Source organism: Rhinoderma darwinii, chromosome 7 (genome assembly GCF_050947455.1).
Source record: "Rhinoderma darwinii isolate aRhiDar2 chromosome 7, aRhiDar2.hap1, whole genome shotgun sequence".
Lineage (NCBI taxonomy): Eukaryota > Metazoa > Chordata > Amphibia > Anura > Rhinodermatidae > Rhinoderma > Rhinoderma darwinii.
The window spans coordinates 26108655-26252833 of record NC_134693.1 but is presented as its reverse complement, the minus strand read 5'-3'; the positions used below and the strand labels follow the sequence as shown (position 1 = coordinate 26252833).

General features: G+C 42.2%; 1 protein-coding gene and 3 long non-coding RNA genes across 5 annotated transcripts in view; 2 read left to right on the top strand and 2 right to left on the bottom strand.

Moving 5' to 3' along the window:
- Positions 1-248, bottom strand: part of LOC142657090 (uncharacterized) — a 16728-nt gene extending 16480 nt beyond the window's left edge. The window contains exon 1 of the long non-coding RNA XR_012849807.1: positions 209-248. This is a non-coding gene — a long non-coding RNA (uncharacterized LOC142657090). The remainder of the gene's footprint in view (positions 1-208) is intronic.
- A 50181-nt stretch (positions 249-50429) lies between these two features.
- On the top strand, positions 50430-64370 carry LOC142657089 (uncharacterized). 2 transcript variants are annotated; one of them, XR_012849806.1, is made up of 4 exons: positions 50430-50554; positions 52160-52287; positions 63109-63223; positions 63921-64370. It is a non-coding gene; the product is annotated as an uncharacterized LOC142657089 (long non-coding RNA). The 2 variants fall into 2 exon arrangements; XR_012849805.1 differs by lacking the exons at positions 50430-50554; positions 52160-52287 and adding an exon at positions 59538-59726.
- Positions 64371-79598: 15228 nt separating this feature from the next.
- Positions 79599-136499, bottom strand: SHISAL2A (shisa like 2A). The gene is made up of 4 exons (XM_075832136.1): positions 136111-136499; positions 119876-120015; positions 83160-83365; positions 79599-79717 (listed from the first exon to the last, which is right to left on the bottom strand). The coding sequence occupies exons 1-3, from the start codon at positions 136290-136292 to the stop codon at positions 83181-83183; spliced, it is 507 nt and encodes a 168-aa protein (XP_075688251.1). The 5' UTR covers positions 136293-136499; the 3' UTR covers positions 79599-79717; positions 83160-83180.
- LOC142657088 (uncharacterized) lies at positions 129420-136780 on the top strand. The gene is made up of 3 exons (XR_012849804.1): positions 129420-129503; positions 132766-132885; positions 136090-136780. It is a non-coding gene; the product is annotated as an uncharacterized LOC142657088 (long non-coding RNA).
- Positions 136781-144179: the final 7399 nt, after the last annotated feature.

Here is a 144179-nt window from a genome sequence, read left to right as displayed (position 1 = left end):
GATTCTTTGCAAATCCACAATATTTTAAAGAAAATAATATTTCCATTTAATGGAATACTACCGTATATTTCCAGCTATTTGTTCAAAATGTAAAGTTACAAATTCCATGGTTTTTTTTTATTTAAAGGAGCAGTCCCGCAAAATTCTTTATTCTCTGGCCCATTAGAGATGCACATTATGTAAATTGTGGGGAAGGTAATTTTCTTACTGGTGGCTGTATCTGAGGGTTATCCTCTCCCTTCTGGTCCTCAGCTGTGTCATGTGACCAGCAATAGGACTCTCCAACTGCCACAGCGTCTCGGGTGTGGACAGGAAGTCCGTTTCTCTATTGCCTCATGTGTGGACAGGAAGTCCGTATCCCTATTCATTACTATCACAGCCTCCATGTGAGTCTTATATTAATGAACGGAGAAACTGACTTCCTGTCCACACACGAGACGCTGTGTCAGTTGGAGAGTCCTATTGCTGGTCACATGACACAGCTGAGGACAAGAAGGGAAGGGATAACTCACAGATACAGCCACCAGTAAGAAGATCCACCTTCTGACCAACATCCCTAACAAATTGGTTGATGGTACACCACCTACCATTGTAACAAACAAACCCTGCTCTCAACGACTTACAATTCACCAAGTACCTATCAACGCTTTTAAATCCTCAGATCTGGAACTTCACCTCTCTAGATTACCCTCTATAACTGAACAAATGGAAATACCCCTCATTAACAACTCCCTTACTTTTTCCTTTAATGACTCCATAGAGGATGATATCTCGTCCCTACTACAACTATCAATCCACAACCCTCCTCAGTCACCCAATCCAACTTCACCAGACACTCTATTTCACGAACCGCTAGAGGCCTCTAATTTACCCCAGGAGTGTACTACCATCAACCCCGATACGAACCTAGCCCTTTCTACCCTAGATTTCACTTTTGCAGCAACATCTTTTTTAGGGCTCCCCTCACAACTAGTCAGGCCACCTCTAACCCCCACGATCATGAGTCAAGACATATTGATCCCTTTCATTATGAGCCCCAAAGCTCAATCGATCACAAACTTTTTTCCAAAACTACAAAAAATCTCTACAAAAAGGAAGCTGGCTACAGACCTAGAGGACAGAGAGGGGGAAAGAACCGAAACAAATCAACACCTATCTCTCAGCAAAAAGAGGAACCTTGTCCCACAATAAAATTATTTAACCTATCATCCTATACACTAAACACTCATGAATGTAGCCTACTAAATAGAGGACTTTCCTTCTGTCCAACAGCACCAGTCGACACCTTTGAGTTATTTATGGACCTGAATAGGTTTATACGAAAACTGACTTTGACGAGACATTTTGCTATCGCTAAACACACCACCTCTTCAACTGACAATACCGAAGAACCCCCAAACAGGGCCTCCCCAAGCGCTGTTCCAGTAGAAGTCCACCCCAAATCAACATTCTACCCAACCTATCACCAAGGACCTATGCTAGAAACCTTTTCTACCTTGGTGAGCAACGAATTTAGGTCATTTGAAACACCATCACATCACCCAGACAACCTGACCTCCTACGAAAGAAGGGCATTAAAAACCCTCCAGAATAATACTAATATAGTTATCCGCCCGGCAGATAAGGGAGGGGGCATAGTTATCCAGGATAGAACCGATTACTTGGGCGAAACTATGAGGATTTTGAGTGATACCTCATTTTACAATAAATTAACCACCAACCCATTGTCCTCTTATATATCAGAATATCAAAATCTTATTGAATCTGCTGTCATTGAAGGGTTAATTACCAAAAAAGAAAAACAGTTCCTATCTGTCCCATTCCCAAATATGCCTTTCATATACCACCTACCTAAAATACACAAGTCACTCACTGACCCCCCAGGACACCCTATTATTTCGGGGATAGGTTCACTTACCAGTAACCTTTCCCATTTTATTGACCTCCATCTCCAACCCATTGTATTGACCCTACCATCATACTTAAAAGACTCTACACAATTAATTAGAGATCTGAATAATTTGAATTTTGACCCCTCTCTACCCCAAATTGGTTTCCTTACAGCAGATGTTACCGCTTTGTACAGTAATATCCCCCATAGCAAGGGCATAGAAACTGTCCATTCCTATCTTTCATCCAATCCCCTAATTCCTGATTCACAAGTCCTTTTTCTAATCAATTGCATTAAATTCATCCTCTACCACAATACTTTCAGTTTCAACAATAATTTTTACAACCAGGTTAAAGGATGCGCCATGGGCACCAGATTTGCACCAGCATACGCAAACCTCTACATGGGTTCATTTGAAAAAACACACATTCATGGCTCACACCAATTTAAAGACAATATAATATTATACAGACGCTTTATCGACGACCTATTTATTGTTTGGAGAGGAAGTGTCGATGAAGCCTCCCTTTTCATCAAAACTTTGAATAATAATGAGTATGGATTAACATTTACGCATACCTTCTCTTCGATTTCCATTGATTTTTTAGACCTCACAATTAGTTACGATAGCATTTACAATAAATTCATTACCCAAACACATTTCAAACTGGTAGATATAAACAGTTACATTGATTTTAAAAGCGCCCATTACCGCCCTTGGTTGAAAAACATACCATTCGGACAATTTAGAAGAATCAGAAAAAATTGCAGTACAGACACTCACTACCACAAGGAGTGCAATGTCCTTGAGCAACGATTTAAGGACAAACACTTCCCTCTGAAATTAATAAAAGGTGCTAGACAGAAGGCCACCGAACTAACACAAGATTCCTGCCTAAACCCGCCCCCTAGAAATCCTGGACCTAGTAAGAATTTCAATACCAATTTTATTACCACCTATAATAAAGGTAATAAGTCAATCAGAGTTATCTTAGTTAAGCATTGGCACATTATCAAAAATGACCCTTACTTGAAAGACCTGGTCCCCATAAAACCGAATATTACCTTCAGGCGGTCTTCCACCCTTAAAAATATCCTGGCTCCTAGTAGAATCAAAAAACATCTAATACCCAACACTAACTTCCTCTCGGATCTCAAAGGTTCATACAAATGCGGTCGGCCACGCTGTTTATGCTGTAACATTATTAATCATAACAAACATACATACACATCCTCAGTTACGATGAAAATTTTCCAATCAGAACGTTTCTCAACTGCGGCAGCTCGTATGTCGTTTACCTTATAGAATGCCCCTGTCAACTACAGTATATAGGCAGGACTACGCAATGCCTACGGACCCGGGTTAATAACCACCGTTTCAATATTAAAACTGGTTTTCTAAAACACAGTGTTTCTCGCCACTTTGCTCAAATACACAAATGCCAATTTAATGAAATCCGCATTACTCCCATTGAACATATTCACCCCGATGTCCCAAACAGGTTCAATAAGTTGAAACAAAGAGAGAATTTTTGGATATTTAAAATGGATACATTACACCCCAGAGGCCTGAACGACATCTCAGAGTCGTCCTTGGATTAGTCCTACCAATAGTTACTAATTCTCCTAATTATGATATGCCTTGACCCATCTAGTAAACACACCAAGATGCACATACATATACCTTCATGATTTCCTTATCATAACCTAGCGATCACATACACAATCAAATACCGTCTTCTTCCGATCTTCTAATTAACCTCTATATGTGAACAAACCATTCAAATTGCCTCAACTAAAAACTTCTGACTCACAGTATTACTTATCGTCAGTCGCCGACAAAACCCCCCCTTTTTACCTATATTGTGAATTAAAATTCTTTCATACAAATCTCTACTTACCTTTTCAGCAATAGTTCTGTCCATCTCTCTACTTAATGACATCCCACACGATTCCCCAGACTTTGCGTGCCATTTTGCGTTCCACCATGCGCTCCACCGTATGCGGTCCACCACCTAGTTTTGGCCCGCCTCGGCCTCCGTAGTTTAAATAATCTCCATGACTACGGCCCGCATTTGACCTAAACAAATCCCCATTTACTATATCAATAAAAACACCGAATAAAAGTAACACATTTATGCTACAGTATCACTAATGGAAAATAAACCTTTGCCGACCATATTATGAAAAACCTCTTTACTTAAAATATTTACGTTCTCGGTGCCGTTACAACATTTGACTTATATAAAAATCACGCAAAACATCTTTTATTCTGTATTTTAATATCCCGAGTTTTTATTCATTTAACTATATGTTCCCATTCTAATCGATATTCAATTTGACTATTCCTGTTATTTTGCCTGATATTTGTTTGAACTTTGACCCGCCATGTTTTGGCGGTTTTTTTGCCAATTCTGTTCCATCTGAACTGGGCCAATCAGTATCCAGTGTTGTATATATATAGCAGCATGTTTTAAACTAAATTTTATGCCTGATGAAGATGCCAGTTCGGCGTCGAAACGCGTTGCAATAAAGCACTTATTTAAACTAAGGAAGAGACTACTCGTTTCTCCATTGTACTTGGTCCACTCAGCAGCGCCAATACAGATCCCCTCTTTTTCTACATTTATCCACTAGTGATGTCACAGGACAGGGATAATAAACAGTGATACTGTACAGGGATAATAAACAGTGATGTCACAGTACAGAAATAAACACTGCTATACCCTTATGTGGCAGAGTGGCCTATAGGCGCCACCAAGCCATAGGGACTAGATGTCACCTCAATCTCTGCCGCTCCCCCTGTAGTTGCAACAATGAAAAGCAATCACTGCTGATTTCTAGAATGAAAACACTTAATTGGAAACATAAACCTCTATCGTTCTGCTCAGATATTTCTGTTAATGGAAATCTGACATAACAAACAACAATTAATGGCTTACAATGTTTAGAAAGTTGTGTCAGACTTCCTATAACAGAGATCTAAGTCATACTTGCCAACATTTGAGAAGGGACATCAGTGAGATTTTACAAGGGGACTGACAAAGCACCATGAGTAGAATTTTTGCCCTCTTGCCACGCCCATTTATATAGGACATGCCCCAGACCTATGGCATTTGAATCACAAATAGTGCATATAACCCCCTTTATCACACCCCAAAATAAATACAAACCCTCTAAACTATTGCACACACCAGATCAGACCCCTGAACAAATACAGATTCCAGACCCCCTACATTAAATATAAACACTAGACCAGATACCCTAAATAAAAATACCCCAGAACAGAACCCCTAAATAAGTAGAGACCTTGCAGAGTCCTGAACTAATACAGATCACAGACCATACTCCCCCTAAATAAAGACCCCAAACCAGACTCCCCTTAATACAGACCCCAGATCAAACTTCCCCTTAATACAGACCCCAGACCTGACTATCCCCTTAATACAGACCTCAGACAAGACTATCCCCATAATACAAACCTCAGACAAGACTACCTCTAAATACAGACCCCATATGAGACTATTCCCCTAATACAGACTCCAGACCGGACTAATTCTTAATATTGACCCCAGAACAGAAAATCCCCTTATACAGACCCCAGACCAGACATACAGATACTTACCTTTCAACCATGCCTCCACTCGTCTTTACTCCCGGACATCGCCACAGACAACGTCCCGACACTTGGGCCAGTGTCAGGACTTTTATGCAGCGGTGCCCAGGAGTGAAGAGGAGTGCAGGAACTGGAAAAGGTGAGAATATTTGGCGTCCGAGAAATTTGACTTCGCTTCTGGGCGTCTGGAAGATCTCCAATTCTTCCGGGTGTCTCCTGGATGTTTCGCAAAAATCAGCAATTGATCTACTTAGATTTTAGCAGTAGGGTTAGATGAGGTATCAGAGGCACCCAAGAGCTGCTGTTAGCTGAGACGTCAGACCAGCTCACTGACGGATACAGCTGACAATGTCATTCTGCAGCTTCTATGTATAGTGGATACAAAGAGGCTGCAGAACAGAAACAAAGGAACATTTTTAATAAAAAATACATAGCAAAAGTGCTTAGTATCCCAAAATACATACATTACCTTCAAAAAGAATGATACAAACGGTTTCCATAGTCCTTAAGTGCTCTGCAGAGTCCTTTAATTTTGGAAATCGGTGCTGGTCCAATAACAGATCATCTTTGGCTGGATTTATTCTTCAAACTTATTTTATAGTATTGTGTTGTTACTGTCCATTCAATGAACACACAGAAATTAAAATTCAGTCCTGTCTTGCATTTTGTTTTCAGTAATTGTTATGGAGAGGATAAATTCATGTTACAATAGTGTGCTAAAGGGGCTATAATCTCCCTGTCTGAAGTTTATTCATGACATTCTGCATTTTATAGTCATAGTAATAAAATGGAGAACTGAAGAATTTGCCATCTTATTGTACATCAATATCCTACAGCTTTAAAATGAATGCCAGAATTTTTCATTTCATCAGCTGCAGCTGGTACTGAGATGAGAAGGCTGCCAGGGGGCATTCTGTAGCCTATAGCCCCTGGCATACTAGACAGTCAACATGATAAAACAAAATTGTGGAATGTTTTCCTATACATTGAGCAGCAGCACTTTCTTCTAAGGTGACATCACACCTAGCACTGAATCACCATCTGCACAATAACATTAATGCAGTCATGAAAATTGGTATGAGATTTAGGGGACCACCAGAGCGGCTGCGCTAAAGTGGTGGGGGATTAAACAGGTGAGTATTGCTTTTTTTTTCCACTTTCCTGTTCTGAGCACATTTTCTTAAGAACCGGACAACCCCTTTAGGCCGGGTTCCCACAGGTCGGATACGCTGCGTAAAAAGTGTGTAGCGTATCCAACCTGAAACTCGCAGCACCTTCGAAAAATTGCACCACATTGTGGTGTGGTTTTTCGGATGGAATTTTCGCTGCGTAAAAAAGCACTCATACTTACCCCCTCCCTCCTTTGACGTCTGCTCCAGCCTCCTACGATGACTTTGCAGGACATGTGACGCTGCAGCCTGTGATTGGCTGCAATGGTCAAATGGGATGAAACGTTATCCCAGGAGGCTGGACTGCAAGAGGAAGGAGGGCATTTTCGGAGTTGTGATTTTTGTGGCATAAGTCGCAACATTTGGCTATTTGTTGTGGGTTTTGCATCCCCATTGATTTCAATGGGGTAAACCCGCAACAGAAAATCACAGGCAGCATACAGACGACATCCATGTACTGTCTGGTTTTCACTAATCAATTGCTCAGAAATTCTGGAGAGAAAAAAAAGTTAAACCAGAAAGTGATTGTAGAGTAAAAAAACTGACTAGAAAAACGAATGACACGGGAACGCAACACGGACATTCACATGTATGAAAAAAGGTCAGTTTTTTTGCGGACGCAGATCGGACACGCGAGTATGAATAAGGACGGAAGCTAGTTGAAATTAGTACTCTATCCACTCATAGTTTGTAATATATCTCATGTGATCTGTAGTTATCTTGAGTCCTTTTTTTTTTTTTTACCATTGTGCCTTAGATAATAAAAGTTGCACTATGATTGGTAACAACAACACATTTTACACAAAATTTCCACCTGTGGTGATGCTGCAGGGACACTTGGTGTCATTTTCCGCCATAACAGTCCAGGTATTTGCGGGACTGTCATGCAAACTAGACCACGAGAGGTGGAGGTTATGCAAATGTTGCATTAAAAGGAGCTTTCTGAAAGTTTTCGGAAGCTTAAAATAACCCGTCATATGGGATTCAAATGTACGTCACAGTTTACAGCTGTTTGCTCAGGGCCCACATCTGGCCCTATGTAAAAATAGTGTAAACATATAGCGCTGTCCTAGCTGACATCCCTGCGATCTGGTCTCCCAGACACATTCTGGATTCTACATATTTTTTTTATTTCATTTTGAATTCTTTTTGTGAAATTTTCCTGCTATCTTGAGAACAAATCTGACAGAAAAAAAGATGAAACATGGCAGCAGTCATGGGAAGAATGATGAGCAAGAGCGTTGCTTGACTTTTGAGTCAGAAAGAGTTTCATTGAGACATGTAACGGGAATGTCACATCCCGTCACACCACTGAGGCGGCGCAGGAAGATTATTAATGTACAGACAAGGTACTTTTGTCTCTAATTTCATTTCAAAACACATAAATGTAAAATAGCAGAAAAGAGGAGGAAAAAATAATTAATTTGAGTTTTTGGATTAAAGATACCTACATCTATTCTCTACCCAAATACCTCCAAAGTACAGTAGAATTCCGATAATCTGGCATACTCAAAGGGCACTCTTTTGGCATACGCCTGGCTAATAGTAGTTTGTGTGCACATACACATAGGGAAATTTTACTGGCTTATACTTCAAAATTAGACCCCCAAAATTATTGGTTAATTTGGTTTTGTAAGTTCCCCTAAAGTGACTGTTCACTTTTAGTAAACCTTCGCTTATATACCAGGAAATTGCATTCACAGCTATTTCCTTCTATATACCTATTATGTGAGTCACTCCCTTTACAAGCGGCAACAATTTGACTAAAGGTACGAACAGACACTGTAAACACTACAGATTTTCTGCAACTTATTCATTGCGGAAAATCGGCCGCGTTTTACAGTAGCAGCAGTGTGCGTGAATTTCATCAAATCTCGTCCCCACACTGCGGAAAAATGCCGCCAAAAAAACGCACATAAATTGACCGGCGGTGCAGTTTCTTCAAGCGTAGCATCTCAATTAATGCTACATAACCGCAGCTCTTCTGTTGTGGGTTTTCCCATTTAATTCAATAAGGTGCTTAAAACCGCAACAAAGTGGTGTGTGTTGCGATATGTGCGGCAGAATCACAGCGATTCCACCGCAAAAATCGCAACTAAGAAAAATAAAAATAAAGTTATACTTACCCAGAGTTCCCTGTTTCTTCTCCAGTCCGGCCTCCCTGGATGGCATTGCAGGCCATGTGACCGCTGCAGCCAATCACAGGCTGCAGCGGTCACATGGCCTGCAACGTCATCCAGGGAGGCCGGAGCGGACGTCAGAGGAGGGAGGGGGTAAGTATGTGCGATAATTTAAGTAGTGGAATTTACGCCCGAAAAAAAGGCACCACAGTGTGGTTCGGGATTTCGGACGGCATTCCCTGCAGTGTTCAGGGCAGATACGCTGCGCAGCTTGACAGTGTATCCGCCCTGCATACGCTGTGTGTGTTTCTACCCTAAGGGTATGTTCACACGGCAGCGTCCGTTACGGCTGAAATTATGGTGCTGTTTTCAGGAGAAAACAGCACCGTAAATTCAGCTGTAATGGCATGTGCAGGCGTCTTTCGCTGCGTCCATTACGAAATCCATGCGAAACGGCTCCATTTACGTCTGAAGAAGTGACAGGCACTTCTTTGACGCGGGCGTCTTTTTTACGCCCCGCCTTTTGACACCGGCGCGTAAAAAAAATGACTGTCGGCACAGAACATCGTAAGACCCATTCAAATGAATGGGCAGATGTTTGCCGACGCTTTTGAGCCGCATTTTCGGACGTAATTCGGGGCTAAAACTCCCGAATTACGTCCGTAAATAGTGTGTGTGAACCCAGCATAATAGTGAAGAGCAGATACCAAAAATTTGCAGGACTGGATCTAAGAGGAAACGTATAAAGGAAAGACTTCTACTTCTAATCTCTTCTGTATCCACCGCTGACTTTGCCTGAAAAAAACTTGGATTTCAGTTTATTAGTTTTTTTTCTCTTTGTACATCTGATCCAAATTGATGCACAAATTGATATAATTTTACAGCAGTATTTTAATACATTTTACAGTATCCAATTTTTTTTAAATCATATTCAATCATTGTGATACTATAGTTGCAACAATTATTGGTACAGGGACTCATTATATGTATCGTACTGACAATTGTTATTTTTATATCCATCTTAAGACTCTTCCCCCCATAAAATAAGAAAAAAAAACACCATTAAAGTTCTTGAGTCACCTTGTACTTTGCATCCCTCATTCCTATTGCACGATCATTATGCAGATTTTAATTTCAGGACTATAGGAATGTTGTGTCATAATCCTTGTGGAAAGTGTGAAGGCAGACATGTTGCTTGTCACCCAGCTACAGAGAACCATGTCTACAGGTTGCATTAAGAGAACTTCTAGATCAAGAGTGGGCAAACTTTTTTTCAGTATGGGATCTACTATTTCTGGATCCAATAAATCACAATTGCAAGTGGCTCTTTTTCTTTTTTTGTATTAAGTAGTTTTCTTCATTAAGTTATATATACATTTATAACGTTTTGAAAGTCAGCGTTTTTGGTTGTTTGTTAAACCACACTGAGGCTGTAAAGGATCTGCCAGGCACAGCTTCGGGGTTAACTCCCAGAACTAATCAGTCAGCACCTGAGAATACATCCCTGAGACTGACTCCTGCTTCCACCATTCAGGCTGGCAGGCTTAGGAGTGGGAGAGCCTATCGTAACCTGGCCAGACTCAGCTAGCTCCCGCCCTCGGTCTATTTAAGCCTGCCCTTCCTGTCCCTCGGTGCTTGTGATTCTTTCCTTGTGGTTTCCTGGCCCAGCTACAGCTCCTGCTATTTTTGATCCTGCTCCATACAGACCCTGGCTTACCGACTACTCTTCTGCTTTTCGTTTTGTACCTCGCACACTCCTGGCTTGACTCGGCTCGTTCACCACTCTGGTTGCTCACGGTGTTGCCGTGTGCAACTGCCCCTTTTCCTTGCTTGTGTTCCTCTGTATGTTTGTCGTGCACTTACTGAGCGCAGGGACCGCCGCCCAGTTGTACCCCGTCGCCTAGGGCGGGTCGTTGCAAGTAGGCAGGGACAGAGTGGCGGGTAGATTAGGGCTCACTTGTCCATCTCCCTACCCCCTGCCATTACAGAGGCAATCAGTGTTCTCCTACGCCCTCAGACATGGGCATGCCTCAACGTTTTTGGCGTTCTCCCCATTCCTCTACTTTTTGTGGAGCTTTTTAGGCCATCTACCATATGAGTAGGGAAAGAAACAGGTGGCGTGCAGAAGAAGGCCATCAGCCAAGTAGCCTAACATCAAGGTCCACTGGTTCCTGTTATGAAGCATACCAGAAGACCACGGTCTACTTTGTGCCCGCCTCCATCCTAGATGTTCTCAAAGGCAGTAACAGTAAAAATGGATGGTTAGTTGGGTGGGCAGAGAGATGGTTCTAGGGATGGATAGGTGGATGGATGATAAATGAATAGATCAATGTTTGGATGGCCAGGCGTTAAATCCACAGGTGAAAACCCACCTAGAGATTTTCCCAGTATACTTAATTTTTCAGATGGCGACTAGGCTCAAAATAAATCATTGAACAATCTGTAGATGAATATATTATCATTGAATATATTGAATTATTCATTACCTGTAACTATCAGCCCAACTACCGGATTCCACTATTTTTTTCTGCTAATCCCAGCCTCTCTTCTGAGAATGTAATATAATTCCTAAATCTCCAGGACGAAGGCAAGCATCCAGCATATGAATAAATGGATGAAATGATAGACGCGCATAAGAATAGGGAAAAGTATAGCAATCATTTTTTTTTCTACTTTACCTTTCTTACTTTATAGCGGACTATACAAAGAAAAAAAAAAAGATTATTAATAGACCTAATGACCAGACTTACAGTTGTGATAGAGCTAAATTTGCTTCTTACTTTTCTTCTCTGAAATAGCTTTCTGTTAAAATAACTGGGTTTATCTCCAGTACCATAGAAAACCACAGGGAAACTTTAGGGGAAAACCTGCTGCAGTCTGCAAGAGAACTGGGAATTTTTTTTTCCCAGCAAGACAATGATGCCCTGGAGAATCCAGGTCAGAGTGCAGACCTCAATCCATTTGAGAAATTGAGACTGATCTTGAAAAGAACTTCTCTCTGACACTGCAAGTTGACAGACCTTAAACAATAAAAATTGGAGTATCCACTATAAGCTATAACAAAACAGTGTCTTACGTAGGGCAGTTTCTCCTTTCTTAGGGTACAGATCGAGCTACAGGAGGTACAGATGGGTCTGGGCAGTAGACTTCCAAGCACACAACCCCGGGAGAGATAGTTTTCTTTCTGCTCACAGGCAAAGCAGGAGACACAGCTCCCTTGTCGGGGACAGGGCAAGAAGAGCAGCTAGAGGCAGTGACAGCCTCCTCCCTGGTAGCACAGAGGGACTGAGGTGGGTGGGGGCATGGATGTGCCTCAACAAGCGCCGTGGAGTAGGCATACCAGAATTATCCAACCATGCTAGGAAACTTCAGTCCCCTCTGCTCCAAGAAATAATCCTAAACCGCCATCATGTAAGACTTGTTCAGATGCACACCAGTGGACTGCAGTTGCTAAAATGAAAGAGACAGTTCACTGGATGTGCTTTTAAAATCAGTCCCCATTCCCAATCGGCTACTAGTCTGGAAATAGAGAGGGTCCTTGCATCTAAAAAAAAAACGGCATGTCCTTTCTTACCGCGGTTTCCACCTCTGACCTCCCATTGAAATTATTCGGAGATAGAAAAAAACAGCAGTGATTGTTTCCAGGCGTTTTTCGCAGCGTTTTTTGCCCGCGGTCCTCAATGGCTGTGGGCGAAAAATGCAGTGAAAAACGCTGCAAAAAAAACGCAGCAAAAAAGCACAGGCAGGTCAAAACCTGCCTCAGAATTCCTGAAGGAATTTTGAGGCAGATTTTTTCTGCCTGTAAAAAACTGTGTGAACTAGGCCTAAAGTGCCTACAGCTTACATATTTTCTGTGTTGTCACACACTTTTCCTTCAGGGATCTCTTAGCTTTTTTCTTTTATTATCAATGTGACGATCGCCGATCTCAGGTCACGTCACAGGGGTGAACTACACTACTGAGTTTATTAATTTACCTCGTAAATCCACGCCCACCTACTCTAGATGACAGGATTATGCTAAATTACTCCCGTAATTTCCAACACCCCAATAATTTATACCACAGTATGCTACCACCACCTATACTTATCTAGGCAATAGGGGCCTAAGTCTCTATGTTCCCTTAACACCAGTTCCTATAACACAGGTTATCTAAATTGAACATAAAATACAGGTAACGTTCCTCACCTTCGGAAGATTAAGTTCTGTAAGACTACAAGGAAGAGACTTATAAATATTTCAGGTTTAATACACAATAGTGCAGTGCAATACATAAAATAGTTGTCAGAATAAAAGATAAAAAATATACATACAGTTACAATGCAATCAAACAGTTTATGAAAATAAAAGGGATAAAAGAAACAGAACAAAACCTTACTGATGTACAGCGGCGATATCCTGGCTGTGGGGACAGCTGAAAATATGGGCAGTCACTCCAACCGAGATATGGATCCCCAACGACTGACACTGACCCTCACTTCTCATGGCATTTTAAACCCAGTTTTTTCCCTCCAGTTCACTGGCTGGTGATGTCACTGAGAGGAGGCTGTTCATATGATAATGAAGCGTACTCCTCCCATTACACAGTTGTATTTCTATAGAGAAACATAAAAGTGGTCATGTGTCCTTGCAGGAATCCCCTAGAAATATAATATTACCTGCATTCACCTGTGCAGACATTTACCAACCAGGGCATATCAAACACCACTATAATAGGCCCATGTTTTTAGCCAATAGCCAATCCCAGGTAGTTCCTCTGAGGGTAGGGATCTGAATTTGACATATATATGAGGGCTATTTTCCCTGATCATAACTAGCTATGTGGGTCATTACAAATATAAATTATGACGGGGTTTGCCTTGATGTATCATACTTTCTTTGAACACCATGCCATTCTCCCATGTTTCTCCTGGTCCACAGACAGACACACCACAGGCATCCATTTGCATAGCTTTAGATGTTTGGTCAGGATGTTTGGTCAGCCCTAGTGACAAATCCTTAATCAGCACATCTCGCACCTTGGTGAGGAAAGAGCCAATTAAACATTTGTCAGACAGTGGACATCCTTTGATGGCCAAAGATCTGCATTTCCTATGCAAATCAGATGTATCTTCTGTGTCAGAGGGAGTTATGAAATTACCTCCTAGTAACCTACTTTTGATTCTCTTACCTATAACACCACAATCAATGAGTCACAACAGGCTAGAGTCTAGAAATGTAATGGGATCACTGCAATGTACAGTATGTTCTGCAGATGCCACATAACCTAAAAAGATAATTATTAATATTTACAGCTTAACCTACAGGCCTGTGGAGGGAACATGAAATATCTATTGTCCAATATTAATTCATTAAACACTAAATGTTAAAGAAAAAGACTCATGTATTTAATTTTAGATTAATTAAAGAGAACCTTTCACCTCCCCATGCATGTGCAGCTGAGTGCAGCATGTAATGGGGAGGGCTGCACAAACCCTGGGGCACTTAAAAAAAAATTCTACCTCCCACCGTTATTTAGATATCAGTGCCGTTATATTTGGCGCCCGATATTTAAATAACCCCCTGAACAGTCAACAGGGCGTGTACTGGCAAGGGGGCGTGTTACTATGGCTGTGACACTGTCCAGTATGAAAGAAAGTGTCCGGCACACCAATTTAAAAAAAAGTAAATTTTTGTAATTTTTTAATTTTAATTTTTTAATGCCAGTGGCAGAGTGCAATGTTTCGGTCAATACGACCTCCTTCAGGCACTGAGCCGTGCTGGGAATACTGCATAGACGAGCGCTTGTTGTGGTAATAGCGGCTTACCGCTTTGTCATGGCGCTATTACCACAACAAGTACTCGTCTATGCAGTATTCCCAGCACGGCTCAATGCCTGAAGAAGGTCTTATTGACCGAAACGTTGCACTCTGCCACTGGCATTAAAAACAAAAACAAAGAAAAATATTTTTTTACTTTTTTTTAAATTGGTGTGCCGGATACTTTCTTTTATACTCATCATTTGGGTTGGGCCCCTATCCGTGCAAAACCACTTCCACCCAGTATCTGGTGCTATCTGAACCTATACACTATGTGACACTGTCCAATCAGCTATGGACAGTGCCTCAGCATGAGAGAGTGTGCGATTGCAGTCTTTTCATCCAAACAGGCAAGGGGGCGTGTCACTGCTACGGACAGAGCTGTGGAGAGGAGAGCGCGCATGCACGCTCTCATCTCTTCAGCTCTTGTGAGAGATCAGTCTTGTACTTAGTCTGACGAATGGGTAAGGGGGCGTGTCACCGCTACGGACAGTGTAAGAGCTAGGGAGCGCTTACACTGTCCGTAGCACTGACACGCCCCGTTGCCTGTTCGGATGAAGAGACTGCAATCGCACACTCTCTCATGCTTTGGCACTGTCCATATCTGATTGGACAGTGTCACAGCCATAGTAACACGCCCCCTTGCCAGTACACGCCCCGTTGACTGTTCAGAGGGTTATTTAAATATCGGGCGCAACATATAACGGCACCGATATCTAAATAACGGGGGGAGGTAGAAAAAAAATGTAAAGTGCCCCAGGGATTGTGCAGCCCTCCCCATGGCATGCTGCACTCAGCTGCACATGCATGGGGAGGTGAAAGGTTTTCTTTAAGAGGATATATGTCTAGCAAAGAGAAATAATCCTTCCTGTATTGGCTTTATAGGCAGTTTAGCAGGGTATGCGGGCTTTGTAGCAGCTGCAATGAATGGGAGTCAATTGTCAGAGAAATGTCAATAAACTATAAGTCCCCAGGAAATGATGGAGTACAGCCCCCTCCCCCAGAGAGTGACAAGGAAGATGCATACAGAGCCTTATCAGTGTATGTAGTATATGGTGTTACTATCTCCCTTATCTAGACTTCCAGTAGTACAATAGAGCGGTCATCTAACCCATACCCTCTGCTGAGGCTGTCACAGTCTACCCAGCAAAGCTAAGTAAGCTGCAGAAAAGAGGAAACAACAGATTATTTTGAGTGTGTATATACACAATATCAAAAGTATTGGGACACCTACACATTACACCTTCAAGAACTTTTATGACATCCCATTCCTAATTCATAGACATTAATAAGGTCAGGGCTCCGTGCGGGCAGTCAAGTTCTTCAACACCAAACACACCCAACCATGCCTTTATGGAGCTTGCTTTGTGCATTGGGGCACAGTCATGCTGGAACAGAAAAAGGCCGAACCCGAAACTGTTCCCACAAAGTTGGAAGCATACAAATGTCCAAAATGTTTTGTATTCCGAAGAATTACGATTTCTCTTCACTAGAACTAAAAACTAGAACTGCCAGAAAGAGAAGCATTGTTTGTCACTCCACATGTTTCCACTGCTCCAGAGTCCAGTGGCGGCGGCTTTACACCACTCCATCCGACGCTTGGCATTGTGCTTGGTGATGTGAGGCTGGCATGCAGCTGCTAGGCCATGGAAATACATGCCATGTAGCTCCCGGGGGGCACAGTTTTTGTGCGGATGTTAATACCAGAGGAGGTTTGGATTTCTGCAGTCATTGAGTCAGCAGAGAGTTGGCAACTTTTATATACTATGCGCCTCAGCACTCGGCGACCACGCTCTGTAACTTTACGTGGTCTGACACCTGTGGCTGACTTGCTGTGGTTCCTGAACGCTTCCACTTTGCAGTAATACCAGTCACATTTGATCGTGGAATATCTAGCAGGTAAGAAATTTCACGAACTGAGTTGTGCAGCGGTGGCGTTCTTTTACAGGACCACGTTGGAATTCCGTGATCTCTATAGAACAACCCATTCTAACACGAAAGTTTGTCAAGGCGACTGCATGGCGAGGTGCTGGATATTATACACCAGTGGCAATGGGACTAAATGAAACACCTGAATTTAATGATACAGATGTGTGTCCCAATACTTTGTCCATATAGTATATATAATATATATAGCCTGATTTAAATAATATGTCATTTTCTGATGAAAAAAATGCATTTTGCTGGGTTTAATACACATGTATTGGTCTCTACAGACATGCAACATACAAGCAATGTACATAGAAATGAAGATTGCAAAAGGCAAAATGACTCCGTAATCAGTTGTTATTCCCAGCGGAAGTTTCCAGCGATGCCGCAGAAGAAATAACGCATTACGTGCTGCCCATTATCATTCCTCTTTGCTGTGGCTTTCCACTCCAGCTAATGTGGTGAGTGCCTGAGTAGTGGTCCCCCCACTGTTTCTTCCATATGCCCTAACAATGCAGAAGCCCTATCACAATTTGTTACAGAACCTCTGCAAGCATTTATTTCAAAGGGTGCAGGAATATTAACCAATTTTAATAATAACTTAATTATTTATTATGCAATTGCTCATGATAAAATAATGTAATCAATTATTTAAAGTGAGTTCAACCTGGACCTGCACTTTGACAGAGGTTAGGATTTGACATCAGTAGGGCAGGGATAAAGGAGCATATGTAGTTCTAATATTTACTATGTTAATATTTGGACACTGAGAGCTGATCTTGGGGACCAAGGCTGCTGGAACTTCTTTATTTATAAGCTGTACATCCAAGACCTATGAGATCCATTCATTAGAGATATATGGAAAGCAATATATGTAACATCTCTTTTTGTATATTATAATTGACCTTCATGTATCGTTCTTTGCCGGATCATTCCTATAAAACACAACAAATGTCTGAAGTTTTCTTGTTTCATAGTATCATAGTTTGTATGGCTGAGAAAAGACATGTATCCAGTTCAGCTTATTATTCTGCAATATTGAACCAGAGGAAGGCAAAACCCCCATGAGATAAAAGCCAATTTTCCCCCATTTTAGGGAAAATTTCCATCCCGACTCCAATATGACAATCAGAATAAAAATCCCTGGATTATTACACTCAAGAAAGACATCCAGGCCACTTATGAACACTTTCAGTGAAATCACCATGACAGCTTCCTCTGGCAGAGCGTTCCATAGTCTTACTGCTCTTACAGTAAAGAATCCCCATTGTATGTTTGTGTAGAAACCTTCTTTCCTCTAGACGTAGAGGGTGCCCCCATGTTATAGGTAAAGTCCTGGGTAGAAATAGATTATGAGAGAGATCTTTGTATTGATATATTTATACATAGTTATTAGGTCATTCCTTAGCTGTCTTTTTCTAAACGAAATAACCCTAATTTAATCTTTCTAGGTACTGTAGTCCACCCATTCCATTACTACTTTAGTTACCTGTCTTTGAACCAGCTCAAGCTCTACTATGGCTTTCTTGTGCATTGGTGCCCAAAACTGTACACAATAATCCATGTGCGGTCTGCCAGTAATTTATAAAGTGTTTGCATCTATGCCCCTTTTGATGCACCCCATGATCTAATTTTCCTTGTCAGCAGCTGCCTGACACTGGTTGCTACAGTGAAGTTTACTGTCAAATAAAATTCCTAAGTCATTTTCCATGTTTGTTTTACCCAGTGTCTTACCACTAAGTATGTAATGGTGACATGTATTTTCCCCTCCCAAGTTCATTGTCTGAAGAGCACTGACACAATAAATGCAAGTAAAAATATGTTCCATGTAAATGACAATTGTGTACTTACTGTGTACTTAAAGAGATCTACCAGAAGAAATATAAATGTGGAAATTGCATTCTAATATCTTCCTTTTATGCTAAGATATGATTTCTTAATATACAGGCCCAAAGCCTGAGGCTGCACTACTGAGAGATTCTGATAACATGTCCAGTTTTGATTTCTTAATTTTGTGTATTCAAATCACCATCTACATCCCGACTGTCTAGAATAGTGGCATAGCTCATATGTGTTGAGACAAGCTCTGCATAAATTGTATTATTCCCCAGTAATTTCTTTGACACTTTTATTGTCTAGTTACATGTAAATTTTATTATATGCTCCTATGCTATGTTGCTGTTTATAAACTGCAACTAAAAGAACCCCCAGGGGACAATCAACATGATATAATGTATGCAAATACTGTGAGCCCAGGATATAAAAGGTGTTTATTAGCATGCAGTTTTGTATAACACCAATGGGAATTTTACTATTTGCTTTACATGATTATATTTCAGATTTCTTTATAGTTTGATCGCTCGCACCTTTGAGGTATATACTAGCACAGTGATTAAGATTGCTGCCTTGGGTCATGGTTCAAATCCTTCCAGGCTGGTTTATTTGGTCTCTTAAAATTTTACATGTGTATAATAGGAAAATGAAGGATTGTGAAGGTGACCATACCTGTAATGATTGTCACTACATGTATGATCTGCTCCATTGATTGGAACATTTATAGTACATTTACATTTATGCTTTGTCTGTATCGGTAAGAATTATGATTGTAGCATTTACATCACTATTGCCAGTGGCGTACCGCAGTAGCAGCCGTAGCGGCTGGCACGGGGCCTGCAGCATGAGGGGGCCCGCTTCGCCCGCCGGCACGGGCCCCCCTCCCATGGCCGGAGGCTCCGCTAGCAGCCGCTATGGCTGCTACAGAGCGACGCAACTGAAGGGGTTGTTTCTACAAAAGACATGCATCCCCTATCCACAGGATAGGGGATACATGTGTGATCGCTGGCAGCGATAAGGAGAACGGGGGACTGAAAGTGCCCCGAAGTTCTCCATGACAAACCTCGGACTTCCGGGGTCTGTCTGCTGCTCCATAGAAATGACTTGCGCACCGGTCGCGCTTGTGCGCATGCGTGACCAGCGCGCCTTTCATTTTAATTGAACTGCGCAGACGCCGGAAGTCCAAGGTTTGTCATGGAGAACTTCGGGGGACTTCCAGTCCCCCGTTCTCCTTATCGCTGCCAGCGATCAAACATGTATCCCCTATCCTGTGAATAGGGGATGCATGTCTTTTGTAGGAAAAACTATAGGCCGTTTTTTGTTGGGGGCTGCATGGCGTTACCTACAGGAGGGGTTTAGGGCTGTATCGCGTTATCTACAGGGGGGGGGGTTTTGGTGTTATCTACAGGAGGGGCTATCTGGAGTTATCTACAGGGGGGGCTGTCTGGCGTTATCTACAGGGGGGCTGTCTGGCGTTATCTACAGGGGGAGGGCTGTATGGCGTTATCTACAGGGGGGCTGTATGACGTTATCTACAGGGGGGCTGTCTGGCGTTATCTACAGGAGGGTGTATGGCGTTATTATCAGGGGGGTGTATGGCGTTATCTACAGGGAGGCTGTATGGCGATAACTACAGGGGGCTGTATGGCGTTATCTACAGGGGGTTGTATGGCGTTATCTACAGGGGGTTGTATGGCGTTATCTACAGGGCGGGCTGTCTGGCGTTATCTACAGGGGGACTGTATGGCGTAATCTACAGGGTGAGAGCTGTATGGCGTTATCTACAGGGGGAGGGCTGTATAGCATTATCTACAGGGGGAGGGCTGTAAAGCGTTATCTACAGGGGTAGGGCTGTATAGCATTATCTACAGGGGGAGGGCTGTATGACGTTATCTACAGGGGGAGGGCTGTATGGCGTTATCTACAGGGGGAGGGCTGTATGATATCTACAGGGGGTTGTATGGTGCTATCTATAGGGGGCGCTGTGTGGCAGAATCTATAGGGAGGCACTATCTACAACGGGGGTTGAGTGATACCCAGGTTAGGTGGTACCCCAGTCAAAAGTTTGCTATGGGGCCCAGTGTTTCCTAGTTACGCCCCTGACTATTGCCCCAGGAAACCACATGTGGTCCAATACAACAATATCATATTTCCCAAAAAAGGCAAAAATTGTCCATGTAGAAAATCTTTTACATCATGTGAAATATATTTTTTATATGCTCTTCCCAGCAAATTTGTTAGATCAGTGCCAAATTATCATGTGTATGACCAGGTTAAGATTTATTGGAAGAGTTACATTGCAGATGAATAGTTATAGTGAAGTGGGGGAGATGTCTGACCTAGGGTGGAACAAGTAACCATGGGGCCTCATTTTCCTTATTCCTTAGTTTTCCAGTGATGTGCATTTATTTCCCCTCTACCAACATCCACAGTTATCACTAAGGACACCTCATCTCTGGAAAAAAAATGGACCCCTTAGTTACTTGGTCCTAAATCAGCTGCTATGATTTCTCCCCTGGTAATTATGCCCATGTATCTGCCCATCTAGGACCAAACTTAGGGCTCATCCACACAACTGTATTGTGACTTTGTGTAAGCTCTGTAATATGGCACCCGTAGAACTGTATGTGGCCATACTCTATCACTTTGTTTTAATCACACAGAAAAAAATCATGCATCCGTCAGATACCATATTACGGATGTACGTTATAGCCGAATCTACAAAGATAACTCAGATTACGCTAGTTTAACCCTATAGATGCCTTGGTCAATAGCGTCCACAGCATCCAAGCCGATAGAAGGAGGGGGCGGCCCCCTCCAATAGCCTATCGCCCTCACTACGCGGCAATCGCAGATTGACGATTGTTGCCATGGCAGCCTGGGGGCCCAAAGAAGGCTCCCAAGTCAGCCATCTTTCTGCTCCTAGTAAGCCCTGTCTCCAGCAGGGCTTAATAGAAGTTGGTAAAAACACAATATAATGCCATGAGTATTGCAGTATATTCTGGAAGCGATCCAATGATTGCTAGTTCAAGTCCACTAGGGGGACGAATGAAAAAAAGTAAAAAACAATAAATAAAGTTTTTATATATATATATATATATATATATATATATATATATATATATATATATATATATACACATATATATACAGTATATATATAAGTCCACAGTCCAGCAGCACCAGCCTGAAAATATGGATGGATGCACGCCCTGAGAACCCGATCACGGTTCCAAATCCTCCAATATGTGTCCAAAGATAGGCAGCACTCCAAATCAAGATGAAAAAAAGTAGCTTTTAATAGCCCTCGTGTATATATATATATACATAAAATCCTTTTCCCATTTTCCTCCAAAAGCAATATACAAAAAAATAAACATAATTCATATTGCGCATCCACAAGTGTCCAAACTAATACAATATATAATTATTTAACCCGCACGGAGAGCGTGTAATAAAATATATAAATGGCAGAATTGTTGTTTTTTGGTCACCTCATCTCCCACAAAAAAAATGGAATAAAAGTTTTAAAAGTCTTATGGTACCAATAAAGACTACAGCTTGCCCCGCAAAAAAACAAGCTCAATTGATGAAAAAATAAAAAGTTATGGGTCTCAGAATATGGCGACACAAAAATATATTTTTTTTTTAACAATTTGTTGTTTTTTTTAAAAGTGGTAATACATAAAAAACTAAATTTGGTATTTCCATAATCATATTGACCCACAGAATGAAGTTAACATGTCGTTTTTACCACACAGTGAACCCTATAAAAACGGAACACAAAAAACAATGGCGGAAAAACCATTCCATCCAACAAAGATTTTTTTTCCAGTTTTCCAGTACATAATATATTATAATAAATAGTGCCGTAAAAAACTCCAACTCGTCCCGGAAAAAACAGGCCACCATATGACTATATCAACAGAAAAATAAAAAAGGGAGCAAAAAACAAAAATGAAATACCTAGAAATGACTGCAACAGGATGAGGTTAAATATCTGTAACTTGGCTGGTGGATTTCTTTCTTTTACCAACTTATAAATAATACAGAATTTGTATTGTGTCCACACAAAGCAAATTAACCCCTGCAATGAACAAGCATGATACCTGCTAAGTCGCTGCATTAGCTATAGGCATTTGGCAACCATCACCTCATAATCAGAGACAGCAAGATGACCCAGGAGAACTAGACAATCAGCAGAACTGATAGGAATAATGTGAACATGTGTATCCATAAATCATGATTACGGAAGCTTTCTACCCTTTAAGGGAGGTGTATTATTTTGCAATAGATCTGAGAGAAGTAGACATATTTCGGACCTGTTTATAGAGGCATAAATATTGACCAAAACTCCCTGGGTGTTATCTAACAGCATGAAGCACAATAGGGGGTCTCTAGGCACTGTCGACTAATGTTCACAGCATTAAACAGTTGGGTTGAGGTTCTTGCTTCCACAGCAACAGGGAACGCAAGAAGGCATCCGGTAAGAAGAAAGTGATTTCAACATTCCAAAAGTGATTTCACAACACAGTTGATGACAAATCTTTCCACTCTGGTGAAACACTCTTTACTAGACTATAAGGCCAAGAGCCCAAGAGCGCACCTGATGGCCGGTGCACGGGTAGCGTAGTTGGAACTTGCGTGATGGCTCAGGAGCAGTGATCAGACTAGCAGGAATAGACTTGAGCGACACTAGGGAACTTGTCAGAAATGGAGCTGCACTCCAGCACAGGGGAAGTTTGACAGCAGGCAAGGAAGACAAGTATAGGGTCTGGAATTGAGTTGGCACTGGCTCACCCGGGGTCTGGAGTCCAAGGAATCGCCCATTGTTCAACCTTAAAGGGAAGGTTAAACTGTTAGTATATAAATGATTAAATATTGTTCTAATTTTTTTAATTTTTTCACAAGTCAGGAAATATTATAAATTAGATTCTAATTTATAACTTTTCCATGTGCTGGTCACTAGAGGGAGCAATTCCCAAAATTGAAGCATTGGCATGTGGTAAAGCAACCTCATTGCTTTATGCTGCAAAATTGGAGAACACACACTCGCTCTAGCATCCTCAAACAATCCCCCTCCTTTATCCTGGCTAGTGCCAGGAGAAAGGAGGGGGTTGAATGTTCAAACCTCCTACACTGTGTGTCGCCATTTTTTGAGCGAATGCACAGTGTAGGAGGATTAGATACAGTGGTAAATACACAGTATAACACGAACATACACAAACATAACTTACCTGCTCCTGCCGCCGCCGCTGCCTCCGCTCCGTCCGCTCCTAGTCCTTGCTTCTGAACATATGGACGGAAGCCGCGACCGGAAGTAGTTATCTTACTGTCCGGCCGCAACTTCCGGTCCACATGAAAATGGCGCCGGATGTCGCTCGGTCGAAGACCTTCCTTTTGGACTGTGTGGGAGCGGCGCATGCGCCGTTCCCACACAGACGGCGTACGCTATAGTGAATGGAACGGCTCCTGTTCGCATTCACTATGGGGATTATGTGCCGTATTCCATCTCTGTATGTGTCGTTAATCGACACATAGAGAGAGCCCCCATAGAGAAGTAAAAGAAATAAAAAATAAAGTAAAACACAAAAACACAAATAAATAAAATGTATTTTAATAACATATTAAAAGCAAAAACATATAAAAAAAAAATTTTTCGTGACACCTTCCCTTTAACCCCTGCAAGGAGGTATGGACTTTCCCAGGTTGCAGTCCCCAGGATAGTTCCCAATAGACAATCGGGTTGCAGATGGCGGCTATAATCAATGTCATGGTCAAATAGATCCAGGTTTTATTAACATGCAGGCAAAGTCAGGTCCGGAAATGAGTATAAGGAGGTAAGGTCAGGGTCCGGCCAGAGATCAGTACTCGAGTTATTAAATCAAGCGGTGTCAAGTCAAACACAGGGAATCACAGGAAAACAACAGGAAAATGCCAGGAAACTCACTATCCATAATACAGGTGCAATACTGATGACATATGATCCATATATACGGCCGTATTGCAGATCCCTATTGTAAAATGTGCTATAGGTGGATCTAGATTATTTGGTGCAAATCAGATTATTGGCAAAATAAACTCAAGGCAGGAGTAGATGAACCTAGTATGTTTTTTTTTGTGCAGTCACAAAAAAAAAATTCAAACGTGGTTATTTGCAGTGTTTTGTGAAAAATATCTGGTGTATGAATCCATAGGGGCCATAGAAAAGAGCTAATAAAAAGGGAATTCCCCTGGTACCCTCCAGCTGGAGTCTACAAGATCAGTACTCGGTGACTGAATTGTAACAGAAACATATTATAACATTAAAGTATGTCCAGTGTTCAGTTATTTCCATTTAATTTATTATCCCCTGGAAAGTCCCTTTAACTCGTGAATCTAAACACAGTAACACATTTTCTCATTTCTTGCGAAGAAACCTTAATTGCTTCCCTTCCTTTCAACGAAGATTAGCTTCCCAGTTTATGTACTGCACTACTGTAGACTCAGCAAGAATCTAGCATGCAGGGCAAGGGTTAACTATGTACTGAAGAGGGATCTTTGCAATGACTGTATCACAATATACACATTTTCTGCTATCAGGGACATTAGGAACGCTAGGTAAAGTGCACTCTATATAAAAAGCCGATTGTTAAATGCGAGCAGTGATACATTTCTCAACTGCTAAGAATAGATCTCTACATATAGCAATCACTCTGCTCTGGAATAACAGGACTAATTAATAAAAAAGATTGCTAATGTCATTAAAAAAAATGCTGTCAATTGACCGCTTTTTGACCACGGAGGAAGCCTCCATGACCAAATCTCATATTACATATGGCACATTGGTCAAATGGCTTCTCAGCGTATCGTTTCACAAGCTGTTATTCCTATGTGTTCTCCCTTCATCGTTGGCTTGCTATCGAGTGCTTGGCTACTTTCCTGCTCTCTCTAAAAGCCAGTCCCCCGATCTCTTTGGAGACCAGCATCATTCTTGGCGCGATTATGGGCACGGCCGTGTGCAGGGGGCCTAATATAATGCATTTGGAAAGTCTTTAGACCCGTTTTTCACATTTTGCTTTATTGAATATTGCATTGACATAAGTATTCAGACCCTTTACTCAGGACTTAGTTGAAGTACCTTTGGCAGTGATAACAGCCTCCAGTCTTCTTGGATATGATGCCACAAGTTTTGCACACCTGGATTTGGGGATTTTCTGCCATTCTACTCTGCAGATCCTCTCAAGACCTGTCAGGTTAGGTGGGGATCATCGGTGGACAGCCATTTTTAGGTCTCTCCAAAGATGTTCGATTATGTTCAAGTCAGGGCTCTGGCTGGGCCACTCAAGGACATTCACAGAGTTGTCCCTAAACCACTCCTGTGTTGTCTTGGCTGTGTGCACAGGGTCTTTGTCTTGAAAGGTATAGCTTCGGCCCAGTCTAAGGTCCAGAACACTCTGGATCAGGTTATTATTAAGAATATCTCTGTACTTTGCTCCATTCATTTTTCCTTAACCCTGATTAGACTCCCCCCCCCCCCCCCCACAGCATAATGCTGCCACCCCCATGTTTCACTGTAAGGATGGTATTGGACAGGTGATGAGCAGTGCCTGGTTTCCTGCAGACATGACGGTTAGAATTGAGGCAAAAAGTTCAATCTTGGTTTCAGCAGAATTTTTTTGTACCCTTCTCCAGATCTGTGCCTCCACACAATCCTGTCTCTGAGTTCTACATGCAGTGCTTCCCTCCTTATGGCTTGGTTTTTGCTCTGATATGCATTGTCAGCTGTAAGACCTTATATAGACAGGGGTGTGTCTTTCCAAATCCTGTCCAATCAAATGAATTTACCACAGGTGGGCTCCAATTAAGGTGTAGGAACATTTCAAAGATAATCTATTGTGTCCACGCAAAAGTTTTCATTTTTAATAAATTTGCAAACATTTCTAAAATTCTGTTTTCACTTTGTCATTATGGGGTATTGTGCAATAAGATGGGGAAAAACTTGAATGCTATTTTTTTTTGCACAAGTCCTCAGCACAACAAAATGTGAAAAAAAAGTGAAAGGGTCTGAAGAGTTTCCGAATGCACTGTATATGAAACCAGGGGTAAGTGAAGGAAAGCAGGGAATAAGCGCTTCGGGGGACCAATGAACTCGCAATTGTCAGGATGAATACAGTTTCCTGATATAGGGGGTCATTGCTTTCCTAAAAGAGTTTTAGAAACTGAATTCATCTCACTTGGTCCACTCTGTTGGAGCGAGTAATATCACGGAACAACCACCATCATTAATCATTGGTTTTCCCTTCCCCTATTGTATTCAGTGTTCCCATATGACGTCAGGGTTGAATAACTATATTGAGCCCTGACAGCCTTTCCTCAATAGGATCCAGATCCCATCTATAATAATGATAAACGATGTCAGCATGACTTCACACTACCGCAGTGGCAATATGGAGGAAGCAGTAGACAGGTGCTCCTGACACTGTGCGGATGTCTATAATTAGATGTCAACACAGTGTAATTGAATGGAGTAGATTGGAGCAGTTGATGATGTCACTTACTATCGTCCATTCTGAATCTGGAAGAGGAGTGGAAGGGGAGGGGAACGGAGGAGAGGTGATTCCCCCCCTAATGTCTGAAAGATTTTCCAGTTCATGCACTGGACAGTCGCTTTAAATTGTAGTCTTAGGTCTCTCTGCTCATGTCTTGTGTATGTACTTACACCTCTCTGTACAATATTGCATGATATGTTGGTACTTTATACATAAAGGTGAATAATAATTTAAATGGAGTTCCCCTTTAAGATCTTTTAGGCTATGGTCAGATATAGCTACTGGTTATATCTATCATGTGGAAACGAACTCGCTGATTATCTCGGATTGCAAATAATCCAGCAACAAGAGGAACTGAGGATCTTGTGCACAATTCTACTTCTGGATGACTTTCAGAGACGTGGGGAAAGTGTCAATTTATATCCCTGACCAGAACTTCATTACAGTTGTTATTATTAGGACATCTCTGCATTAGTGTACATGAAAATTATTTGTAAAGTACACTTATGCCAATCTGTGAGTGCCCCCTTAACTCCTCTCAATAAGAAGCACTCTACATTTGTTATTAACCGTACCTATCTATCTATCTATCTATCTATCTATCTATCTATCTATCTATCTATCTATCTATCTATCTATCTATCTATCTATCTATCTATCTATCTATCTATCCACATACATACTGGTATATGAACTTTAATAAAGAGCCCTTTAGGTGTTTTTTCTGTACATTAACCATCACCACTCAGGATTATAGATGCCGGCAAAGGCTTTAGGTCAATACAGCTAATTGGCAGATTGCTATTTATACAGTAGATCCATAGGAAGATGGGGCTCTGAGACAATCCTTCAACAGTTTTCATTAATTTTCCTTCCGACAAAGATCAGAATGTGTAGAAAGAATTGAGAGGGAGGATTCTCTGCTATATCACTGCCGATGAAAAGCGCTACTGACTTTTATATCAATATTGGCATTGAGCCATGTGCTGAGACCCCCACCATTTGCTAGGCACTTCACTGAACAATGTGCCGATTTCTGTATTACTTGGTTAGGCCGATAGTACACCGATTACAAGAGTTATGTGTACAGTTTCATCATTGAATAGATAAAAACTAGCATAATATTCTATAGGTACAGCAACATTTTCATGATACAGTAAGTGCAGAGGCAAGAAAAAAAATTGTTGTTTTTTTTCCAGAAACAGCGCCTTTCTTATCTATGGGCCATATTTGGTATTGCAGGTGGAGCTGAACTGCTGCAAAAGCCAGAAAGTCATCTTTTTGGTAATTGTTCTAGCCATGTATTTTTTGATGATTGCAATTACTTATTAGTATTTATGTAAATTTAGCAATTTTGTCTGCTCTGTGTGTAACCAGCTGATACTTTATCAGTAAGGCTCTATTAACACTTGCGTCGAAAGCTCTGTCGCAAATTTTGTCAGATTTGACCGGGAGTGTGATAAACCAGTCCTTGGGGGATGTAATATTCCTTATTTTCAGGTTGTGAATAAATCTCCCATGCCATCTATAAAAGGGAGAGGTGTCATGAGTTATGTTTTAAAACCCATGCATCAGGTAAATGTCCCTGACGGTGGGGGGGATAATCAGGATGTCCTTTTCCAGAGACATAATCAAATTAGTTTGCATGACAACACAAGGACCAACTTTGTCTCTGTGGGGCTCCCATCACACCATGGGTGCTAATCTAATCAATACTTTGGAAGCCAGACAGAGAGACTCCAGTACCCACATGTCTACAGAAATGGCTGTATGGGACAAAAGAAATATAATCCTTCAAAGCCCCCCCTGTCATAATTCATATTGTATATAACCCAGCTAGGTGTATATGATCCAGGACCTCAGACGCTCCTTGGGTCTCAAGCGCAGGGATTCTCGGCCATGAGAAACCCCAGAACTGAATGTTGGTTACAATTATTAATATTTCATAGTCATGTTTGGTATGCCAGGGTTGGTTAAAATATGCCCGGGAACTTGTCGGACATGGTATCTCGCTACGAGATTCATATAAAGAGTTGTGACCGATTAGAAGTTTGTCCGACAACTTTGCCTGTTTTGCATGTAATTAGCCATCCTCCTTCCACCTGACCAGGAGGAGGGGTGAGGGGTCTTGTTTGGACCCTTTATAGTGGCATACCAAGAAATACACAGTGTCAGACCACAGGAGATGCGACCACATTGCAGTTCTGTCCACCTTCAAGCTGTTCTCCTCAGCGGGATCTCTAACCTATCCAATACGTAAGAGGTCTGTTATTCTTTTGCTTTATTCCCTTTTATTTTGTAACTGTTTTGCTTATACGTATGTCATTTTATTTACATCATTTTTGTAACCTTTTTTGTAAGCACTGTACTTTCGTATATTAAACCTTAAAATTAATAAGTTTGTTCCTTGCTGCTCTAAACCTACCCACAACTTCGAAGAGGAAAAGCATAATCTGTTGAATGCTATTTAGATTCAGTGTGTGCCTGGGTGAACGTGTGCGTTACCAGGAGGAGGCTCTTGTCGGCCTAATACGGCAAGTGGTGGCAGCGTTTTGTGTGGATGTGTGAACTGGTTTTGGGGTGCGCTTTAACTCGTTATTAGCCTGTTGCGATAGGTGTGTGTAATAGTGAGAGTGGACAAGGGGAGTTCCCCTTTACAGTAGCATCCAAGTCACGTGTGCCGGGAGTGGTGTTCGTGACAGAGTGGTGGCAGCGGTGGGATAATTTTATTTTTTATTAGAGCATTAAGTGCCTGGATTAAGTAATTAACCCTTGCACTTAAGGACTGGCAGAATCCTTGCGAGGAGCTCACCGGTCTATAAGGACAAACTCAGTGCTTATTTATTTTTTATTAATTAAGACATACTTGCATACAGTTCCCCTCCCTTCTTGTTTTTCTTTTCTATTTTTATTTGGCAAGTAACTGCTAAGATGGCAGCTACTTACAAGAAGCAAGACAAAGCCATTTTGATCAGCCTTTGTGAGCAGAGAGGTCTGGATGGGACTGACAAAACAAAGGAAATGCTGATCCGAGCGTTGGTAGAGGATGATGCCAAGCACCAACGCCATGTGGTACCTGAGCCAGGGACCTATACAGCACATGGGGATCAAGCAATGGATATGGCTCCGGAACTGGCAGACCCAGAGGGTACCAGCAGCAGCAGTTCTCGGAGTGGAATGGACTCTTGTTTGCCCCTAATTCTTCAACAGATGAGTGAATGTGACCCCCAAATGCGTATGCAGCTTATTTTACAAGAACGCCAAGCAGAGCGAGAGTTTGCGGAGCGCCAGGCAGAGCGAGAGGCGGCAGAGCGCCAGGCAGAGCGCCAGGCGGAGCGAGAGTACCAGCTGGACTTAGCACGACTCCAATTGCACACTTCTACCCCACCGAACAGAGAGTCCAGGGATACAATAACAACCTTTAAACCACGTCTGGAGCACTTTCCTGTTATGGAAAAGGATGGGGACCTGGACACTTTCCTAAGAGGATTTGAAAAGGCTTGCAGACAGTACCAGTTACCCAGTGAGCAATGGGCCAGGTACCTAACCCCAGGGTTAAAAGGCAAAGCCTTGGAAGTGTTTGCAGCTCTTCCCCTAGACCAGGATGGGGATTATGATGCCATCAAACAAGCTTTGATCCGGAAATATAACCTCACCCCCGAGGTGTACCGCAAAAGATTCCGGACTTTACAACGTGGACCTAATGACAGCTACTCGGATGTGGTAGATGGCCTGAGAATCAACCTCCAGCAGTGGATCCGAGGGTTTTCCATCACTACCTTTGAGGGCCTGGAGGATATGATTATTAAAGATCAATTGCTGCACATTTGCCCTGTGGAAGTGCGACAGTTTGTATTGGACCGAGAGCCCAAGGATGCGGCCCAGGCAGCACACATTGCGGATGCCTATCTTGCCAACCGGGAACCAGCAGTGCGGAAACCTTCTATTGCCAACTGGAAAGGGGGTAAGCCAACTACAAACACATTTTCTTTTGCCAACCGACCCTCAGGGGGTCCTGGCCCTGTTCCCCCCACCAGGCCTGCATTTGATTCCCGCAGGTGTTTTGTGTGTAACAAATTGGGCCACCTCAGCACTACCTGCCCTGAGAAAAAGAAGAATGCCCCCCTGCCCAAGCCACTTGGGTCCTCTCCAGCTGTTTTGTGTGTGGGTGGGATTCAGGGGAAACCCAGTGACAATCTACAGTCGGTTACTGTGGGCAATACCGTCACTGTGGGGCTGAGAGACACCGGCGCTGAGATGACTCTGGTCCGTCCCGAACTTGTGTCTATGGAGGACATTATTCCTGGAAAAACCCTGACTGTCCCCGGGATTGGGGGAGTCCACCCCGCTTTGCCCATGGCACGGGTGTACCTTGATTGGGGTACAGGGAGGGGGTTAAAAGAAGTGGGGGTGTCTGAAAATATTCCCACGAATGTCTTATTAGGTACTGACCTGGGACAGTTAGTATCTCAGTATGTTGCATCAGATGTTGCTGATGACCCCGCAAGCTCTGTTGAAATGTGTGATGTTGATGATAAGGTAATATGTTCCCCTCTTGATCTTTCTGAACCCTGCCATGTAGAAGTGTCTAATGATGTTAATGTGCTATGTGACTATGTGGAACCATGTAATGCCATACTATTGGGGGATGCTACTCAGGTAATCGGTAATAGTCATATAACCAGTAATGCTCTAGAGATATGTCCTGATAACGGTAATATGGTATATACTCAGAATGACCCCCAGACCCTAGTTAGCCAGAAGCGGACTTACATATCAGCCGTGACCCGCAGTCAAAATAGCCATAACTTAGATATCTGTCTGCCAGCTAACAGCCCAGAAAGTGCCACAGAGGAGCCCAGCGAGGCTGTCGCTTTTACTTCCCTCCTAGCCACCCAGAGCCAAGAGTTCCAGGCCGCTTTACATGATGATGCCAGCTTAGACAAGCTAAGGGACCTTGCTGGAAAAACACCTGACGAATCTGACAAGGAGAGGATCTTCTGGGATCAAGGCAGGCTGTATAGGGAGACTATTCCCTGTGATCACCAACAGGCATGGTTAACAGAGCAACAGCTCATAATACCCCACCAGTTTCGTGAACAATTAATGAGGGTTGCCCATGAGATCCCCTTAGCTGGACATTTAGGGGTACAGAAGACAAAAGCCAGGCTTGCTCATAACTTTTATTGGCCTAAAATGGGAACTGACATAGCAAACTACTGCCGTTCTTGTGTGACATGCCAAAGGGTGGGGAAGTCGGGACATATACCGAAAGCCCCATTAGCCCCTTTGCCAATCATTGATGAGCCCTTCCAGAGAATCGCTGTGGATATCATTGGGCCTCTGGCCATACCCAGCAGTTCTGGGAAACGCTTCATCTTAACGGTGGTAGATTATGCTACTCGGTACCCAGAAGCCATAGCATTATCCTCCATTCGGGCCGACAAGGTGGCTGATGCCCTGATAAGTGTATTTGCTCGAGTAGGATTTCCCAGGGAGATGCTTACCGATCAGGGGACCCAGTTTATGTCCAACCTGATGCAGTGCCTCTGTAAGAAAATGCAGGTGCAACACCTTGTAGCCAGTCCCTATCACCCACAGACTAATGGTCTGTGTGAACGCTTTAACGGGACCCTCAAACAAATGCTCAAGATGTTGGTCGAGTCCCAGGGGCGCGACTGGGAGCGGTATCTCCCCCACCTGTTGTTTGCTTACCGAGAGGTACCGCAGGCCTCAACGGGGTTCTCCCCCTTTGAGCTGCTGTATGGAAGACGAGTACGGGGCCCCCTAGATCTGATAAGAGAATCCTGGGAAGGAGAATTGGTTACTCCAGAGGTATCAGTCACAGAGTATGTCATGAGGTTCCGGGATAAGATGCAAACCCTGACCGGGTTGGTAAGGGAGAACATGGTGCAGGCCCAAGCCAGCCAAAAGCAATGGTATGACCGCAATGCGAGAGAAAGAATTTATGAAGTGGGCCAGAAAGTATGGGTGTTAGTCCCCATGACTCAAAATAAATTACAATCCGCTTGGGAAGGCCCCTACACCATTCACCAACGCCTAAATAATGTAAATTATGTGGTGACCATAGATCATGCGAGGAAAAACGCACCTGCCACTTTCCAGCGCTTGGTGAATCAGCTGCTTGAGGGACTTGAAGGGTTTGCAGTAGCTTACCTGGATGACATTGCCGTGTTCAGCTCCACATGGGAAGAACACCTGTCGCACCTGTCGCAGGTGCTCAGGCGGGTCCAAACCGCAGGCCTGACTATCAAGCCCGGAAAGTGTCAGATAGGCATGACGGAGGTGCAATACCTAGGACACAGAGTGGGTGGGGGGACTCTGAAACCAGAGCCCGGGAAGGTAGATGCAATCACAGCCTGGCCCACCCCAACAACGAAAAAACATGTGGTGTCCTTTTTGGGTACCGCTGGGTACTACCGCAAATTTGTACCTAACTATAGTGCCCTAGCGAGGCCCCTGACTGAACTAACCAAGAAGAAGCTGCCTCAGATAGTGAATTGGACAGCCACCTGTGAGAACTCTCTTGCCACGCTGAAAGCTGCCCTTGCCAGTTCTCCAGTGTTGCAAGCCCCAGATTTCACCCGAAGGTTTGTTGTCCAGACTGATGCCAGTGCCTATGGCCTGGGTGCGGTTCTCAGCCAGATAAATTCAAGGGGAGAAGAACATCCAGTTATGTATTTAAGCAGGAAGCTTCTGCCCAGGGAGGTGGCATACGCCACCGTAGAGAAAGAGTGCTTAGCCATAGTGTGGGCCCTGCAGAAGTTGCAACCCTACCTTTATGGGCGTAATTTCACGGTAGTGACCGATCACAACCCTCTTAGCTGGTTACACAGGGTAGCGGGTGATAATGGCAAATTACTGCGGTGGAGCCTAGCTCTACAGCAGTATGACTTTACGATCCAGCATAAGAAGGGAAGTGAACATGGGAACGCAGATGGGTTATCCCGCCAAGGGGATGTGCTTGGGAAATGACCTGTAAGTCAATTTCCCAGGGCACATCATAAAGGGGGAGGTGTGATAAACCAGTCCTTGGGGGATGTAATATTCCTTATTTTCAGGTTGTGAATAAATCTCCCATGCCATCTATAAAAGGGAGAGGTGTCATGAGTTATGTTTTAAAACCCATGCATCAGGTAAATGTCCCTGACGGTGGGGGGGATAATCAGGATGTCCTTTTCCAGAGACATAATCAAATTAGTTTGCATGACAACACAAGGACCAACTTTGTCTCTGTGGGGCTCCCATCACACCATGGGTGCTAATCTAATCAATACTTTGGAAGCCAGACAGAGAGACTCCAGTACCCACATGTCTACAGAAATGGCTGTATGGGACAAAAGAAATATAATCCTTCAAAGCCCCCCCTGTCATAATTCATATTGTATATAACCCAGCTAGGTGTATATGATCCAGGACCTCAGACGCTCCTTGGGTCTCAAGCGCAGGGATTCTCGGCCATGAGAAACCCCAGAACTGAATGTTGGTTACAATTATTAATATTTCATAGTCATGTTTGGTATGCCAGGGTTGGTTAAAATATGCCCGGGAACTTGTCGGACATGGTATCTCGCTACGAGATTCATATAAAGAGTTGTGACCGATTAGAAGTTTGTCCGACAACTTTGCCTGTTTTGCATGTAATTAGCCATCCTCCTTCCACCTGACCAGGAGGAGGGGTGAGGGGTCTTGTTTGGACCCTTTATAGTGGCATACCAAGAAATACACAGTGTCAGACCACAGGAGATGCGACCACATTGCAGTTCTGTCCACCTTCAAGCTGTTCTCCTCAGCGGGATCTCTAACCTATCCAATACGTAAGAGGTCTGTTATTCTTTTGCTTTATTCCCTTTTATTTTGTAACTGTTTTGCTTATACGTATGTCATTTTATTTACATCATTTTTGTAACCTTTTTTGTAAGCACTGTACTTTCGTATATTAAACCTTAAAATTAATAAGTTTGTTCCTTGCTGCTCTAAACCTACCCACAACTTCGAAGAGGAAAAGCATAATCTGTTGAATGCTATTTAGATTCAGTGTGTGCCTGGGTGAACGTGTGCGTTACCAGGAGGAGGCTCTTGTCGGCCTAATACGGCAAGTGGTGGCAGCGTTTTGTGTGGATGTGTGAACTGGTTTTGGGGTGCGCTTTAACTCGTTATTAGCCTGTTGCGATAGGTGTGTGTAATAGTGAGAGTGGACAAGGGGAGTTCCCCTTTACAGTAGCATCCAAGTCACGTGTGCCGGGAGTGGTGTTCGTGACAGGGAGGAATAGCGATATTCTTTCCATCAAAACAATGGAAGCCACGAAGGAACCCCCGACGGTCCCCATTAACTTGATGGATACGGCAGAGCATTGTGGCGTAAAGAGGTTGGCCACTTAAAAAACGATCAGAAGTGCATTTTAAACATTATTTTTGCTAAACTCACTTTTTGACGCTTTTTGCAGTTCAGTGCCGATTTTCCAAGGACATAAACTACACCCCCTTGTTATGACGACTGTATCTTCCTCATGGCCGCGGCTCAGCCGAGGATTGAGGAGCATGTGACTAGACACTCTGCATCCAGGAAACTAGCCCAGGCGCAGGGTGTTACAATGGAAGATGCTGAGTAACATGTCTAGTCACATGCTCCTCCATCCTCAACCAAGCCGCAGCCATAGGAATGATGCAGTTTTCATAACAAGAGGGCGGGGCTTATGACCGTGGGAAACGGCACTAAACTTCAAATAAAGTCAAATAGTACGTTTACCAAAAATACTGCTTAGAGTGCACTTCCGATAGTTTTCTATAAAGTGGCCAAACACTTTAAGTGTGAACAGACTAAACTGAAAGAATATGTGACATTTTATTTTAGCTGCAACCGCAGCACGCGGCCCACAACCAAAATTTCTCAGGGGCATCTGCCCCCCTCCCAATTTCCTCAAGTTCTCCCCAGATACTATATTGATGTTTCGAACCACAGTTTTACTGCTGGAACAGTTGTATTTGCAAAATAAAAGGGGAACCTATGTTCCCGACCCCCCCCCCCCCAGTTGGTAAGCCCTTAATAACCTGATGGATCAGACCAACCCTAATGAAAGGACCCGCATGATATCTTGCAAAATCTAATAGAACATTATCAGATAGCTGCCCATATCATGACCTTCAACACATTGCATTCATGTAACAAAATGTCACATTGAAATTCCTTCAAATTATTTAAAAAAAATACATTACATGTCAACTAGAGGCCATAAGCGATCCAAAGTCAAATATTTCTTCTTAATGTAAGGGGAAAGGATTTTAGCTTATTGGCAAATCTCCATAACTAAATGCAAATTAAAATGGTGATCAATATGACTGGAGTCTTAATATGCTGCAAACATAGATTCTTAGACCCAATTAAAACAGGCAGTGGACATGTGTCTTTCTTCAAGTCAATCAATACTGTCACGTCAGATGGGCCCAATGACGGACTGCACCTCATATTTGCATTCGCTGTATATTGAAAAGGTTAATACATTCTTCTATTCAGTGATTTGCCAGCAAGCAGCTTCAATTGTATCTACTAACAGTGTTTATAGCTTGTATTATACCAAAACTGAATGATCTAAATGAGTCTTTATGATGGATCTATTGATTTGTGATTGGGTCTGACAGTATTGCCGATGGCAATCTCAGTTCAATTTATTTTAACTTTATTTCTAGATTATCTCTCATAATGCAGAGAAATCATATGAGTGGGATGACAGATCTGTCTGTATAGATGGTTAATAACAAGTAGAAGGAACAGTCATAAGGAAAGTTAGTAAGGAACTATTAACAGGAATGGCTCGTAATGACCTCTCTTCAGTGAATTAAGAAATATATATATACATATATATATTTATTCATTTATATTATACATTACAAAAGAGCAAAGACATCATTATCAAAAAGAACCTTGCTCTGACAATATTAGGTTAATGGGTAATTAAACCTGGACTCTAAACATATGTAAGACAAAACCTTTAGGGTAAGTTCGCAGTACAGTAGCAGCAGAGTGGATGAGATTTGAACAAATCTTATCCACACGCTACGTAAATGCTGAGCGGAAAAAAACCGCTCAGAAATTGACATGCGGTGCAGTTTTATTCCGCAGCATGTCAATTGTATTTGTGTAAACGCTGCTTAATTGTTGTGGGATTTCCCCATGGAATTCAATGGGGAGGTAAAACCTGCAACAAGTAGCAGATGTGTTTTTTGCAGCAAAATCGCAACTCAGAAAAAAAATAATCTTAAACTTACCCAGAAGTCTGTGTTTCTTCATCCAGGCCGGCCTCCTGGGGTGGATCCAATCACAGACTGAAGAGCGTCTTGTCAGGACTTCGGAGGGACGCGTCGCCATGGTAAGTATCCTTTTTTTTTTTCTGTGCATTTTCCACAGCGTACATTCTGGCCGGAAGACTGCACCACAATTTTGTGCGGTTTTTCATCCAGAATTCCCTGCAGCACACAGGCCAGATATGCTGTGTGCTTTTACACAGCGTATCCACCCTGTGTGAACATACCCTTAGGGTACTTTCTCATGTGGCGAATAAATTGCAGATTTTCCATCTGGATTTGCGGGCAGGAAAGTAGAGAAAATGTTCAGAAATTGACCTGTGGTGCGGATTTTAAATCTGCAGCATGTCATTTTATTTTGCAAATTTGTTGCGGATCATCCCCATTAAAATCAACGGGGAAGTAAAATTCTGAAACAAATGGCCATTGTTGCAGAATTTGCTGCGATTACACTCCGTTTTTGCTAAAAATTCCGAAAGTTCTAAAAAAAAAATTATATTTTCAAAGTTTTAAACAAACAAAAGACTATACTCACCTCTCTTGGCACTCCCATGGCAAAGCGTCCCTGATCTTCCAGCTGGTCTGTGCACAGGCGGACTCCTGTGACAATGTTTCATTACATGTGACCGCTGTAGTCAATCACAGGTTTCGGTAGTCACATGTAATGAAACATCATCACAGGAGGCAGGATGTACAGAGATCGGTGTGTTTTTTTGTCAGACGTTTTCCACAGTGGTTAATCCGGTTAAACATCCGCACTCCATTTGGTACGAATATTTGGACGAATTTCTTTGTGGGTTCTGGGTCTGATACGCTGTGGATAGTTCTGCAACATATACGACCCATGCGTACATAGCCATAAGGGGTTGGCCCATGAAAAACATTTATCACCTATCCACAGGATAAGTGATAAATGTATAATCACAGCGGGACCCACCGCTGGGACCTCCACAGATCTATTCCTTTTCTTTGGGACCGACGGAGATAGCCGAGCACTGTACAGTGGTTGGATCAGCATCCATCATACATTTATCATAATAACATAAGTGTTTTTAATGGGTTAACCCCTTTAAGCTGTTAATTTGCAAACTAACTACGACATGTAAACAAAGTCTAAAGTGAATGTTCACCCTTAAAGGGGTTGCCCAGTCCAAAAAAATGATGGTCTAACTTCACGATAGGCCATCAATATCTGATTCGTCGGGGTCCAACTCCAGACTGTAAATTATTGGACTGTAAAAATGGAAAATTATTTTTTCTGCCAATAATATGTAGATTTAGCGCAAATTTTTCATTTTCACAAGGACTATAGGAGAAAAAGCTCCCTGATATTGGTAGAAAATTTTTACAGAAATTACCCATATGTGGTCATAAACTGCTGTTTGGGCACACGGCTGGGCTCAGAAGGGAAGGAGCGCCATTTGGCTTTTTGCAGTGCAGATTTTGCTGAATTAGTGTCTGGGGGCCATGTCGCATTTGCAGAGCCCCTGTAGTACCACTACAGTAGAAATTCCCCAGGTGACTCCGCTATTGATTCCGTCGGAAAACCGTAAACCTGCCGGGACGGTGACGAACGGAAAACATTAGCGATGTTTCCGTCACCATTGAAATCAATGGTGACTGAAACGGAAGCTGTGGTTTCAGTTTCCCTTTCTGTTGCGGGGTTCACCCGACGGAAACCTCCGACGGAACCCCGGAACGGAAATGAACGGTGATGTGAACAAGCCCTTAGCAGCAATCAGCTGTTTTGATAGGGCTGCAGCACCCAGTGGGACATTTTTCAGACCGCCCAGGACGGCGGGACAGCGGTGAGAGATGGTTGGGAGCTATGCTGCAATAGTATATGTTTAACGGATACGTCTTGAACTCTCATGACCATAGTTCATGAATTATCCGTTTAATGAATACTATTATAGTCTGTGGTGAGGGATGCCACTGTTAGGCATCCGTCACGGCCTACGTTTAAGGTATACATCGGGAGCTTTTCACGTCATATACGTCAAACGTAGGCAAATAAACATGATATGAACTGGGCCTAAAGTTAAATTGCATTTTTAGAACATTTTAATTGACCCTTCACTTACTTCAACAAAGCAAAAACACTTTTTTTACTATCATTGAGCAGTATACAGTATATACAGCCCTTGAGCCGATGTGAAACTATAAATCCCAGCAAGCTTTGCAATTTTCTGACTACATTGATTTCGCTCACTTCCTAATCACATGCATTCAATTAAATTTTCTTGTTGCCTTGACAACTAACAATAATTATGCTTAAGCAAATATGCTAAATGGAACATTGTGCCAAATAATGAAGTTATTATGCAAATTTTTCATTAGCGTTAATTTCGTTTCTCGCTAATTATAATAACAGCGAACTTGATATAGTATTTTTCCTTATTGCTGATTAGACAATAGATAGTGGTGAACGTCTACGCTCATATATACAGTCATGAGGAGTGAATCTGTTATGAGCAGTTTATTAAGAAAAAATTATCTACGTTGCTTAATGTTAAGACATTTCAGATATTTGCCCTCACGCTGGTGACATATTGATACGCTTCTCTCTAAACAATATGAATGTAAGTTTATTCTGCCAGGTACATTAAATCTTGTAACATAATTATTTACAGTGCAGATGGTGCTGCTTCAATATTCATTTCAATATTTTACAAAATGTATTAATTTTTTATTTATTGTTGTTTAAGCGGTTGTCGGATTTGGAAAACCCAAACACCCTATTAGGTACCCACATCTATTATTCATAATAAATAATGGCTACAAAGAGCGCTTCTCTCTCTGGGGGACTCAGCGTGTCCATGCAGTACACAGACATCCCAGGGATTTTAATATATACTGTGTAATACTTTATTTCTCCTGTGGTGGCGCTGCAAGGGAATTGAACACTTGCTGCCTGGTTTCCCAGCAGCGGGAGAGACTTGAAAATGACCTCTTGTCAATTGAACAAGGTTGACTTTATGTGACAACTCCTTTCCATAGAATTGCAGCCTTCCTCATACATATTCAAGATTAACTGCATCTGTAACTGCAAAATATGTTAGGAAATTACTTTTATAATAATCCATCAATGTAATATAATTATCGGATTTGCTCCCATAAACTGCAACACCAATCCAAACTTACTTAAAGGGGTTTTCCTATCAGGGACATTTATAAAAAATATCCACAGGATATGTCATAAATGTCAGATAGATGCGGGTTCCACCTCTGTGACCCGCACCTATCTCTAGAACGGGGCCCCTAAACCCCGTTCTTTCTCTGTGTGCTACGGCTGACTCGCGTGATTTCCGACCAGTAAAAAAAAAATCACCAGTAATCATTTCTACCGTATGAGTTGTCTATAGTGCTGTTTATTAAAGTTGTAGTACAGGAATAGAAAAATATGTCTGCTTTCATTCAAAAACAGCGCCACATCTGTAGTCAGGTTGTATCTGATATTGCCTCTCAGCTCAATTGAAGTGTATGGGGCTGAGCTGCTATACTGCACACAACCTGTGAACAGGTATTGCATTGGTATTTGCAAGGTATTGAATGAAAGCAGCCATGTGTCTTTTAATTCTATACAACCCCTTTAATTTTCTTAAATTCTATCTGTTTATAGGAGAGGTTGGTAACAAACAATATGGCCCCCATTAAAGTTCCCACAGCAGAGTTGGCCTTGGGTTGGATGGTGCCCTGTGTATCTCCTATCGACACCGTCATCTCGTGTCCCATATACTATGTAGTGCCCAAATAACACAACTACACAGTGCCTAAATAACACTGCCTAATGAAGGATCGATTGTGCAAGCTCCAGGTGCCTAGGCCATCAGTGCCATTGGCACTCCCTTCAGTACTAACTTCTAGGACAATAGTTGGAAGTGTAGGTATTGACAACTAGAAGCCAAGTCCAGTGAAGCTGTAACATGGGGTTTCTAAAGTGGTCCCCCTTTAAAGAAAGACAATTACAGACCAAAAGTACCTAACAATTGCCTTTACTAAATACTGAACTGTGGCACACAAGCATACGGTTATTTTTTCTTTAAGAGGCACAGAAGCGTATTGGTTACAACAATTTAAGGGGCACAGTCTTTTCAACGTTGCTATACCATTTAAACAGGTAAATGTTCTTTCACGTACTATTTCCGTCCACAGGTCTCTGCCAGTCTTCCCAGGTGTGTTAATTCACATAGATCTTCACCTTTTCATCTGACTTTGACACCTTTTTTAAGATGTCATCTCCCTTTATTCCTGCCTTCTAAGCGACTCGCTACATCTTCCGACCCTACTTGTTCAGGCCCTTGCTATCCAGTAACTACAATCCCAACCCTTAGGGCAATTTACTTCAGGAAATTGTCTTGCAATATTCTTCTGACCACACTCGACAGACACTTTTACAAGGAGGTCTCCAGACCCCACCCAGGTCTCCTCCTTGAGGGTATGTGCACACACAAAATCCAAAACATCTGAAAATACGGAGCTGTTTTCAAGGGAAAACAGCTCCTGATTTTCAGGCGTTTTTTAAGCCACTCGCGATATTCGCGGCGTTTTTTACGGCCGTTTTTTTAGCTGTTTTTCTATAGAGTCAATGAAAAATGGCTCCAAAAACGGCCCAAGAAGTGACATGCACTTCTTTTTCGCGGGTGTCTTTTTACGTGCCGTTTTTTGGAAAACGAGGCGTAAAAAAACGCCCCGTTGGAACAGAACGCTGTATTTCTTATTGAAATCAATGGACAGATGTTTGGAGGCGTTCTGCTTCCGTTTTTTCAGGCATTTTTCAAGGCGTAAACGCCCTGAAATATGCCTGAAAAAACTCTGTGTGAACATACCCTAACACTTTCTAGTCACTCCAGGATCCAGATAGTCTACCCACTAAGAACCTGCAACAGGTCTTGCTTATTACCAAGGAAAAGTTTCTGCCAGCGATACATTTTCCATGCATTGGCCACTGTAGATGAAAGGTAGTACTTAGGCAATCCAAATGGCCATCCATGGGATATATGGAAGGGGCAGATCCGCCAGATCTCTCCGCTCTAGCTGATGAGGAGGGGTCCCGAGCAGGCCCCCTCTGACTTCCATATGTCCTAATAGGGCAAATGATAAAGGGTTGTTTTAGCGAGACTACCCCTTTGAGGAAGAAATTACCTTTAAGTATTTTCCTGCTTTATCACAGATAACTGTCATATCTGTAAGGGCATTAGTGGCAACTGGTGTGAATGGCAACTAGGGGGACTTCAAATAAAAGAACATATATGACGAGCTGTATCTATGCCAGTTAATGGCGTTATTATGGATAATGCACAGACCTCAGTGTAGACAGTGTACAGTCCATATTGTACTATTACAAGGATGCATTACCCAGAGCTAAGGATGGGACTTACTGGTCACTTTCGGCTGTCGCTCATCAAATCGTTTATTTGCACTCAGATTATTATCTTGGAGATATGTTTCACCTCTGCCTTAAAAGCCTTTGATCTGCCTCTTTATAATAATTAAACCACATTAAGGACATCCAGACAACGGACGTGTCTTTTACCTCTGATGTTTGCGGAGAGGCTTCACAAGTTGATGAGATATAATGATTACACATTTGTTTTGTTCTTCATGTGAAGAAAATTACATTTCTGTACTAGGAAAAACATAAAGCTAGTCCCAGCTCATAAACAGAAGAAAGCATAATTCCCCTAAATGGAAAATACTGTAAAACCGTGAAGATCAAGAACAAAATTTCCTTAAAATAAATCTTTTATCATCATGTCGTTTTATAGATCCAAAGTTCTGTTCAGATTAATTTCATAATATATCTTCATAGCGGTCGGAGATGCTCTTTTTTTTTTTTTAAACAGAACCCCAAATATCCTGCATAGACATAGTGTTAATCCCTAGGCGCACCAGGACGCATCTGTACGTCCTGGTGGGAAGTTCTTCGTGCAGCAGGACGTACAGTTAATGAGTGGTTCCCGGTGCACACTGTCGGTGCCGGGAGCCGGAAGGTCAGATGTCTTCCGACATTTGAAAGTCCACCACTTTTGCCGGCCAGCGGTCCATTGCTGCTAATTTTGTCAATCAACCCCTTAAATGCGGCGATCGATTGCGATTGCCGCATTTAAGGGGAGTGGAGCAGATAGACAGACCCCACGATGCAATCGTAGGGGTAGCCTATGGTTGTCATGGCAACCGGAGGCCAGACAACCTCCAGCTGGTCCTCATAGGCTTCCTGTCTGAGTGACTGTCTGCGTCACAATGACAGGATACATTACACTACATAGGTAGCGTAATATATTCTAGCAGATGTAAGTGCTGCAGCTCTTCAAGTCTCCTAAAGGGACAAAAATAAAAGAGCAAATAAAATTTGTAAAAATGTTTTAGAAAAGTGTAAAAAAAAAAAAGTTATAAGATAAAAAAACAAAAACTTCTTTTTTTTAAACTGCTTTTTTTCCTATAATAAGTATTTTATTATAGGAAAAAATGAAAAAGTTCAAAAAAGTACACATATTTGGTATCACCGCATTCATAACAACCCAAACTATAAAACTGTAATGTTGTTTTTCCTGCACGGTTAACACCGCAACAAGAAAAACCAATGCCAAAATCGCTATTTTTTGGTCACCCCCCTCTCAAAATATAGATTAAAAAGTGATCAAAAAGTCGCATGTACCCCAAAATAGTACCACTAAAAATTACAATTTGTCCCGCAAAAAACAAGCCCTTACACAGCTTTTTTTTGACTGAAAAACAAAAAGTTATGGCTCTCAGAATATGGTGATACAAAAAATAAATTATTTAAAAAAAAAAGTGATTTTATTGTGCAAACACTGCAAAACATAAACAACTATATACGTATGGTATCGCCGTAATCGTATCGACCCGAAGATTAAAGTAAAATTTTAATTTATAGCCCACTGTGAACACTGTAAAAAATCAATAAATAAATTTTAAAAAGTTGTCGGAATTGCTTGGTTTTGGTCACTTTGCTTGTGAAAAAATGGAATAAATAGTGATCAAAAAATCGCGTGTACCCTAAAATGGTGCCAATGAAAACTACAGATTGTCCCGCACACAGCTCCGGTGGAGAAATAATAAAAAAGTTCTGGCTCTCAGAATATGGCGATGCAAAATGTGCAGAGTGTTTCAAAACTGGATAAGATTAGGCACCATTTATCAGTGCGACACTGGCCTCAGATTTGTGGATTATTATTTATTTACCGCATTATTATACCATCTTATTATACCCTGATGTACTCCGCACAGATTACATATACCCCCACATTATAAACTGAAATGCCAGTAAAACCCCAAACAGAACTACTACCAAGCAAAATCTGCGCTCCAAAAGCCAAATGGCGCTCCCTCGCTTCTGAGCCCTACAGCGTGCCCAAACAGCAGTATGCATCACCATACCCAGAAGAACCCGCTTAACATTTTATGGGGTATTTGACTTCACTGGCAAAAACTGGGCACAAAATCTTATCAGTGGAAAATTGCAATTTTCACTTTGCACCATCCGCTGCGCATTAACCCCTTCGCGCACATGACGTAATAGCACGTCGCGGTGCGGGGGGAGGGTGATGTTTGGAGCGGGCTCATCCACTCCATACGCTGTCGGTGTCAGCTGTGTATTAGAGCTGACACACAGGACTAACGGACAGGAACGGCGATCACGCTGTTACAGAAGCTTATAAAAACAACAATATACTACAATACATTAGTATTGCAGTGTACTGTACCAGCAATCTAACAATCGCTGGTTCAAGTCCCCTAGGAAGACTAAGAAAATGTGTAAAAAAAAAAAGTTAAGTTATTAGCAGTGAAAACATTTTTCTTGTAAAGTAATGTAAAAAATAAACAAAATTGGTATTGCTGAATCCTTAAAAGTCCGAACTATTACAATATGCCATTATTTAACTCGCACGGTGAACGCCGTAAAAAATAAAGAATTTTAAATTCTAAATCTCTGTTTTTTGTTCACCATAGCTTTAAAAAAAATTGTATGTACCAGAAAAGTATACCAATAAAAACTACAGCTCGTCCCACAAAAAATAAGCCCTCACATTGCTCAATCTATGAAAAAATAATTGGTATCACCGTAATCTAATTGAGACGCATAATAAAGTTGTCATTTTTACCGCACGGTGAAAGCCGTAAAAATGAAACCCAAAAAAACAATGGAGGAGTCACAGTTTTTTCCAATTTCAGCCCGCAAAGATTATTTTTTCAGTTTCCCAGTACTTTATATGGTATTTTAAATGGGGTCAATAGAAACTACAACTCCTCCCACAAAAAATAAACCCTCTATTGATGGAAAAATAAAAAAGTTATGGCTCTTGGAAGGCGGGGAGTGAAAAATGAACATGAAAATGCAAAAAATGGATCAGTCCTGAAAGGGTTAAGTAATTTCTAATGAAAATAAAAGATTTATGACCATTTATGACCACATGTGGGGTATTGCCGTACCCAGGAGGGATTGCTTTACAAATGTTGGGATGCGTTTTCTCCTTTATCCCTTGTGAAAATTAAAATTTCAACATTTTAGTGGAAACAATGTTGATGTTCATTTTCACAGCCTAATTATAATAAATTCTGCAAAAGACCTGTGGGGTCTAAATGCTCATTATACCCATAGATAAATTCCTTGAGGGGTGTAGTTTGGGGGTTTTCCACTGTTTTGGTTCCTCAGGAGCTTTGCAAATGTGACATGGCACCGAAAACCAATCCAAAATTTGAGCTCCAAAAGCCAAATGGCGCTCTTTCTCTTCTAAGCCGTGCCGAGTGTCCAAACAGAAGTTTATTACCACATATGAGGTATTGCCGTAATTGGGAGAAATTGCTTTACAAATGTTGGGGTTCGTTTTTTCTTTATTCCTTGTAAAAATTTAAAATGTCTACGTGATTTTCATTTTCACTGCCTAATTCCACTACATTCTGCAAAAAACCTGTGGGGTCAAAATGATAACTATACCCCTAGAAAAATTCCTTGAGGGGTATAGTTTCCAAAATGGGGTCACTTTTGAGAGGTTTCCATTCTTTTGGTCCCTCCAGGTCGTTTCAAACGCGACATGGCACTTAAAACCATTCCAGCAAAATCTGCGCTCCAAAATCCAAATGGTGCTCCTTCCATTCTGAGCCCTGCCGTGGTTCCAAACAGCAATTTATTACCACATATGGGGTATTGCCGTAATCGGGACAAATTGCTTTACAAATGATGGGATGGTTTTACTCCTTTATTCCTTGTAAAATGTAAAGATTTATACGTTTTGTCAGAAAAAAAGATTTTCATTTTTACAGACTAATTCCAATAAATTTAGCAAAAAACCTGTGAGTTCAAAATGCTAACTATACCCCTAGATAAATTCCTTGAGGGTGTAGTTTGCAAAATGGGGTAACTTTTGGGTAGTCTCTACTGTTTTGGCACCACAAGACCTCTTCAAACCTGACATGGTGCCTAAAATGTATTTTAAAAAAATGGAGGTCCCAAAATCCACTAGGTGCACCTTTGCTTCTGAGGCCGATGCTTCAGTCCATTAGGACACTAGGGTCACATGTTGGATAATTCGTTTCTCTGGTAAAATCTTCTGTGGTACAGAAAAAAATGTATTACAATCGAATTTTGGCCAAAAAAAAAAAAAAAAAAAATTTGTACATTTCACCTCCATTTGCTTTAATTCATGTGAAATGCCTAAAGTGTTAAGAAACTTTCTGAATGCTGTTTTGAATAATATGAGGGGTGCAGTTTTCAAAATGGTGATTTATGGGGACTTTCTAATATATACTTCAGAACTGAATTGGTTCCTGAAAAAACAGCCTTTTGAAATTTTCTTGAAAATGTAAGAAATTGCTGCTAAAGTTCTAAGCCTCGTAACGTTCTAGACAAATAAAGGGAAATATTTTTGCAAACATAAGGTAGACATATGGGAAATGGTAACTAGTAACTATTTTGTGTGGTATTACTATCTGTTTTACAAGCAGATACATTTAAATTTAGAAAAATGCAAATTTTTGCACATTTTCTCTAAATCTTTGTGTTTTTCACAAATAAATATTGAATTTATCGACCAAAATTTTTCACTAACATAAAGTAGAATATGTCATGAGAAAACAGTCTCAGAAGCGCTTGGATAGGTAAAAGCATTTCCAAGTTATTACCACATAAATTAACCCTTGTCAGATTTGAAATAAATTGTCTGTGCCACAAGGCCAAAACAGGCTGCGTCCTGAAGCTGTTAAAAGATGACATGCGGTGTGCCTGCACCCTCCACTAGAGGGAGCTTTGGACCTTGCTGTATACTGTGTTATTATTAAGTTCAATGTATAATAGTATGCAGTAAGCTCCTAAGTGTCCTCTAGTGGTGGTTGTAGGCAGCCTACCTGTTATCTTTCAAAGGGTAACTAAATGTTTAACAAATTTCTGACATTTCATAGTGACATGTCAAATGTTTTGATTGGTGGGGGTCCGAGCACTGAGACCCCCACCAATCGCTAAATGAAGTGGCAGACGTGCTCGTGTGAGCGCTCAGCCGCATTGTTTCTGTTTGGCTTTTTTCCGGAAAGCCAATGTAGCGGAGTACGGGCTCATTAAGCCCCTACACACTACATTGATTTCCGGAAAAAGCCGACCAGAAACTAAGCGGCTGAGCGCTCACACGAGCAATACTGCCTCTTCGTTTTAGCGACTAGTGGGGGTCCCAGTGCTCGGACCGCCATCAATCAAGACTTCTGACATTTCACTAGGGGGAGCACCTTTGTTAACATAGGCGCAGTGACCATCCGTCTGCTTCGGAGCCCCATACGCAGTTGGGTTAGCTGAACTGTTGTTTTAGACACATGTCTGGTAGTCCTCTGGTTGATTTTCATGGTGAGCTGCTCCACTGTAGCGTCGTTCAGCCCTTGCGCACCTTTGTAACCGACGTTCACCTCTCACATCAATGGCACATGGTGCTCCGCAGTTTCTACATCGGTTATTCCCAATGGTGCCATTTGTCCACTCGCGATACCATTTCACCACAGTCGCACGTGAACAGTTCACAAACTGCGCTGTTTGAGAGCTAATGCCACCTTTGGCCCAAAAGCCAATAATCATCCCTTTTGCAACTCTGATAAATCGCCCCTTTTACGCATGGCAACAACAAGTGATATGGGTTCAGACAGCCTATCACACACCTTATATACCCACCAAGCCAGTCCACCACACATCACTTCCTTCATGGGCTACGCGCTGTCGACGTTGAAAGTAGGAGGTGGTCATAATAATGTGACTCTATTGTGTACAAACTCCTAGCTAATGTTGTCCTTGGTCAGATTCGATCCCAGGACCCCAGCGCAGAAAAACAGAAGTGCTAACTCCCAAGTAAAACAAACATCCATATGCAGTATACAGTTCTCAACTGCTGAAAGGGGCAAAAAGATTTATTAAACCGAATGCACTTGACGTTAAATTTGTTCTTATATTACATAAAACCAATAGAAAATTATATTTTTTCTGAAGTCTTGATTCCATACAATATGCAGAACCCTACGAAGAATTTCCAATTTAAATTACCGAGCTCACAAATTATAAGGATGATGCTGGAGCAGAGAACTCCTGTGTGGGCTTATTATGGAAAATGCAATTTATTTAGCTGTTAAATTGTCATATTATAAAGCAGGAAGTCTGCGGGCTGAAGTGCTCCGGCAATATATTCTAGATTGAATTAGTTTTATTTGTATATCCCCAATGGAAGGACGCGAAGGTTCATTGTAAGGCAGTTATATTGCCCCTCTCAAAGCACCGCAGGAATGATTCTACTAGAAGACTCAGAGGCTTTTTCAAACTCAATATTCTTTGAACATGAACGTCTTTGATTTAAAGTCAAATATTTTCAAGCCTTTTGACTACAAAGGGTAGTAAAGGCGACAGCTGAATGTATGAATATAAAATAATATGTACATTTTAATCTATACCTGTACACCTTATGCCCTAAATAGATGGTAGTGCCATTTCATCTGTGGCCAAAGGCTACATGTATCACTTGTGTGTCCTTATACATATAAGCAAAGGTGTACCTGGTCACAAAAAGAGCTCTAAAGGTGTTGTCTAGGATTCGAAAAACATGGCTGCTTTCTTCCAAAATCAGTGCCACACTTGTTCACAGGTTGTATGCGGAACTTCAGTTTAGACCCATTCACTTCAATGGAGCAGACACAACGTAAATATTACACAACATAATAATAAGGAGGACAAAATGAGGTCTGGAGGACTAGCCTCACCGAAAGTAAGGTCTAAAATTGATGCATTTTTAAACACTCCCAAAGCACAAATACAAATCTGGCAGTAAGGAGCAAGACCGTAAATAAAATTTAAATGGTGGAAGGGGGTTTGCAACCTATGGGGGATACCTACAAAACAGTATATAGAAATGTACATGAGGAAAGTGGCGTTTATGTAGAAAAAATAGACAACTCTGTGCTGGTAGGGATCCTATCTGCCATTAGGAAATGCAATGCTTCTGTGGGGGAATTAGCAGTGGATTTCGGAGGTGAAAGGTCTGAGTTAACTAAAGGGACGATTTGTTAAAACAGAAGGAAGAATCATTAAATTAGAAGATACAGTGACCAATTAACATCTGACGTGCAGTTCTTTATTTCTATCAATAAAAAAAGTTAACCAGTAAGCTGTTCTGAAAGATAGGTGGAGGCGAGGTGCAGAGCGTTCCTGAGGGTGTGGAAGAGGGAGACTATAGTGTCTTTATTCAGGAATGGTTTTTGAAGAACTTTAGAGAGATCTTTTTGCATTTTTTTGACCTTGAGAAAGCCCACATGGTTCCGCAGAGTTTGCTACCACTGGGTACCTATCCTCGACCTATTCTGATAAAGCTGCTATGTGCCAGGCAGGGTCGGACTGCCTATCTGGCAAATGCCAGATGGGCTGGTGTCCCAATGGGCTGCTTTCCTCTTCCTCCCCAGCAGCACAGTGCACTCTCTGCACTATATAATGGAGAGACAGGGATAAGATATCTCATGTAGCTGCTCGGAGGCCGCTCTGACATTGTTTCATGCTCTGATAAGATGCTACAGACGGCAGATAAGAGCTTCCTTTTTACTGAGTAGAAGCTCTGATTGGTAGAAAGCCTGTCAGCTGACAAGTGCTCCACCAATCAGCAAAAGGGAATCTCTGACTGCACACTGACCAGTGCAGGACATGGAGGGGGAGGGCTCTCTGGCTGCACAAGCATATGTGGAGGGGAAGTCTTCCTGATAACATCCACTGCTTCCTGTCAATGAATGAAAAAACACCAGCAGGAGGAGGATGCAGGACCCTGCCTTATCTGAAACCTGGAGACTATAACAATCTCCTGCATTTCTGTGGGCTAGTAAGTGTCTGATGCAGGGTCATGTGTTGTGGTGGAAGGTTGGGGTGACATTGTATCAGATACTCTGTGTTTATGGGGGGGGGGGTTAGGAATCTGTGTGATGTTGGTGGGGAAGGGATGAGAGGATACTATGTGCTGGGGACTATTTAGGCTTTGTGTAAATTGGGAGTTGTATGTGGGGGGTTGTATTAGCCCTGTGTACTATAAGAGGGGGATTATAGGCCCATTTTTGTGGTGTTTGTGGGGGTAAGGGTATGTTTATACATTGCATGTTTTTTTTACAACTAAAGCATACCTCCCCACTCGATCGATAGCCTATGCCATTACTTTATGATCGGTACGGATCCAACGTCTGGGTCCCCGACCTGAGAATGAAGGGGCCGCAGTGCTGATTTAACACTTTACTGTTTTTTCCTGCATAACAGCACCCCAGCTACCCGGCGGTGCAAGGAACTGCAGCACGACCCCATTCACTTGAATGTAGCAGTGCTGCAGTTTAGGACACAGCAGGTAGCCGAGATGCCGCCATGCAGGAAAAAACTTAAGGGGACAGAGGGCTAAATTAGCGCTGCGCTCCTTCTTTAATTACTGTTGTTATATCACATAGTAGCTGTATTAATTACTCATGGTTTTTAAGATCTCTGCTTGCTGCTATTCAATGGTAACATTTATTGTTTACTTTCAGTGGATAAAAATCTGTCCATGGTCATGTGATGGACACACAGGTACTGTGATTGTTACAAGACACAACTCTGAAACACATAGGCTGAGTTCACACTTGGCGGATACACTGCATAATAGCACACAGCGCATCCGCCCTGTCTGCCGCAGGGAATGGCAGGCGAAAACACGCACCAAACTGTGGTGCCGTTTTCCGCCTGGAATGTCCGGTGCGAAAAGCTGCAGCACTAAAGCCGGCCGGCCTCCTGGGATGATGTCTCATCCCAGGAGACCGCTGCAGCCTGTGATTGGCTGCACCGGCGGTCACATGGGATGAAGCATCATCCCAGGAGGCCGGCCCTCTGACGTAATCTAGGCCGGCCTCCTACAAACAGTTAGTTGTGGTAGAAAAAAAATTGGGGTAGTACAGAATTTTATTTAGCATATACCTCTTACTCCCATGCGGTAATAGTTTTCATCCATCACAAAATTAACTTTTAAATTATAGCGGAGTAAATAGACTAAGATGGTTGTTTTGTGTTTCTTCATTGCAGATTCGATGGCCAGGAGTGTGTCCTATTATTTGTCTATCTCCCTCACCCTTTTGGAGTAAAAATTTAATTACTGTGAACAAATTAATGCTTAATAAAACTGAGCTTCCTCTTTAATAGTGTATTTCATGAAAAAATAGATAGAATTAGTTTAGATAAGATAGATGTTGACTGGCCAAAACAATATATTGTTAAAAAAATCTCCAAGGAACTAGATTGGCTTGATTTTTGGAGGTAAAGGCACTTTTACACGGCCCAACGTGGGCCGTGTAAACGAGCGCCGATCAACGAGACAGCTCGTTGATCGTTGTTTGTTTGCTCTTTTCTCAAGGAGCTATGTATGGGGACAAGCGCTCGTCACCTGTTATACCAAGACACTTAATATATTTTCTAGGATTGACTTGGCATTGGATAATAAGGAAGGAATGGCTTTGATTCGAAAGGTGAAATTTGGTCCTAAATCTTCATCGGATCATGGGATGCTTGTGCTGGAACTAATCGAAATTCAAGCAGACAGAAACAGTGTGTTAAAAATAAATCTATCTCTTCTATCATTGTCTCAGAGAGCTTTTTTATTTTAAAAATGGTACCGCATCTAAGCAAACAGCATGGGATACAGCCAAGGTTTTCTTAAGGTGTGTGTTGAGGAAGCAATTTGCTAAACTGAAATAGGAAAAGAGGTGGTAGAATATAGTAATAAAGCGATCGAAATGGGATATACCTATAAAATCTCAGACACACTAAGCCAAAAAACTAGGCAAAAAAATAAAAAGCTGTTGTAAAAAGCAATAAGACAGGGCAGAAGAGATACTTTGAACGGGGAAGACCTGGCTCCTTGCTTGCCAAGTTAGTAAACCAACAACTTAATATAAAGGTTATAGCTTCGATAAGAAATAAAGATATGATGGTGAATATAAATAAGAAATTAAAAAAGTTTTTTTTAGCTATTATAGGGAACTAATTAAGTTAGATTTTAGTGGCGGTAGGAAACAAGTGCGGAGGTTCTTGGATGATCGGCAACTCTAGGTGATAACAATTCAGCAACGTACAATGCCAGAGGCTCCGATGACTATAATTGAGTTAGAAAAGTTCTCAAATCCTTAGCAAACAATAAAGCTCCAGGGAGAGATGGACTGGGAGAAGAGGTCTATAAACAATATGCTGAGGTTCCCTTAAAAGAATTGGTAGAGAGGTATTTATTGATTATCTTATTAACCATTCATTGACAAATATTGTGTCAGAAGCCACAATCATTCTTATTTTAAAGGAAGATAAGAACCCTTTGGCTATGTTCACACGGGGTCTTTTGCCGAGTTTTTTGACGCGGAAACCGCGTCGCAAAACTCGGCAGAAACGGCCCGAGAACGCCTCCCATTGATTTCAATGGGAGGCGTCGGCGTCTTTTTCCCGCGAGCAGTAAAACTGCCTCGCGGGAAAAAGAAGCGACATGCCCTATCTTCGGGCGCTTCCGCCTCCGACCTCCCATTGACTTCAATGGGAGGCAGGAGAAAGCGTGTTTTCTGCCCGCGGCGCTCAATGGCCGCGGGCGAAAAACGGCGCGATCATTGCTATTCACACGGAGTATTTTGGGGGAGGAATATCTGCCTCAAAATTCCGTTTGGAGCTTTGAGGCAGATATTCCTCCCCCAAAATACTCCGTGTGAACATAGCCTTTAGATCCAGAATCACAATGTTATTAAATTTTATTGGCAAAAGTGTTAAATATTGTCCGAAAGTCTGAAAAATATTTTATCTGATTTGACCCTACTGGATCAATGTGGCTTTATTCCTGGATGGTCATCACGAGATAATATAAGACGTCTATAGAGTAATTTGCAAGGAGTGAGAGAGATCAAGCGATTATATCGCTAGATGCATCCAAAGCATTAGACTGTGTAGAATTGGATTTTATGTGGGAAGTGCTGGAAAGGTATAAATTTGGATGGTGATTTATAAATTGGATAAACTGCAACATAAGAGTCACAGTGTAAAAATCGGTAAAAATGAGAAACTGTCAGACTCTCTATATATCCTCAGCGTGGGACAAAGCGGCATTGTCCTATTCGCCCTGGTTGTGAAGGTTAGCCTTTTGGATACACCAGATCAGGAAATGGAGAATGCTGGCTGCTGGGAGAAAGGGGACAAAATGTTCCCATTCGCCAATGATATTTTGATAACTTGTAAAGATTTGAAGCAAGTGGTCAGAACTAATTGGTTGAAATCCGTAGTTTTACCGGTTAAGGGAAAAAAATTGTTCAGAAATGAAAACTTCAAGTTTTGGTGTCAGGTGTAATGGCAGGAAGGAGGTGAAGGGAAAGTGAGCCCTAATCTACCCACCGCCCTGTCCCTGCCTACTTGCAACGACCCGCCCTAGGCGACGAGGTACAACTGGGCGGCGGTCCCTACGCTGTCTAAGTGCACAGGAAAACAAACAGGGAACATGCAAGGGAAGGGGCAGTAGCCACGGAACGCCACGAGGAAAAGGAGCGGCGAACGGACAGTCAGGACCAGGACGAAGTGAGTACACCCAAGCGGGTAAGGAGACAGAAGCAAGCCAGGGGCAAAGCAAAGCAGGTCAAGCAGAACTGCAGCAAGGCAGAAGCACGGCAGAAGCAGGCTGGAGCAAGCAGCAGTGGGGCCAGGAATCCAAAAGAATTACAAGCACTGAGGGAGAGAACAGGGCAGGTAATAAAGGACAGGGGGCGGAGCTAACTCCGACAAACCAGGCCGCGATAGGCTCTCCCACTCCTGAGCCTGCCACCCTGGTTGGTGGGAGATGGTGTCAGTCGAACAGGTCTGGCCTCAGGTGTGGATTGATTAATCCCAGGAGTATACCTAGATGAAGTACCTGGCAGATCCCTAACAGTACTCCCCCTTTTATGAGGGGCCACCGGACCCTTACTAAGGGGACCCGGTTTAGTGGGGAAGAGAAGGTGGAACCTCCTGATCAATACCCCAGCGTGAACATCACGGGCAGGTACCCAAGTCCTCTCCTCCGGCCCGTATCCTCTCCAATGGACCAGGTACTGGAGGGAGCCCTGGACCATCCTACTGTCCATAATCTTGGCCACCTCGAATTCCACCCCCTCAGGGGTGAGAACGGGAACAGGAGGTATCCTCGAGGGGGACCAGGACGGGGAGCAGCGTTTAAGGAGGGAGGCATGGAAGACGTCATGTATGCGAAATGATGGGGGGAGCTCCAGACGGAAGGATACAGGGTTGAGGACTTCAATGATCTTATAAGGTCCAATAAATCGGGGAGCAAACTTCCTGGACGGGACCTTAAGGCGCAAGTTCCTGGACGACAACCAGACCAAATCCCCGACGACAAACCGGGGGTTAGCAGAACGTCTACTATCCGCCTGAATCTTTTGTGCGCTCTGGGACGCCTCTAGGTTCTTCTGAACCTGGGCCCAGACATATGTAATGGCAGGAAGGAGGTGAAGGGAAAGTGAGCCCTAATCTACCCACCGCCCTGTCCCTGCCTACTTGCAACGACCCGCCCTAGGCGACGAGGTACAACTGGGCGGCGGTCCCTACGCTGTCTAAGTGCACAGGAAAACAAACAGGGAACATGCAAGGGAAGGGGCAGTAGCCACGGAACGCCACGAGGAAACGGAGCGGCGAACGGACAGTCAGGACCAGGACGAAGTGAGTACACCCAAGCGGGTAAGGAGACAGAAGCAAGCCAGGGGCAAAGCAAAGCAGGTCAAGCAGAATTGCAGCAAGGCAGAAGCACGGCAGAAGCAGGCTGGAGCAAGCAGCAGTGGGGCCAGGAATCCAAAAGAATTACAAGCACTGAGGGAGAGAACAGGGCAGGTAATAAAGGACAGGGGGCGGAGCTAACTCCGACAGACCAGGCCGCGATAGGCTCTCCCACTCCTGAGCCTGCCACCCTGGTTGGTGGGAGATGGTGTCAGTCGAACAGGTCTGGCCTCAGGTGTGGATTGATTAATCCCAGGAGTATACCTAGATGAAGTACCTGGCAGATCCCTAACATCAGGAATATTTTAAATATTTGGGAATCAATGTATTTTCCTCCAAAAAGGACTGTATAGATTTAAATATTTATCCACTTCTAAAGAAAATAAGGGCAATAATTAAGAATTGGAACAAGATGTGCCTCTCTAGGGCAGATAGAATAGCATTAGTCAAGATGATTGTTCTACCACAAACAAGGGCGTAAGCTGGGGGTAACCCAGAGCATGTGCCATTGGGTGCCAACAAGACACTTATCCTTGTATCTAAATATACTGGGCAAGGCAATGTGCTGCCAACTGAACCTTTTCCCCATGGAAAGTCTAGGTAAGGCTCTGACCACAAATGCTATATGTTTTCAAGAATTCTCCAATTTAAACTTTTAAGAAGGTGGAACATGTGCTGAATGAATTGCGGGGGAGAGGCGAACCACCAAGAATTTCAATATCTCATTTATATGGGAGAGCAGAGGGAGGTTTTGTTTTTTTATACCAAATTTTTAATGGTCAAAGAAGTCCGAACTGGAAATATATTGGAGAAGGAAAGTGTAGATTACATGATATATTTGAGCTGCTGGAATCCAGTAGAAAACTAGAGTATTTCACAATCGACAAATCTAATAAGAAATGATGTGAGTGGATCAAAAAAGATTTGGGTGGTTAAGGGTACTACTATATGATGCAGACCACTCTGGGGTAATAAACACTTTAGGGAATTAGATAGGTTTAAGAATCTTGGAAAATGAAGAAATATAAAATAAGAAAGGAAGAATACTTATTTAGACATTTCATGACGTGAAACAAAACTATATGTTATCCAGTATGGGCTGGCTAGAAAATTCACATTTTCATATTTAAATGTGGTCTTTATCGTATTACAAATTGATTTATTAGAGAGATTGCACTAGTAAAAATAGGGCTTTTTCATGGATTTATGATGGTCTCTTCAAAACGTATTCCATAGGGGTAACTGATAAGAAAAAAACAAAATGGAAAGAAGAGATAGGGGGTTTCACAAAAACACAATGGGATTTGATCACAAGAACACCTAAAGGGGTATCATTTTATAATAACCACATATTTATACAATTCTACATGACACTATGGTGTCGTCACGTTCTAAGATTATTGTGGGAACTTTTTTTTAAACACTAAATGCCAGTATTTTGGCAGAAAAAAAGTTTCACATTTTGGCACAAAAATGTACGCAGGGGACCTATTACAGCTTTTTCATTTGGGACCAGAAATTGGGCCCATATTACAGCTCTGTGTAAAGTGTTTTTAGGGCCAAGGATGGGATTGGATCCCATCCTGTGAGATTAGCCTTTCCCAAAGCAAGGTTGAAATAGAGGATATGATTGTCCATGATTTTGTATAAACCTCAGAATAACATAGTCTTTCCTTTGTATTCAATAAACTACTCAGTTTAACCACAATCTTTGGCTTGACTTCATATAACCACTGAAAAACAAACCCAAGAGGATGTCAACATTTACCATTAAATTTAAAGAAGCTGGCAGCGATCGATACCTCAATTATAAGGTGACAATTTTTCAAGTCAAATGACCATTTCTTGTATTGGTTCTCTGTCACTGAATACATTGAACTTTAATCTAAAGCCTTTCCGCAGTCTATTCAAGACACATACATGTGCGACTGGGCCAAGATAATAGAACTATGTCTAAAAATATACAGTACTGAATAATGTAAGCTACAAAAAACATAGTCTCAAGCCCCATACACACGTCCGTAGTTTTTATCTTAATTACGGATCCGTAATTGCGGATAAAATACTGACACATTCATTTTATATCGGCCACAGACACCTTTCCGTATATTTACGGGTGGGTGTCCGGGCCTTAGAAATGAGCCACAAATAATAGGACATGTCCGAGTTTTTGCGTTTACGGACCGTGCTCCTATCCTTATTACTGTGAGCACGGTCCACAAATGCAGATGACACTCCGCAGCCTGTCCGTGCAGTATTTACTGACCGTAAATACTGCACAGACATGTGCATGTGGCCTCAAATGGTATTTCAATGCAAAATTTGCTTTAAGCTGGAGTTCTCTGACGTTAAAAAGCTACCGTAGTAGAAGAAGCTGTCTAGATCAGTTAACCCATGTTCAAATAGCCTAGTAGGCAATTTTGACTGAATAGAGGGGGTCCCCCATTCAAAATAGCAGATACATAGAGCATTTCTAGCTCTGGAGGATCCAGGATATTCATGTATTGCAAAGAAGCCTATTAATTTAAAGGAAATCTGTATGAAGATTTGACCCCCATAAACTCTTAACACCGCTAAATAGGTGCTGGGGAAACAAGTTCAAACATCCCCATGTTTGCTATTATAAACCAAGTATACCGGGAACATTATCTTTCCTTGACTCACTCGCTGTATGCTAATGAACCATTAAGTGTTTGCTGGCAATCCCTCCCATTAATAATAAAACAGTATACAGTAAGCTCCCTCTAGTGGTGGTGGCAGGCAGTTAGAAGTGTATTATGCAACCCAAAAGGCGAATTTATCATCCTCTTTACGCCAGTTTTTTTGGCCTAGAAAAGTCACAAAAGTGCCCAAAAGTCCTTTTTAGGCTTTTTTTATGCCACCCTCGCCACTTTTGTGAAAGGGAATGTGGCTTCTCAAAAGGAGGCAGGGCCACTGCGGCCCGACATATTTATTATCATTTACTCCAGAAAACTGGGGTAAATTATAGCTAAAATCTATGCCATGTAGATTTCTCTCTGTGGGGCGTAGCAAGTTAGAGGCCTGTATTGGACAATTAAAAAAATTGAAAAAAGGCGCTCACCTCACTGCTCTTCTTGCTCTTCTACTTCCATTGGGGACCCCTCAGCATGCCGTGCGGCTCATACAAAGTCCTGACGCCGGTCAGTATCATAATGTATGTTACGCATCCCTCAGGATGTTGAGAGCTGCGTCGCATATAAGGCCCTGACGACCTTATATAAGCCGCCCGGCATGCTGAGGGGACCTGAAGGTACCCGGAGGGGAGAAGAGAAGAGGAGCGGTGAGGTGAGTATGTGGTGTACTGGAGTTATACTACTTCATTTGTATTTATGATGTTGACATGTTTTCATACAGTTGCACTTTATTGTTTATGTACCCTTAAGAAAATGACTTGCAGCTTTTGGTTGTGGGAAACAGAGCAGGTTCATGATAGAGCATCTCTAAGACGCTTATGGAAAGGGGTGGAGCTACAGCCCGGTTTGGTTGGCCCCTCCCTGTCTCCAGTGATAAAAGTCTAGTGAAGATCTCTCAGAAGGAGCTGAGGGAGACTTTGTGAGGTGAAGATTTCTTGAATCTCACACCTGAGACTCGGTTACTTGGTCACTGGCTTAGCCTAGCAATTCCTGCAGCTTCCATGCTGTTCTGAAGTTACTAGTTTGGTACGGAATTACCAATCCAAAAAGTTGTGCACCATGCAACTGGGAACTGCATATCGAGAATAGATGACCAGAGACGGAAATATTGTTTCCTATCAAATTTGCTGCATCACAACTGTGTCTTACGTCAGTCTTATTGGCAGATACGTTTTGAATATATTTTATAATATTTTATAACATTTTACACTTTTAGGTACAGTCATTTTAAAATGTAAATGTATATTTGCATTGCACTGTTTTGCAACCTATGCAGGAGTGGCTTTCCCTAGAAGTTTCCAGAAGGTGGGAGGAGCTTAGTTTATATATAGTGGGCCCTGGCCCAGTCAGTGTGTGTGTGTGTGTGTGTGTGTGTGTGTGTGTGTGTGTGTGTGTGTGTGTGTGTGTGTTCAGTTCAGTTAACAGCAAAGTGGAGTTGCTCCTGGGTCCATCCATCTAGGATCCAGAGACATTCTGCCTATAACATCAGGCTATAGAGATGTTGGCAGAAAGAGAGCAGCCTTGAAAGAAGGAATTATTATAAGAACTGAGAGTAACAAGAAGCCATTATGTGGACATTGAACAACGCCACCATATATGTTGGTGAGTCTCATCATTCATACGTTAAACCTAGACTACCCATTACAGGCAGAAGTAGAACAGGCCAGGAGTCATTACAGATAATTCTGAGAATTGCACAGATATTATATCGTCCCACTTACTATGGGGTCAGCTATGCCATAGAATTGCCAAGGATAGTATGAGAAGAGAAGCAGAGAGCGAGGGTCTTCCACTCCTGCATCTGGTGCGTTATTGTACTGAAACTACTGAGTTTATTACAAGAAATTGTGCCTCCATTTAATGTGGAAGATTGTAACCGTCATTTTGGAAACCTAAGTAAAGTGAATTGCGAGCTAGCATGCTCAACTGCCACTACAGCCTCCTGTCTTTAATTGCACCTAACACCAAGGACATCCCAACAGCCATCAGGCAGGAGTCCGACCAGTGCCCTGGGGGAAAATACTATCATCATCACCAATTGTGCAATCCCCTCGTCCCTAGCTCTGAGCAGGCCCTGAGAGAGTGGGAAGGCCTATTAGCCACCGTGATTCACACATAGAGCTCAGCCGGCCACCATTTTGTGGTCCTACTCAGGGGCGTAACTAGGAAAGACTGGGACCCATAGCAAACTTTTGACTGGGGCCCTCCTCCCCTGGGTATCACACAACCCCCCCCCCTCATAGATAGTGCCTCCCTATAGATTCCACCACACAGCGCCCCATATAGATATCACCATACAGCCCCCTGTAGATAGCACCATACACAGCCCCTGTAGATAATGCCTTACAGCACCCCTGTAAATAACGCGATACAGCCCTCCACCTGTAGATAACGCCATACAGCCCCCGATAGGTAATGTCATACAGCCCCCCTGTAGATAACGCCTTACAGCCCTCCCCCTGTAGATAACGCCAAACAGCCCCCCCTATAAATAGCACCATACAGCCCCCCTGTAGATAGTGCCATACACAGCCCACTGTAGCTAGCGCCATACACAGCCCCCTGTGGATAACGCCTTGCAGCCCCCCCTGTAGTTAACACCATGCAGCCCCCAACACCCCCCCCCCCCACAAAAAAAAAACGGCCTATAGTTTGTCCTACAAAAGAGATGTATCCCCTATCCACAGGACAGGGGATACATGTGTGATCGCTGGCAGCGATAAGGAGAACTGGGGACCGAAAGTGCCCCGAAGTTCTCCATGAGAAACCTCGGACTTCCGGGGTCTGCGCAGTTCAATAAAAATGAAAGGCGCGCTGGTCACGCATGCGCACAAGCGCGACTGGTGCAAAATTAATTTCTATGGAGCTGCCAACAGACCCCAGAAGTCCAAGGTTTGTCATGGAGAACTTCGGGGGACTCTCAGTTCCCCGTTCTCCTCATCGCTCGGCGTCCCAGCCATCCCACATGTATTCCTTATCCTGTGGATAGGGGATGCATGTCTTTTGTAGGAATAACCCCTTCAGTGGCGTCGCGATGTAGCAGCCATAGCGGCTGCTAGCAGAGCTTCCGGCCATGGGGGACCGTGCCGGCGGGCGACATTGGCCCCCTCATGCTGCGGGCCCCCGTAGCAGCCACTACGGCTGCTGCAGCGGTGGTTACGCCACTGGTCCTACTCCTTTCCCATCCATTCTCTGGGCTCCCGCTCACACGCTACAAGTATACTTATTCTTTATTTTATGTCCAATGGGAAGGGGGGAATGGATGGTGTACAGCCGGGGTCATTGCGCCACAGTTGTGTTGCATGGCCAGCTAAAGGATGTGACACATTTATTAAGAGGCATTCCTCTTAATAAATGTGTTGCATCTACTCTTACGAATTGTTTATTAAGACGGGCATATAAAAGCCAGTCTTACTGAATCTCCCCTTATGTCTATGCAGGCCATTTGGAGCTCCGTATCATAAAAATAGAGCTGTGACCACTATAAAGATATAGTAAGAAATTAATCAGTACAGAATATTGTACCTAAAAGCGACATGGTGTTAGACAGGTCTACACACGCACACACACACGCACACACACACGCACACACACACGCACACACACACGCACACACACACACACACACGTACACGCGCACACGCACACATGCACACACACACACACACACACACACACTTAAGCTAATCATATATTGTTTCTAGTAATTTAATGCAAAGTTTGCAAGAACATACAAGACCTGTCTGCGATTTCTGTAATGTTATCTTATGTTTTCAAGCTACATGTCAGCATTGTTTTGTTGCTGTGTCACAGGGTATGGATGCAGGTAGATAATGAAAATCCAGCAAGGTCATTTAGAGGTCATGAAATATAATATTTTTATATAATGATCAATAATTAGATATAATTACATTGATCACCACTTGAGGACTAGACAAGTAGCATTTCTGCTGTGTAATTACAGATTACATTTCTGTCGTTAATAAATAAAAGAACAAAGCAGACAACAGGTCATGTAATAGCGCTGATAAACCAAAGCTTTTTCATTTTGTAAGATACATTTTTGTGTTTTATATTTTTTTTACATGAGTAGCAAAACTGTTGGCATCAATTTATTTGTAAGCAAAGTATGGGTAATACAGCAGGTGGAGACCATAATGTATTTGGGGAAGGAAAATAGTCATTGCTTGGAAACTGTTCTGATTTTAACCCCTTACCCTTACCACTCCATTATATAAATGTACGTCATTGATTGCCTTACATATAGGCTATATGACGTACAGTTACATCATGGTGATTGACAGCTGGTCTCTTGCTGTAATGTCTGGGATTAGATAAATCTCTGATACCGGCCATTTAACCCCGTTAGTTGCCACAGTCAATAGCGATCGCAGCATCTTATGAGCTAGAGAGAGGGTGAGGGCCCCCTCTGTCAGCCCATAGATGCCCCGCAACACGATGGGTTAGTATGGCAAACGAGGCTTAAACAGGATCTATAAGCAGTTTATTAATTCCCTATCTCCTAACTAATCTAACAGGCGCTTTGATACTGACAACTACAGTGTGATTTGTGTCATGTTGGGTACGTGGACCCACTGAACCGTACCGCCTTGACGGTACGGCAGCTGGCCAACAGGACACAGGTCACAGTCAATAGTTCGTATAGTGTACCTATAGTAGCTCAGACAGTAGCAAGACGGGCTCGGCTGGGACTAGGCAGCAGGCAGGTGTCAGGCGTGGTGTAGCAGGACAGGCGTGGTATACAGCACAGCACGACTTTAGCCCAACACGGTACTAGACCAGGATAGCACGGGATACAGGTTACAGGTAGCAGGAAAGGGAAACACTGGGAACTGGAAAACACTTAGGAGACCATTTGCTTAGACAGACTAGGGTAACCACAACAAGGCTCAGGCAAGGGAGGAAGGGGCTGGAACCCTCTTATAGCCCAGGGCTCATTGGCTAATTCTGTACTTAATTTCAGATGCGCGCGCTGGCCCTACGGGACCCGGCCAGGAGAAGCGAAAGTGAGCGCTGCCGTCTCCTGAGGAGGAGATGGGGACCAGCGCTCACAGTCCCATGGCTTCGGGCGTCAGCAGGTGAGTGAGCCTGATGGCCCGCGGCTATGGGCATGACAATTTAAAAAAAAAAAAACGTTATTATTTTAAAAGTTATGATCATTTTTATATGCTAATTTGGCCCTAATAGCCAAATAGGAGGTTACATTTTATTTTCACTCTGGGCGGTGTAAAGACAACTGTATGATGCTGTCCAATCAGCGTCATACAGGTCTCCTCTTCACAGCCCAGGGTGATCTCAGCTTCAATCACGAGATCACACTGTGTTGTCACATCCGGCCGCAGGTCCTTCACCACAGCTGGGCTGACTGGACAGCGTCATACAGTCGTCTTTACACCGCGCAGAGTGAAATAAAATGTAACCTCCTATTTGGCTATTACAGACAAATTAGCATATGTATAAAAATGAACATTACCTTTAAAATAATAAACGTTTTTTAAAACAGAAAATTCTCTGGGCATTCAACTGCCACCTACATTTGGCAGCAATATTCTCCCAGGGGACCAAAGGATTGGGCCTGTTGAAATCCAACATACCTGATCCTTCTTCCCCCAATGGCAGACGTCAAGGGACAGTTGGGTTCCCCCCTACACATTAGATTTGTTAGAGTAATTCTATAAAGTGTATAAATGTTATCAAAATATCTGCATAATATTCAATGAGATATGTTTTAAGATTCTCTTAAAACAAGACATTTCCCATCATTTGAATACATAGGATAAAGTTGACGTCACCAAGCTTTCCAAACTAATGACTACCAGATGTTCTTGAAGGGATTCAAGGAGGAAGAATCTTGTTACCTTATATAGAAGTGGACTACACATTGTGTACTTGGCATCATCTGATTGGTTAATGTGTGTTAAGTGAAAGCATGAACCTATAAATAAAGGCTCCGTTCACAGCCATTTTAGATTTCTGTACATCAAACCATTGTATGTACAATCTCTCCCGACCGGTCAATTTTGTGAATTAGAATGAATCCTGGACAAATTCTGGTATCGAGAAGAGGGACTCAAGAATGATGGAGTTCACTCTAACAGATTGTTGTCCATTCCTGATTTAACCAACATTTTTATAATGCATATGGCCAACCTATGCTCTCTCTCACCCTAATACCATTTCTTGTAGTAGAGATAACCATCTGGCCATTTCTTTATATAACCCATAGGAAAGGGGTTAAAGGGTAACTAAACATTCAAAAAACTTCTGACATGTCATAGTGACATGTCAGAAGTTGTGATCGGTGGGGGTCTGAGCACTGAGACCCCCACCGATCACTAAAACGAAGCTGCAGAAGCCCATTTATTGACTCTAATGACTCAGCGCTGACCCGAGCACTTCTGCCACTTAGCTTTAGCGATCAGTGGGGGTCTCGGTGCTCGGACCCCCACCGATAAAAACCCCCGACATGTCACTATGACATGTCAGAAGTTTTCTGAAAGTTTAGGTACCCTTTAAGATGAGACAGAGCTAAGCCCACTTTTATTGGTTCCATCCATCAGCATACCCCTCAACAGTCAGTCCCGTTATTTTCAGGACTGTCCTTGCAACGGGTCTTATTTAGATGTGCAAAAAAAGGGGTGTTTCTTGTCATAGCGGCTCCATGATTTGTCTCTATAGTATATAGACATTTAGATAAATATTGATGTATCGTACACAATAATTGCTTGTGTTAAGAGCAGTTGGGTGCCATATTAAGGTGTCACAAATCTAATGAATAAACATAACTGGAGAAGGATTGCTGAGACCAATATAAAAGAGCGATAAATAAGGCTGAGAACGTCTTACGGTTATATTCCTATTAAATATTAAGGTGGAGATAAAATATATGCAAACTACTGAGCGAGGCAAACACAATAAATGAACATGAAAAAAAGGAATGTAACACACATTGTAAAGGAACCATGACATCTGACAGATAGGTACGACAATGGCACATGCCAGGGAATAGTGCGAACTACAATTACAGGATGAATATAATGATAGCTATTGTTAACTAAGTAATAAAAAAACAAAAGCAAATCACTAGTGTGTGTAATGACATATAAAGCTGCAGCAGAGGTATTCAACCATATAAATGGGGGATATGTCAGTGATAAGTAATTTGTTGTCATCAGGAAATAGGAGAATGAAACAATCAGCATAGAAAACATTACAGATGACTTAATATTACTAATAATATTCATGCAATTCAGATTTTTTTCCCCTTAGAACTATCTCAGTTCTCTACCAACTGCTTTTTTCCTGTAATTCTATGGTAGTTTTAGCCCATACACTCTATGACATTAAAGGGGTTGTCCAGGATTTAAAAAACATGGCTGCTTTCTTCTAAAAACTGCGCCACACCTGTCCACAGGCTGAGTGTGGTATGGCAGCTCTGCTCTATTCACTTCAATGGAGCTAAGGTGCAATACACAACCAATGGATAGGTGTGGCGCTGCTTTTCGAAGGAAACAGCCATGTTTTTATAATCCTGGACAACCACATTAAAGTGAATATTCAGCTTTTAGTCCATCCCATGGAGCTCCACATTCCCACAAAGTTTTACTTACCTGAATTTTGCAATTTCAGATATTACCTACTGTCTTCAACTAGGCCATAGCTAAAACCTGTATTGCCATGAGAATTTGAGTATCTTGAGGCATTAACTTGAAGCTCCTAGGCCCCAATACAAAACCTATAACAGTGCCCCCCACTTACCACATACCATTTATAATATTGGTGTCTTGGTGGCAGAGGGGCTTGGATGCGACTGCAACCTCTGCACCCCATATATCTACACCCCTGCACTAGACTGCACCCCTTTAAAAGGACTGGTCACCTTTTGACAATCCTTTTTTGCCAATTCTCTAATGTTTTGCGTCTACAGTTCCTATGTAGCTCTATATATCTCCAGAATTACACTTCAAGACTAAAAAACCCTGTGTGTCAGATCCTACGGTCATACTCCTTTCCATCTGTCCCTTACTTCTCGTCACCTGCCAAATTCCATGTAAGGAAATATTACTGCAGAATCAGACATACAGGATCAGTACACAAGGTTTGTTTGTGGTCTGTTACCATGGAGATACATAGATGTGCATGAGAGCTGTATACACAAAATATTCTGAGCTTTTTAATTAAGACCATTTGCAACGTTGAATCATTTTTGTATTTTAGATGCATTGGAGCAATTAAAGGTGTTGTAAAGGTGGACATATCTTTTCAATCTTTTCACAATTATTTACTAAAAATATATTGTCATACAGTTATTTTTACATTACAATAAATGTCAATATATTGTAAAATATACATTAAACGTATGTGACTTTTTTGCTTTTAGAAGTGTGCTAGTATGCACACATAGAACAGGAATGAATTATTAAATTGCCAAGAGAGTATTGTTCTCTTCCTTGCCTTCAGGTGACAGGAATATAAATCTATCTGCTCCTATCAGGTGTATGGGGAATGGTTTCTATACTGTGGTTTTCAAAAACAAAACTATTACTGTAAGAGGGTCCAGTCTAATCCAGGCATGTGTTACGCTGGGCAATCAATTTCCTTATTCACTAGAGATATTTTTGCTTTGGATTTTCCCTAACCATGCATGGAGTTGTAATTTGTATCAGTTCTTCAGAGACTCCTTTTATGTTACATTTGTGCATTTCTTACAGTGTTGAGAAAATTGCATGCACATAATATACATAAGATTAAAACCGGAACTATATCTATTATTTTTGTATTTTATTTTTTATACTTTTTTTTTAAGTTGTTTATTTTTTTGTCTATTAAGTAGCTGTTAGCCTGGATTCACACAGAGTTTTTTGCAGGCAGAAAATCTGCCTCAAAATTCTGTTTGGAATTTTGAGAAAGATTTTGCTCTGCCTGCACGCCGTTTTTCGCTGCGTTTTTCACCCACGGCCGCGAAATACGCTTTCTCTGCCTCCCATTGATGTCAATGGGAGGTCAGAGGCGTAGACGCCCGAAGATAAGGCATGTCCCTTCTTTTTCCCGCGAGACGGTTTTTCCGCTCGCGGGAAAAAACCGCCTCCGCCTCCCATTGATATCAATGGGAGGCATTTTCGGCCGTTTCGGTCGTCAAAAAACTGTGTGAATTCCCCCTTAGGGACACCTTTAGTGTGGCCTCACTCTTATCTGAGATAGCGTTATACAGGTCCCAATGCGTTTACTAGTCGTATAAATCTGTCTGAAGTTAGCTCCCTCTAGTGGTGGCCACATGCAGCCAGAATTAAGGCATTTATGAAATCATTTAAACAGATCTCCCCTATACAGATATATTATAAAATTAATCAGCACAGAATTTTGGACCTTAAAATAGCACTGTCTGTGGCTTCTTATTACAAGTTCACATTCTTTTTCTAACCTTCCAAAATGAGATAAAAAAAACCTTATTGTTTGCACTGAGGCCCCCTTCACATCAAGTTTTTCCTTCCTGTTGGAGGTATACGTCGGAAAGACTCCGAATGTATACCTCAGACAGATGGCTGCAGCATATACCACTGTATAGGCATACAGTGGGATATGTTGCCCGGAACCCCTGGGCAGAGCGCTACTTGAAGTGCTCTGCCCGGGGAAGCTCTTGACGACATTGTCCATATATGGACAGTGATGTCAGGAGCTTTAAAATGTCGGAGTCCCCAGCCAGAGCATTGGAAGAGCTCTGGCCGGGTAATCCGACCCTGGGGAAGCTCCACGGAGTATACATTTAGCGTTTACCTGTGACGGATGCTATACAGTAGCATCCGTCGTCCATAGGCTCCCATGTTTAAAAAACGTATACCGTGAGGTATACTTTTTTTTTTGCGGGATCCCTCAGGATGGAATAGGGTAGTCTACTCTGCTATTCCATCCTTCAAATAAAAAGTATACTTACGTATACCAACGGAGGACGAAACAGCACTCTTTTGGCCTCCGTCAGGCCAATTGAGCCCTATGGACACTTTAGCGTGTACATCGGGAGATTCCCTGACCTACATGCTAAACGTAGCGCATAAACGTGATGTGAAGGGGGCCTTATCTGCATTAGTTTTTATGCAAGTTTACTGCAGTTTTAACTGATACCTCGAGTTATCTTGTATAGACCCAATAACAATAAAAATTGGACTGCATTATATCTATACTGTTCTGTGGTAAGTAATCTGGGCTGTAACATCCAACGAAACAGGACTTTTGTGATTATTCTCCATTCAACCCTATGGAATATGCTGGTGGCATATAAATAACATGCTAAAATATTAATATGGTTATCATTAGAATGACTAGTGCAGAGCCCGCAGCGGTGGGATTATGTCTAGTATTAAAATGAGGAGGAGGGGAAAATAATAATGCTGAGAGGAAAAACAAAGTAAGATGAATGTGTTATAAACTATTACTCCAGATTTATGTGGACCCTTAACCCGTAGGAGGCGGCTTCAATTGGGCCTTTACGAGGAGTCTTTTTTTTGTTTTTGCATTTCCGCATTCTGAAAACCATTTTTTTTTTTTAAATGCCCAATATTGGTGTACATATAATGTATTGAATAACTTTTATATATATTTGGGGAGTAAATGGGAAAAATAGTAATTCCGCCATTGATTTTTTGGATTTATTTTTATGTCATTCACTGTGCGGTATAAAATAACTATTCTGCAAGTTGATACAATTATGGCAAAACCAAACTTATACCATTTGTTATGTTTTACTACTTTTTCACTATAAAAACACTCTTTTTTAGGAATTATTTGTTTTTGTGTTGCCGCCACCCAAGAGCCCAAAATGTTTTTATTTTTACGTCGACGGCTAGTTTTTTGCAGGACGACCTGTGGTTTTGATTGGCATCATTCTGGGGTACATACGACTTTTTGATTACTTCTTATTCCTTTTTTTAGGATGCAGATGTATTATGCCTGTCCATAGACTCATGCCCATGGCATACTTTGCTTAGGGGCTTTCCTAGGCCCCCGGTTGCCATGACAACCCCATGACACCCACGATCACGTCGCAGGGGTGCAGATGGGCTAACAGAGCTCCTAAGTCCATGCCATCCCCACACCGTACATTTACAACGATGTTTGGGTCTACCTCCCGCCAGCACCATCAATGGCGTTTCGGAAAAGGGATAAAGCGACAGAATCACAGTGGTAGACAGCAGGTAGACAGAACCCGACACAGGTGATCCTGTATATTCCGTAAATCGAACCCCTTAACGACCACAGTGTTTGGGTTATTTATGACCAGAAAACTTTTAGTGAATTTCGTGCATGGGTCGATGGGTTAGCAGCCCTAATTAAGCCAGGCATCTAATCCTGTCCCTGCTCAAATGCAGGTTAAAAAGATTTGAACCAGTTATTTAAAGCCCAGAACTAAGTTATACTTGCGTGGGTTTGGGTGCTGCTTGCAATAATCTCTTGAATCTTTGGGGAGCTCTGTCATTTAATGGAGTTCTGTCATTTGGGGAGTTCTGTCCTTAGTCTCTAATCTTAATAAAAAGATGAGTAACTTTGTAAATACATGACATTACTTATCTTGTACTGATCTTGAGTTACAACCTGTATTATAATCCAGAGCTGCATTCATAATTCTGATGGTTTCTGCTGGAACCAGTCAAAATAGACCCATAACACCTTAGCTTCTTTCTCCTATAATCGCCACCCTAGAGTAAGGCCTCATTTACACGAACGTATTATACGCGCGTGCGACGCGCGTGCTTTGCACGCATGTCGTACGCACCTATATTAGTCAATGGGGCAGTTTAGACGATGCGTGAATTGCGCTCAGCGCGTGTGCGCAGAAAAAAACTCACGACATGTTCTATAATCGTGCGTTTTTCGCGCACTCACGCACCCATTGAAGTCAATGGGTGCGTGAAAACCACGCATGCCGCACGGAAGCACTTCCGTGCGAACTGCGTGATTCGCGCAAGAGCTGTCAAACTCCTGAATGTAAACAGAAAAGCACCACGTGCTTTTCTGTTTACAAACATCCAAACGGAGTGTCAAATTCGAGATGAGCGCACCGAACTTCACCGGGTTCGGCCAAACTCGTTTTGACCGAAACCGGTAAAAAATGTTCGGGTCGCGACGTCAGGAGACAGTCACTGTCCACGGTGCTGAAAGCGTTAAACTGGTTCAGCACCATGGACAGTGACTTCCGCTCCGAAAATCCATGAACCTGTAAAAAAAAAAAGACGTCCTGACTTACCGATAACTCCGGTCCGACCTCCCGGGATGACAGTTAAGTCCAAGTGACAGCTGCAGCCAAGCACAGGCTGCAGCCAATCACAGGCTGCAGCGGTCTCATGGACTGCGGCGTCATCCTGGGAGGTGGGGCCGGATGACAAGAGAGGGACGCGTCACCAAGGCAACGGCCGGGAGCCCGGACTGGGGGAAGCAGGAAGTTCTTGGTAAGTATGAAAGTCTTTTTTTATTCACAGGTTGGTGTATATTGTGATCGGCATTCACTGATGAGGGTGCTGAAAGAGTTACTGCCGATCAGTTAGCTCTTTCAGCACCTTGGACAGTGACGGGCGTCGACTAGCCTCATCTCTATGATGGCGGCTGCGCGAAAATCACGCAGCCGCGCATCATACACGGATGACACACGGAGCTGCCAAGTGCCTTTTGCGCGCACAAAACGCAGCATTTTTTGCGCGCGCAAAACGCACACGCTCGTGTAAATGAGGCCTAAAGGAAATAGTACAAACCAAGGATGGGATCCCTGATCCAAGAATCCCATAACCGCAGCACAAGTTTCATCTATGGTACATAGGCAATTGCAAAGGTATTCATGAAGACCTATAGGGTAATTAACTTTCAAAAACGCCTGACATGTCGTAGTGACATGTCAGAAGTTTTGATCGATAAGGGTCTGAGCACTGAGACCCCCATCAATCGCTTAAATGTAGCGGCAGAAGCGCTCGTGTGAGTGCTGAGCCGCCTCGTTTCTGGTTGACTATTTTCGGAAATCCGAGCAATTGGTGTACGGGCTCAAAGACTTTCTCTTGAGCCCATACACCAGTTTATTGGCTTATTGAGAAAAGCGGATCAGGAACAAAGCGGCTCTGCTCTCACCTGAGCACTTCTGCAGCTTCGTTTTAGCGATCAATATATATATATATGATACTACAGTTTAGTTTTTTTATTTTAATGGAAGAATCCAGTTATTATAGGTTACATAATGATGTCCTTACAGGTGCATCTTCAAGTTCTCTTCAGTACATCTTCAAGTGGTCTATACGGCAGGGGTGTCACACAATTTGGAACTCATTTGAAAACATTTGGTGATGACAAACACAAAATTACGTTTATTGAGTTGCTCTTTGGTCATCAAATTTTACAAACCTACATGTTGTTAATATTGAAAGCAGTACTTTATCTCTTCCTGGTGACTGTATTAGGGCCTCCTCACATCAGCGTCGCCTTTACGTTGAGGGGTTCCGTCGGAGGTTTCCGTCGGGTTAACCCCTCAATGGAAAGGCAAACGGAAACCTTAGCTTCCGCTTGCATCACCATTGATCTCAATGATGACAGAAACATTGCTAAAGGTTTCCGTTTGTCACCATTGTGACAGGGTCCCATTGTTTTGATGAAATTAATAGCACAATCGACTGCGCTATTGATTCCATCAAAAACTTTCCTAGGAACATTTTCAAAAATACATTGCTGCAACATTAAAAAAAAATAAAGTGCCAATATCTTTTTACATAAATAAAACATAATTACCAAACTTGATCATATTTAGGTCATTTTTATGTTTTGGGTAGAAATCCTATTTAAAGAGTTTTTCCCATAATCAATGTTTATCATCTAGCCACAGGATAGGTGATAAATATCTGATCGGTGGGGGTCCCAGTGGGTGGACCCCCATCGATCAGATATTTGTCACCAGGGGCATAGCTAAAGGCTCATGGGCCCCGATGCAAAAGTCCATTATGGGGCCCCCCCAAAACAACTTTTCATGGCCCAGCTGAAGCGCTGGGTCTAAGTGACCCAACGATGCAGCACTAGCAGCCAGGGACATCGCTAAGGTCTTAAAATGTCAGGGGCAATAGCCAAAAATAAGTATGTGTCCCCCCAAAAACTTTGTGTGTGTGTGTGTATATATATATATATATATATATATATAGAGAGACAGCATATCTATAGTAGTAAGACCCAATAGCTATGGTTAGAATTAGACACAGTGGCTCATCAGACAGTATCACATATGGGCCATGTATCTAAGCCTACCATGTGGTAGGCTTAGATACAGGCCCCAGCAGACATGTGTGACCATGTCTGCTGTGCCCTCTCTCTAAGCCTACCACATGGTAGGCTTAGATACAAGGCACCAGGCCCCCAGCAGACAGTAATATTATACTTACCCTCCTCTTCGGCTCCGGCCGCAGCGGAGGTTCGGACCCATCCAGCGTCGCAACGTTGTTCGCGGCGCACATCGTCTTTACGTTATACGTGGCACGCAGCGTCATGACGTGAAGAGGCGTCAGGATCTCTGCTGCTCTCCGGAAGGAGGAGGGTAAGTATACTGTCAGTTACTATAGTAACAGGGGCCCATGTAGTTTATTACATGGGCCCCAGGTAGTATAGTAACTTTTAATAGATGTGCTGCGGGGGGTCGCGGGCCCCACTGGATTTGGGGCTCTGTCGCAATTGCGACCCCTATAGCTACGCCACTGCATTGGTCCCAGTTACTACAATAACTGCTGACAGACATAGTGCAGGGGTCATGGGCAGTGTATTTTCCTGTGGGTATTTTTTTAATCTGCAACAAATAGCAGCTGTTGAGTTTTTGGCGGCGGAAAAACTGTGATTCAACCGCAAAAAACTCAACTCAGAAATAAAAATAAAAATCTTATACTTACCCAGAATTCTGTGCTTCTTCGTCCAGGCCAACCTCCTGGGATGACGTTTCATCCCATGTGACCGCCGCAGCCAATCACAGACTACAGCGGTTACATGGGATAAAACTTCATCCAAGGAGGCCGGGCTGCAGGACGTCAGAGGGTAAGAATAAGCTTTTGGTTTTTTTAAACGCGCAGTTTTCCACAGCGGACATTCCGACCGAAAAACTTCTTTATTCCATGCGGCAGGGTGCATTCGCTGTGTGCTTTTACGCAGTGTATATGCCCTGTGTGAACATACTCTGAGGCCTTATTCACACGGACGTGTCCATTTTGCGCGCGCAAAAGGTCCGTGTGGCATCAGCATATGGTGCGCGGCGGCATCATTATGACACTCTGTTTTTATGTTTACAAACAGAAAAGCACGTGGTGCTTTTCTGTTTTCATTCATTTATTTTACTACTGTAGCACGCATCACCCGCGGGACCCGGAAGTGCTTCCGTGTGCCGTGTGCGATTTGCATGCTCCCATTGACTTCAATGGGTGCGTGCTGCGCGAAACACGGGCAAGTATAGGACATGTCGTGGGTTTTACGCAGCGCACATACGGTGCGTGAAAATCACTGAGAGTCTGAACGGCCCCATTCACTAACATAGGTCCGTGCGACGCGCGTGAAAATCGCGCGCGTATCACGGACGTATAACACGTTCGTGTGAATAAGGCCTAATTGTCCTCCAAAGGTTAAGGCCCAGTTATTTACGCTGATTTTGACGTGGAAAACGTGTCTGAATCAGCTGCAAAAAACGGCCTCCCATTGATTTAAATTGGAGCTGGAGCTTTTAGCCGCTCACGTTAAAAAAAAGCGGCATGCCTCTAACCATCCATTGAAATCAATAGGAGGCAGAGAAAGCGTTTTTCACTGCGTTTGTTGCTGCAGCGCTCAATAGCTGCGGGTGAAAAACGCTGCAAAAATTGCGGCAAGAATTTGCAGCAGGTCAAAATCTGCCCCAAAATTCCTGAAGGAAATTTAAGGCTATGTTCACACGGAGTATTTTGGGGGAGGAATATCTGCCTCAAAATTCTGTTTGGAACTTTGAGGCAGATATTCCTCTCCCTGCACGCCGATTTTCGCGGCAATTATCGCGCCGTTTTTCGCCCGCGGCCATTGGGCGCCGCGGGCATAAAACAGCGAGAAATACGCTTTCTCCTGCCTCCCATTGAAGTCAATGGGAGGTCGGAGGCGGAAGCGCCCGAAGATAGGGCATGTCGCTTCTTTTTCCCGCGAGGCAGTTTTACTGCTCGCGGGAAAAAGACGCCGACGCCTCCCATTGAAATCAATGGGAGGCGTTCTCGGGCCGTTTCTGCCGAGTTTTGCGACGCGGTCTCCGCGTCAAAAAACTCGGCAAAATACCCCGTGTGAACATAGCCTTAGGCAGGTTTTTAACCTGCAAAAAAACTCAGAGTGAACAGGGCTAAAGCCTGTCAGTGGCTTAGGGATGTCATTGGGTTTTTGTGCTGCAATTTTCAAAATTGCGGCAATAACGTGCTATTTTTTCCAAGATATTTGTCATCGCGGTAAAAATGGCTCAGTTTTGCCACGATTTTTGCAATAGGGGCAATACCACGCCATTTTTACCGCAATTAAAGGAATCATGGTAAAATGGCGTGATATTGCCACGATTGCGAAAATCGCTGCACATAACGCAACAAAATCGTAAAAAAAATGTAAACTCATGTAAACATGAGTGATTGGGGAGAACTTACTGTAGGGGCCCTGTAGCGTTGGTCACAACCCTCTGCAGTCTCTAAGGAGCAGGGGAATCGTTGATGGCTGCTGAAGATCGGACAGCAGTGCAGGTAACCGGTAATGTCTCAGAAGACGTCCTGACTGGTGGCGGGATCTTCTCTCCTGGGTGGAAGCAGCTGATTTCTTTATGTTCCGTGGCCCCAGTCTTCTTGTGCAGAAGCCTAATTAATTATGATTGTTTTACATAAGTGGTGCTGGCGGGCCCTCGGGCCCCCCTGGCCTTGGAGCCGGGTCGCAAAAACGACCGCTGCGACCCCTATAGCTACGCCAGTGTTTATCACCTATCTTGTGGATAGGTGATAATAATTTGATTATGGGAAAACCCCTTTAAAGTATTATTCACAAAAACTAATTCCATTGAAAACCATAATGGCATTAAGGCTTCACAATTATTTTGTCATTGAAGTCAGTAGTAGAAAACCATGTCAGCAGTGTAGCTACGCTTTCCATCACCTCAAGCAAAGATTCAATTCACTTGCCCCAGTCTAAACACCATGGCCAAGGCAGAGTGTCTTTCTTGGCAACCCTTCCACCCCACCTACGACATCCAGCGCATGAGACAAATTCCGCCTGCACTCCCTAGCTAATTCCCCTGTTTTCATCCCATGTGACCGCCGCAGCCAATCACAGACTACAGCGGTTACATGGGATAAAACTTCATCCAAGGAGGCCGGGCTGCAGGACGTCAGAGGGTAAGAATAAGCTTTTTTGGTTTTTTAAACGCGCAGTTTTCCACAGCGGACATTCCGACCGAAAAACTTCTTTATTCCATGCGGCAGGGTGGATTCGCTGTGTGCTTTTACGCAGTGTATATGCCCTGTGTGAACATACTCTGAGGCCTTATTCACACGGATGTGTCCATTTTGCGCGCGCAAAAGGTCCGTGTGGCATCAGCATATGGTGCGCGGCGGCATCATTATGACACTCTGTTTTTATGTTTACAAACAGAAAAGCACATGGTGCTTTTCTGTTTTCATTCATTTATTTTACTACAGTAGCGCGCATCACCCGCGGGACCCGGAAGTGCTTCCGTGTGCCGTGTGCGATTTGCATGCTCCCATTGACTTCAATGGGTGCGTGCTGCGCGAAACACGGGCAAGTATAGGACATGTCATGGGTTTTACGCAGCGCACATACGGTGCGTGAAAATCACTGTTAGTCTGAACGGCCCCATTCACTAACATAGGTCCGTGCGACGCGTGTGAAAATCGCGCGCGTATCACGGACGTATAACACGTTCGTGTGAATAAGGCCTAATTGTCCTCCAAAGGTTAAGGCCCAGTTATTTACGCTGATTTTGACGTGGAAAACGTGTCTGAATCAGCTGCAAAAAACGGCCTCCCATTAATTTCAATTGGAGCTGGAGCTTTTAGCCGCTCGCGTTTAAAAAAAGCGGCATGCCTCTAACCATCCATTGAAATCAATAGGAGGCAGAGAAAGCGTTTTTCGCGGCGTTTGTTGCTGCAGCACTCAATAGCTGCGGGTGAAAAACGCTGCAAAAATTGCGGCAAGAATTTGCAGCAGGTCAAAATCTGCCCCAAAATTCCTGAAAGAAATTTAAGGCACGTTTTTTGCCTGCAAAAAAACTCAGAGTGAACAGGGCTGAAGCCTGTCAGTGGCTTAGGGATGTCATTGGGTTTTTGTGCTGCAATTTTCAAAATTGCGGCAATAACGTGCCATTTTTTCCAAGATATTTGTCATCGCGGTAAAAATGGCGCAGTTTTGCCACGATTTTTGCAATAGGGGCAATACCACGCCATCTTTACCGCAATTAAAGGAATCACGGTAAAATGGCGTGATATTGCCACGATTGCGAAAATCGCTGCACATAACGCAACAAAATCGTAAAAAAAATGTAAACTCATGTAAACATGAGTGATTGGGGAGAACTTACTGTAGGGGCCATGTAGCGTTGGTCACAACCCTCTGCAGTCCCTAAGGAGCAGGGGAATCGTTGATGGCTGCTGAAGATCGGACAGCAGTGCAGGTAACCGGTAATGTCTCAGAAGACGTCCTGACTGGTGGCGGGATCTTCTCTCCTGGGTGGAAGCAGCTGATTTCTTTTATGTTCCGCGGCCCCCAGTCTTCTTGTGCAGAAGCCTTATTAATTATGATTGTTTTACATAAGTGGTGCGGCGGGCCCTTGGGCCCCCCTGGCCTTGGGGCCGAGTCGCAAAAACGACCGCTGCGACCCCTATAGCTACGCCAGTGTTTATCACCTATCTTGTGGATAGGTGATAATAATTTGATTATGGGAAAACCCCTTTAAAGTTTTATTCACAAAAACTCATTCCATTGAAAACCATAATGGCATTAAGGCTTCACAATTATTTTGTCATTGAAGTCAGTAGTAGAAAACCATGTCAGCAGTGTAGCTACGCTTTCCATCACCTCAAGCAAAGATTAAATTCACTGTCCCCAGTCTAAACACCATGGCCAAGGCAGAGTGTCTTTCTTGGCAACCCTTCCACCCCACCTACGACATCCAGCGCATGAGACAAATTCCGCCTGCACTCCCTAGCTAATTCCCCTGTTTTCATCCCATGTGACCGCCGCAGCCAATCACAGACTACAGCGGTTACATGGGATAAAACTTCATCCAAGGAGGCCGGGCTGCAGGACGTCAGAGGGTAAGAATAAGCTTTTTTGGTTTTTTAAACGCGCAGTTTTCCACAGCGGACATTCCGACCGAAAAACTTCTTTATTCCATGCGGCAGGGTGGATTCGCTGTGTGCTTTTACGCAGTGTATATGCCCTGTGTGAACATACTCTGAGGCCTTATTCACACGGATGTGTCCATTTTGCGCGCGCAAAAGGTCCGTGTGGCATCAGCATATGGTGCGCGGCGGCATCATTATGACACTCTGTTTTTATGTTTACAAACAGAAAAGCACATGGTGCTTTTCTGTTTTCATTCATTTATTTTACTACAGTAGCGCGCATCACCCGCGGGACCCGGAAGTGCTTCCGTGTGCCGTGTGCGATTTGCATGCTCCCATTGACTTCAATGGGTGCGTGCTGCGCGAAACACGGGCAAGTATAGGACATGTCATGGGTTTTACGCAGCGCACATACGGTGCGTGAAAATCACTGTTAGTCTGAACGGCCCCATTCACTAACATAGGTCCGTGCGACGCGTGTGAAAATCGCGCGCGTATCACGGACGTATAACACGTTCGTGTGAATAAGGCCTAATTGTCCTCCAAAGGTTAAGGCCCAGTTATTTACGCTGATTTTGACGTGGAAAACGTGTCTGAATCAGCTGCAAAAAACGGCCTCCCATTAATTTCAATTGGAGCTGGAGCTTTTAGCCGCTCGCGTTTAAAAAAAGCGGCATGCCTCTAACCATCCATTGAAATCAATAGGAGGCAGAGAAAGCGTTTTTCGCGGCGTTTGTTGCTGCAGCACTCAATAGCTGCGGGTGAAAAACGCTGCAAAAATTGCGGCAAGAATTTGCAGCAGGTCAAAATCTGCCCCAAAATTCCTGAAAGAAATTTAAGGCACGTTTTTTGCCTGCAAAAAAACTCAGAGTGAACAGGGCTGAAGCCTGTCAGTGGCTTAGGGATGTCATTGGGTTTTTGTGCTGCAATTTTCAAAATTGCGGCAATAACGTGCCATTTTTTCCAAGATATTTGTCATCGCGGTAAAAATGGCGCAGTTTTGCCACGATTTTTGCAATAGGGGCAATACCACGCCATCTTTACCGCAATTAAAGGAATCACGGTAAAATGGCGTGATATTGCCACGATTGCGAAAATCGCTGCACATAACGCAACAAAATCGTAAAAAAAATGTAAACTCATGTAAACATGAGTGATTGGGGAGAACTTACTGTAGGGGCCATGTAGCGTTGGTCACAACCCTCTGCAGTCCCTAAGGAGCAGGGGAATCGTTGATGGCTGCTGAAGATCGGACAGCAGTGCAGGTAACCGGTAATGTCTCAGAAGACGTCCTGACTGGTGGCGGGATCTTCTCTCCTGGGTGGAAGCAGCTGATTTCTTTTATGTTCCGCGGCCCCCAGTCTTCTTGTGCAGAAGCCTTATTAATTATGATTGTTTTACATAAGTGGTGCGGCGGGCCCTTGGGCCCCCCTGGCCTTGGGGCCGAGTCGCAAAAACGACCGCTGCGACCCCTATAGCTACGCCAGTGTTTATCACCTATCTTGTGGATAGGTGATAATAATTTGATTATGGGAAAACCCCTTTAAAGTTTTATTCACAAAAACTCATTCCATTGAAAACCATAATGGCATTAAGGCTTCACAATTATTTTGTCATTGAAGTCAGTAGTAGAAAACCATGTCAGCAGTGTAGCTACGCTTTCCATCACCTCAAGCAAAGATTAAATTCACTGTCCCCAGTCTAAACACCATGGCCAAGGCAGAGTGTCTTTCTTGGCAACCCTTCCACCCCACCTACGACATCCAGCGCATGAGACAAATTCCGCCTGCACTCCCTAGCTAATTCCCATGTTTTCATTTATAGGATATGTATCAAACTAAAGACTTTGTATTTTCAAAACATTTCTATACGCTAAGGTTAGTTTTCATTCTGAAGAATGAAACCCATTCATCGAACATCAAACTGAGACAGAAATAGATGTTAACATTTCCGTTATAGAAGATCAGTCTTAGTCTCATTCATATGACAAGCTGTTCTTTTAATTGGAGCGCCATGAAGGCCTACAGAACTTTTTTTTTTTTTCAAGCAATGCGACTGTGTTCCTGGAAAAGCAAGATTAAGACAAAATGCCACACCAAGACAAACAATGTAAAAGAGGCAATACAAATGTTTATTGATGGAATGCATGGCATGTCTGTTGTAAGGCGGCAGGCACAGGAGATCGAAGCCAAGTAGCTGTTTGAAAACACTGAATCCTAGCACGATGACCTATGAAAAAGCGTAGACAAAATACAAATTAGTCACATCAAAACCAAGGTTTAACAGAATTCATTTTCAAAGCTGCATAAGCGGTATAGACAAATCAGTCAATATCTGAATGTTAGGCTGAGTTCACATGAGATGATACGCTGCGTAGAAGCACGCAGCACATTCGCCTTGTGCGCCGCAGTGAATTTCAGGCGAAAAACCTCGCCAAACTGTGTTGCAGTTTTCCGTTGGAATGTCCGCTGTGGAAAACTGCAGCATTTAGCCGGCCTGCTAGCAGGTCAGCCTCCTGATTTTCAGATGTTTTTTAAGCCACTCGCGTTTTTCGCGGCGTTTTTTACTGCCAAAAACGTCCCAAGAAGTGATCTGCACTTCTTTTTCGTGGCCGGTTTTATACGCGCCCGTTTTTCAAAACGGCCGCGTAAAAAAACGGCCCATCAGAACAGAACGACGTTTTTCCCATTGAAATCAATGGGCAGATGTTTGGAGGTGTTCTGCTTCCGGTTTTTCGAGCGTTTACGCCCGAAAAACTGGCAAAAATAGGCCGTTTGAACATACCCTAAGCGTATGTTCACATGGTCTATTTTCAGCCGTTTTTCGGGCCGTAAACGCCCCGAAAATGGCAAAAAATATAGAGGCTGAACGCCTCCAGACATCTGCCCATTCAATGGGAAAAATTGCGGTTCGTTCCAACGGGGCGTTTTTTATGTGACCGTTTGAAATAACGGCCCGTAAAAAAACGCCTCGTCAAAAGAAGTACATGTCACTTCTTGAGCCGTTTTTGGGGTCGTTTTTTCATTGGGTCAATAGAAAATGGCCCTAAACAACGCAGCAAAAAAACGCCTGATGCATAAAGAAAATGAATATTCATTCTCTGGCAGCGCCGGAAAAAGCCGAACACTTCACTCAGCCATCTCCGGTGCTCCCATGAAGAATGAATGGAGCGGCAGTGCGCATGAGCATGTTAACAAGGTATTTGACAGCCGCGCCTACATAGTGCCAGCGCGGTTGTTGGCCACGTTGCAACCGTGTCAGGGCCGCTCTGTTTGGCCTTACCCTTATCCTCATGAATGTAATTTGTTCCCTTGCCAGGTGCTTTCTACACTTCCCTCACACCCACATCTTTGCAATCCATGTTGTATTGTTTAATTGTACCTGATATACTGTGTACCCTTGTTGTTGGATACTTGCAGTTTGCCCAAACTAGTTGTATGCTCTACTTGTAGGATACCAATAATGTGCACTGGACGTAATATGTACCCTTATTTTTTAATGATTACCACAATTTGTACCTGACTAAGCTTGGTATCTTCTTTGTTAAATACTCATACCGGTGGCTGTCAGGGCATACTGGGAGTTATAGTTTTGTAACAGTTGCAGAGCCACATTTTGGGGACTACTGCACCAGAAGGACCCTCATAGTGCCAATTATTCGATCTGAAGAAGTGAACGCCTAAGAAACAGGACTATTACTTATACATAGGCTGAATGCACACGTTGCGTAATTTGATGCGGAAAATCCGCACCAAAACCGCAGGTATACCCACATAATTCCGCAGCTAAAATCGCACTAATGGTGCGGCTTTTGATGCATTTTTCCATTTTGATGCGTTTTTCGGCACATTTTCATGCTGCGGATTTTGGTGCAATTTTGCTCTGCACTGGGAAGATAGAATTCGCAAGCAAGAACACAAGATAAATTGACATGCTATAGATTCTAAAAAACGCACCACAGGTCAATTGCAGTCCCGAAAAATACTGCAGCATGTACATGAGATTTCCTGGACTCTCATTGACTATGCTGGTGCTGTATTATGCTGCTGATTTGCCGCACGCAAATCCACGCTCCAAAACCGCACGTAATACGCATCGTAATAGGGGAAATTATTTTGTTCCGTCAGGCAATTATAATATCAGAACCACTATTCAAATATTTTACTTTTCCATCCAAATTTATAACCTCCAGATGATATTTTATAATTTATTATTTAATTCTGCTTTTATCAGAATCAATTATCTGTTATATATGAGGTTTTATTTCTTTTTTTTAAGAAGTTTATTGCAATTGGGTAAAGGGGTTCTCAGGGCATTTTATATTGCTCGTCTATTCTTAGGATTGCAACTAGAATATGTTGCCCTATTTAAGGGCAGCATATTATAGAGACCGGTCCGCTACTCAAAAAAATATTGTGCCATTTGTTTAAAAGCACCTAACAAAGAATACAGCGGCCTCACAGTTATGGGAACGCTGTGTTCATGAGATGAGTGCTACCTGCCCCCTCACCAGTGACTGACAGCTGCTGTTGTTCATGGATGGTCTATGAATGTTGTCATTCTGGACGATATAGCCGTAAATTAAAACGACAAATGTCAATGTATCTCTCCCTCGATCTCTAGCCTGGGCTGGGTGTCTATTGATGGGACGAAGATCCGTCGTTTGACGTGAAGGACTTTACTGCACTCGACAATGATCGAGAAAAATCCAACACAACAAATCAACTTTTCTATGTTCTAATGCTTGATTTTGTCTCAAAGAGGCCTTCTATTCTAAGCAAACATAAGTCAAAATGAATACCCATTAATCTAAATCTATTAAAGGAGGAAATCGACCATAATTTTCCTACAGACAAATCCGAGGATAATATAGACAGGAATCCATGAGATAGATCCCTCGCAAATTTATACAATGTAGGACTTTATAGTCAAAGGACTCTATTTCCTTCATCACTACTCAGGGATCATAAATGGGAATCTCTGATACAAAAAGGTTTAGATAGAACAAAGCTATTTGTGTGCATTTTGTCCAAAAAAAAATATTTCTGAGTGTGGATTTATGAACTCCAATGAAATAAGTGGGGTCCAAGCTTACAAACCCCAACCAATGGTATCTTCTGATATCCCTGTATTTGTTTTAGGTGGATTTTTCTCTACCAATGGTCCAGAGTGGAATGTCCAATCTATCACTGTTCGCGTTCTTGTTAGTGCCTATTCCAAGACATAATTGCTAGGTCTTGAGAAGAAGATAATTGCTCTTCAATTTTCACATTTTTGTAACGCTGCTTTAACACAAAATCTATTTCTCCACAGAAACCTTCAGCCTCACTTAAACATATTTCTTCCTTTGAACATTGTGCAATTTGAAAACCAGAACAAAATTATGTTTTGTGTGAAATTCATTAAGGGGAACCAGACTCGGGGTACACGTTATTCCCATACAAAGCATAAGATGACGTGGAGCTGGGGCTTTTCTCAGATTGCTTAATAAACAAAAAATGGTTGAAAATATATTACTGGTCATAACACCTGGAAGAAATATGTTATATGCAGCGTGTAACCTCTGGAAAAGGAACCAACAATGAGAACAATATATACTGGGAGTATATATGTATATATACAGTATTTACATGTACAGTATTTGTGAGCTGAGGAAATGATCCATACATACTCATTTCAATGACAGTTGAGCTCAGGAAGGTCCTTGTACATTGATTGTTGTCACAGTTGCAAGGAAACATCTCTGAAACAATCTATCTGGGTCCTGGGGTTGGTTATCACAGTCCAATTTATGGCTCAGAAAATGCCGCTTAAAACCATTGGGCACAGTGGATTGGCTGGACCTGCTGGGACCTTCCAAAGAGTTTTGTTCTATACCTAAAAGATAAAAACAGACATGGTATATCCAATATAGTGATATATTACATCTGCATGTGACAGAAATACTAAATACAAGAGCGTCATGTCTATAGGCTTCCTCTTCCACAGTACAATTTTTGTTTTTTGTTTTTCGTTGTTTTTTTTTCTCAAAAATGACTAATTGGTTGTAATGACGGGGGGTGGGGAGACAGACAAGTGTGCCCTAATCTACCCGCCACTCAGTCCCTGCCTACTTGCAACGACCCGCCCTAGGCGACGGGGTACAACTGGGCGACGGTCCCTACGCTCAATAAGTGCACGACAGACAAACAGACAAGGGTACACAGAGCTAGGGGGAGAAAGGGGCAGTTGCCCACGGCAACACCGTGAGCAACAAGAGAAGTAAACAAGCCGAGTCAAACCAGGAGTGTACGAGGTACCAACCGCAGAGCAGGAGAGTAGTCAGCAAGCCGGGGTCAATATGAAGCAAGGACAATAGTACAAGAAGCTGCAGTAGGGCCAGGAAACCAAACAAAAATAATCAAAAGCAAAGGAGGAACAGGAAAGGCAGGTATAAATAGACAGAGGGCGGGAGCTAGCTCCGTCTGGCCAGGCTGTGATAGGTTCTCCCACTCCTAAGCCTGCCACCCTGAGTGGTGGAAGATGGAGTCAGTCTCACAGACATAGAAGCAGGTGCAGACTGATTATCTATGGGCGTTAACCCCGAAGCTGTGCCTGGCAGATCCTTTACATTGGTAATGTATTTGTTATCCAATTCTCTTGCTTCCTACTCAAGATGAGCTGACACAAAGCTGACTGGCAATCATCCTCCAGAACTGCTGGCTCAAAGGTTGCAAGAGTTGCTGCTTTTTGGCCGTTTCCGCCGCTGTCTCAGTGGGCAGAGCTTAAAGGAAGTGAGCGGGGCCACGCATAGCCCAACACATTACCTATAGTTTACGCCACAAATTGGTGTAAATTATAGTGTAAATCTACACCATTGCCTGGCTGGCATATATTTCAATAAGGGGCGCACGGAAAGCCAAAGATATGACAAATTTATTAAGAGGCGTGCGCCTCTTAATAAATTTGCTGCATCTTACTCCAGCTTGTTTTCTATTCCAACTGGTGTATAAAATTCCAGTCTCAATAATTCCCCCCCCCCCCCCCCATAGTGTCTCCACTTGTATGGTTGACTTGAAGGAAAATTTTCAAAAACATTGTATAAGGGCCAGAGGCATAACTTTAACCTTTTGGACCTCATAGCAAAATCTGTAACAGAGCCCCCAATTATCATGTGTCCTTTTGTAGAATTTGGCTCTTCATCTGGGGCAGAGGGGCATTTCGGGCACCCTCAGGCTCTGGGGCATGGGTACAACTGCAATCTCTACACCACTAATAGCTATGCCTTTGATAAGTGTCTTATTTCTGTACATTAAAGATGTGAAAGCTTTTTTTTCCACTACCTCCTTACTCTTATGTAGATATATCAGTGGATGAAGTTACAAGCTTGATTCCTGCAGCATCTATACGTCAGTGTTTCCATGATAGCAATTGTTGTCCAGTCCTCTGGTAGTTATAGGGAGTCTGTCACCAGAATGTTCGTATTAAACTAGTAACAGGGTATTGTAGAGGAGACTAACCTGTTTATAGCCTTTCGTTTCAATTTATGCTTCCTTTGTAGAGAAATAAGTTTAATTAAGTTTATGCTAATGAGCATTTAGGTGCAACGAGGGCGTGACCGTTACACCTAAATGCTCTTACGTCGCTACATTGATTGACAGGGGCCAGGCAGCATAATCGGCGTGTACATGCCTGGCCCCGTACTGTCGCACGCGCGTCCCTGCACTTTACTCGGCTCATGTGCAGTACGATGTTTCGACTGTCAAACCACTGGTGTTGTATATGTCGCCAGATGCCCTTGCCCCAAATTGTATGTTGGCAAGACCACTCAGCAACTCAGGAGACGAATCTCCAGACATGTCAGTAGTATCAATATGAAAGAGGATACTTCCATTTCTAGACATGTGAGATCTTTTCATGGGAGCGACTCCAAGGTCCTTAAATTTTGGGGCATTACGCAATTAAAACTTGGACCTAGGGCCGGCAACTTAGACAGGAGACTACTGCAGGAGGAGGCACGATGGATACATAGGCTCAGCTCTCTGAGTCCTAATGGCCTAAATGAGGGGTTAACCTTCATGGCTTTTTTGTAGGTGGCACTGAACCCTCTTCTCTTGTTGTCATAAACCTTTTCTACTGAATTAAACCTTTTTGCTGAATTGATTTTCTCTGCTGAACATACTTTCCCTTGTGATACCTCTGTCGGTCTGACAGTTATGTGACACACTGATCACCACATATGCAGTCTTGATGTATACTTAGTTATACTTTATTAATGCTTGGTGAGCATGTATATTACCATTGATGTTGTTATCGATACAACAGACGACTCGCTCTGATCCCTGCTCTCTCCTACTATTTATTTTTGTCCACCGGACTTGACTATGTAAAATAAATATATTATTATGCACTCGTGTATGCTGACTCTGCATGTTGCGCTGTGTGACTGTATTTTGCTCTCCCTGCGGCTAGCATGACGCGTATATTGTACTGAATGCATGCATTTGCTGTCATCATGTATTGAGGCTCTCTATGGTATCCACTTGTTTGGATTTGTTTATCCCAATTGGGCGCCGTTTTGTTACTCCTTATTGGCTGCCCTTGCTGTCAATCTCCCCGCATACAGAACTTTCTGAATGACTATCACCCGTTTTGACTGATGTGCGCTTGCGCTCAGCCTCCGTGGTGATTGGATGCCTGATCCCGGTGTTCTATTGGCCTGTTGTCATGCCACTCTTCTTGGCGTGGGGGCTTGTCATTTGCGGTTACCTGATTGGCTTTGAGGAGAATCGTTGCCGTCACACGTCATGCGGACGCAGGCACACGAGTCTATATAGGGAGCAGTTTTTCAAACGCGCGCTCATTAGCCCCGTGTTATCCCCTGAGGACGCTGCTTCTGCAGCGAAACATGTCGGGGGGGCTATCGCCATTTTAATACATCACTGACGGTCCAGTTATTGCCTCCATTCGGGGGTACTGTTCCTATGTACGGCAGTCTGCAGCTGCCGAATCAGTCTCTCTCACTGCATCCAGTGCTGTACTGGATGCATGCACACTGACTCCTGCGTTACATACTGGCCGTCTTTTGATACAATTTTAACTCTTCAGTGTTGTTTGTCTGTTTGATACATTAATAAAAGTTATATTTTAACTGCCTTTACTGACACTTATCGACTAATTGACTGGTGGCTGGGAAATTGGGACTTTGTGCCTAGGCACATTTCTCTTCAGTACGATGTTTTGGCTCTATATTATTTTAATTTTGATTATTTTCATTATTACATCAGGTGTAGCCCCCAGAATAAGACGGGTTAGACTCGGCGAAATGTGCGTTGGGGCGATACACCAATTGGAGAGGGACATCTACAACTGAGAACAGGGCTAATTGAATGTGTATAGATAGGGACACATACATAGAAAAGAGAGATAAAATAATTACAAATCTAACTGCAGCACCGTGGTTACATACAAAACAAGAGAAACCTGCATTTATGCAAAGCCAACTTTCCCAATAGCCACACACAGCGTCTTATGAGTGGTAAGTGACCTATATGCTGCAATCACTTGCAGCCATGGAGATATTTAAATTGAGGCATCAGAACATCTAGATTGGTGATGAAGAGGCTTAGCCTAAATTTAGAGGGATAGCCAACTACTAATTTAAATCATTTATGAATTCCCAGTTCAAGTTCAAGAGAAAAAATAATATTATATACATATACACTACCGTTCAAAAGTTTGGGGTCACCCAGACAATTTAGTGTTTTCCATGGAAACTCACACTTATATTTATCAAATGAGTTGCAAAATGACTAGAAGATATAGTCAAGACATTGACAAGGTTAGAAATAATGATTTTTATTTGAAATAATAATTTTCTCCTTCAAACTTTGCTTTGGTCTTGGAATGCTCCATTTGCAGCAATTACAGCATTGCAGACCTTTGGCATTCTAGCTGTTAATTTGCTGAGGTAATCGGGAGAAATTTCCCCCCATGCTTCCAGAAGGCCCTCCCACAAGTTGGATTGGCTTGATGGGCACTTCTTGCGTACCATACGGTCAAGCTGCTCCCACAACAGCTCTATGGGGTGGAGATCTGGTGACTGCGCTGGCCACTCCATTACAGATAGAATACCAGCTGCCCGCTTCTTCCCTAAATAGTTCTTGCATCATTTGGAGGTGCTTTGGGTCATTGTCCTGTTGTAGGATGAAATTGGCTCCAATCAAGCGCTGTCCACGGGGTATGGCATGGCGTTGCAAAATGGAATGATAGCCTTCCTTATTCAAAATCCCTTTTACCTTGTACAAATCTCCCACTTTACCAGCACCAAAGCAACCCCAGACCATCACATGACCTCCACCATGCTTGACAGATGGCGTCAGGCACTCTTCCAGCATCTTTTCAGTTGTTCTGCGTCTCACAAATGTTCTTCTGTGTGATCCAAACACCTCAAACTTCGATTCGTCTGTCCATAACACTTTTTTCCAATCTTCCTCTGTCCAATGTCTGTGTGCTTTTGCCCATATTAATATTTTCCTTTTATTAGCCAGTCTCAGATATGGCTTTTTCTTTGCTACTCTGCCCTGAAGGCCAGCATCCCGGAGTCGCCTCTTCACTGTAGACGTTGACACTGGCGTTTTGCGGGTACTATTTAATGAAGCTGCCAGTTGAGGACCTGTGAGGCGTCTATTTCTCAAACTAGAGACTCTAATGTACTTGTCTTGTTTCTCAGTTGTGCAGCGGGGCCTCCCACTTCTCTTTCTACTCTGGTTAGAGCCTCTGTGTGCTGTCCTCTGAAGGGAGTAGTACACACCGTTGTAGGAAATCTTTCGTTTCTTGACAATTTCTCACATGGAATAGCCTTAATTTCTAACAACAAGAATAGACTGTCGAGTTTCACATGAAAGCTCTCTTTTTCTAGCCATTTTGAGAGTTTAATCGAACCCACAAATGTAATTCTCCAGATTCTCAACTAGCTCAAAGGAAGGTTAATTTTATAGCTCCTCTAAACAGCAAAACAGTTTACAGCGTTGCTAACATAATTGCGCAAGGGTTTTCAAGTGTTTTCTAATCATCCATTAGCCTTCTAACACAGTTAGCAAACACAATGTACCATTAGAACACTGGAGCGATGGTTTGGGTAATACACATATACATAGACTTTCTGACTTTCTATAATGCAATCAAACTACTAAATGATCTTAACTAATGGTTACGCTTACTGTCTAAAAATAAAAGTGATAAGAAACAAGCACAAATAAAATAAAAATAAAAAATATATATATTGTATCAAAACAAATCAAAATCACTGAGAACTATGTGGCAAGGCTGGAGAACAAAAAACAAATGCTGGAGATACCCAAACCCAATATTTGATGGATTATAAAAAAAAATAAAAAAAAAGCGTCCATATATCCTACTATGTTTTCTAGCTATATATTTACATATATTTGTGAACATTTTTAAAATTTACTAATAAAAGTACACTTTATTTAATGCACGGCTTTTCCCTGCTCTTTTTACCACTTTTCTCTACTAAATATATAAACAATTCAACTAAGACATAGAACAATGACTATAAAAGTCAACAAGAGGAACATTGAAGGTTTAATTTCCAGCACCTTTGTCCCATTCTCATCAGTATATAAAGGAGTAAATTGTTATGTACACTGCTACTTATTGTAGTATTCAGATGTCAGGGGCCGCAGTTAATTATGATGCCTTTCATCGTTTGTGTCTCTATAAGTTTTCAAGGTTTCACAAAAAATGAACAACATGTTCTCTCTGTATTCATCTGAATATTCAATGTTACAGATGTTCAGATCTCCCAGGTAGCTGGCACAATGAACATTGATTACATTCCAATCCAGGACTTTCTTTTATAAATCAGGAGCTTCGTGGTCACTGACAGCTATATAATGTTCAATATTCAGTGTAAATCATTCAACCATAGCATTAAAACCACTGACAGGTGGTAACATTGGATAAGTGAATAACATTCATTATCTTGTTACAATAGCTTCTGTCAGACCCCATGCTGACCCCTGTCCACTGCAGAAAGTGCCTACATGGGTATCAGAACTGGACCTTGGAGCAAGAAATGAAGGTGCCTGGTCTGATGAATCACCTTTTATTTTACATCATGTGGACAGCCGATTCTATTGCTTACTTGGGAAAGAGACGGCACCAGAATGCACTATGGAAATTTGCTTACAGGACTAAGGGCATGACCACACATGGCGGAATTCCTCCGCAACTGTCCGCATCAATGCCGCACCTAATCCGGGTTGCGGATTACGGCTGCGGATCTGCACAAAATGTGCAGAAAATTGATGCGGACTAGCTGCTGCGGACTGCGGGAAAAGTGCTTCCCTTCTCCCTATCAGTGCAGGATAGAGAGAAGGGACAGCACTTTCCCTAGTGAAAGTAAAAGAAATTCATACTTACCGCCCGTTGTCTTGATGACGCGTCCCTCCTTCGGCATCCAGCCCGACCTCCCTGGATGACGCGCCAGTCCATGTGACCGCTGCAGCCTGTGCTTGGCCTGTGATTGGCTGCAGCCGTCACTTACACTGAAACGTCATCCTGGGAGGCCGGACTGGAGACAGAAACAGGGAGTTCTCGGTAAGTATGAACTTATATGTTTTTTTACAGATACATGTATATTGAGATCGGTAGTCACTGTCCCGGGTGCAGAAACAGTTACTGCAGATCGCTTAACTCTTTCAGCACCCTGGACAGTGACTATTTACTGACGTCTCCTAGCAACGCTCCCGTCATTACGGGAGCCCCATTGACTTCCTCAGTCTGGCTGTAGACCTAGAAATACATAGGTCCAGCCAGAATGAAGAAATGTCATGTTAAAAAACCAATACGCTCCGCACCACACATAACATGTGCATGACAGCTGCGGACTTCATTGCGGAACTTAGAATCTCCATTGAAGTCAATGGAGAAATTCCGCCATGAGTCCGCAACCAGTCCGCCACTGCTCCGCAACATCCCTTGCATGCTGCGGACACCAAATTCCGCTCCGCAGCCTATGCTCCGCAGCGGAATTGTACGCATCGTGTAAACGAACACTGCTAAATTAAAGTGAAAGTCAATGGAGAAACGGCTCCGCTGCGGATTAACGCTGCGGAGTGTCCGCAGCGGAATTTAAGTGAAAATCCGCCATGTGTGAACCCGCCCTTAAAGAGTCAGCTGCTAACGTCTTGGTGCCAGATACAACATGATACCTTCAGAGGTATTGTGGAGTCCATGCCACAACCGGACAGATCTATTTTGGCAGTACGAGCAGGACCTACACAATATTAGGCAGGTAGTTTCAATTTTGCGACTGAATAGTGTATATCCGTATAGCAGTTGTCTTATTTAATATCCTTGTTTTGGCTAAATATGTCTCCTTATACATGTATCAACTATCTACTGTATCTATTTTTCTATTTATATTATCATTTTATATCATGTATCTTCTGTCTGTCTATCTATCTATCTATCTATCTATCTATCTATCTATCATCTATCTATCTATCTATCTATCTATCTATCTATCTATCTATCTATCTATCTATCTATCTATCTATCTATCTATCATCTATCTATCTATCTATCTATCTATCTATCTATCTATCTATCTATCTATCTATCTATCTATCTATCGGTAATGTTATGACATCGTCATGCCTGTTTTGTCATCACAACAGCTATGACATCATAAGGGATGTGATGCCATAACTATAGCCCTGTGAGGCCATCACCTCTTTTTAGCCTTAAAGTGACCGCAGTAGCTATAACAATGTGTGGCATCATCACAAAAGCTGTATAGTCATTACATCAGCCCTGACACTTTATCCCCTGTATTAAGCCTTGAAGGGGCCTTAGAGACAAAGTGGCTAGAACAAGAGTTAACAAGACTCTCCTGGAGGCCGGGACAATTAAGTTTAACCCCTTCGCGCTCAGGTCAGTAATAGTACGTCCTGCTAAGTAGAACGTTCGCGCTCAGGTCAGTACTATTACTGACCTGAGTAAACACGGCGCCATTTAATCCCGGCGCGTGTCTGAGCTGTGATACCTGCTGTTTCCGACAGCAGGCTATCACAGCTTAGTGTGCAGGGACCGATCGCGGTGGTCCCCGCCGATTAACCCCTTAGAAGCCGCGTTCAATAGCGATCGCGGCTTCTTAGGGGTTAAGCTGCCATCGCCGGCCTGCTACACGATAGCGGGCCGTGATGGCTACTATGGCAACCAGAATCCTAACAATGGACTCTGGCTACGCCATCGACGGAAGCCTAGTGGGTCCCGACAAAATCAGGACCCACTATGCTTGCTGTCAGCGAACAGCTGACAGCTCTAATACACTGCACTACGCATGTAGTGCAGTGTATTAGAATAGCGATCAGAGCCTCCTGCCCTCATGTCCCCTAGTGGGACAAAGTAAAAAAAGTGTAAAAAAGTAAAAAAAAGATGTGTAAAAATAAGAAAATAAAAGATTTAAAAGTAATAAAAGTAAAAATCCCCCTTTTTCCCTTATCAGTTCTTTATTATTAATAAAAATATATAAATAAACAAATAAACTATACATAATTGGTATCGCCACGTCCGTAACGGCCTGAACTACAAAACTATGTCGTTATTTATCCTACGCGGTGAACGCCGTAAGAGAAAATAATAATAAACCGTACCACAATCACAATTGTTTGGTCACTTCACCTCCCAAAAAATGGAATAAAAAGAGATCAAAAAGTCGCATGTACCTAAAAATGGTACTGATCGAAACTACAGTTCGTTACGCAAAAAATAAGTCCTCGCACGGCTGTATTGATTGAAAAATAAAAACGTTATGGCTCTTAGAATAAGGTAACACAAAAAGTGAATGATTGTTTACAAAACGTATTTTATTGTGCAAACGCCATAAGACATAAAAAAAAGCTATAAACATCTGGTATCGGCGTAATCGTATCGCCGCGCAGAATAAAGTGAATATGACATTTATAGCGCACGGTGAATGCTGTAAAAAAAATTGAATAAAAAACAATAGTAAAATTGCTGTTTTTTTAGTCACCACGCCACCTAAAATTAGAATAAAAACTGATCAAAAAGTCGCATGCACCCCAAGAAAACTACAATGGATTCCTCAAGGGGTCTAGTTTCCAAATTGGGGTCACTTTTGGGGGGTTTCCACTGTTTTAGCACCACAAGACCTCTTCAAACCGGACATGGTGCCTAATAAATTAAATTAAATTAATTAAATGTCACCTCTACTTTGCTCTAAATTCCTGTGAAACGCCTAAAGGGTTCATAAACTTTCTAAATGCTGTTGTGAATACTTTGAGGGGTCTAGTTTCTGAAATGGGGTGTTTGATAGGGGTGTCTAATATATGGGCCCCTCAAAGCAACTTCAGAACTGAGCTGGAAACTAAAAAATAAAATAAAAATGAGGCAATACTTCGCTTCTTACATTATACTGATAATGAGCCGTGCCCACCCCGAGATGACCCCAGTTTTGACCGTTTGTATAAACGGAGACCCCTATTAGACCATTTCAGTGCCCGGTTTTCCCAAGCATTCACCCCCGAGAAGTGTATTTCTATAGATGAATCCCTGGTACATTTGAAAGGGAGGCTTCAATTCCGCGAGTACCTGCCGGGTAAGAGGGCAAGGTATGGCGTGAAGATGTATAAGCTGTGTGAGAGAGCATCCGGGTATACCTACAAATTTAGGATATATAAAGGGAAGGACACCAGTACTCAGCCCCCAGAATGCCCCCCCTTACTGGGAGTTAATACAAAAATTGTGTGGGATTTGGTGCACCCACTGCTGGACCAGGGTTACCACCTCTACCTGGATAATTTTTATACCAGCGTCCCACTCTTCAACTGCCTCGCTTCCAGAAGTATTGTGGCATGCGGCACTGCTAGAAGAAAACTGAGAGGCCTCCCTACGACTCTGCTTGGGCAAACACTCAGAAGGGGTGAGAGCAGGGCACAATCTAGCAGCAACATATTGTGTGTCAAGTACAAGACCAGGGAGATGCCACACCAGTACCCATGTACCTGTACGAGGTACCAGTACAGGGACCCCCAAACTAGACTGCATCCTGGACTACAATAGGTACATGGGAGGGGTGGACTTGTCAGATCAAGTCCTGAAGCCTTACAGTACTTCTGGAAGCGGGGCCACAGGCATCGTACCAGGGCAACACTTTTTAGGAGAAGTTCCACAAACTGGCAAGAAGGGAAAAAGTCAAAAGAGGTGCAGAGTCTGCTATAAGAGGGGGATAAGGAAGGACACAATATATCAATGTGACGCGTGTCCCGAAAAACTAGAGCTCTGTATGAAAGAGTGTTTTCAAATTTATCATCCATCCCTTTATTTTTAATTTACCCCAGTTTTACTCGCTCTGATCCACTTCGCACAGCTTACCCCTCCTCATCTTTCCCCTCTGAGCCCTGCTGCGTGCCCAGGCAGCTGATAACAGCCGCATGTAGGGTATTGCCATACCCGGGAGAGCCAACATTACAGTTTATGAGGTGTATATCTCCGGTGGCACATGCTGGGCACAATATATCGGACACTGAATTGGCATATATGTATAGAAAATTGCAAATTTCTCTCTGCACCAACTGCTGCACATTATCTTTTACACAATACCTGTGGGGTCAAAATGCTCACTACACCTCTAGATGAATTCCTTAAGGGGTGTCGTTTTTAAAACGGGGTCACTTCTCGGGGGTTTCAACTGTACTGATACCTCAGGGGCTTCTGCACACACGACTTAGCACCAGAAAATTCCCAGTAGGCCACATGGTGGTCCTTTCCTTCTGAGCCCTCCCATGGGCCCAAACGGCAGTTTATCACCACAAATAGGGTATTGCCACACTCAGGACAAATTGGGCAACAAAATGCGGTATTTTATTCCTTGTGAAAATAAGAAATTTTGAGCCAAAACTACCTCTTATTGGAAAAAATTACATTTTTTTGAATTCACAGCCCAATTCAAATAAATTCTGTGAAAAAACTGTGGAGTCTAAATGGTCACAACACCCATAAATGAATTCCTTGAGGGGTGTAGTTTCCAAAATGGGGTCACTTCTGGTGGGTTTCCATTGCTTTGATACCTTTGGGGCTCTGCAAATGCGACATGGCACCCGAAAACCAATCCAGCAAAATCTGTGCTCCAAAGAACACATAGCGCTCCTTTCCTTCTAATACCTCCCATAGGCCCAAACGGCAGTTTATGGCCACAAATAGGGTATTGCCGCACTCAGGACAAATTTGGCAACAAAATGGGGTATTTTATTTGTTGTGAAAATAAGACATTTTGAGCCAAAACTACATCTTATTGGAAAAAAGTTTTTTTTTTAAAATTCACAGCCCAATTCAAATAAGTTCTGTGAAAAAACTGTGGGGTCTAAATGGTCACAACACCCATAAATAAATTCCTTGAGGGGTTTTGTTTCCAAAATGGGGTCACTTTTGGTGGGTTTCCATTGCTTTGATACCTCTGAGGCTCTGCAAATGCGACATGGCACCCGAAAACCAATCCAGCAAAATCTGGACTCCAACTAACACATAGCGCTCCTTTCCTTCTGAGGCCTCCCATGGGCCCAAACAGCAGTTTATCACCACAAATGGGGTATTGCCGCACTCAGGACAAATTGGGCAACAAAATGGGGCATTTTGTTCCCTGTGAAAATAAGAAATTCTGATCAAAAATGACATCTTATTGGAAAAATTGTCATTCTTTTAATTTCACAGCCCAATTCAAATACGCGCTGTGAAAAAACTACGGGGTCAAAATGGTAACAATAACCATAAATTAATTCCTTGAGGGGTGCAGTTTCCAAAATGGGGTCAGTTTTGGGGGATTCCTACTGTTTTGGCACCTCAACACCTCTCCAAACCTGGCATGCTGCCTAAAATATATGCTAATAAAAAAGCACCACCAAAATGCACTAGGTGCTTCTTTGCTTCTAGGGCTTGTGTTTTAGTCCACGAGCGCAGTAGGGCCACATGTGGGACATTTCTAAAAACGGAAGAATCTGGACAATACATATTTAGTAGTGTTTCTCTGGTAAAACCTTCTTTGTTACAGAAAAAAAATAGAATAAAATTGAAATTCAGAAATAAAAACGAAATTTGCAAATTTCACCTCCACTTTGCTTTAATTCCTGTGAAATGCCTGAAGGGTTAAAAAACTTTGTAAATGCTGTTTTGAATACTTTGAGGGGTCTAGTTTTTAAAATGGGGTGCTTTATGGGGGTTTCTAATACATAGGCCCCTCAAAGCCACTTCAGAACTGAACAGGTACCTTAAAAAAAAGGCTTTTGAAATTTTCTTAAAAATATGAGAAATTGCTGTTTATGTTCTAAGCCTTGTAACGTCCAAGAAAAATAAAATAATGTTCAAAAAACGATGCCAATCTAAAGTAGACATATGGGAAATGTGAACTAGTGACCATTGTGGGTGGTATAACCGTCTGTTTTTCAAGCAGATGCATTTAAATTCTGAAAAATGCTATTTTTTCTAAATTTTCTCTAAATTTTGCAATTTTTCTCAAATAAAGACTGAATATATCGACCAAATTTTACCACGAACATGAAGCCCAAAGTGTCACAAGAAAACAATCTCGGAATCGCTTGGATAGGTTTAAGCATTCCGACGTTATTACCACATAAAGTGAAATATGTCAGATTTGAAAAATGGGCTCTGAGCCTTAAGGCCCAAACTAGGCTGCGTCCTTAAGGGGTTAACATCCATTGTGGAGAAAATATTTGAGGCTCTCTTAAGGGTATATGGTCCCTTAAGAGACCCTCAAATATTTTCTCCACAATGGATCAGGTATAGTCCCCAGAATAAGCCGAGTTAAACTCAGCGAAATGTGTGTTGGGGAGATACACCAGTTGGAGAGAGACATCTACAACTTGGAACAGGGCTAATCAAATGTGTATAGAGCGGGATTACAAGCGACAGCAAGCACAGATTTACTAAGGACAGAAGTTGTCAAACAAACCGGATTTATTTTTATGAAGAGGTGAGAAGAAGCCTAGACAGGGGGGCCGCTGTGGATATAGTGTTTTGGGACTTTGCAAAGGCATTTGACACTGTCCCCCATAGACGCCTAATGGGCAAATTAAGGTCTGTAGGTTTAGAAAATATAGTTTGTAATTGGATTGAGAATTGGCTCAAGGACCGTATCCAGAGAGTTGTGGTCCATGATTCATACTCGGAATGGTCACCGGTTATAAGTGGTGTACCCCAGGGTTCAGTGCTGGGACCACTATTATTCAACTTATTTTTGCAGATGACACCAAGCAATGTAGTATAGCCCAGTGTACGGAAGATGTTTATAAATTACAAGCCGATTTGGATACAGTGAGTGTTTTATGCATCCACTTGGCAAATGCGGTTTAATGTAGATAAATGTAAAGTTATGCATCTGGGTACCAACAATCTGCAGGCATCATATGTCCTAGGGGGAGCTACACTGGGGGAGTCACTTGTTGAGAAGGATCTGGGTGTACTTGTAGATCATAAACTAAATAACAGCACAATGTCAATCAGCTGCTTCAAAGGCCAGCAAGATATTGTGTATTAAAAGAGGCATTGACTCGCGGGACAGGGATATAATATTACCAGTTTACAAAGCATTAGTGAGGCCTCATCTAGAATATGCAGTTCAGTTCTGGGCTCCAGTTCATAGAAAGGATGCCCTGGAGTTGGAAAAAATACAAAGAAGAGCAACGAAGCTAATAAGGAGCATGGAGAATCTAAGTTATGAGGAAAGATTAAAATAATTAAATGTATTTAGCCTTGAAAAGCGATGACTAAGGAGGGACATGATTAACTTATATAAATATATGAATGTTCCATACAAGAAATATAGCGAAAACCTGTTCAATTTAAAACTCCCTCAAAAAACAAGGGGGCACTCCCTCCGTCTCGGGAAAAAAAGATTCAATCTCCAGATGCGACAAGCCTTCTTTACTGTGAGAACTGTGAGTCTGTGGAATAGCCGACCGCAGGAGACGGTCACTGCAGGGACAATAGATGGCTTTAAAAAAGGCTTAGATAATTTCTTAGAACAAAAAAAATATCAGCGTTCATATCAATGTATAACATTTTTGTTTCAATGTGAATCTAGTCAGATTTCCACTTGGGATCAGGAGGGAATTTTTTCTTTTTTAGGGCAGATTGGTTAATGCCTTATGGGTTTTTTTTTTATTTATTTTTTTAAACCTTCCTCTGTATCAATAGGAAGACAAAGTTCTATAGTTTACCCATATTCCTCCCCTTTCTCCCATCCCTTGATTGAGCTTGATGGACATATTTTCAACTGTACTATTTAACTATGTAAGTTTTTATTTATGAGGATTCTCGTTTTCTCACTTTTTTTTACTCTAAACCCACCAGATAATTGTTTACAGTAAATATAATGGAGGTATTGGGAGTTTCATAAAGCAGCGTTACCAAGTTGGATGCACAACCATATGCATTATTTATGTGTTCCTGATGCATTTTTTATGCATTGAGCAGGACTTCGAGAAATCAAATAGACTTTTATTTTGTGCTTGAAAAGAGGATTTAAAAAGAGGAGCCTTTTTCATCTCTGTTACTTTGATTCTTGAACTGGAGATCTTCTCAACATATGGAAAGTAATTATCATGGTAGTCATGTATGTCATCCCGAGGGGTCACAAATTTCTATATTTAGCCAGTGCCTATAAAAAGTATCCCTTCCCTCTTGGACCTTTCCATATTGTATTGTACAACCTCCATTAAATTACAGTGGCTTTAATAAGGCTTTGTGACACTAATGAAACAGAAAATCTCTTACGTTTATTACAATTAGTAAACACAAGACTGAAAGCCCTTACTAGGTAATTACTCATTTAACTGGCTTTAGAAGTCTCATAATAAGGAGCATATGATCCCTATATTTAGAGCCAAGAACAGGATCTGGTCCCGTCCTATGAGATCTGGAAAGCCTTTCCCAAAGCAAGCCAAGTATAGGGCTCATGCATGGAGCCCTAGTCAAGTGATTGTAGTATAAATATATCTGTATCTAGAAGGTACAACCACCAATGAGTGAGTTTCTTAGTAAATGCTACACCATGAAGGCAAAATGACGCTCTAAACAGCCGTGTGACCAGGGTATAGAGAGAAGAGAAAGAAAATACTACCTATCTCACTGTGTAAAATTAAGCTAAACCTAAAAAAAAATGGAACAGCAGTGGCAAGGCTGTACATCTGCCTAGAGCAGGCTGTCCTCGAAAACTGAATGACCATGCAAAAAGTGAGGGAGCCACCAAAACACTTAAGACAGAGAGAAGCTGTACTGCCAACTACTGTTGCTCTTGCTACACCATTAGCAGGACATGGTAACCACATTCTCCTGTCTATCAACCCTGTTGGAAACTATACTATTGATGTCCCTCTGTGACCCCCAATGATTTTAGGCACCCTGGCCTGGAGGAAAGACATTGGGACTTTGGATTGACATCACTTCTTTTATTCTCTGAATTTGAGGGTCATCCAGGATATCCAGAGGGCTTCATTGTGGACTGTCCTTAGGATCATTTTCTCACTAGGGGTGAGAACAGGTAAAAGAGCAGGAATAGTCATGTCCGGATATTAGAGAATGATTACTAACCTCTAACTCTATGATGGGCAGACACCGAAAATAGGGGGCCCCTGTTCAAGAACAGTATATAGGACCCTTGCTTTGAGGACAGCGGGAAGTTAGCCATAGACCGACTCATTCATGGCTCTCTAGTCTAGACAACCCCTGCTAATCCACCAGTAATTCTGAGATATGGATGGGAATTAGTATAGAACCTTACATGTGATCTAATAGACAGGGATCACTATAATTGCTGCACAGGTTGCTTGTGTTATATGTTCGCCCCTGAGCTCTATATCCTTTAAAAAAAAAAAATTTTTAAAAGCCCATCCTGGTGCCCTATTGTGGGTTAGAGAGAATATGGTTTGTCTTATTACTTCACTTCCTATTTTAATATTGCTGTTGTGAGCGATAGTTTTCCCAAAGACACATTGAAGATGTAGAAAAAGTCTATGGTCTGGAGGAGACTGGGATATTTGAAACACTGCCCTCTACAGGGTGATTCAAAAAGGATGGTGCAAAAGTAAAGGCCTGTAGTTAAAGGGAACCTGTCACCAGCATTTTACTGATTAAACCAGCAATACCAGGGGGTAGTGGGTGATATATCATTTCTATTTAACCTAAAATTGTCTTCTTAGTCGGCTCTGTAGCTTTAGTATTCAATTTTTTAGTGTTCCCACACTGTATGCAAATGAGCATAAAAGAGTCATATCTTAGTTTGAAAAGAGTCTCATCTTCATTCCTCAAGTCTTTCCGAGTTTGCCCCGCCTCTTTACTTGTGATTGACAGCTCCTCGTCTTCCCCTAGCACACAAAATCCTGCACTTGTGCATTAATGTCCTCTTCTGGGGTGAGCGTACAACGGGACACCAAATTATTACGATAAAAGGCGAAACATGTTTACAGACCGTTATTTACAATCGGAGGAGGAGTTTAGGAGAGGGGATAACGGCAATTAAATTTTGATAGCAGTGGCCAGTAAGGGATAAGTAAAGTTCAATAGGTGAAATGCCGGTGACGGGTTCCCTTTAAAGTAACATCAGTGGTAAATGGCCAGTTTCAAGAGACAAATTTGAAATGTGCTTACATAGTGTGACATAAGATGGCGACATTGAAGTAAGAAAAAGCTTTTTGCGTGTTGGAATTTGTAAGAAAGGGGTCTGTTGTGATAGTACAGCAAAACTTTCCAAATAAATTTGTTAAATCTGCTCCGCATAGAAACTGCATTTCGCGTTGGGTGAAACAATTCAAAACCACTGGGTGTTTATGTCAGGGGAAAAGTCTGGGCCGCCCAAAGACTTTGGAAGGGACTGTGAACAGGATTCGAGCCGTGTACGAGGGTAGTCCTAGAAAGTCGACCAGGCTGACAAGTATGGAACTACAGGCGCCCAAACCACGGTATGGCGTATCTTACGAAAACCTCTGAGTTGTAAGCCATACAGATTACATCTTCTTCACGAGATCAAACCAGATGACAAACCGAAACGCCGTGACTTTTGCATTGACTTGCAGGGCCGATTGGAAGAGGACGAATTCGCTGACAGGCTGGTGTTCAGCGATGAGGCTATCTTTCAGCTCAGTGGGAAGGTTAATCGCCAAAACGGGGGCTCAGAAAAACCATGTGCCCTTATCGAGCACATGAGGGACTCACCCGAAGTAAACACGATCTGTGCAATGAGCAGGCTCAAAGTCTACGATCGCTTCTTTTTTGCCGAGGATACTGTCAAGGGCCACTCCTACCTGGACATGTTAAAGGAATGGCTTATGCCACAGATAGTGGAAGTTCGTACATACGAGATCTATCAGCACGATGGTGCACCTCCACATTTCCATTTGGATGTTCGCCGATACCGGAATGTTGGACCGACCGCACCGGAAACAACGATTCACCAATGTTGTGCAGGCCTACGCGATCACCAGATCTAAAACCCAGCAACTTCTTTTTGTGGAGCTACATCAAGGACAGTGTATCTGCCCCCCAGCCACAGGATCTGAACAACCTGAGACAACGCATCACTGAAACCATGGAGTCCATATCCGAGGATACGCTGGCACGCGTCTGGACAGAACTGAACTACAACCTAGACATCTGCTGTGTCACCAATGGAAATCACTTTGAACATTTGTAAAGTACAGATAAAGCTTCTACAGATAGTGTGTCTTTTCATGTCAATAAATTTGTGTTATGTTCTCTCGGTTATGAATACCCAGTCTATAATTTTGCACCATCCTTTTTCAATCCCTCTGTACTATAAAACATAGTGGTGGTAACAGGGCCGCCATCTTAGAAGTACCTCTGCTACTGTTGTTAGGGGCCCAGCTGCAAGTAGTAAAACTAGGGGCCCATCGCTGCCATCTGCTACCCCGTACCAGCTTTATTAATTAACTTGCTGAAAATAGATATAGCCCTTCCAGGCCCCACCATTCCCAAGTCTTCCCCCTTTTCCTTATTAAAATAAAAGGGTAAGGGCCTGGCTCAAAGAAATCACCTTCTTGGACGGTGACCCACTTCTCCCCTCCTCCTCACAGCAATGTAACGTGTGTTGGGTTTAGGGAGGTAGCGACAGTAAGTGAATGGCTCTGGATTTTTTTTGTGTCCCTTCTACATTCGCCAATTTTTTATGTCTCAGCCACCATGCCCACCTCCAAAGACCATGCCACACCACAGAGCCCCTTGCAGGTTGTTTTCCTCTCTCCCCCTCAGAGCCCTTCCATCTTGTGTCTCCCCTTGCCCACCATACTATATGAAATTGCAGGCATATAGGGGTTTGTCATGTTCTATCAATACCTCAGGTATTCTCCCCTAGAAGAAATGCAATATCGTACAAAGTCCTAAAAGTAGATAAAGAGAGCCAAATCAAACAAATGAGTCAAAAATATTAGACTTGGTCATTTATTTATTGAGGAAAATGATCCAATATCACGATCAGTGGCCTCAGCAATTGTGTGCCGTATACCCACTGAGACCAGTGATTGGCTGCAGCGATCATGTGGGTATACAAGCATGTCATCACTGAAGCCATGTCAATAAACAGCGTCAGGGAGTACCAGAGCAGCGGAGCTGTAACGCCAGGGAACGCCGTTGGAGCTTTCCGTCAGAACGGGACCCTGAACAGACACAAACTGACACAAACGAAAACAAGAGGTTTCCGTTTCCATTACCATTGATTTCAACGACGGGTCCGGTGCACAACAGAGACAAACGGAAACCATGGGCATCGGATCTGTCACCATTGAAATCATTGGTGATGGAAACGGAAACCTCTGGTTTCCGTTTGTGTCAGTTTGTGTCTGTTCAGGGTCCCGTTCTGACGGAAAGCTCAGACGGAACGTCAGAACGGGACCCCAACGCAGATGTGAACGAAGCCTAATGTACGCCCTTGGATTTAACCTTGTGCTGCAATCTTTGCAATTGTTTAGAAAGAGATTAGTGTATTTCACCAGAGAACGAATAAAAAACCTTTACTTGATCTGTGTTATATCTATCTATCTATCTATCTATCTATCTATCTATCTATCTATCTATCTATCTATCTATCTATCTATCTATCTATCTATCTATCTATCTATCTATCTATCTATATATATATATATATATATATATGAATGTGTATATATATATATATATATATATATATATATATATATATACACAATATAAACTGTATGTGCAGCATGATGATACATTATATATATATATATATATATATACACACACACTGTATCTACACGCTGCACAGCAGGAATTCACAATGTCTATGGAAAAGTTATTACTGCCTGTGAGGCTGATCAATATCAGGATAAATTGGGGAGCCGGCTGTCTTGGGTCGCAGCTGTGACAGGCGCATTGCTGGCTGACAGCGAGTGATCATGTGATTGTGTTTACATGTATCACCAGTGCTGATAATCAACATTGCAATTTATCACAAACAGACAGTAGAGGAAACACAGAGACAATTACATGGCAGTGCCAATCTGTTTGATGTGTTTGCAGGCCATTTACATAAACTATAAAAACTGCTCTGACAGGCAAGGCTATTATATGCATTAAATAAAAGGGAAATAATTGTAGGATGTTTAGAGTTTATAGTTTTCACTTAAAGAGGCTCTGTCACCAGTTTAATACTTCTCTAACTCCTACCTAATCTAACAAACGCTATGTTGTAGATAACTACTGTTTTGTTTGTTTTTTACTTTTTTTATTATTGATCACCAAGTGGGCGTTGTAAAGAAAAGTGTATGACGCTGACCAATCAACTTCATACACCTCTCTTCATTCATGCCCAGCTTTATTCACAGCACCTTCGTGATTTCGCGAGATCACGCTGTGCTGTAAATAAAGCTGGGCATGAATGAAGAGAAGTGTATGACGCTTATTGGTCAGCGTCATACACTTTTCTTTACAACGCCGACTTGGTGAAACGAAAAAATACGCACAGTTGGGCATTTAGAAAAAATTTACAGAAATCTAAATATGATCAGAACTTTGTCAATAATGAAAGTTTTTAAAAAAACAAACAAAACAGAAGTTATCCGCAACAATGCGTTTATTAGATTAGGTAGGAGACAGTAAAGTATTAAAATGGTGGCAGAGCCTAAACCCGCCTTCTGACACCTCATATAGACATATCACATGATGACATGGTATGGTCGCACGACCGGGGACTCCACAGGTTCCAGAAATGAAGGGTTCACTGCGTATTTTAAGGGTTCACTGTGACAGACTATATGACATATCCGAATATAATTTTATTTGGATTTTACCTTTAACCCCTTAAGGACACAGCCAATGTTGGCCTTGAGGACAGAACAATTTTTTTCCTCTTTGCATCCCGGAGGTCATAACGTTTTTATTTGACGTAATTGTATGAGACTTTGTTTTTGCGGGACGAGTTGTACTTTATGTAGTGTCATTTTTTGGTACATTTACATTATCGTTTAATTTATATAAATTCTTATTTTGGAAAAAATGCAGAAAAAATGCAGTTCCCCTGAAGTTTTTTTTTTTTTTTAACAGCATACACTAATCATAATAACTGACAATATACATTTGTTGTGTACATTTTTTTTTACAGATTTTTTTCTGTTTCAACATTGTTTTTTTGAAAGTGTATTTGACTTTTTTTTTTAATCCAATACTAGGATTTTTAATTTTTTTATTTTAATGTATTGGCAAATATCTATATGCTTGTACATTAGCCTGTGTTTTGATAGTAGAGGCCCTTTTACACCCACCGATAATCAGCCGGTGCAGCGAGCGCCGATCAACGAGACATCTGGATGGGGGAGCTATGGATGGGGACAAGTGGTCGTTACTCCGATCGCTCATCCCCATACATTATTATCATGTCGGCAGAGCGTCTCCCTGTTTACACAGGGAGATGTGCTGCCGACAACAATAATATTTTACTCTTTTAAAAGGATACGATCAGCAGATGGTAGCGCGTTTGCTCGTTCATCTGATGATAGTTGCCTATCTATGAACGCTCGTCTGCCCGATAATCGCCCAGTGTAAAACCCCCTTAACAGGCAGTTGTTAGGACATACCTCAGTATGCCCTAACAACAGGAAATATGGTCAGACAGCCCTGGGTTCCTTCAATGGACCCTAGGCTGTCTGCCCATATATGGTATGTGCCACGATCGCATCACAGAGATTCCCTGTGACGTGATCAAAGGGTGGTCCGCCTTCTCATTTTCCCTTTGAAAATCAGCGCTACTATTATCCAGACGGCACAAAAATGTTTGTGCCGTTTTGGATAATAGGAGTAGGGAGCTATAGCTGTAATGTGGTGCCCTTACACAGAGCAACATATTACTCTGATGGATCCGCATTAAAATAATAACCTTTAAAATGAAGCTTCACAAAGAAAGACCAGGCAAAAACACATAACTGTATAAACAAACACAATTGCTGCTACGGTCTGTGTTTAAATTAAATAAATTACAGATATATTGTATCAGTCTAGCGTCTTGGGTTATTAAATCGGCTGTGGTAAAAGCTTTCTCTGCAGTGATGTAGACTGGTCATGCAGATGTAATACGTCTTAATTTAATGAAATTGCTAACAGTGGTCCAGCATTAAAAATATATTCATCAGTAATAATAATGTGATGACCTACAAGCATTTCCATTATCAAGAGTCGGTGAATAGTAAATTAGTTTACAGATACATTTAATCCGCTTTAATCCGCTGCATATTGTTATAAACCTATAAATGAACTTTGTGCTTTGTTGTATTCAAAGAAAACTGATTTATAGTGAAGATTATAATCTAGGGATAATGAGATGTCTGATTTTAGACTTTCCAGTGAATGATAGTCTTTAAAGGGAACTTGTCATGTTGACCGTGCAGTCCTATCTGCAGGCAGCATGTAAAGGCACACTTACACGGGCCAATGATCGATCAAACGAACGTTCATATGAACGCTCGTTCCCGATCATTGCTCTGTGTAAATAAGGCAACGATCAGCCGATGAACCAGCAAACGCTCGTTCATTGGCTGATGGTATCGTTTATGCAGCAGTAAATATTATCGTTGTCGGCAGCACATCTTCCTGTGTAAACAGGGAGACGTGCTGACGACATGATAGAAATGTATGGGGACGAGCGAGTGTAGTAACGAGCGCTCGTCCCCAAACTAGCTTCTTTTGAAAGGAGCAAACGAGTGCCGATCAGCGAGCTGTCGCGTTGATAGGCGCTCATTTTTACGGCCAATATTGGCCGGTGTAAAATCACCCTTGTAGTGGTGGAGGACGGAGTACATTGATATATAGTTTTGTGGGAAAAGATTACGTATAACTTACATTTTATTGATATAAGTCCCTGCCCACTAAGAGTCCAGTGGGTGGTCCTGCTCATTGATTGGCAGCTATTTCTGTATGCAGACTCATACAGGGAAGGCTGTCAATTATTAAGTCACTCCGCCCACTGGACTCATATGTTCAGAGGGACCAGGGATTTATATGAATAAAATACTAATTAAACTGAATAATAGTTAAGCCTTATTCACACAAATGTTGAATACGTCCGTGTGACGGCCGTTAAAACAACAGCCGTCACTTGAACCTATGCAATTCAATCGGACTATTCAGACATGCAGTGTTTTTCACGCAGCGTGTTTCCATCGCGTGAAACTCACTGCATGTCCTATTCTTGTGTGTTTTTTGCGGATCGCGCACCTATTGAAGTCAATGGATGCGTGAAAATCACGGACAGCACACGGACGCACATCCTTAATGATAAAAAATAATAAAAAAATAAAGAAATGTAGAAATAAAGAAAGATATCAGCAACTGATGTCACACGGAACAAATACTGATGGCACACAGAACTGCTATGCATGAAAAACGTGTGAGTTTTTTGCGGACGCAAAACGGAAACGCTCGTGTGAATCTAGCCTTATACCACAAAAGTTGTTTAACTTTTTATGCATATTAACTCCATCCATACACCGTAATAGGTGGTCATAAATTTAAATATACGCTTACACTTAAGGCCCTCTTACTCGGGCCAATTAATGGGCACACGAGCGTTCACAGAAAGCTCATTCCCAATCCTTGCCCTAATCCTTGCCCTGTGGCTGATTGTATGGTTTACGTAGCCGAAAATGTTCTCGTTGTCAGCAGCACATCTCTCTGTGTACACAGGGACATGTGCTGCTGACATGATAGAAATATATGTGGAAGAACGTAGTAACGAGTGCTCGTCCTCATACATATCAAACTGTCTCGTTGATCGGCTGTCTCATTGATCGGCGCTCGTCTACACCGCCCACGTCGGGCCATGTAGGTGGACCCTTAGCAGTCATTGTAAAGCTGCAAACTTGTCCCCTGCCATTGTATAAGTAGTCTGTGATTTTCTATGCACATGTACTAGTATGTCCACACAGTTGCCTCTATACGCAAGCCCATCACACTGATCTCTAAGATTGTTCTATAAATGAGCCAAACATATGGAGCATACATAGAGATCAATGAACCTAGCTCAACTTTTCAAGTTGATCCTGCCGCTGCCCCTTCAACTCCCACTGCCAACCAGATGCTCCCAGGCTTCAAACTTCTAAGGTGTAAAGGGTTGTTTGGTTTGGGTCACCCCATTACTTGATGTCGGCAGCTCATCTTAGGTTTGTGACTGGTAAGAGTTCCCACGAGCCCCAGTATGGTATATGCATGCTGTTAATACTGACGTTCTTCACAATCACATATATTTCTAATCTTCTCTTCCTTACAACCCTTTCTCCCTAAAGAGCCGCTTGTATTGGCTTTGAAAGAACACAAAGTCCAATTAATCTTGCAAAGTGTGCCATGGCTACGGTTGCCTTCTTTCTCCTACATCTGAGCACTCTGAAGTCATCACAAATTAATCTACAATTCACCTACAGGACACACTGGGAAGATCAAATATAGACGCATAAAATGTCCGTGCGCTTCAATGAATATTGCCACAATCCCCTCATTACCAAGTTCTCTTTCTAGTTGGTTTTTATTCTAGTAAATTATTGATGGCAAAGCAGGTGGCATGTACTGTGTGATGGGGTATCATAGAGGTCAACACATGAATACTCTGCCTTACAGGACTGGTGCTTGTGCGTATCTACCGCTGTAGCAGCCATAGCGGCTGCTATGGGGCCCGCACAGTATGGTGTGATGACGTCACTCGATCATGCCAGCCTACTAAAGGATCCCATCGGCGTTGAGGATGCCGCGGAGAACAGGGGAGGGAACGGGGCCAAAATCAGTATAATTATTTTTTTGTTTTATTTGTTTGGGGGGGTGCTGTCTACAGGTGGGCTGTATGGCACTATCAACAAGGTGAGGTGGGGGGGTGCTATCTACAGGGGGGTGCTGTATGGCATTATCTACAAGGGGGAGTTGGGGGTGCTATCTACAGTGGGGCTATATGGCACTATCTACAGGGGGACTGTATGGCACTATCTACAAGGGCGAGGTGGGGGCCCTATCTACAAGGGGTGCTGTGTGGCACTATCTACAAGGGGGTGGTACGGGCACTATCTACAATGGGGAGGTGGGGGCACTATCTACAGGGGGCTGTATGGCGCTATCTACAAGGGGGTGGTGGGGGCACTATCTACAAGGTGGAGGTGGGCTTCACTATATACAAGGGGGGCTGTATGGCACTGTCTACAAGGGGAGGGGGGCACTAGCTACAGGGGGGGGGAAGGGTTGGCACTATTTACAAAGGGGGTGTGACACGATCTACAGGGGGTGCTGTATAGCACTGTCTACAGGGGGCTGCATGGCAAAAATGTTCACACCGAGTATTTTGGCGTTGTTTTTGACTCGGAAACCTCATCAAAAACAGCACAAAAAAACGCCTGATGTCGCCTCACACTGATGTCAATGGGAGGCGGAGGTGTTTTTTTCCCCAAGATCGTTAAACGCTCGTGGGAAAGAGAAGCGACATGCCCTATTTTCAGGCTTTTCCGTCTCTGACCTCCCATTGATATCAACGGGAGGCAGAAAAAGCGGTTTTCGCAGTGTTTTTTTTTTTTGCCTGCAGTGCTTAATGGCCGTGGCCAAAAAAATCTGTGAAAACCACGACAAACTGCGTGCAGGCAGGTCAAAATCTGCCTCAAAATTCCTGAAGGAATTTTGAGGCCGATTTTTCTGCCTGCAAAATAATCAGTGTGAACAGGGCCTAATTGTATTTTATTATATATTTTTCCCTCCATGCATTTCTACCCATAGAGACTCTACATTATTATTTCCCTCAAACATATCATCCCATAGTGTGGGCTTAGTAAGAATCCTACAGCCAGCCCCCTATACCTAAACTTCCTGGCTAACGTGCACTAGCATTAGGAAGGGGGAGAAAACATGGCTGCCCCTAAGAGAAGAATACACTGCTTTTCTATTTCATTTTTAAGTTTTTAAATTATGATATAGGACAGAACAGGAGCAAGAAAAATAAGGATATTATGTGAAGTTGTGTTTGTTGATCTTCTTTCTTTGCTTTGACTCTATGTTTAGTGCTGCTTTAAGACATTTAAGTTGAATCACTTACTCAAATCCAATGACGGTGATTACCAGAAATAGGTATGTTTTTTAGATGCCATTCGGATTCAATAAAAATAAATAACTGTCATAAAAAGGATTTCTGCCCCTTCACGGTCTAAGTATTTTCAATTACTGATACAAAAAGCCCTGGAATAAAGGAACACGTTGGACAGCCTCGTGCCCTGGTCTCATGTGGCTTACCGGTACATTCATTACCACTGTGTGCAATAGAGCCCTCTAGTGGTGACAAAATGAAAAATATGTCTAATTTATATGTTTTTAAAAAGGCGACATGGTGTAAGAGTTAAACTAAAGAGTGCAGATAGACAAAAAGTACAAATGTAGATGCTCTGTAACGAAGGAAATTATGACTTACTGTTTATAGCACTTCTTGAATATACTTAATTTAGGTAATCCTCTTAATTTCGGAGATATAATAGCCTGACCTCTGTCGTTGCCATGGCCCCCGATTCACTATGGGCATTTGTGCCCATAGCATCGCTCATCCAGAACATACAGAGCTGGTATTTACACAAGCAGGGCAGTAGGAAAGAGGGAGATAAGGGATTGTAACTTTGTATAACAGTGCAGATTTATATGCCACTCAGGGTTAATGGAAAGCTAGGTGACAACCCCTAAGTGCCCCTCCAATTCCAATTTTTCAACCAATCTTGCATCAGTATCAGTGCAAGATACTCTTCGGGCACCGTGCAAATGCCTTTGGTACCTGTACCGCTCAGCGCGCTTTAGTGTCTCCTTACGCCAAATGTCAGATTGGGTGAAAGATTGGAAATGTAGGGCACTTAGGGGTTGTCACCTTAGGGTATGTTCACACGTGCACGTTTGTTACGGCTGAAATTACGGAGCTGTTTTCAGGCGAAAACAGCTCCTGAATTTCAGACGTAATGACATGTGCAGGCGTTTTTCGCAGCGTCCATTACGGACATAATTGGAGCTGTTTTTCTATGGAGTCAATGGAAAATGGCTCCAATTACGTCCCAAGAAGTGACATGCACTTCTTTAACGCGGGCATCTTTTTTTTCAAAATTGACCGTCTGTACAGTACATCGTAAAACCCATTCAAATGAATGGGCAGATGTTTGCCGACGCTTTCAAGCAGTATTTTCGGCCAGAATTCCAGGCGTAAAACGCCTGCATTACGTCCGTAAATAGTGCGTGTGAACATACCCTAACTTTCCATTAACCCTGAATGGCATATAAGTCCCTTATCTCGCTCTTTTCTACTGCCCTGCAAATGTAAATACCAGCTGTGTATGTTCTGGATGAGCGACGCTATGTGCACAGATGCCCATAGTGAATCGGGTGCTATGGAAACTACACAGGCCAGGCTATTATATCTCTTAAAATATGACGATTACCTAAATGCAGTATATTCAAGAAGTGTTATAAACAATAAGTCACATTTTCCTTCATGGTTGCCCTGCATCTTAAAAGGGGGTTTCTGGTTTAAGCAAATGAATGTTATTTTTTTGTATAATTCAAAGTTAAAAAAAATGTTAATATACTTTCTGTATTCTTCACGGCTTTCAAGATCTCTGCTTGTTGTTATTCAGTTGGAACATTCATTGTTTACTTCCAGTGGATACAATTCTGTCCATGGTCTGGTGGACACCCAGGTGCACGGATCGTTACAGTTATGGTATGTGTATCAGAGCTGTGTCTTGTATCTTGTAACAAGCTGTGCGCCTGTGTGTCCATCACATGACCAGGTATCCACTGGAGGTAAACAATGAATGTTCCTACTGAATAAAAGCAAACAGAGATCTTGAAAACCGTGAGTAATACAAAAAAATATATTGGGAAATTGTGTAACTGCTAATTATAGTTCACAGATATTACGAGGCAGCAACCACTAATGGTTGTAGCCATTACTGTGCTCATGGAAGTTATCACGCAGCATTCCAATGATCATGACTTTCCTACTCTTCTGGATTGTCCAGGAGTCTCCTGAAATAAAGAAAATCTTCCAGACAGCGGGAGCTTGCTGCATAAGTATATCTATTGCTCCCATTGACTTCAATGACAGCTCTAAGAATATGTATGCAGTGAACTCCCACTAGTGGCGGGGGTAGGTAGCAAGAATTGTAGCTTTTAATACTATGGCTGTGTGGAGGGAAGCACTGTGCTGACACTGTTTATGAAGGGGCGGTCTGCAGGCACTGTTTAGGGGGGCACTATGATTGCATGCAATGGAGGCAAGTTGACTGTCATTATGGGGGCGTGCCCTGTGATCTCGGGCGGAGCTTACATAAAATAAAAAAAATACACATATGAATTATCCCTAGCAATGAATCCTATTCTTATTCTTCTATGACTTATGGGCAAATAGTATTATAATTAGATTATACGGGAGAGGACGGCACAGAAATTTATCACAGCTGCACCAAATGTACCAAAATGGTGCAATGGACAGTATAAAATAGTCATTGAGTCGAAAACAGATAAAATGGCGCACATATGTTTATGCATTTTACAAAGACCACCAGTTTCCCTTGTAACATTGCCTATTTATGTACAAGACTTATATACATATGCCCTAGTGGGATGGGAAAAACATAACAGGTATTATAAGAACAGGATAATGAATCTGCTGGCAAGGAGGTAAAACTCTTCAGTCTTTTATTGTTTAAAATAATGGAGGAATATAATAAACTTTACAGCTTTTAGCCTCAGTATAAGAATAATAATAGTAGGGTCTTAGTGACACAACACCTGCTTCCTTGCCAATATCCCTAGACCTGATATGGCCACTCATCCCAAAGTGGGTGAAGCAGCCCTGCATAAGCCGCAATGACTCAGATCACAAGGACAGACTTAGTTTTCCCGGAAACCACTTGACCTCACAGTCATGACCCATGCAACCACGAGGCACATGTGATGAAGTGGGTTGAAGAGTAAAATTTTGCCATTATTTGATTACTTGCATTAAGACGTATTTTTATACAACATCATTGATTTTCCTACTTTAATTTTATTTTTACCAAAATGAAATCTCATCAAGATAAGAGCTTTGCGTCTTTCTCCATCAGATGGAAGTGGTTAATTAATTCTATTATAACTCCATCCACACCGTCAACAAAATGTGATTTACTGACATGCCCAAATGTGCTGACACTGGCTACTATTAATTTATTTGCCAACTGACTATTAATGTATATGCATATTATTAATGGGAATGACAGGGAAGATTATAGTAGATATATGCTCACAGTATTTTACTTTATAGAGCTGCAGTTTTTGCTCCAGAGCTGCTTTTTCTATTGTAATGAAACAGGAAGTTGCAACCATACTGGTAGCTATGGAGCTAAGTATTCTGGTCACCCAGTCACCCACCTGTTTACAATTATATGCACCTAGTTCCCTGGTTCATCCTCTCTTCTCTCCTCTACTCCTTTTCTATCTCTATGTCTGACAATCTTGTGTAAGTAACGCTCGTAGTCACTGTGCTGTACCTTCTGTGCATACCTATTCTCTATAAGTAGTTCAATGGAAGGCGCTGGCTCCTACAATTAAGTGAGAGTGCCCAGATGACAGCCCACGGGGACCATGAGAGCTGCAAATGCAAACGTCAATACTAACTCACACAGATTTTACAGATGTAAAAATGCAACACGATGATACATGCGTTTTTAATTACAGTTTTTGAGAGTTTTAAATTTACATTTTGATTTTGTATAACCATTTGTATGTTTTGTTTTGCAGTAATGTCCCCCCTCCCCATTCTACTTCTCATCCGCAATTTCTCCGCTTTTGAACATAAAAAATAACATATTAAAAGCACAAACAAACTGGATGTCAAATAATACCTTGTATTTTGTATGTGATTGGGTTTCTCTCCATTGTACTCAATGTGGCTAAATCTTGGGGTATTGTAGTTGACACCAAGGGCATTTTGGCTGACTGAGCACACTGTGGCTAAAACTAATGGCAGAGTGGCTGACTCTGAGGGTGCTGTGGTTGACACTGGAGAAACTGTGAATGACACTAGGGGAACTGGACATTTTGGCTTTTCTTAAAATAGCATTATGGCTCACACTGGGGGCATACTGGCTATCACTGTCATAAGGGAATTGTGACCCTCACTGTGGTTGGCACTATTATTGGGGTACTCGAAGACTTTAAAAATTTGCTGCATCCACATGTTCATTTTTGGCCTCTGAAAACTTGAGATGTATGTAACATGTAGAAAAGCTGAACTTGTCATTCAACTGCTTGCTTTATGCACTGGGATACCTCACTTAATAAAAGCAAAAGTAGCCATTGAGATGGATGTTGTCATCATTTCAGACTACTTCTTTTCTCATGGGATATAGGGTAGGCAATACCCTTAAACCAATTTATATTGGTAGCCAGCAATGTTTACCTCCATGGAGCAGACAGACAGAGTCTCATGACATCATTTACCAGTTTTTTCGCGCCTGCTACGCCAGGGAGGAGGCGCATCCGGTCATGGACACCTGGAGCTTTGCTTGCCAATTTTATGCTATTACTATATTCTATATGATAAATACAATAAAAAATGTAACTTTAGCCAGGGAAACTGGACTTCCGCTATAAAATAATGTTGTAGGTATACATGTCGTCCTGTGGAAAACCACAGATAACAATTTTTTGACACATACTGCCACTCAGCTCTGCTGCATTGGCAAACTCAGTTATGCCCCATCTGTCTATTTAATGTTGTATTGTATATGTCGTATTGTGGCAATGTATATTGCTGCCCTCTATTACCTTCAGCCTTGAGGAATAGCATGCCCTAAAGCTCTCTTTAATGGCCGTCACACGGATGCATGTAATTCTTTGGGGCTATTCACATGGCCGTTGTTTTAACGGACCGTGAAAAAACTAGGACATGTCCTATTTTAGTCCGTTTTCACGGATCCCTCAATAGGCTCAAGTCCAATCCAAGGGATTGGTGAAAACGGGTAATGTATGGGTGTAAATCGGCCATAAAAAACTGACGTTTTTCATTCCCTATTTGACACGCTCATCTGAATAAAGCTTTAGTCACTTACTTCCTGATAATTTGTGTCTTTTTTCTTTAGAATATGGTGCTCAGAGAAGTGGCATTTCACTCTTTGATAACAAGATGAACCACCCTTGACCCCATAACCTGGCAACTATGCAGTTCATTGAGCGCCAATCTTGAGCTGTAGAGTGAGTCAGTTCATTGTCTTCCATGTAAGTGGAAATGATTACTATGACAATACATTCCTTTACAAATCTTGGCCTTACGTTGAAGTCAACCTTGTCTACACAGCTGTGCTATAAACATTACACATTTTTCTAGAATGTGCACAATTGCAAAATATGTATATCCAAGAAACAGATATAATAGGAGGATAATATAGACTAGCATTGTGTGTCCTTGAGGTTGAATATTAAAATCACCTCTGAATGGAAGGATTCTTCAGAGAAGAATCAAACTCACTTCCATTGGAAAGTTTGAACGTACAAGTGGATCTCCAGTGTGAAAAAAAGATCTTATGCAAAGCTTTAATAGCCCAGAGTCTCAGGGAATACATATTTATAAACTCACAAGTGGGTCGGTGGCTTAAACTGGTTCATTAACAATTTAGGAGATATTTGTGCCCAGACACGCGTTCTAATCAGCATTATTCCACAAAGGAATACTAATTCTCTTTTTATAATTCAACATCTTGTTTCTGTAAATTGTTCTTGTGATGAGATTTAGAAAAATTTAAATACCTACATGGATTTTTCTGACCCATTCAGAGAACCTGGTGATCTGAGATATATGTTAAATTATGGAGCAGGTACCATGTCCTGCTAGGAAATGCTGACCCAACTTTTTATTTACATAGGTCTATATATGTATTAGTACCTTCACCCTCTTTAAAAGACCGCCTCTGTACGAAGAGCACTTTTGTTTTAGACCTGGTTTATCTGTAACAGGTGTTCAATTATATCCCATGTATTCTTATATCAAAGTCATAAATCCTTCGAAGCACAGACAATACAAAATGATGAAAATGTTAAGGTGGCCGTACACCGTAGATAGCTGTCTGACGAACGGCTCTGCGGAGTGTGCATGTGTTCTCAATGGGCAGAAGGGAATAAGCTGAGCCAGACATATCTGGCGGTGCAGCGTCGGCTTATCTCCTATGAGAATAAAGGATTGGGCATGTTAAAATCCAACATGCCCGATCCTTCTGTCCCCCAACATCTGCACATAAGAGAAAAGTGAGGGACATTCCTATAGATGGTCGGCCTTTCCTGATGAAAACGGCGGGTTTGGCAGATGTTTATTTAATGTGTATGGGCACCTATAGTAAAGGTGCCCATTCTTATTAAACACATGGCACCAGAATTTCTCCTGAGAAGATAGCTTGCAGTCCCTAGTCCTGAAGAGTGGAACTAAAGTCAAGGGGTTCTCCAGTTTAATAAAAACTATTTTCATTTACCCTATTAGGGAATTCTGAGTTAATATATGGAGTCCCCTGTTCAGAATCCTCATCTCTAGGCCAGAGTGGAGAGCGGATACAAAGAGTGTCTCTCGCTCTAGAGGACCTGACCTGTTCTGCATTACACAGAAAATAATAGATTTGAATGGACACTGTGTAATGCTTAGTTTCTCCTGTGGTGGCGCTGCAGGGAAATTGAACTCTTACTGCCAAGTTTTCCCACAAATTGCAGGTGATCGCTGTGGGTCCCAGCAGGGGGGGGGGATACTTAGTGGTCAGCTTATTGTCAAAGGATCCTTCTAACAAGTAGGGATTGTGCATAGCAGAGAACCCCTTTAAGTATGAGCTCTTCTGAATGCCATGAAGTTAACAGACTTTTAGTAAAAATAAATACAGAAAGTTATGACCATTGATTCCCACTACCTATTCTATGCTTAGTTGTGGTGTATCTGTAAAAGGAAGCTTGATAATATACATTTACCTGACCATATACAACTTTTTGAGTTAGGGTTTTTCGGCCCAGTTTGAATTACTGAACATAGAATAGGAAGCGAGAATCAATGAGGTCATAACTTTCTATTGCAATTTTTTTTAATAAACGTCTTCTATTACCTTTAAGCCCTTCTGAAAAACTCACACTTACCTTTAACTCCACTACTCAGGACTATCCTTGGAGCAGACAAATGCCCATAGCTATATGATGTGTTAACCTTGATGTATACAACTCGATCTTACATCCCAGCATGATTAATTGGGTCAGGAATGGGGCTGTGAACAAGGATATGATGAGCTGTTTCATTCCAGGAGCGTTTAATGTTGGTCAAGGAAATTTTAGGTGTTGACTAATCTCCTTCAAATGTGCTAATCCTTCATATGGAGGGGGGGGGGGTATTGACTCCATAAGTCTTTCAGACGACTATCTATAGTAATGAGATGAGTTTTATCCTGGCCATATACAACTCTATTCAACATCCCAGTTTCATTAGTTGGAGCTGGGAATGGGGAGATATTGATCATAAATGCTAAGTTTTTATCCTCATTCTCCTTGCAATGTTTCTCCTCCATGCATGGTGGTGTCTATGTACCCCATATGCCTCACCAACCTTCACACATCTGCCCCATTGTATGGTCTCCTATACATCCTCATTCCTACAGTGATTTCTTACAGAAATTGTACCTTTATTCCTATCTGATGGTCCATATATTAAAATAATTCAGCCTAGAAGATAAGAGATGTGTGATCACTAGGTTGTAATCTTTAACAATGAATTCCTGATGACATTTGCATTTGTAATAAACAACGCATTGTGGTTACCAGGAAAGATAGATGCGGCATCAATGTTAAACTGCAGCTTGTGCGCTCTTCCCTTCAGACCGTACATTCAATGACATATCTCCTAACCTTGTATGTGTTTTGTAAGAGTTAAATATCTAACGACTAATGACTTATATATGTGCAGTACATGAAACCAAAAGATAAGAACACCCCCTGCTAGCTGCCATGTACAGATAGGAAGATTCTCCTACTTTGTAATGCCAATATTGATCTGCGACAAGGACTCAAAAATAGGTCGCTCCTCGTTCTGCCTTCATGGGATATTAAAAATTAAATTTGTTATTCTCCTTGTCACTCTGGAACACTTTGTCATGGTTCATCTTGACTTCAATGTTAAATTAATGCTTTTTCTCATTAGAGAACTCTCCAGCAGAGGAAATCCATGGCAGGCGTCCAAACGACCTTATGTAAACAGCTAATCCACCTAATTGACTTCATTAAGCTAATATATTGCAGTTAGGAAATATCAGTTTTTTATTTTATTGCAATTTATTTTTATTTCTGAGCCTCTGGATGGAGAGAATAAAAAATAATGTACTTATGTTATCTAGGTTTATTATAGAGTCAGCAGGTTAGTGTCCGAAGCAAGATAAAGTGCCCGAGACGCTACATAATAGGTTTATTATATTCAGCTCCCAAAATCTGTGAGAACAAACAATGTGAGAGATTTCTATTGCTAGTCAAAGGCATCAAGATGTAGATAATCTGCATGTCTATGGTGATGATCACAAAAAAATGTATTGGGCATACCTTCAAATATTCTTGGCTGCCAGTTCAAGTGTGTACATATCATAAAAGTAGAACATGCAGCTTTTATGGGCCCCTTGAAGAGAGAGGGACTATCCCTGGTTGATCTCTTTCCCTTAAGGGGGTTTTACACAGGACGATTATCGGGCAGACGAGTGTTAATATAACGCTCGTTGCTAATAATTACCTTGTATAAATGGTATAGGAAATCTAATGTCCACACCATCACAACTCAATCACAGATCTCCACTATTGGATCCAAAATCATGGCTAGATGAGTTCAAGTACTGTGTGTTGAATGCACTTTAGCGAACTGTCTTCAGCAGGGCCAAGTGTGATTATGCTTTGGTAATCCATACTTTGTAGATTGACAAACTCCATAATAGCATCTATAATACCTTACTTCCCCCTGGTCCACCTACCAAAACATTGGACAGATGGGTGGCAGATTGAGGACTAAGCCTAAGGCTATATTTACATGGCAGCATTGTGCTCAGTATTTTGCTTTAGCATTTGTCAGTAAAAACTGCGGTTACAAAACATGGAAAAGCTGCAAATCTTCCCATTACACTTTTTCTCTGTGCAGATTTCCATTCCTGGTTTTGGCTTACAAATACTGATGCAACATACTGACCTAATATTGCCGTGTAAAAGAGTCCTGACCCTAGACTCACCACCTTCCATTGAGGCGCCTCTGCTCTAGTTGTGGTTAATGAGTTACCTGGAAATAGATCTCTAAAACATGAGAATAAAGTTGGAAAATAGTTAGGATCTATAGATAAATAGTCAATAGTGTATGAGAAATGCCACCAAATTCATTCATTTGTAGTATCTATCTGGACTTGGATACTTGACTGTGCCAACACTCTGTCATTATCTGCACAAATAGCTTGCCATTTATTCTGTTACGATTCAGATCGGTGACAAGATGTTACTGTTCACTCTTGATAACGCGGTTGTTACAGTGGTTTTGGCATCACAGTTGGTACACGGCTCTGAGTCTCCTCTGTGATGGTTCAGACTATGGCTATGACTTATTTATCAGGATGTAATTTTCTGCTCTACCATGGTCTGAATACACGGCTCCATCTTTGCTCTCTTGATATGGATTTTGCGGTATCTACCATTGTTGTATTATGTTCAGCATATAAGACTCTGCTGATGTATTTCATATTTTAATGGGAATTTCTAATCATAAAATTACATATTCTTTCAATTAGGTTTTTACTAAAAACTTTTTTTATGTGACTATCCATAATAAAATAAAATCCTGAAATATACCAGTTTTCACAATAGCCACTGGTGCACTCACAATAGGATGACATTTCCTGTAGCTCATGGTTTTTCAGCTTTACTGTGTAGACTGGGAGAGGGTCCGCAGAGTCATCTCATATCATTACAGGGTAATGACAGATGACCAATTTATTGTATTGCTGAAGGCCTAGATAAGACAGGATAGCGACTGTATACACTATCCACACAAATATTACATTTATGCAGCTCCTCCGTAATCCATTATTTCCTCAAGACTGTATTAGTCTATGGATACTTTTCTGACCATTTACTTCCATTCATTGCAATTGCCTTTAAGCACACACCTGCTGCAGTCTATACAGACAATACATTAAGGCAGTATGTGTCTCCAATATGGCCACCCCCGGGAAAGTTTATAATAATGAAGATAAAAAGGCTACAACATTAAAAAAAAAACTGTAATAGATGCATTATTTCTCTTCTACAGACTTACATTTGATTAGTTAAAATTAAAAGATGGATACAATCTATTATTCCCTGTTATCTGTCATTATTTCAAGCTAAGGGGAGGCCAGATCGAGTGTTGTCCAATGGGATGACTCGAAGTCTAGACAATCCCTGACCCTAGATCAATACTTTACATCACATGTCTCCAAATCGGAAATGTGTGAACAATATTAGGAGCTCTTCCTAATTGTAGAAAATGCCGACTTTAGGTTTAATGGCCCTTTAATATCTGTGCCGTCATGTAATTTCTAGCTAGCTCTGGTCTTCTATATCTGCTAAAAACCTGTTATCATTGCCTTGTTAAATATCTATTTGTGAACCTACTGTCAGTTTTCAGGATTCTGTCCATTTTATATAAAGCTCAGAGAAGCGGTACAAGCTGTACGGTGTAAACACTGATCGGCTCTGTACTCTCTCTACCATGAAGGATATGCATAGATGGCTCAAAGCCCAGAGATAGAACAACTCTCATCTCACCTGCCGTCTGTAGACTCAGCCCAGTGTCCAGCTTGTTGTGCGGCTTGTTACTGATGAACAGATAGCAGAGGACACAAACGGTGATGATAAAGGCCAACAGGACCACCGCTGCTATGGATAAGCCCACCAGTGCCCCCACGCTGCAGAAACAAGAGCACATACTGAATCCCTTTACAAAGACACACATGTCCAGTAACACTTTAATATTCAATTGAAAGAAATCAGTACAAAAAAATCGGCTAAACTAATACATGCGTCATTAATTTTTCACTAAAAGTGAAGTTCCACCATTGTGGCATTTCACGAGATTTAATTAGATAGCTCCTCTGTGATATTGTATTATCATTAGAAACAGCTGAACAGAGCCCCAGCAGTGCTACACTTCTTGCTGACAGTTTCCACGGGTAGAAGGATTTTTCTGCTTTTAGCCCAGTGCTCGAACAGGACCCAAGGGGGCTGATAGCAGAAAATAAGTTTGTATACAAGTTGAAGCCTCCGTTTAACACATATACAGACAAAAACAATACTGCAATATAGTTGGATTTGCTTATTGCTTACCTCTCTGCACTACAGGTACCAGAATATCATAGCGAAAAGAGACAAGACATGTAGAGGGTACTGATCAGTCAAATAAACCTGTCTCCTCTCACTCTGAAGTGTGCAGAAATCTCTGAAAATCTGTTCCGTGCATTTGAATGTATGTATTCAGATGTGTGGAATAGTCGCAGAAATTTCTGCAACAAATTTGGCATTTGTGAATATACCTTCAATCATTTCTTGCAGGTGAGTGACCCTGTGTTTTACAGCGTGCTGACAGTTTCCACTTAGGTAAAATTATTGTTCTGATTTTTTGCCCACTGTTACAATAGGATCTAAGGGAGCTGAAAGCACACAAAAAATGACGGTATTTAAAAAAAAAAAAAAGGGAATTTTTTTTAATGCAAAAGTTGAATCCCCTCTTTGCATATACAGACTAAGGCTTTATTCAGACGAACGGGAATAACGTCCGTGCAATGCGCGTGATTTGCACGCGCGTTGCACGGACCTATATTAGTCTATGGGGCCGTGCAGACATGTCCGTGATTTTTACTCAGCGTGAGTCCGCTGAAAAAAAGTCACGACATGTCCGTTCTTTGGGCGTTTTGCGCGAATCACGCACCCATTGAAGTCAATGGGTGCGTGAATACCACGCATGTCGCAAGGAAGCACTTCCGTGCGAACAGCGTGATTCGCGCAACAGCTGTCAAAAGGATGAATGAAAACAAACATCCAAATGGAGTGTCATAATGATGGCGGCTGCGCGAAAAGCACGCAGCCGCACATCATATGCTGCTGACACACGGAGCTGTTAAGTGGCTTTTGCGCAAGCAAAACGCAGCATTTTTGCGTGCACAAAAACGCTAAGCTCGTATGAATCCAGCCTAACAAAAATACTGCAATATAACAATGTGCTATCACATTAAGGAGAGATATTGCAATAAGAATTTTTTTTATACCAGCTAATTGGGCGCCGTCCAGTTTGAATGAGACCAATTTAAAGCTCCTTTTTTTTTAGCCCAAATACCAAGAGAGTTATACGGAGCCGTTTTCTCAAGACTATGAGGCCATACTGTCATATAGGCTTTACTTGAGTTCAAGTTACAAGGTTAAGAAGTGTATATTTTCACGAATATGCTGCATGTTGAAAGGCATCGCGGAACCTTTTTCCGACTAATTACATTTATAGCATATTCCCTGAATATGTCAAATTCTCTTTGTGTGGGGGTCTAAACACTGCCCCCCATTATCAATACTTTGAATGGGGTCCCCATCCCTGAGCGATGATCTCAGGCATTGCGGCTTTAAAGAGGCTCTGTCACCAGATTTTGCAACCCCTATCTGCTATTGCAGCAGATCGGCGCTGCAATGTAGATTACAGTAACGTTTTTATTTTTAAAAAACGAGCATTTTTGGCCAAGTTATGACCATTTTTGTAATTATGCAAATGAGGCTTGCAAAAGTCCAAGTGGGTGTGTTTAAAAGTACCTGCAAACGCTGATGCTGCTGCAGAATCAACTGTAGCCTCTGGTGCCGATGTGGCCGTCACGATGCAGGACCTGTGAGTGACGTCACAGATCTGCACTGTCACAAGCTGGGCGTTCTGAAGAGAAGAGGATGTTACTTCTCATCAGAGCGCCCAGCTAGTGAAAGTATTAAAAACGCCCCGATGTACGCACATAATACACACCCACTTGGACTTTTACTTTTAAACACACCCACTTGGACTTTTGCAAGCCTCATTTGCATAACTACAAAAATGGTCATAACTTGGCCAAAAATGCTCGTTTTTTTAAAATAAAAACGTTACTGTAATCTACATTGCAGCGCCTATCTGCTGCAATAGAAGATAGGGGTTGCAAAATCTGGTGACAGAGCCTCTTTAATTCTTTGGGTTGAACAGACATAACAATAATTTTTTATGAACATATAACATATCTATCTGTATCATACAAAAAATTGTTAAAGGGGTTGTCCACTTTAGAAAACCCATATTCATATATCTTTATAGGGAATTCTGTGTTAATAAAGGGGGTCCCATGTTTAGGATCCTCATTTCTTGGCTAGAGTGAAGAGTAGTTACAAAGTGCGTCTATCACTCTGGAGGACCTGTCCTGTATGACACGGGCAATAATTTTTTTTGGAATGGACACTGTGTAATGCTTGATTTCTCCTGTGGTGGCGATGCAGGGAAATTACACACCTACTGCCAGGTTTCCCAATAGATTAAGGGACTTAAACAAGTAGGGATTGTTCAAAGCGGAGAACCCTTTTAAGTCTATGAACAACCTACTATAAACAAATTATCCTACATACAGTGTAACTGCTATTGACAGCCGCTGATCGTCCTGTTCTCCCGGCTGCAGTCTATGCAAATATATCATTAGTGGTATACCAATATAGAGGTAGACCATGCGACTACTATGGTGCCTGTGGTAAGAGGGGGCCCAGCATTGGACTTCTTCAGCTGCTTCCCACCACTAGGGGGAGCTCATTGCATACAGATGTATACAGCTTCCTTTGCAGTGAATACATCCATATCCAGAGAGTTTCCTCTAGTGTAGTGGTTCTAAACTTTGGGGCCAGCACCCACTTTTGGATGAGACTTTTGTTTGGGACCCCCCACCACCGTACTTAGCCCCATTTTGTCTGATGTATGTCAACATCATTCGTAGCTAGATGCCGTTACTTAGCTCCATTAGAAAAATAAGTCCCTGTAACATTGAAAACAGTGATAATTGTGCAGGCCAAGGAGAGGGCGGGCTCAGGGTATCCTGCTGATGTGCGTCACTGAGGCCCGACTATGGCTACTGATGGTGGGTCATGTGACCTGACCCGTCCATCAGCGGCCATCAGAGGCATAGCTAGGGGTTAAGCACAGGGGGGTGAAACATCTCAGAGGACCCCAACCCAGTAGGCCCCCACACAGTATAATGGCCCCTTAGTGGCCCTAACACAGTATAATGCCCTTAAAGCTGCCCCCACACAGTATAATGCCCCTATAGGTGCCCCCACACAGTATAATGCCCTTTAGTGCCTCCCTACATAGTATAATGCCCCTGTAGTGCCTGCCTACACAATATAATGCCCCTATAGCTGTCCCCACATAGGATAATGCCCCCATAGCTGCCCCAGATAGTAAATTCCCCCATAACTGTCCCCACACAGTATAATGCCTCTATAGCTGCCCCACATATTATAACGCCCCATAGCTGACCCACACAGTATAAAGCCCCCACACAGTATAATGCCCCCATAGCTGCCACCACACAGTAATATGCCCCATAGCTGCCCCCACTCAGTATAATGCCCCCATAGCTTCCACCTCAAAGTATAATGCCCACATAGCTGCCCCCTTATAGTATAATGCCCCCTTTGCTGCCACCACACAATATAATGCCCCCATAGCTGTCCCCACACAGTATAATGCCCCCATAGTTTCCCCCATAGTATAATGCCCCCACACAGTATAATGCCACCATAGCTGACCCACATAGTATAATGTCCTTATAGCTGCCCCAACACAGTATAATGCCACCATAGTTGCCCCCACACAGTATAATGCCCCCACACAGTATAATGCCCCCATAGCCGCCGACACACAGTATAATGCCCCATAGCTGCCCCCACACATTATAATCCTCCACACAGTATAATGTCACCATAGCTGCCCCGCACGGTATAATGCTCCATAGCTGACCCCACACAGTATAATGCCCCCACTGCTGCCCACACACAGTATAATGCCCCCATAGCTGCCCTCACACAGTATAATGCCCCCACAAAGTATAATACCATCATAGATGCCCCCACACAGCATAATGCCCCTATAGCTTCCCCCACACAGTATAATGCCCCCATAGCATCCCCCACACAGTATAATGCCCCCATAGCTACCTCCACACAGTATAATACCCTCATAGCTGCCCTCACACAGTATAATGCCCCTACAGCTGCCCTCCATACAGTATATTGGCCCATATCGACCCCCATACCCAGTATAATTCCCCCATGGCGCCTAATAGGAAAATAATCAAATAAATACTTACCTATCCCCGTTCCCACAATGAGTGGAGGAGATCCTTTTCCTTCTTTAGCCTGTGCTATGAGTGTCTCAGCGCAGACAGGTGCGATGATGTCACTACATCGCTCCTGTCTGCGCCGAGACGCTCACGGCTCACTGTATAGTGAATGCTGGAGCAAGGAGCCGTCCGCTCTTTGCTCCAGCATTTAATTCAACTGTATCTGCGTCCTGAGGCCGTATTTACCATGAGCTATCCTTACAAAAAGTTTAACCATTAGATTCACACATCAAAGGGGGCAAAAATTCACATTGCATATGGTAACTAAGTAGGAAGAGAGGCCAGTCTGAAAAGATTACACAGCATGCAGCAAGGGGAACACAGGAGGATCAGTGGCCATGACAAAACATCACGGTATGGAAGGTTGATGAAATATAAGGCAGATTTACAGCTGTAAGACCTGCCTGCTTATACATTTTATCGGAAACAGGTGGTTTTTAAATATTACAAAAATGTTTGGAAGAGACTTTGGGAAGTTAATCTGAGTTTTCTGGAACCTGATGTTTTGTGAAGAACCAAGCGACAACCATGAATCTAATTCAAATTGATTTCTTACAGCAAAATCTTCAGATGTCTTTGATGGCAAAGGTGATAGCACAGTGATAAGATTAGCACAAAAGTTCCTTTGTACTAGATCTTCAAAGAACCAAAATAATCCAAATTACCCGCTATCAAACCAGTTTAAAAAAACAAAAATAAAAAGATACAAACTTTAAAGAGGTTTTTCAGCCAGTAAAATTTGATATGCTGTCCTCAGGGTAGGCCATCAATAGCTGATGGGTAGGGGTCCGGGTAGGGGATCAGACCCCCCTCCGATCAGCTGTTTTGAAGGGGGTGCAGCGCTCGTACGAGCGCTGCTTCCCCTTCATTTCTACTTCACTCACTGAATCTTCGACACACACTTAGCGGCGATTCACAGGTATTACAGACTTTTCTCCCATTGAAGTGAATGGGAGAAGTCTGCAATACTGTGAATCGCCGCTACATCAATTTTTACTGGCTGGAACGTGTTCAAAAACTGCTGCACTTGTCAGGGTGAAAGTCTGACACTGCCTTAAAGAGGACCTGTCACCTCTACTGTCATGTCTTAGTAAATACTTGTATTCCCTATAACATATCAATGCTGGCACACCTTTTCTTAGAACTCTGCGTTGTGCGGTTCCTCTGTTAATCCTCCTAGAAATGTAAGAATAAAATGACAACTGGATGTTACCATTCCCCTTGTCAAAGGGGCATCTCCTTACAAGGTCTGAGACTGTCCAACCAGTGACAAAGGGTCGTTGTTAATTTATTCATACAGGAGTGCAGAGTTCTAGGAGATGTTCCAGCATTGTTATTTTATAGACAATACAAGTATTTACTAAAACAGGAGAGGAGAGCTTACAGGTCCTCTTATTGTCTTGTGGATGATCTATACCAAGAAAAAAAAATTTAACACGAACTAAACAATATTCTGTACCTGGTGCCAATCAATGCACATTTTTACCAATCTCAGTCTCTGTTGGAAACCAGGCGTATCAGACCAGATATTGACAGAGCATTCTAGCCTGCACTCTAGGACCCACTATATCCTGTGGTTAAGAGTGATTTCCAAGGCTGCTTAGCTTTGGGGTGGTAAATGGCTTCCTATGACCTTAAGTTTCATTGTTAATGGGTATAAACGCATGTTCAGATAGAATGGCATTGTGGAAATTATAATCTTTCTGCGAAAGACTTTCTACTGACAAAGAATACAACAAGTGTCTAAAGTGAACCTTACTACCGAACATGTGACCAGAGATGTTGAACGTGGCTCCTCACGTGGTTGTCTCTACATCGTGCCAAGTCTGTGCAGGAGGGAATGTGTAATGGTTTATCTAGTATGAAATGTACCCAAACTTCCAAGTATCTTAAGAAAAGATGGACAGTCCCAGATACCTGGAATTATCCATGTACCATAAGAACATCTGGATAGTCTTCAATGTCCACCAGAACTTAGGTCATGAACTATTGCTGCCTTAATGGTCAGTCCTGCCTGAAGGTTCTACGTGTCAGATAGAAGGACGGACATCATATATGGGTGGTGCGCTGTACCTATATGGCAGGCTTTTTTACAGGTGGATGGAACTAATTCTCCCAACTAAAATAATCTTTTCTGTTTAGATTTTGCATAAAACGGTAAAACTACATCTACATGACATTGGCGATAGCAAACAGTACTTCAGGAGAAAGTGAATTTCTGATACGGATTTGGCACGGATTTATCGCAGATTTACCCCAGTAAGCTCAATCAGGAATTTAAAATCCACAACAAACCCAATTTCTGTGGAGTTTGCTGTCAATAAGCTGCAGATCCGGAACAAAATCCTCAGGTGCGGACAATTCTAAAATTAAAGCAGCAGTATAAAATAAAATAAAAACTGCTATACTCATCCAATCTTCTGCTGCTCTCCTGGTAACGCTGACATGGTTCCAAGCCGGTCTCTGTATTCTGGCCTCCAGGAATGGCGTCATGTAGAATCTCAGGCTGCAGCGGTCACAGGTGTCGACACGTCAACGTTGGAGGCCAGGATATAGACACTAGCGGGGGCAGCCGGCCTAGTAATACCAGGGAACGGCAGAAGATTGGAAAGGTGAGTATGCATATTTGTTTTATTTTAGCCGATCCACAGCGGCTAATCCGCACTATTTGGTGCAAATTTGCTGAAGGTATTTAGATGCGGCTTTGTGCGGATTTGCTGAGCCAAATAAGCCTAGTGATCATCCTTAAATCAATCGTCTAGCGCCAGGACCCTGCAAACAGTAGAAATTTCAGCTTCACTGACCCGTGTTAGTATGACTTGAAGAGAGGGGTTGTAAGATTTGATCATTGATTGCAGCTTAGTCATGGTAGTCTAAGCTACAAAAGATGTCTGAATCATATCTCCTGGCTCATCAGTGGGTTAGGCTGCTGCCCTGTCTCCCTACCATGCTTTACACTGCAGTCTGGCTGCTGTGTATAAATACAAGCCTAGCACAATCTCACCACGAGGTCAGTGCACTGATGAAAAATCTGATGATCAGGTAATTGCTATACTGAATAAGGCTGGCATAAAAATGATGCAAGTGAATTGGCCTAAAAATCTGCACCTGTGTTATTTGCAGATTTTTGGACCAGAAGGACCCCATTATAAGTCAGTGGACTCCATCGGGCGCTGCTGGTATCTGTTGTGCAATGGATCCAGCACTGCATTGTGGCTTCCGTTATAAATAGAAGCCATGACGCAAACGTGAACATAGCCTAAGGGGAAGGCCTGGAGATCCACTTCCAGTAGAAGGACCCTGAAAACCGTAGTATTTGGGAGTATTTTCCATTTATGTCACTTTTTTTTTGGTTTTTGTCACAGCAAAAATGTGACAAAAACTACTCATATAAAAACATCCAAAGCATGAATTCACACGTCATGGGTATCCAGAGAAGACCGCAGTATAAAAAGTCCACTGCATAAGGATTTACCGTTAACTGCAGCCTCAGTAAGACATTGAGGAATTGCGGCGTGGACTCATAACTATGAGTATGCTGTATTCTCTGTTAGCTGCTATCAGCCAAAAAGCACAACATTTTGCTATGCCATGTGGGCTAGTATTAGAGTGGACGTGTCCTCATACTATGTAGCCCTTAAACCAGAGCATCATCTTATGCTGACACATCCACTTCAACCCCAGAATGGGCATTCCCAGCTTAAGATCTTAGAATCCGTAGCAAGGATAGATAAACAGCTTCTGTATATTTGGGAGAACACTACATTGCTGGATGCAGCCCACTTTCCTGTTTCATTTTTAATCAGGTCGACTTAACCGAAACTCTCCTTAAAAGAGCACTAAACCTAGAAATGAATGATAAAAGTAAACAGGAGATATATTTGCTCCCTCTGTTTGTCAATCTGCAGGAGTTTCTACGTGTTACTGAAACAAACAGTGTTCTAGAAACACTGCAGAGAATACAGGAGTTCGTTTTCTACTGATCTATTACTTTTTTGGCTGGGGAACGACTGAGGGGCAGGGCTTAGCTTAGGGGCGAGGCTTAACAATCTTTTTGTCTTACTGCATACATGGCAGAGAGGGGTGGCTCTTACTGCAGCCAGTTGTCTTATAGCCAGACAGAGGACAGTTAGGCAGAGAAGGAGGACATGGCTGATCTCCTGGGACACACAGAGAAGATTTCTTTATTTTTATTTCTCAGTTTTAATTGTAATATGAGATAAATTGAATCAAAGAGAAGTAAAAGATGAAGGGGGAATTGCTGGGATATTTTTTGTGTGCATTTTCTACGTTTATGTGCCTTTTTATATGTTTAGTGTTCCTTTCACAAAGAAAAAGACACACAAGAGTGTTTTTCTACACATGGGGTAAATTTGCAACAAGGCCAGTTTTACTGTATGGGTATGTTCACACGGAGGAAATTTTGCGGCAGATTCCGCCGAAAAAATTACGCCTCTTATTCATTTCAATGGGAGTTGGACACTTCTTTTTCCCACTAGCTGACTATTTCAGATAGCGGGGAAAAAAAGCATGCTGCTCTATCTTCGGCAGATTCCGCCCAAATCTCCTATTGATGTCAATGGGTGGAAGGAATTTCCTGCCGACGGCAGGAATAGTTCTGCGGCTGATTTTGCGGCAGGACCCGCCATGCAAAATCTGCTGTCTGAATTAGCCTTTAGGCTGCGTTCACACATGCCATTTATGTAGACGTTTTTAAGCAGTTTTTGTGCCAAACACAGAAGTGGATACGAAAGAGAAAGATTCCAGCGTTAGACTGTTTGATGCATGTCTACATGTCATAAGCGCATTGTATATATTTTTCTTTGGAGATTCTTCAGGGGGTTTTGTATTCCTCAAATATACTGTGGATGCATTGAAACCCTTTTTTTTCTTATGTCAGTTTTCATTATTGTATTCTAGTGCCTTGCTGTTCTCGTGTTGCTCAAATCAATAAAAGGAGTTTAAAAAAAAAATCCAATAATCCACACAATCCAATAATGTTTGATCATGTGAGTACCAGATTATCAGAATGTAACAGTATAAGTGTATGTAAAATACACATTTTAGACATGTATATATATATACACTAGTCCTTCTCAATTAATTAGAATATCAACAAAAAGTTCATTTATTTCAGTAATTCAATTGAAAAAGTGAAATTCGCATATATTATATAGATTCATTACACACAGAGTGATCTATTTCCAGCATTTTTTCTTTTAATGTTGATGAGTATAGCTAACAGTTAATGAAAACCCAAAATCTCCATAAAGCTCGTCAGCAGAGGGAAGCATGAAGTGCTCACAAATGTCCTGGTAGATGCTGCGCTGACTCTGGACTTGATATAACACAGTGGACCAACACTGCTGCTCAGTGTCCAAAGTCATGTTTTCAGATGGATGTAAGTTTTGCATTTCATTTGGAAATCTCGGTCCCAGAGTCTGGAGGAAGAGTGGAGAGGCATCAATCTAAGTTGCTTGTTGACCAGTGTGAAGTTTCCACGGTCAGTGATGGTTTGGGGGCCGTGTCATCTGCTGGTGTTGGTCCACTGTGTTATATCAAGTCCAGAGTCAGCGCAGCGTCTAGCAGGACATTTCCCGGCACTTCATGCCTCCCTCTGCTGACGAGCTTTATGGAGATGCAGATTTCATTTTCCAGCAGGACTTGGCACCTGCCCACACTGCCAAATGTACCAATACCTGGTATAATAACCACAGTATCACTGCGCTTTATTGGCCAGCAAACTCCCCTGACCTAAACCCCATAGAGAATCTATGGGGTATTGTCAAGAGGAAGATGAGACACCAGACCCAACAATGCAGACCAGCTGAAGGCCGATATCATACAACCTGGACTTCCATAACCCCTCAGCAGTGCCACAGGCTGATCACCTACATGCCACGCCGCATTGATAACACCTCAGCAGTGCGACAGGCTGATCGCCTCCATGCCACGCCGCATTGATAACATCTCAGCAGTGCCACAGGCTGATCGCCTCCATGCCATGCCGCATTGATAACACCTCAGCAGTGCCACAGGCTGATCGCCTCCATGCCACGCCGCATTGATAACACCTCAGCAGTGCCACAGGCTGATCGCCTCCATGCCACGCCGCATTGATAACATCTCAGCAGTGCCACAGGCTGATCGCCCCCATGCCACGCTGTATTGATAACACCTCAGCAGTGCCACAGGATGATCACCTCCATGCCACGCCGCATTGATAACATCTCAGCAGTGCCACAGGCTGATCGCCTCCATGCCACGCCGCATTGATGCAGTAATTCATGCAAAAGGAGCCCGACCAAGTATTGAGGGTATATACTGTACAGACTTTTCAGTAGGACAACATTTTCTAAGATACAAAATTTTGGGTTTTCATTTACTGTTAGCCACAATCATAAACATTAAAAGAAAAAATGCTGGAAATAGATCCCTCTGCGTGTAATGAATCTATAGAATATATGAGTTTCACTTTTTGAATTGAATTACTGAAATAAATTAACTTTTTGACGATATTCTAATTAATTGAGAAGGACTAGTGTATATGTATATATATATATATATATATATATATATATATATTAAAGTTTGTCCCCTACTGATTTAAATGTTGATATTCTTGAATTTCCATGTATCTTTATTTAAAAGTTATTGCGTGCTGAGCGTGAGTCATTATTACATGACTTCCTGTAATAATCTCACTCCCGGAGGTGCTGTTTCATCCATCTCTCCCTGGATATGATTTAATTTTAAATCAGAACACGAAATATTGTAATGATATCATAGAAGTAAAAAAATAGGATTCTCAGGGTACAATATGTAATAGAGAGAAAAAGTAAAAAGAGACTCTATTGATACATCAGTATATATTTACATAAATATAATCAACATGTTATATACTCTATCAGTTCAGCAGTGGAAAATTGGAGATGTCCTCTCTTGTTGGTGTATACATGTTCATGTATACCTCGATTTTTTTGCAGATATTTGTTTTGAAAAACGTAGTTGACTGCGTTATTCAGTACAGCTGCGGTAAAGGTATAAACCTTTGAGTTTAACTGGACTCAAAACCTATAAATTCAGAGTGCCGTTGAGTCCACTCATTCCAACGGGAGTTCAGGAAGCTGAGATTTATTTTGCTGTTCTCACACTAGGGAGCAGCTTGGTACCATGGTGGATGCAGGGTTATCATTGGTGATCATTGGTGATTTTCATTGGTTAAAGATGCAATATTCAGTGGAGGCGCTCACCCAACACCGAGAGGTTCACTTATCTGTTCCCTGCCAGTCGGGACATCCCTGGGAGTCTTTTTGCAAGTACAAACAGGCTGCAGAAGTGACTGGCCTGCTCCCACCATGGCACAGAAACAGCTAAAGTAGCTATCCGGTGTGAGAAGAGCACCATAAATCTCAGCTTCTAGGACTCCTGTGATTATGATTGAGCTCAACTTCACAAATCTAAATTTATGTCTCGAATGGCATTAAACTAAAACTTCTCCATGCCACTATGGGTAACTGGGTTGTGTCACTTCAACAATACAGCTGCTCTGCAGGGCAATTGTCCAAAAAATGTTATACCCTGCAAAAACACTATTTTAATAGTCAGTGAAGAAAAAAATCCCAAGACCCTAGAAGAGCCATGTCAACATGAAGCATGTATCTCAGCTTCCTAACCCTATGTGAGCATAACTTAGGGGAGGAGGAGACTGAGCCATGAACTTTTAGGCTGGGTCACACGACCTATTTTCAGGCGTAAACGAGGCGTATTATGCCTCGATTTACGCCTGAAAATAGGGCTACAATACGTCGGCAAACATCTGCCCATTCATTTGAATGGGTTTGCCGACGTACTGTGCAGACAACCTGTCATTTACGCGTCGTCGTTTCACAGCTGTCAAACGACGACGCGTAAAAATACAGCCTCGTCAAAAGAAGTGCAGGACACTTCTTTCAGACGTAATTTGAGCCGTTCTTCATTGAACTCAATGAAGCACAGCTCAAAATTTACGGCTGTCAGAGAAGCCTCGCAAAATGCGAGGAGGAGCATTTACGTCTGAAACGAGGCAGCTGTTTTCTCCTGAAAACAGTCTGTCTTTTCAGACATAAAAGCCTGCTACCGTGTGCACATACCCTTAAATGGACCCCAACTTGTTAAACAACTTATGCCAATCTAATAGTAAACCTGATATAGATCAACTTTGTAATTTACTTACTGCTAAAATTGAGTTGTTTTATCCATGCAAATTCTGTGTGAAATTACTGCCACTAGGTGTAATCTGCTGTCCACTCCTTGTGTCTCTTCACTGCTTGCCCATACAAGTCTATGGCGGAGGAAGTGGGAGCAGGAGTAAAGTGAGAAAGACAAAGACAGACGTACTGCAGCTTCCTGGTAAGTGTTACTGCCTCACCCCAGTGCTGGATTCTCAGCTACACTGTTATTGCTCTATAATCTTCTCCATGCTGCTGCAGCTCCCATATATGTGATAGATAGAGATAGATAGATAGGAGAGCAGGATTCTCCTCTTCTATGTGTGCAATGTATAGAAGACATGATAGCAGTTAGGCCCTACCCACTAGCTCAGAGACAACTGAGAATCAGAGATAGAGCCTGCAGAAGGGAAAACTGCTATAAAATGCAGAATACAAGTCATATAATGGCCAGAAATAGTGTTATTCCTCATGTACACACATATGACAGCTTATTCTGCAAACTCACCTGAAAACTTTAAGTTTTGAGTTGAGTTAGAGTTTAAAAAGCACTGGTAACTTTGGAGATAAATTTAGATATAAGAGTATTGAAACAGTAATAACACGTACTACTAAAGAGAAACTCTGGCAAAGAGACAAAACATTCCTGCTGATCTCCAACTCCCCCTTCCCAGTCCCCTAAAAACAAGACTAATAAAAAAAACTCACCAAAAAATACATGATCCAGTTCAGCTTCATCTACCTCCTGCAGCTGCGATTAGGAGTGCTGGTGGCAGGTATAAGAACACATGACCAGCCCTTCTATTGAATATGAGTGACAACGTTTGATCTCAACAAGAGACCGAAGATCCAGCGTTGTCACCTGCAGGGTGCATCTTCTGCTGCTGGGTAACGGTCTAAACATATTCAGGCTCCAGCTTATTAGTAAACACAGCAGCTAAAATATTATTCAATAGGGAGTTTGAAAGACACAGCATCGAGGAATTACATGGGGAGATTGAATAATACAATAATGTAAAGAATAGAAACGTTTAGGGTAATGTGTATAATGTTATGTATAAGGCATGCAGAACACAGCATGTAGCCTGCAGCTATGGAAAGCTCTCAGGACTGTCCTTTATTTATTTATTTTTCTAATAACGCAATAATTTTTTACAGCAAATCCATCACTATGATGAGAATAATCTAATAACTGTATTATATGGAAATTTCCATATACACTAGATTAAATTGGTTGTATGGATGTGTATAAATGTGTGTATAACTAAAGCTTTATGGTGACACAGCGGTAAAATGTTGCCATTACTGTGACTGATGCCACAACTTCAATACTTCCCTATGAGACAAGAAAGTTTTGTGACCAATGAAAAAAATATGACATGTTGGCTTGCAACTTTTCTTCCCCCAGGGAAACATTGAAGTCAAATGGGTCACCATGGAGCCATAGCCTAAATAGAACCCAGAGTGTTATAACTTTTTGTTGGAGAGTGTTAAAAAGGATCGGTCACTAGTTTATTAATGCCCAATGTCCTAGCAAATCGAATAGGCGCTGTCACACTGATAATACTAGTGAGAATTGTGTCCCAAAAAGTTTATTATTTTAAAAGTTATGAACTTTTTTCTAAATATGCAAATGAGGCTATACTAGACAAGTGGGTGTCAACACCAGCGATTCTACTGAGGTGGAGCCTCCTCACAGCCTCTGACCTGTCCAATCAGCATGAAGCTGCTTTACACAGCGTGAGAGACGGAGGCTGGAGGGGAGGAGATCACTGCAAATAGCCATATCTCGGGCTGTGGACCACCTAGAACAGTGCTTCTGGTGGCATATGAAAGACGAGAATCTAATCTTTCATATGGCACCATATCGCAGTTCTAGCTTTGAAACAACCCGAGGAATCACCAGTTGAAAACACAGTCGGGAATGGAAGCTGTATACTATATGATAAGACTGTGTTGCTGAGCAGGGAAGGTGAAGAAGCTGTGTGCTGATTGGACAGCATCATACAGAAAATATTACACCGCCCACAGTGAAAAGAAAGGGTTACCTCCTATTTGGCAAGTATAGCCAAATTATAATATTTAAAAAAAATGCTCATAACTTTGCAAATAATAAATGTTTTGAAACACAATTTATAGTGTAGTTATCACCAGCATCATAGCGCCTATTAGTTCAGTTAGGAGATAGGGAATTAATAAATTAGTGACAGATCCTCTTTAAAATTGGATCCCTAAGTTTTCAGGGACCACGGCTACACAGACTCTATGACATTTAATTTCATATAAAATTTTAGAACCCCCCCCCCCCCCCATTAGCCCCTCCTAATACAGTATATAGCAATGAAGCCATGTAAGGTAACACCCATGAAGCTGTGCATATACAGTGCATTCATATATGAAAGTCTGGCGCAGATGGAGCACATTTTATTTAGGCAAACAGAATAATATGGTGAACAAAAGCTTTTCTTGGTCATGTGACAATTATACTACCCCTACAATATATAGTAGCAGTATATATACTACTATGTGTCTTAAAGTATCTTTTCACTATTTGTATATGATCTACTTACAAAGTTGAGTAACCTTGTAAACACATTGCATTACTGATCTGGTACAGATCTTGATTTACTGTCTGTATTATAGTCCAGAGCTGAATTGACAATTTTGGAGGCTTCAGAGCTGAAATCTCTCAGCATTTCTTTCTGGCTCACTGTCTGTATAAAGCTTGCTCTTATGATTTGCATACTGAAAGTATGGTCTGTACATTGCATTATAGGATGTTTCCATCAACAAGTTTTGTTGACTGTTTTCAATAACGACTAGCAGAATTATGAATGCAGCTCTGGGCTATAATACAGGCTATAACTCAAGATAAGTAAAGTGACTCAAAGTTTTGAGTAGATTATATCAGTATATAAACTTTGAAATGATATTCATTGGTAATGTTCTCGCAAAAATATAATGTGCTACTTTGACTATCTAGAGAACTGATCTATACCAACCAGTGACTATCAGTGCTATGATCAGTACATCATGCATAGCATTGTAAGATATTCTGTCTGTTCTAGAACTACGCTGGTTTAGCATGCTGTTCCATAACTACTAACCCAATGTTTACTTGAGAATAGCTATATTACATATATCAGAGCTGTGTTTGCCATTTGGCAAAACTCATCATGAATTAGATATTGCAATGTATCAAAGACTGCAGGTACACCCTACAGCTATATAATAACTCAATGAGTTATCATGGTGCACCAAAGAAAGTTCAATGACAAATTCAGCTCTGCTACATCTATAATTAATAAAAATTAAAAATAAAAAAAGTAATATTTGACTACAAAGTTCGCCCTAAAGTTCATTTATCTTAAACTAATACTTACAGAGCAAGAGACAGCGGTCTTACCTCAGCCACCACATGTAACTGTGCTCATAGGGGAAAAAACTGTTGGGGTCATCACAGCAGTATTTGAAGTCCTTAAATCCACAGCAATATATGGCTCCCAGTTCACTATCCGCCCTTGGACAGCTAAAAGCACCCACCAGCACCTTCTCTACTGTGGTGTAACTGGAGCACTCTGCACTCATAGTCCTCCTGGGTGCTTCACCAAGCAAGCAACATGAAAAGACACTAGGACTTCCAGTGGAGAGCTGAGAAATTCTGTTACCACCATCCCATGGACAAAAATATGAGTGCTATAGTCCTGAGAAGAAGCATGGCATGAGATCCTCACAGCTGCATCTTCAGCACCACTGCTGTCCTCAGGACCACAACTGATGCTCCCTATAGAGAAGCTGCCAATATAACCGGTTGCCAGCACAGGATGCATCTATGTCTCCCTCTGGTGGTGATGAGAAGCACAACATAGATACGTGCAGAATTGTATTTTGACTGATCGCAATACAGAATATTAAAGATAAACTGGGAACTGGAGGGGAATGAAAAATAAGGAGAGACACATAAGAAGTAATGTCTCAAAAGGTTCGAGCAAGACTCAACAATAATTTGAATTAATTTGAAGTGATCTCTTGATTTTTTTTTATAGCAATTGTAATTTGGTTCATTCATAAGTAGCAGAAACATTTTCAATGTTCGCTTCCCCTAATGGACAAAGAATTGTTGGTTCTGGAAGTTATCAGAACTGGAGATAATATAGTGACTAGAGATGAGCAAATTCCCCAAAATTTGTTTTGGGTCTGATTCGGTCTAATCAGCTGTCCGATTCGCTCCGAATAAATTTGCCGTGAATTGCAAGTGTCCCTGTTGCTCTGAAAACTCCAGTCTGACTCCTTTTTATCTGTTCTAGGACTGTATCCAACCACTTTCAAGCACTTTAACGCCAAGACAGCATTAGTAATGTGACAGCAACATATATGGGGGAGGGATGACCGAAGTGCATATTGGGGAGGCTGCCTGGCAGGGCATTAAAGGGAAGCCCGTCAGAGGTTGTATAGACCTTTTTCTAATCTCTAAAATGGCAGCAAGCGATTCTGAAACTTTTTGAAAAATCAGACCGAATTTAAGTTTTATAGACATCGATTCGCTCATCTCTAGTAGTAACATGTGTTTCAGGATTTCCTCATTGAAAAACTCTACAGTCAGCTTCTACTCATCCTGAAATGACTGATAGCAGGGAACAGTAGAGTATTGTCATTCATGGCACCAAGCAAAACTGTATAGCCAATGGCGGCTGCTCTCCCTATTAAAGTAGATGGGAGTCAAGAGAACTGAAGCAGTGTGCAACTCACATAGACTTCACTGGAAGAGCAGCCAACATGCCCGGCCTACCCTCTCCTTCTTCTCCACCCTTTCATAAGCCATTTTTCTTGGCACAATCGCGGTGAACTATTGGGCTATTCTTAGAAAAAGTCCTGAATAACTTAAAAAGTTATTGGTCATAATACCCTTTTCAACTGCACAACAAATGGTATTTAATTAGACATAAGGTTTCTTGTGAAAGAAGACCTGCCAATTATTTTTATTTTTTTGTAAACCATTCACATACTCTTATTCCCCGCGGTCTCCTAATTCCCACAATTTTTTTTTCAAACTGTCCCCTCCTTGTCCCGCTACAGCCTCTGTAACCCGATCACTCCGGAGCCGCATTGATTGCACCGCATCACAGCGCGGGAGAAGACAACGCCCACTGAGGAGAGCTTAGGTCTCCTCCTCTCTGTACCAGTGCTAGTAATTAGTATTTTGGACATCAAAACGGAGCACTGGCCATAGCGGGACAACGGAGGGAACAATTTGAAAATAAAAATGTGGGAATTAGGAGACCGCGGGGAATAAGGTTATGTAAATGGTTTCAAAAAGAAAAACTGATGACAGGTCCTCATTAATATGAATGTTACTCATATAGTTAGTGCACAGCTGTTGACATACAACTCATGGGCATTGGTGCCTTCCCTTACTATAAACTTTAATAGTGTTTTTTAGTCCTCAATATAAAATTAATTACAAAGTAATTAGAAACCACGTTCTAGTACAAGACCCTGATGCCTGGAGAGACGTCTAAATATAGTCACAATTCCTGGACAGTTTATTACTAGCCGCTAAGAGCATCTGCCACTAGATGAGAGGAGTGACCCTGATGACATTAGATTTTTAACGTGTCTCAACAGTCAGAGCGAAAATCATTAAAAATGAGGAATGATCTCGCTTACGGGTTAATCGTTTTTTTATTACGTTTTCAAAATTCGGCACATCTGGGCGGTCCAAGGTCCAGTCAGCTCAGATCGGTTGATATTGGCTCCTTGTAAATCTTTTACAAAATAGCCTGAGAATGTGACCAGAAAATTCTCGCAGTTTTGAATGAGTTCAGTCACAAGAAGATTTTAGGTTGTTGCAAGATTTTTCACGTTAAAATGGCTGACAATAGGTTTCCAGTGTTTTTCTCATCATCTTCAGCCCTATTACTATGCACAGTAATAGCAGAAAGCTGCCTGTCAATCAGTGGCAGGACTATTCTCTGGTTGCGATGCCCGCCAGATGCCAGGGATTAAATTGTAAATTCTGCAAAAGTACTTAACATTAGCACGTAAGTGACAGATCGCTGAAATCAGCATCTGTGTCACTAATTTATGCGCTCAGTGCGGCAGCATAACGGAGATAACAGGTTCCTTCTAAAATGTATTTGGGATGAAAATGTTGGGACGTATGCTGCTTGGTCCTGAGAACAAAGACGTATGTTGCCTTATTTTTCTCTGCTAAAAGCCGTCACGGTGGCTCAATGGTTAGCACCGTGGTCCTGGGTTCGAATCCAAGGGCAACTTCGGCATGGAGTTTGTGTGTTCGCACAATACAAAAACATACTGACAGGTAAATTGGCTTCCTATAACATTGACACTATGGTGTGTCTGAGATCTAAGTCACATTGGAGACAGTGGACTCGTTGGTTGGCGCTCGTTTGCTCCTTCCAGAAGAAGCAATGATCGGTTATGTTATTGGGAAGAGCGAACGTTACTATGATCGTTCGTCCCCATACATTTCCATTATGTTGGAAGCACATCTCGCTGTGTACACAGGAAGATGTGCTGCCGACTAGCAACCGTTTTATTGACCGTGTAAACGAGCAGATCAGCCAATGAACAAGCGCTCGCTCATTCATGGACTGATCTTTGCTCTGTTTACACAGGGCAATGATCAGGAACGAGCATTCTTATGAACGTTCGTTTGCCCGATCGTTGCCCCGTGTAGAAGGGCCTTTCCACAGATCGCTGGGACTCCGATCTCTGGGACCCCCATCATGAAAATAATGGGGCCGCAGAGGTTATTGAGCGCTGAGTGCCCGTCTAAGGTTTGCCTACACAGCAGAAAGCGCCGACATACCTCTAAATCAGTGCTGCGGCCCCTCCGTTTTCAGGATCTGATGTAAGTGATTACAATCTGTGAACAACACTGTGTACCAGCAACAGGATAATCAATTGTCTACATTTGAACCAAAAACAATAAAAATACAATAAAAGTAATGCCCATTAAAGGGTTATTCCCATTTTATAAAGTGTTATCAACAACAGTCTCACAGGGTAAGTGGTTCGGTGAAATCAACATAGTGTAAATCACCTCCAAAGTTCTAGTTAGTATAGATATAGCAAAAAACTCCAATATATCATGAAGCAACTATGAGAAAAAGGGAGTCCAGATACTATATATAGTGAAAATAGAAAAATATCAAATTTATTGAATACAATATAACAATGAAAAATGTATAAAAACAATTTGAGGATCCAAAACAAGGTCTATATGTGGACCACTCCACAAGATGACATTATTGCCATGGATACAGTAATAATACCAAACATGTATAGTACAATGTATGTGTAGCATCCAGAGAGAACCAGTCAGTCATGTACATACAAATGGTGGCACATTGTAGGTATAGTATCTCACGTCATTAGACATAGTATAAGCTGCCCAGAACTACCACAAGAGAGACTGGTAAAACATAACATAAAAAGTAAAGAACGTGTATATATATATATACACACGATATAAGTCACAGATCAAGGGGATGTGACCCGGAATACAAGTCAACACCCGCCTGGTCTGATGAATAGTGATGAATATGCACGTCCAACCTAGTAGTTAAGAAATGTGTGGCAAGATCCTATGTCAGAAGGAGCCCATACAACGAGCCTTACCTATCGAAGTAAGTGTGGTCAAGTAGTCCGCAGAATCAGGCAATGCCCCGATGTGCGTTTCGCTGATACTGCCTCTTCAGGGGGTACCAAACATGTGCATATGTCCGATTTAAATACTAAAACAAAAAATTATTTTATAAAGTGATAGCATTTCGCTAGGATATGCCATCACTTTATGATCGGTGGGGGTCCAAACCATCCCACCAATCATAAAGTGATGGCATATCCTAGCGATATACCATCACTTTATAAATTGGGAAATACCCCTTTAATTAGGAATTTTTATTATATTTTCAAGTTTATATGTGCCCCTATATATATATATATATATATATATATATATATATATATATAAAATAATGAATGTTGGTGAGATTTCGTTCTCCAAGAATCCCCTAATCGAAGCATGTCCTGGCAATTGCTTAAGCACCAGAATCCCTGCTTGAATTTTTCTATAAGTGTGACCGAGTCTGTATGAGAGGCGCAGGCAGATTCACTAGTATTATAAGCAACTAAAGTGGGAAAAAGCAAAAACGCACAGCGCACTTGTATAATAATCTTTTAAATAATTTTTTGCCTTTTATACAGTCTGAGTGTCATATTTAACGTATTAAAAAAAATACTGAGCTGCTTCAAAGGCGTTCTAATGATTCAGAAAGTGCTGAGAACAGATTCAATTAGAATTAAGATGAGGGTCAGGGAATAAGCTGCCTCGCCAGTCTGCATTTATTATGACCGGGCGGCAGGGAGCACAACTGGGGGCTCCTGTGTGGCACAGGCAATATGTCCACTCTAGTATAGTAACCCTTAGGGGGGATTCACACGAGCGTGTATTCGGTCTGTGCGGGCCGCGTGGTTTTCACGCGGCACGCATGGACCAATACAAGTCTATGGGGCAGCGTTTGTCTGCTGCGCAAAAAGCGCGACAGGTTCAATAACTCTGCGTATTTCGCGCATCACGCACCCATTGAAGTCAATGGGTGCGTGAAAACCACGCAGGTTGCACGGAAGCACTTCCATGCGAACCGACTGAAACAGCGCACCAGCTGTCAAAAGGATGAATGTAAACAGAAAAGCACCACGTGCTTTTCTGTTTCCGAACATCCAAACGGAGTGTCTTTGCGATGAGCGAAGCCGGACAAGTGAACCGAACTTCACCGGGTTCGGCCGAACTCGTTTTGGCCGAACCCGGCAAAAAAATTATCGGTACGCGACGTCAGGAGATAGTCACTGTCCATGGTGCTGAAAGAGTTAAACTGTTTCAGCACCATGGACCGTGACTTCCGATCCCAATATACATGAACCTGTAGAAAAAAAAACGAAGTTCTGACTTACCGATAACTCCCGGCGTCTTCCTCCAGTCTGACCTCCCGGGATGACAATTCAGTCCAAGTGACAGCTCCAGCCAATCACAGGCCAAGCACAGGCTGCAGCGGTCACATGGACTGGCGCGTCATCCAGGGAGGTGGGGCCCGATGTCGAGAGGCGCGTCACCAAGGACGCGTCACCAAGGACGCGTCACCAAGGCAACGGCCGGGAAGTTCTCGGTAAGTACGAACTTTTTCTTTTTTTTCAACAGGTTTTTCGATAGGATGTGTTCGGCATTCACTGTCGAGGGTGCTGAAAGAGTTAGCTCTTTCAGCATCTTGGACAGTGACGAGCGTCGACTAGCCTCATCTCCATGATGGTGGCTGCGCGAAAATCACGCAGCCGCGCATCATACACGGATGACACACGCAGCTGTCAAATGGTTTTTGTGCGCGCAAAACGCTGCGTTGTTTGCGCGCGCAAAAACGCAACGTTCGTCTGAATCTGCCCTTATACTGTACATAAGGTCTGAGGACATTTCTGCTCTCCTGACATGTCTGTTTTAGTAAATACTTGGATCCCCCTTCAAATAATAGTGCAGAAGCCTTGCACCGATCCTCCCTTATTTCTCCTGGAAATGTATGATTAGATTGACAACTGGGTGTTACCATTCCCTTACACAGTTTAACACTAAAGCTGGGTTCACATGACCTATTTTCAGGCGTAAACGAGGCGTTTTACGGCTCGAATTACGCCTGAAAACACGGCTCAAATACGTCGGCAAACATCTGCCCATTAATTTCAATGGGTTTGCCGACGTACTGTGCAGACGACCTGTCAATTTACGCGTCACTGTCAAAAGACGGCGCGTAAAATAACAGCCTCGTCAAAGCAGTGCAGGACACTTCTTGGGACGTAATTTGAGCCGTTTTTCATTGACTTCAATGAAGAACAGCTCCAAATTACGGCCGTAATTGACGCCTCGCAAAACGCGAGTATGAGCAATTATGTCTGAAATGCAGGAGCTGTTTTCTCCTGAAAACAGCTCCGTAATTTCAGACGTAATTGTCTATATCGTGTGCACATACCCTATCAGTGCTGGATGGACATCATCAAACTTTGAGGGACATGCCCCTTTCACAAAGGGAATAGTAATATCCATCTATCAACTTATTAACACATTTCCAGGAGGAATAATAGAGGAATAGCACAGTACAGAGAGAAAAGATGTTCCAGCATTTTTATGTCATGGGGTATACAGTATTTACTAAAACAGGCACATCAGGAGACTGACGGGTCATCTTTAAGCCATAAAATGGGCTGGGTCCACTGTGGCTAGTAGATGTGGCCCCGATGACGTCCATTTGCCCTAATGGAGCATATGAAAATAGGTTGTCTTAATGAGGTTGTCTTATTTCTAAGTTCCCTGGATTCAGGGCAGGGGCTAACACAGAATTTCTAGGGCACTATAGCAAAACTCAGAATGAGACCCTCTACAACTCTTTACAGAGGGTTAAAAAGGAACACGAAACTTGCCGCAGAAATTAACACTGCATATACTGTATGACCGTCATGGTCGGACAGATGTCAGGGCCCACTGCTGTTGATCTCTTTTTTTTTGACAGGTCTGGAACTCAGGACTTGCTGTATGGGAGCCAGAAACACTGCCATAGGCTGCATTGTTATCTACGAGAAGATTTTCTCTTCCTAAAAATTTAAATGTACTTCTTCACAGGCATAATGTACTGGTATTTAAATATATATATGTGTGTCTAGGCCAGTACAATACAAGAAAAAAAAAGTGAAAAGTAAAGGTTTTAAAAAAAACTTTTTTTTTTTTTAATACACTTTATGAAATAAACGGGCACAAAACAGAGTAAATAGTATAGAGATATTTTGTATTCTCATAACCGTAACAACCCGTACAATACAGTAGACGTTTTTATGTTGATCAATAAATGATCTTAAAAAAATAGCGTTATTGTTTATTTTTCTGCATTTAACCCTTATTAAAAGAAGTTCATAGAAATTAAACACTTACTTATGTGTATGGCAAAATAGCACTTAAAAAACTACAGCTCTTCTCTCCCAAAAAGAAAGACCTCATACAGCTATGTTGGAAAAAAATAATGGCTGTAATGGATATGAATGCGAAGACAAAAAAAACAACTTCTGGCTGTCTGAACATGAACAGCACACACATTCTCCGGTAGTAAAATAGTTAACGGGGTTGACCACTACTAAACAACTGATGACCTATTCACCGGATAGGTCATCAGTATATCTTCGGTGCGGGTCCAATACTCAGACCCCGCACCGTTAAAGGACGGCGTCGCAAATTTTTTTTTAATATATAATATTGCTTTTAGTATGTTATTAAAATACATTTTATTTATTTGTGAGTTTGTGTTTTACTTTTTTCTTTTTTCTAACTTATACTTCTCTATGGGGGCTGCCATTTTGTTTTCTCATCTCTGTATGTGTCGATTAACGACACATACTGAGATGAAATACGGCAGCTAC

What these genes read in the sequence shown, in the direction of transcription:
- SHISAL2A (XM_075832136.1), bottom strand. Translation starts at nt 136,292, where the DNA reads ATGAGTGCAGAGTGCTCCAGTTACACCACAGTAGAGAAGGTGCTGGTG. An exon ending in AGTTACATGTGGTGGCTGAG is followed by an intron (nt 120,016 to 136,110) that starts GTAAGACCGCTG and finishes TTGTTTCTGCAG; the next exon opens with CGTGGGGGCACTGGTGGGCT. An exon ending in GCTGAGTCTACAGACGGCAG is followed by an intron (nt 83,366 to 119,875) that starts GTGAGATGAGAG and finishes TTTATCTTTTAG; the next exon opens with GTATAGAACAAAACTCTTTG.